The sequence below is a fragment of the Rhipicephalus microplus genome, chromosome 3 (assembly GCF_043290135.1).
Source record: "Rhipicephalus microplus isolate Deutch F79 chromosome 3, USDA_Rmic, whole genome shotgun sequence".
Taxonomy (NCBI): domain Eukaryota; kingdom Metazoa; phylum Arthropoda; class Arachnida; order Ixodida; family Ixodidae; genus Rhipicephalus; species Rhipicephalus microplus.
Window position 1 is genome coordinate 38,126,676 of NC_134702.1, and position 137,962 is coordinate 38,264,637.

General features: G+C 46.5%; 2 protein-coding genes across 7 annotated transcripts in view; both read left to right on the top strand.

The window, feature by feature from the left end:
* The window catches only part of E23 (ABC transporter G family member E23), a 482,421-nt gene extending 475,840 nt beyond the window's left edge, over positions 1-6,581 (top strand). For all 6 annotated transcript variants that reach the window (XM_075889251.1, XM_037427941.2, XM_075889252.1 and 3 more), the window contains exons 14-15: positions 227-435; positions 2,345-6,581. In XM_075889251.1, coding sequence (XP_075745366.1) covers positions 227-435; positions 2,345-2,534 — 399 coding nt within the window. In that variant the 3' untranslated portion in view covers positions 2,535-6,581. The remainder of the gene's footprint in view (positions 1-226; positions 436-2,344) is intronic.
* A 25,893-nt stretch (positions 6,582-32,474) lies between these two features.
* Positions 32,475-121,280, top strand: LOC119176570 (neprilysin-1-like). The gene is made up of 21 exons (XM_037427931.2): positions 32,475-32,730; positions 65,167-65,285; positions 87,855-87,926; positions 92,469-92,630; positions 93,686-93,769; positions 94,998-95,224; positions 95,935-96,114; positions 96,977-97,117; positions 103,834-103,976; positions 104,714-104,945; positions 106,821-106,919; positions 109,162-109,239; positions 109,600-109,703; positions 110,491-110,552; positions 111,163-111,214; positions 112,499-112,566; positions 115,048-115,178; positions 116,381-116,446; positions 118,911-119,006; positions 120,553-120,626; positions 120,821-121,280. Exons 1-21 carry the CDS (start codon positions 32,663-32,665, stop codon positions 120,921-120,923), a joined length of 2,361 nt encoding a protein of 786 aa, XP_037283828.2. The 5' UTR covers positions 32,475-32,662; the 3' UTR covers positions 120,924-121,280.
* Positions 121,281-137,962: the final 16,682 nt, after the last annotated feature.

Here is a 137,962-nt window from a genome sequence, read left to right on the forward strand (position 1 = left end):
TCTCCGAGGATCCCAACAAGGATTTAGGCTTTATTCGTTTTACAAATGGGTCCGCGCTGATCGAAGCAGAAATGTGGGAACTGCGGACATATGGTGACGTAGTACACAATCCGCAGACTCGAATCGCGATTTGGTTCGTCTTGTGAATACAGCTTTGCACGAACCTATGCGGTGCCCAAGGATTTACTAATTCACTTTTTTTCCTCTCCTCTGGTGCTGTTTCCAGAGTGTTGGGCTCTTCATCGGTGCCACCTGCACCGACCTCCAAGTGTCTGTGACAGTGTCGGCACTGTACTCCCTCTCCACAATGCTCTTTGGAGGCTACTACGCCTCCTCGCTGCCACACTGGCTACGGTGGCTGCAGTACTTCTCTATGGTGCACTATGCCTTCCAGAACATGCACATAGTTGAGTTCAGCAATGGACCAGATGTCAGGTTGGTTGCTATTTAGGTTCTTGTTTGTTTATTGCCTACTTGAGGTACATATTGCTGTCATTTATCAATTTTGGTGTCTGTGATAATTGAGTAATTGAATAGTGTTTTGCCAGTATGCTGCATTACATTAATTTTATGTGGCTTTCTGGGGCATTAAAGAGAACCCCTGGTGGTCAAAATTTCCGGAGCCCTCCACTACGCCGTATCCCATTATCATATGGTGATTTTTGGACATTCAACCCCCACGTATCAATCAATGAATGGAGTGTCTGTGGAGACACCCATTTTGCTTAGATAGATACATGCGAAACTAACAAGTGATGTCAAGCATAGTATAGGGGCAGTTATGGCACTTAAAAACCACTAAATTTAATTTGCTACTTTTAGGAGAGGGGTTGGTAATGCACAGCATGAATGATGTTGAATATCTGGACTTGAGGTTCATACCATAGTTCCAGGGCTTCCCACAGCGAAGAGTTGTGCTGTGTGAATGCGTGGCAGCGTTATTATGCATCCTTGACACGAACCAAGGACAATTTGAATTGATTTCATGTTTTAATGAATTCAAAAAAAAACTGTGAGCACCTAATTCTAAAAAGAATGTCAAAATTTGAATTCGGTTTCATAGCTTAGTTTTGTGAGCAGGGTAAAGAACATAGCCACACATGTACGGAGTGAGACAACAAGTCCACATTCTGATATTATCATTTTCGAGAAAGTTCATTCCAGCATGTGCTCATATTGGTCTTTCAAAATATTTTGTGCATTCAAACCCACTAATAACAATCCCAAATGTAATGATTTATTGGTTATAATGATCATATTTTGGCACACCTAATTTCTTACACTACCCATAGAAACTGCATCCACATGTAGTGAACGTTTTTTAAAACCTCATACTTTTACAACAAACTCTTCCGAAATGATTGCAGTAAAAATATAGCTTGTGAAAGGTGCAGGCTCGAAAGTGCTACACTGCAGTTGCTCGCGACAGATATAGTAGACCGTGGCAAGCACCGCACGCAGATTTCAGACACTGTGGCCAATGTCCCCCACTTTCCGATTGTTTCTTTATTGGCAGAATAGCAGAGAGAGAGAAAAAAAGGAGATGGGAGACTGCATGATGACTTAAAGTCTGCTTTTGCATAGCAAACATTTCCGGCACCGTTTTCTGCTTCTATGAACGTGGACAACCGACAAAATATTGCCTTCGAATGCTAAAAACCATAAGTGCTAGAAACAAAGAAGTGATAACTTTTTGTCGCATAAAACATCACTGCAACCCTCAACCCGCCAACTTCACATCATGCTGCAAAAGGCCTTCCGCCTTTCGGTAATGGCAGAGATTGGTCATTCAATGATAACGATCTCCACGCGGTTGCAGTGGTAAAGCATCACAAAAGACAAGGTGAGGCGCCGGGTGGTGATGAACGTGCCATTTTCACCCGTTGCGGACAACCTCATCACAGTCATGTGCAGCAATGTGCACGGCAGTACATGTTTGAACCACATTGAGTGATGGCGGTACAGATGTGTCATGGTGTCGTTCGGAAGTCCGCCGTTGCTGTCATGCGAGGCCACTTAGGTGTTGCTTACAAATTGCGTGCCTTCTTCATGTCGAACTAACATCATTCTCTACGTGCTTTATGTGAGCACGTAAAGAATGTGACAGAACCATGTAAATCTGCTCATTGTTGGTGGATTCAATAAATATGTGGCAATGGACTCATGAGGCGATAATCTGCAATAATGAGGTTATTGAATGATTACTTAGAAAAGTGGTTTAGAATCTAGAGCTGTAAACTTATTTTCTGGGGACATCTTCATCATTCATGTAGGCTTTATGTGCCATGCATCGAGGTTGTGGTTAGCCTTGGCTTGAACACAGTGTCACATTTTCCCGCTGCAGGTGCCTGTCAAGAAATTCCCACTTCACGGCATGCAACACCGGGGGGAGCGTCATTCCCGTAGAGGACATCATAGGTGACCACGGGACGCCGCTGCCCATTTGGGCCAACACCTTGGTACTCATCAGCTTCCTCATCTTCTTCCGCGCACTGGGATACCTTGTGCTGCGTTACATTCACAAACCCAAATAGGACAGTCTTGGCTTGGTTAAAACCCAAGGAGGACAAGCTTTACGCCGTCGTCTCGACGGCAAGTGCAGTGCCGTCTTTTTTTGCACACAAGGACCACAAGCCTTTCTATTCATTGCAAAAGCACAGAGAATCGGAAGAGACGAGGAAAGCGAAAAAAAGAAAAAGAAAATTGTCCCCACGTCCTCGCATTTCATCGAGCGCCTGCAAGTCGCGCCGACTCTCGAGGACACTTCGACGCGCTCTCCTAAACGACCAACCATGCAGCTATTGAGAAGTCTTACTGGGAGCGAAGCTGCTACGCTGCCATCTTTTACTCACGAAGGCCTTCATGCCACGATGCCTCTGCTGCACGGTCCCAAGGCAGTCTGACATTCTTCCGAGTGTGTTCTTGTAAAAAGACTGCTTGAGGCGAGAGGCTGCAGAGAAGGCAATGGTGCACAACGTCCGGCGTGCCAAAAAAAAAAAAAGACATTTCCAGGAATACATTTTTCCTGCAGGGGCAAACGTTTCTAAGCTTGCACGTTGAAGACAACTGCAAACGTGGTGCGCGGAGGAACTCTACGACACGACAGACCCTTCTGTGGACACTTGAATGCTGTGCCAGTCTGTTGGTGTGGATGCTGTGACTATACTGTTTAGAGTGATTGGTGTGATTGTTTGATGAGTGTGAAAAATTTAGCGGGTGACAAAGAAAAGATGCGCGCACACGCCGTGCAGTCCTTCGTGGCAGCGTTGCCAGCGAGCATCCCCAAGTGGTGCGATGGAAACCGCTTTCATCACGCATGCATACATACGCAGCCACCTTACACCCAAATGGGTAAATGAGACGCCTCCCGGTGTTAGAACTTCCCGGGTACAGAAGTCTCACTTATATTTTCTGTAGCCTGTCTCTCTTTTCCTTTCCTTTGTGCTCCTATAACTCGCCTGCTGAAAGGAGGGAGAGATAGATAAATAGCCCTCGCCTCTTCACTCTTTATCTTGACCTCCCCTCTTGAGGCAGAACAAGAAGGATCGCATCTCTTGTCTCGCTGCTGATTTCTGATTCTTCTCTTCATTTATACCCTTTCTCCTTTGGCAAAAACGAAAACACTCGCGTTTTGTTTTGCACGCTGTGGTATGGATCTCACGACGGCAAACGCCATGGCGCTAGCAGTGACATACCAAAGAAAAAATTGTGTAGCAGATGCGCAAAATGACTCCTCGCCCCCTCATCTCTCCCCCCTGCCGTAAACGGTGAGAATGTAAAGAGAGAGAGAGAAAGCCAGCAAGTACTGCCAAAATCTGCTGCTTGCTGCTTTGGGAACGCTTAAATGCAGGTAGCTAGCAGCGACAACAAAAATCACTTTGTACTATATAATATTGCCTCGCACTTTTGTGGGACTACTACTGGCGAGTGAGGTGGCCATGTGAGAAGAAAGGAGAGTGTTCGGATTTTCTCCTCGTGTCTGCCGCAAGGTGACACACAAATACTCTCTATATTTTTGTAAGGCTGCTTTCTTTCCAGCGCCACTGGAAGGAGACCGATGTGCTAATTTAAATGCAGTGTCTGTCGGCCTCTTTTGTGGACGTTGGAGTGTGCGTGAATGTTTTCTTCTTCTTTACAAAACTGAAGACTGCCGACGCCCCCTGTTGAGCGTTAATCCTTTTCAACAACTTGTAAAGGGATGCGGGCTTTTCGACGGTGCCACCTAGCTTGAGAGCCGTCAGCTGCCAAGCTCTGCTCCTCGCTGTCTTTCTGCTGTTTGCCGAAAAGAGCCTTTTCTCGTGGCTGAGTACTCATTGTGTGCAGGTTACTTGGAATGCTTTCAAATTCTTCCAACGCTGGTTTAGAGTCCAGATGTCGTGCATGCTGCGAGCCCAGAGTTGCAACATTTCGAGCGCCATGGTTACTTCATTGTCCGCCCATGACTGCAAAAGTTGAAAAACAAGCTATTGCTTCACCTTTTTATACAAGGTATCTATACTGTACTGCCAGGCGTAGACACAAGAGACATGCTTGATGCAGCACTTCTTTGCGGACTCTGCAAAAAGTTGACATAAATAGCGATTGGTTTCTCCTAATGCAGTTGCACGTGTGCAATTTCATTCAACTTCTACCTTCACAGTAATGGGATGCATTTTCTTTCATTAGTTATTAGCATTGCTGCAGCAATGATTAAACTCTTCAGGGACATGTTTTAGTGTTCCATAAAAACTGTTCACAGTGTTCTGCAGTGCCAGAGCGGGTGCACTGCAAATAACGCCGATCGGAATCGATCTCTGCACACTTGGAAACCGCTTTTGGAAGCCAGACTTGTACCTTCAGCTTCGCTCAGTATTCCAAAAGACCTGCACGCTGTGAGCAGCCAGGAAAATGTTTGTTTACATTTTTGCCGTGGCCCTATTTGCACGAAGCACATAGCCGATTTTGACGACATAAAGCTGGGCAGCACAGTTGAACGTGCTATATACCGTAAACATTATACTGACACACTCGGTACGATTGGGGTATACCGTAAACCTAGTACATTTATCGTATATCTGGAACATATACAGTGCCAGGTTTACTGCCCCTTATACCTACTATGCTTCAAGATACCGTAGATATATTTACGGTATAATATAAGCTTGGTATCTTTACATATACCCTATACCTAGTGTGTTTACAGTACCAGGCTTACTGTCCCATAAACCTGTATGTTTTCATATACGATGTACGGTACGCATGCAGTATACTGTAATCGTACCAGGTGTGTCGAGAGTGAAAAGACATGCAGGTATTTCGATATTTCATTCCAGAGTGTGCGTGTTTGTACATGACCGAGCTGTTGACGTTTTTCTCCCTGCATTTTTTTCCCCCGCCGTCCCAAGTCTAGCTTTGCAGCTTCGTGCAGTTGGCCATTGTTGCATATGGTTGTTATCTCAGAGTGAGGTTTCACACTGACCGCTGGTGTTCAAGCACTTGCAAGCGGCCGAGAGGAAAGATGACGGGAAGCGAACAGAACTAGTTTCGTCTTTTCCTCTCCTTTGCTTACGAGTATATAAAAGAAAAATGTTATTGTAAGAGCTAGTTAATATATTCATACAAACAAACTCGTTCGTCGATTCCAGTCCTCAGACAAGTTTCTCGAAGCAACTTGCACTCTTGACGCTGGCAGCCAGGAAAAAGAATAACGAAAGAAATCTGCACTCTCGCAGAAGGAGAGACAAGCCTGTGGGTCTCCTCTCGTATTTGTTGTTGTTTAGACCGTGGGAATTCGCTTTTCCTGCACGCGACACTTGTTGCGTCCAAAAGGGCTCTTCCCAAGTCTCTAAAACTGTTTTCTTCAAACTGTGATTCTCTTCCGTTTTGACTCTTCCTGCAAAGTGAACAAATTTTTCTTGCCTCCCCACTTGTTGTCCCTCACTCACTCCAAATTTAAAACTGACAACTGGTCTCTAAAATTTCAGAAAATTTAGGCACAGGCACGAACCCTGTGTTACATTGAGAAAAAAAAACACCACCTCCCTTGTTTTTTTCTTGTTCTCTTGTCGCGGGCATTACGTGGAACGAACTATTGACAAAAGATGCGTCCACCACAGGCGATGCGGGTAATGCGGACGCTTTTTATCGATGTTGCCTGCCGCATTTTACGACTTGACCCGTCACGAATTGCATGGCCGAATCTGGAGGTTTTCGACACTCGCTTCAAAGGGTGTTTGTTCAGATTCTCTCCTCTTCCTCCTCGTTGCATCTCGCCTTCCCCCTTCCCCACTCGTTCTGGAGTCCAACTGGATGGCTTTCGAGTCGTGAAGTGCATATCCGCAACTTAATAAATTATTTTGGAGTTCACCTCCTGCCCTCCTTTTCTCCTTACGAGTTTGTATTTAGGTTATCTTTGAAGTGATTCTCTCGATACTTTTTGCCATGTACCCTTGCCCCCACCCACCACCTACACCTTTCTCATTCGCGTTTTTTTTTAACCCTTCATAAGTCAGTATTTCCTCTCTTGACCAAGTGTTTGTAAATATTTTCACCGATTATTAATGTCCTTACGAATTAAATGTTTCATCTATTTTATTACGCAAGTCTTGCTTTCGGTGTCAGTTGATCTGCATTACTCATTTTCAATGTCCGAGTGAAGAAAGAGATGATCTTGGCAGCGCTGTGCCCTAGCATGGTCTCTCACTGTCAGTAGTTTGACCAGCCTCTATCAAAGGAGGCACTGGGTGTGAATCCAGTTTCGGCCAGGAACCTCCTTCTTCTATATCTTATTTCATTAGTTTGTCTTGTTTACAAATAGCAAACAGGCCTTCAAGAACAAGAAAGCATAGGACAAGTGGGTAGGTGCATTTACATAATCTTAAACAACCAGAGAAGGCAACAGTGAAGTAAAATGAATATTCGTGCAATGCACTTACACCTTTTTATTAATGCTGATCATAAATTCAATATGAATAGCAAATGCAAAGGTATTGTTCAGCAGAATATTACTGAACATCTCGTAGTGGGTATTGGATTACATGGCATCGTATATCTGTGAACTCGCTCATGAGTCACTTGTGTAGAGTTTGACCCCGTATTCTAGAACGTCCCTTCACTCAACGCTCCACCTTCACTTGAGAAAGCCGATGGGAGCGCCATCTCTAAGAACGGCAAGTCATTGCATATCAGCGATTATCTGCTGCAATTCTTGAGTGGTGCAGCGTCATTTTCAGCTGAGCGGTGGCGCACTGCTCAACTCTGTCAAGTGAATGGTGAAAGTCGAGTGGAGGAGCCTTTATAAATTGGGGGGGGGGAGTCTGAGCTAGTGTAGTTCAACAGAATTTTCGCGAGTCCAAGTGAATCTGGCTCGGGAAAATTTGGGGGATATCGAGAGAGAGCGAGTCTTAAGCACAAAATATAATTTTTGCGCGAGTCTGAGTGTGGCTGACATATGCGAGGCGTGCATACAAATGTCACAACACCTAGACGAAAGATTCGCAACCACAGGGTGTAACTGTTGCCTACGTTTTGACCAGTGGTCTTGTCTTTTTCAAGGTGTCAACTGCCTATAATAATGTGCGTATGTGCATTTCATGCACTCTTTTTCAAACCGAACACAAGAGGAAAGGGCAAGTGTGGTAATGAGGCAAGCATTTGACATCTTGCCAAGCTTCCATCTTCCCCAAGACACGACATTAGCCACCTCAACTGGTACGTACGTCAGTGAATTGCAAAGATTTTCTAATGAGTAGTGATATCCTTTGCCAGGCGCTTGGAAACAAACCAACAGTTCACATCTTGATGGCTGACGTTAAATTTACTCTAGCTGTCCTTTCTACTACCAAGGCAAGTAAAAAATAGAACGTCCGTGTCGTGGGAGGCAGATCAGTACTTGCGTCGGGTACCTAATGTTAATTGAGGTGTACTAGCCCAGACCAAAACAAGGGCAACAGGCTGACAGGGACAAACCGCAAACTACCCGTTGAATGTTTATTCTTCACCAACCTTATATGCACAATTAAAATGGGAAGTGACAAAGAACAAGAAAAGTTTGCAATTAAAAAATCTAGGTCCTGAATCACGAACTGTCCCAATAGTTCACTTTGATTACCTACTGGTAAAATATGAAAGGGCAAGCTTGGGAGACCTTGTCGTCGGTAGAATCTAGCACGTGCAGGATTGCTTGTGACCCTTTTTGTGGAAAATTGCCTCACTTAAAAACGGAAGTCATTTTTTTTTTTAGCTTGCTGCGGAGGATCTTGAGCTTGCTGTTCATAGGATCGATTCTCAATTACAGCAGCAACATTAGTATTAATATATGAAATGCAAGAAAACGTGCATACTTAAGTGCACAACATAGAACACAGAGTGGTCTAAATTGCCTTTCAGCCGTGACACGTCACATTGCCAGGCACCTGACCCTTCCCTCTTCTTTTAGCATACTGTTCTAAACCTCTTTGTAGTTATGCAAATATGTATCTAACACCAGTGTCACACGGTCATTTTTAATCGCGATCAGTGCTTATTCGGATTAACTATGATCCGGGTGTTAATCCCCATCAGGCCCGCATGGTATTAAGACTATCCCGATCTGCTCATCGTGATCTGGCTGAGAGGTTGCAATTTAGTAAAGTTACTGTTGAAGATAATATTTGAAGAGGGTTGAGGATAATACTTGAAACGGTGGTTAGCAAAGTAAAGTAACCAACTTTTAAATTTGTGGAGTTAGGCAGTTAAGTCAAAAGGAAGAATTGAAGTCCCTCGTGCAAAAAAACCGATTGATTGGTGCTTTGAGGTTTTAGAAAAGCGGCCTCTAGTAATAACTGTGAATTGAGAAGTTTCTCCCCATGTCTGCGACAAAACTGAAACGCGAAATAAAAAAAAGAGAAAATCGAGCATAGATAAGAAAAATACATTAAATGAGCTAGAATTTTATTTAAAAAGATTTTGTAAACTGTTTAAATTGGAACAATATCTTAACTATCACATATACTAAAATCGTATTCACCACATGTAGTTCGAAGCAGACGACCGTTGTCTTCCGCGCTTAGTTTCACGCAACTCTCGCACCGTCGGAACTGTTGGAGCACCTCGAGTGTTGCCAGCTTTCTGACTGCGTCGCAGCTTAGGCGCACTTTGTGGCCAAATGAAGAGGCCTTTACAGTAAATGACCGCTGGCACGAGCGACTGGGAGACTTGAGGCGCCGTAAGTGAAACTGTGGTGTGTACAGCAATCGAGATCGCCACTTCCCTGCAACTCGACGGCTACGAGCAGGTGCCATCAGAAAAAGAAAAAGATCGAGAATCTCGCACAGCAATACAGGTAAGTTAAAGGAAAAAAAAAACTCTATCGAATGATGGATTTATGAAATTATTTTTGTAGTGGAACGTTAAGTTTTTGGCATTCGAGTGGTTCTCGCACGAATAACATTGCTGATAAACTCGAACCGGATTAGCTTGGGTCGTGTAGCAGCGGCTATAAAGTTTATCGCGATGAAGAAAACAGATCCGGATCACCCTGAATGCAATTAGAAGTGCCCGTGTGACACCGGTATTATGGTGCTCAACCAATAGCCTAATGATGAATTGCATAGGTGTGTTTTGATGTGTCTGGTTAGTGTGCTTTTTACTTAAGATCTCCGAGTTGGTTTTGCCGGTTAATTATGCATACTGCAGAAGTTCTTCACCATTCAGACTAAAACTGTAGCTCTATGTGGCTGCACAATAATTATAATTGTATTGTAACACTAATGGAACTGCAAATCGAAAAATTCTAATAGAAATATTACTAGTTGCACAGCTCGTGCTTTTAAAAGCACCAAAATTTCCAAAACGATTAACGTTTTTTTATAAGCGGCAACTCGAACTTTGCACCATGCGAGAAAGGAAGACTTCAACCATTTCATCATTTCCATTTGGCCGATCAGTAGGGAGCCCGCGTTTCAAGTGTATGTTGACTGGTTTTGAGGAAAAAAAACGTCATGCTTTGATTTTGCAACATCAGTCACTCTTTACTCCCGCTTTCTATCTGCAAATAAAAAAAAATCACAGCATATCCATGGAGTGAAGGATGGTGAGTGGACCGAAGTGTCTGTCTGTCTGTCTGTGTCTGTCTGTCTGTCTGTGTCTGTCTGTCTGTCTGTCTGTCTGTCTGTCTGTCTGTCTGTCTGTCTGTCTGTCTGTCTGTCTGTCTGTCTGTGGATATGTTGTGCTGACTACGTCGGAGGGACGCGGAACTGCCCTAGACCATAAGGTGCTTCGCGCCTAGAAAAAAATGTGGTGACGTGTCTTACGGAGAATCGTTATAGCACGTGACCCAGTTAATGGAAATAGGCAGAAAACTTAGTATGAAGTAAAGATGTAATTTTATAGTATAGATATGACAATAGATAGGCGACAATGTAACTTGTGTATTAGCTAGTGCTGTTAGTATTCTATGCGTTGCTATCTAAATACTGTCGTCAGCGCTATGTGTGCCCTTCGTTCGTCTTCGTTGTACGTGCTGTGAAACATTATATTCGGCATGCTCTCTCAACCTATACGCCATTATATTGAAAAGGCATCAGTGCTATAGAATGCTTCATCTTTATTGCAGATTTATTGGATTAATAGTGTGACCTAACATGCATAACTAGGTGTTTTCTGCCGTAATATTCTCGCTTAAAGTTTCACTTGTTTTATGCAGACCCAAACGGTGACGGTGAAACCGATTCAAAAACCCTGCTGTACTCTTTGCGTTTGTTGAGTTGGCTTCTCCGCAGCATGACTCATTGTGCAGAAAAAGTTGCTTCGAAGGGCGTGCTACGAAAGACGGGCGAATAAACTTTTTTTTGTGATATATATTTGCTTTTATGGTATAACATTCGGTGTGTATATGTGTATTACGTGTGCACCGTTAGGCCGACTTTGTGTGTGAAACGAAGCGCTGTCTTGTGCAATCTACTATGAAGCCTCCAATGGTCATAATGGTCGTAGTATCACGGCAGCGAACACCGGCTTGCGGAAGGTGACAGGAGCGTTCCGACTGCACCCGAGAGCTCGGTTAACGTCATTAGAACAGGTAAATGCATAACTTACTAATATCTCGTGTTTAACAATGACACGAAATACGGCATGAAAAATGGCGCTTGGATACGTTTGTTTTCGTTATCTTGGTATATTAAATATTCTACATTAGTTGAATACATCGTATATATGAATATAAAACAGGGCCCACAGATGTTGCATAGTCTATGTACCTGGTGCGCAAATGATGTCTCAATAATAATAATAATAATAATAATAATAATAATAATAATCACTAGCACGGATCACTAGCACTTTGCTCCTACTTAAGTACGTCCGCCTCGTGTGAAATCGAACCCGCAACCTTTCGGTCAGCAGCCGAACTCTGTAGATGCTCTTCCAGCGAGACGGTCTGACGTTGCAATGTGGTTGATGATGTTTGCGATGCTAATCATTTAGGTGGCAAAAGCTTCTATACTTTAGTTGCTCAGAAAACGTAAAGGAGCGGATGTAGCCCTCCATTAAACAGTATGGCGGTCGCTTCGAGTAACGCAAGTCATTCCGAATGTTTGACATGAAGCCCTTGTTGGACGGGGGAAAAAATGAAGCTCCATTACATAATTATTTGTTTTAAATCCGCTTACTACACGACAGCGGCGTAATTTCACAAGGAAGATCAATGACGCCAGCCATACTTCATTAATCAGTTATTTTGAAGAAAGAAATGACGCGTCCGTGATACTAGTGTGTTTATTTAGCACTAATAACTATACCTATGTTGACATCTAAAAATATCGACTAACATAATAGCAAGAAGTCAGCTATTTCAGGTGATTTCTTGCCGCTCCTAGTCAGCGAAGAAGGGGAGGCGCAAAGTACATTGACCTAATAAGGCGGGAAGGTGGCACTACAATATCCTTCCCCTCCCCTAGAGGGGAACACCGCGCACTCTTGTGATAGTACGATATAGTACATTACGACCAACTATAGCATATTTTAGCGTATTACGGTTTAGTAATGTCATAGTATCGTATAGAAGAGTATCCGGTACCACTGTACAGTATAATGCAGTGCAATATATGGTACGACAGTATTGTACAGTGTGGCATAGTTCGGTACAATATAGTTCAGTAAACTTATAGCGCTGTATGTTAGTGTACAGTACGCTACAACACTACCTAGTTTAGTGCAGTATTCCGAATCCGGGGAAAAAAATCGGGGGGACCCCTAAGCTTTGCCTTTAAGAGTTGAACGTGATAGCGATATTCTGTTTCTAGTGCGTACTTCAAACACTTACCCCCGTATTCACAAACGCTCCTTCGACTTTCACCCTTCACTTGACAGAGTCTCGCGCTACGCCGCTGCTCGGCTGAAAATTACGCTGAGCTACTCAAGAATAGCAGCAAAAAATTACTGATATGCAGTGACTCGCCCTGCCTAGAGATGGCGCTCCAATCGGTTTCTCAAGTGATGGTGGAGCGTTGAGTGAAGGGGCATTCGAGAATACAGGAGTTAGTGTGTGAACTCTTTTCGAACTTGCTGTGCACCCACTACGTGGTCTTAAGGGAGTAAGTGCAGTTAAGTGTGTGCCTTTTGTAGCGGGTGACCAACTTTAAACCATGACGTCATTATAATAGTCCCATGTTCTGACACCTAGTGACAAAGCACACTTGTACCTCGCATTGTCGCGGCAATATTTCACGTTGTATTGTGAAGCATGTATACAGGACGCGTGTTTGTAAAGCATGAAAGTTACTTTCACTGCATTTTCCTAGCAGAGTAAGTTCTGTTCACTACATTCACAAGCAGAATCAAAATACGCATTATATAATAAATACCATGAAGGAAGAAAAATAAGGCGTCGCTGTGTGGTTGAACACTCACGCGCCACGTGGATTATCTGGATTCGATCCCCACTCAGACCCAGAATCTTTATTACTTCTCTTATTTGCATCTTTCTCGATTTTGCGGTCACGCAAAGATAATGATTTTGTTTCGCTCACAACCAACGACGCCAACGCCGCAATTGCTGCGAAACGAGCTTTTTAACGCTATCGCGTTAAAATGCCCTCGCTTTCCTGACGCACCAGCGCGCACGCCACCCGAAACTGAGCTACACGCAGGTGTAGTGCAATACGACGTATACATGGCCGCGGGCACACGCCTACGTAGTGCCTCGACTCGTCGTCGCTTCGCAGCGCGCGAAGGTCGGGGGGCGAGGCAGGTGTTTCTCTTGGGGTTCGCAACGAGAAAAACGGATCGGCAGGATTTTCGCAAGTTGCCCGCCGCTCCCCTCTCCACCCCCGGTGGGCGGGGTGGGAGGAGAGGGGTGTGGGCAGCTTGCGTTCGTACGCTAATCCTTAACAGCAGTGTGCAAGGGCCGACCTGCTGCTGCTCCCAGGGATTTCTTCGTAATTTCTTCTGCCCTGTGCTTGCTTTTCTATTTTTTTTTCGCGAATGATGTATAGATACCTCGATGCTTTCACCTCCGTCCGTGCCTTCCTTTCGATTTTGTCGAAGGGCTTCGCCCACGGATACCGCAGGCGGTCATTGTGAAAGTGTGCTCCGTTGCTCGGGAACTTGCAGAAACGGATATAAGGGATTGTCCGCGAGCGTACGCCAAAAGCGCGGAAGAGCGTTATTAAAAAAAAAAAAGACATGGAAGAGGAAGTAAAAGGAAGAAGCAACAAAGGATGAACGACGAGGGTTTGGGAATGGCGAAGAAAAGGAAGCAGGGGCCAAATTAGGTCTGATCTCTCGGATGGGAGCCCGAACGTAATAGTTTGTTCCTCCGAACTTCTCCTTACACACGAGACATCGGGCACGGCGCGATGCGCCTTTGGGGGAACTTCGATCGCCTTTCATTTCTTTCCTTGATAAATTTTCTCCTCAAAAGGTTAAACGTCGTGTTTTCGTGAACTCGCTGGCGGCTTGCCTTGCCCCCATGCCGCGTCCTTTATAAAAGGGCAACCTGGCTCGTTTTCAAAACCATCCCGCTTTTTTTTCTTTCTTTTTGATTCCTTGTTCTCCGTATAATCCTTTAAGCCCCGACCGCTGCTTGAATAATGTAGAACGCGCCGACGGTCGTTCAAAGGGCGGTTGAATGTTCAGGCGCATTTTAATTAGAAAGTGGAGACTTCTACAGGGTGCCCAAGCTATCTTTAACCCAAAGTTTAAAAAAATATGCCGACACGCAACTACGATTCGACTAAATGCATGTTGCTTACCGTTGTCTGGATTGAATCAGATTATTTTTTGTGTTCTGATCAATCGTTTAATTATACCCTTTCAACTTACTTCTGAAGGAACGAAGATGGGTCGCAAATTTCAATGAGAAAGTTGCAGATCGGTTTGCAAAACGTCCGAGTACACAGTTTTCAACTTTATATCTAATAATTATTAGTGTGTTTCTGCTAACTACAAATGCCCACGAAGTACAAAAGTATAAGACGTGACAAACCCACTGGCGCGCTTACGCGTGCCGTGATTCTGGTGCTCCCCTAACGATCGGCGTACGAACGATACGCTTTCTTCGCACCGGTTCGTGACAGTGGTAAGCAGTCAGAGCGGTTATCGCTTTTGTGGCCGATAGCGAAACGTGTTCATCACAAAACCATCACCATCGTTGCGGCCCTGTCGAGGCAGCACAATTGGGCAAACGCAATGGTCGTTCATACGCGGAATGCTAGTGAGCACTAGAATCATAGTGCGCACTAGTGCGCTAGTGGGCTTGTCACGTGGTATTTTTTGCCTTTCGCGGGTATTTGTAGTAGTAGGAAAACACTAAAAATTAACAGATATAAAGTTCGAAACTGTCTAATCGGACGCTTTGCAAACCGATGAACTACTTTCTTACTGGAATGCCCGGCCCATTATCGTTGCTTAAAAAGATAGTTATTAAAAGTGACCTAATTAGGCAAAGAATCAGAACACAAAAATAGTCTGACTCACTCCAGGACAAGTCGACAGCGTGAATTTGATCGCGTTGTCATTGCGTGTGTCGGCATATTTTTAAACTCTGCATTGCTAATGATAACTGGGACACCTTGTAAACACCATATCTGCGTAATTTCAAGCCCCTTAGTTACCTGCCATTTTGTGATATTACTTTCTGATAGTACAGAACCGCTTTAATCGGCTGCTTGTAGAATTGCCTAGGTCAGTTAGTGATGTTATGGGCTACAGCCAGCTAGCTGAAAAAGAAAAAGAACACCGTTTTCAAAGGTAAGCGATCTGTTGGAACAGCGTACCAAAGCCCACGGATTTCTCTAGATTGTTTTGTAGACATTTTTTCGCCCTTTGTTGGCATGACAGCTTGTTTTAACAGGTGCGCCCTGGTCACTTTGTGTCCGTATTGTCTCTGTACGTTGTTTGCTGCACGGCCGTCATGTAACTTTCCGCATAATAGTGGCTCAGCTGTCTTCACCCGCGATGATCTGCCGCTTGGAGGAAAGCTCGCACGCACACAATCGCGCAGGCTCGCATCTGCCACGAACCAACCAAAGCAACGCTAAATGACTCGTATATGTCGTGCACAGTGCACACACCCTCGAAGTGCATAACCTGGGGGGGGGGGGATGAAAATGACGTTCAAGAGAAGAGATTGGTTGGTTGGTAGTATACATCATTCGCGCACTAGTGCAGATATCCGCTTGGACGGTGAAAGATCAAGACGGGCCATAGCGCGGGTCACTCCGATGGAACAAACGACACAGTAAGAACAATTGTCGTGGCTTTATGCCGCGAAACCACGATATGATATGAGAGATAGCGTATAGTGGGAGGGCTCCGGCAGTTTCGACTATCTGCGGTTCTTGATTGATTGATATGTGGGGTTTAACGTCCCAAAGCCACCGTATGATTATGAGAGACGCCGTAGTGGAGGGCTCCGGAAATTTCGACCACCTTTGGTTCTTTAACGTGCACCCAAATCTGAGCACACGGGCCTCCGCCTCCATCGGAAATGCAGCCGCCGCAGCCGGGATTCGATCCCGCGATCTGCGAGTCAGCAGGCGACTATCTTAGCCACTAGACCACCGCGGCATGGTTACCGACGGTTCTTGAACGCAATCTTAAGTCTAAGCACGCGGGCCTCATGCATTTTCGCTTCCATCGGAAATTGCGTGGCCGGGATTCAATCCCGCGACCTTCGAGTCCGCAGTCTAGAGCCATAACCACACAAGGCCATGGTGGTGGGTGCGCAATAAGCAAGGCGGGTGTTTAGAAATGATTTACGCGCGCGATGAAAGCAGCGCACAAGCTAGGGACATTCTAGCCACCTTACGCAAGCTAAGCAAGCATATTCAGGAAGAAACAGTTTAGTTTTTTGTCCATGTATAAAGGAGAATTGTTGGGTTAGGACTGAATGATGACTATGCTGCTCTTATAATAGCGGGTAGATTTCACTAGTCAGCCCTCACTTAGCCAACAAAAGCTGACATGTAGCCGTAATCAAGCCTACATGTGTTAAAGCTGGCTGACGCTTTCTCAGAAATACACTATATCTAAAGTTTAGCAATTACTTTCTCTGCATTACCTAGCACTATCGATCTGCCGATATTGAGCATAACTAAGCCAACATCCGACATCGACAGCCAGTTTTTGTAGTATGCAAGTTAATCCAGTGGGCGAGGACATCGCTACTCACCGTTCGCAAATCGCGATGAGAAGGGGGAGGGGAGTGTACGCTAAGATATGCTCTCGAATGTGTAAGAGACACATATGCTAAAAGTTTGAAGAGTGAGCGCCTTTGAATCAGCTAGCCCAACCTCGTGTGCCCTTGCCCCGCCGTGGTGGTCTAGTGGCTAAGGTACTCGGCTGCTGACCCGTAGGGCGCGGGTTCGTATCCCTGCTGCGGCGGCTGCATTTCCGATGGAGGCGGAAATGTTTTAGGCCCGTGTGCTCAGATTTGGGTGCACGTTAAAGAACCCCAGGTGGTCTAAATTTCCGGAGTCCTCCACTACGGCGTCTCTCATAATCATATAGTGGTTTTGGGACGTTAAACCCCACATATCAATCATCAATCAACCTCGTGTGCCCGTAAAGGGGGGATGCAAAGAAACACGAACAGCGTGGCAAGCTGTTCTTGTTTTAACACGAAAGTGTTTTATGCCGGGGTCCACCACGGTTCCGCTGACGTACTTCCATAAGGGATATGACGTTGTAAAATATATCCGAACAGACTGCATAGAAAAAAAATTAAAAAGTTTTGCAGGTAACCACTATGCCACTGAGGCAAGCCTTCTCAAACTTGTTAACGGTGTGCCATTTATGTGCACCATGTACCGCTGGCGGACCTTGAAGCTCAGCAACTTCAGCGCGTTTTCGTTATCAGTAGCTAGATGGCACGACAGACGCGCGCGCTCTAAATGTCGTCGTGCCGCGGCACCCCGCGCACCGCTAAGCGCGCGCCTCCACATGGCGTGATCAAAGAGCGTTTAGATGTTCTTTAGCGTGGTGTCTCACTCGCGCTCGCTCTTATCTCGGCATTCGAGTGCTTTGCGCCTCTTGTGCTTCCAGCGCAAGTTTGCTTTGAAGTCACAGTAGTTAAAGAGAGCACGAACGTCACTTCGCTCGCTGCCGCGGCCGCCTTTACGAAAGGAGCGCGCTGCTCACATACGATGAAGTAAGAATTGACAGTAGTTCGAGCTCGTCCTGTTTATACATGTGCGTTCATTTCGTGCATCTTTCTTCCTGTTTGAGCAGCGCGCTTTGAGTGTCAAGCTGTGACAGTTGTTTATCCGCGCTCGACCCGTGTATGCTCATTTCGTGCGTGCTTTCTGCTTGAGGTGCGCGCTGCAAGTGTCGAGCTGCTTGCCGCTCATCGCGTGACGTTCCAATTTGTTGCTGTAGCACTGATTCCTTCGCCCTTGTGGCGAAACAATGTACAATGAATGCTCAAGTACCTCTGCGAGGACATGTTATACACTTTTGTGTATTACGGATTGCTAAAAAGAGGGATGAGCCACGTGTTTTTTTTTTTTTTCATCACTCTCTGTCCTTCGAAACGATAAGAAAATGGTAGAATTATTTTTATTGCAATACGGATGGTTCTAGTTGCTTCTTATTACCATCCAGGTGACAACCTTTTGCAGAGAATGCATATAGATGCTGTACCGGACGCGTTTTTTTTTTTCATTCTTGCTATACGTATAATTCGGCATGCAAACGTCGATCGACAATTACAACACGAGGAAGTGGGAAAACGTCGCAATTTTATGACGGACACGGGTGTCCTGAGAGACATTGTGAATGAACAACAGAGCAATACAGAGAGAGGACAAGACTTCTAGTTCCTTTATAAACAGTATGCAGGTATCATGGTATTCGAGCTTCGGCTTTGTATTGTTGCCGGAATGCGCTCGGTAGCGAATTAGAAACCCCAATCGTGGTAGAAAAACGATGCTTTACAGAAATATAACCACCGCGACTAGTGTGTCAAGACGGACAAAGCCGAAGCGTCTCATACATATTCAACTCGTCTAATACTCCTATTTTCATAGTTTGCCATATACTTTTTTTTTAGTGCTCCTCAAGCGCGTTCGCCAAGTTATTGTTCGTATAGCATCTCCGCTCTTCACAGAGGGTGCTCAACTTTTTATTGTGAATTAATAAAAGAACATCTCGTTTTTTTTACAGGTTTCATTTGTTACTCTAGATACATAATCAGATTTTCACAAAACGCGCGACTAACCCTGCTTCCAGAAGCGATAACCACAAGTGCCCGTTGTTACTCTCTTGCAGAGCGGCACAGTAAGTGCGGCCTTTATATCGTCCACTCTTTCTGAGCTCCATGGCTGGTACACCTTTTCCTACCGTGTTTTCCGGGCTACATTCCGCGGGTGGTGCGTCGCACAACGCGTAGGCTTGTAAGTGTGTAATTTGGACTCTCGCACAGGGCATAAGGTCTTCTGGTGTAGATGTACACAACTTTATTCTTCTTTCTTTGTATCAGACGCAATCATAAAGAAAGAAAGAAAGAAAGAAAGAAAGAAAGAAAGAAAGAAAGAAAGAAAGAAAGAAAGAAAGAAAGAAAGAAAGAAAGAAAGAAAGAAAGAAAGAAAGAAAGAGAAAGAAAATGTAGGGGCAGAAAACGAAGGGGAGGACACTAGACACCTATACACAAGGACTTGTTGGGCTAAGTGGTGCTTGCTAATATGAGGTGATGTATGAAAGCCCCCTACACCGCGTCAGTACGTGGGCCATCGCAAGGGCTCGGTATTCCAATTCCAGGGCTACGCTGGTGCTTGCCATCATCTCTCCCCGTTGGACCAGCCAAAGCTGATTCTGATTGGCCGAGCTGGACAGCTGTGCCTCTTATCGTGACTCTGTGGTGTTTTTCATTGTTCACTGTCCACTCCTGCGTATTGTGAAACAGAGTTGGTGTGGTCCCACACCACGATTGATTGATTGATTGATTGATTGATTGATTGATTGATTGATTGATTGATTGATTGATTGATTGATTGATTGATTGATTGATTGATTGGGGTTTAACGTTCCAAAACCACCATATCACTACGAAAGACGCCGTATTGGAGGGCTCCGGAAATTTCGATGGTTCTTTTTAGGGTAGTAGGCTAGCATTTGCTATTCTATTTTCCGTCGTTCCTTTAAGAAGCGTGGTATTCGCTGAGCACCAGCGTAGCTCAATGGTAGAACACTGGGCTTGCACCCAGCGGACCCGGGCTCAAGCCCCACTGTGTTATAGGTGGTAGGTTTTTTTTTTTTTTGGTCTAAAATCGCGCGATGTGGTTACGGACACCGGCGGCGGCGGACAAGTGCAGCGCTGCGCGAAACCCTATAGTTGTGATCTCATAACAGCTTTTGCTGTAAAAGTTCCAACATTTCTTCGCGACCATGCTGAGAACATGTAGTCACAAAGAGTATATGAACATATAGTCACAAAGAGTACATACATGTAGTCACAAGGAGTATATGAAAACTAAGTGTACACCTAAGTAGGAGAAAATAATGATACATTTATTTGTCAGCCAAAGTACCTGCGAGTGAGAGCTTCCTACGAAAAGACCGTATTAAATAGTTACGTTGCGTTAGGTTTATTACCCTAATTAAGTTATTTGAGGTGTCAGAACCAGAGTCCCAAGAAAAAAGGGTGCATTGAGAGGATTCGTTGGATGAAGCCAGTTTTAAGGCAGACTGCAGTTCGCCGAGATCGTGTAGTGGTTGAAGTGGTCGGCTGCTGACCCGTAGGTCTGGGATTCGACACCGGCCATCACAGTCGCATTTCAATGGAGGTGAAATTTTTGCAAGAGGCCTGTGTACCGTGCGATATGTCGGCGCAAGTTAATGAACACCAGTTGGTCGAAACTTTCAGAGCCCTACAATATGGCGCGCCTCATATTCATATCGTGGCTTTGGCACGTTAAACCTCACTTATTATTATTACGTACTATGTTTACACATGTGTGCACTCTGCTCGCTTTTTATTTTATTTTGGGGCATGTACGAAATAATGAGCACACACGTGTTCTTTGCTTCTATTGCTTTCTGTCGTGCTGTATTGTTGCCAGGCAGGCACAACCCATTCAGGCGATTACTTATCGTGTCCTCCAATGCAATTTTTGTATATCATTTTTCGCCTTGTATAAACCAAGTCAAACTTACACCGGTGGACTACAGTCCGTAAGATACAGAAGTACTTCTTTCCCTTTTTTTATCTCTAAGGCGACGCGGTAGGCTGAAAATGAAAAAAAAAATGTCTAAAGCGCGGAAGTGGCATAGTAAGCCGACGAAGCCTGGCCGGCTGAACTAACACGGTTCTCTCGTGGAGAACACGCGGGAACTAGGATCAGCTACCAGGTGGCGCTTGTGTACACAGTGCAACTGCTGCTCCACTGAGATAAGGGCATTTATAAGCACAGACTCAATGAGCGAACAGCGCGACCAACTATGTAAGCAAACAAACAAACAAAAAAAGTCAAGACATTGTAAGCCAGTATATTTACTCTTGCAGAACGCGCCATGTCCTGTACTTCCGTGCGGGCTTCGCTCTACAAACGATGCTCTTATCTGTCCCGCCTGTTGATTTTTTTTTTTTTTGAGAAGAAGAAGGCAAAGGGGACCAAGAAGAGCGGTATACAAAGAGCCTTGATAAGCGAAAGCTGTGGAGATGAGAATGTTGTAATACAGTGAATACAGTAAGTACTGGTTTGCCTCCTTGGCTAATGGTGCTCATGAGTAGGTAAGCATTGAACATAACTCGAGTGTTTATTGTCGTGGACATACTTGAGAGCTCTTTATGCCAGCAGCTTTTATTTCGTAACTTTATGTAACGCCTTGAATCACTTGATTATCCTTTCCAGTCGCAAAGATCGTTTATCTGCCGATTGTTTATCGTCCGCCTAAGACCGTCTCTGATCACCCTCACCCAATGGTGTTTAAGTCAACGCATCACGGCAAGATCAGTGCCATGCAGAGGGTGGTGAGCCCTTCTCCCTCCTAGGAAAAACGCAAAGCCTTCCTCTCGTTAACGTGATTGGCTCGCTTGAGTTCCGTAGGTGTCGCTGCGCTGCACCGTATTAACAGGATGGAACGTACAACGCTGTACGTGTTCTGCACGATAACTTGTTTCTCCTCTCAAGGATACCTCAAGACTTGCAGATGCCTCACGTAAGCGTTAGCGCCCGCTGGGGCCTGACCAGTATCCCCGTTCGCGAAATTGGACAGCCGTGCATTATCTCCCCACGCGGCGCTTTTCATTCCGTGATGTTCTGGAGCTTTTCATTCCGTGATGCTCTGGCAACCGAGCACCCAGCAAGCTCTTCCAGAACCTCTCTGCGGACCAGCCTCCTCCGTGTAAAGGCCCTTACTTCCGCCAGAGTCTCTTCGTAAAGGCAAGTGGAACCTGCCGCAATGTACTCGGTCCTATTTACGATCCGCCTGCCGGCTGCAGAGCATAACGTGCACGTACCGGCAAAACAACTGGCCCCGTACGTTCTGGCTCGCTTAAATCTATGCAGCAAGTGGAAGGCTACACAACAAGTGTTGGCTTGCAACACTTCTTGTATAGCCTTGCACTTGCTGCACACATTTTTTTTATTTACATTTGTAAATGAAAAAATCTGTGCAGCAAGTGGAAAGCTATACAAGATGGGTTGGCTTACACACGTAATTTTGGCCACTTGGCCGGGTTTCTTTAACGTGCCCCAATATCTAACGATATTAAAATATAATAAAAGAATAAATCGTCAGCTCGGCCCTCGGCCATCACCGCCCCAACTATAGAGAGAGCTTGCATAAGTACAACACCCAATCATTTTGGCTTGTTTCCGTGACGTCAAAGACCGTTCGCGCTTGTCTTCTAGATTGTTTTCCAGATCATACGCGTTACTGTGTCGCTTACATAAGCCCGCTCCCTTCGAAATGCGGCCGCTGTATCGGGGAATCGCACCCGTGACCTCGTGCTTGACGGCGCAGCGAAACAGACGCTCTGCGACCACGGCAGATGCACGAAGTTTAAAGTTTGTACTTTCATTCGTGAGACCTCAGCAGAGGTAAATAGCGTGCTCGTCTTGTGACTTGATCACGAGTTTCTGGCTTCAATTCGTGACTTTTGTATAGCGAAAGTGTTAATCATTAAGTGTAATTAAGAACCTCACGCAATTTCCGATTGTTATTTATATAGTATATTCTTCGTAAAGGTTATGTTTTTTTCTTTACCTTTCTTTGCTTAGACGCTCCTCTCTGTAGCGTATTTCTATCCCGATAGTGTCCGCCTCGATCGTGCAGTGGTTGCGGCTGGCTGCTGACCCGGAAGTCGCGGATTCGATCCCCACAGTGGCGGTCACATTTCGATGTAGGCGAGATGCTAAAGTCCCGTTTACTGTGCGTTGTCAGTGCACGCATAAGCATGCGCAGAGTTTTCATTGGGGAAGAGGGGGGGGGGGTGAGTCATCACAGCGCCCCCTTCTGTATTAACTCAATGTATGAAACAGACTTTCCACCCCTCCCATTCTTAGTTCACTAATAGAAGCAGCCACCCCCCACCCTCACTCTGTCCCCCCCCCCCCCCCATCCGTGCGCACGCCTAGAATGAAACGATAAAGAACACCACATGGTCGAAATCTCCGTAACCCTCCACCACAGTGTGCCGTTAGTATCATGTGGTGGGACAACCCCAGATATTATTATAGTACTCTGAAGGCACTGAAGATAATAAATAAATAAATAAATAAATAAATAAATAAATACAGATGCGCCTTTCTTTTTACTTTGCTCAAGTTTCCTCGCTGCTTCGACAATGCTGCATGCAATTCAATGCCTGGAGAAGAGGTACGAGGGATAGGAAGCCTGCGAGGAGTAACGTCGTAGCAAGGAATGGTGCTTGTTTCTTCATGCGTGACAAAACACTATAGCTTTGGGAAGCACGTAGTAGGTACGACTTCAGTCCGTGACTCGGCCAGCTATGTTCTCTATCAAAGTTTTCATTCCGTTGTATCCCGTAAAACTAGAAGGGAAGCGTCGCACGGCCATCTCTTCGTAACGAGTGCAATCGTATTGTGGGCAAATATTTTTTGCGTAGATTTCCTTAGCTGCCGTTGTATTCATCACGATGCTTGTAGTCATCGTACTGCTTTTGTGGAAGAAGACACCAAAAACAAACAAACAAAAAACGTCACGTGATTCTTTATGCGCTATTCCGCGTACTGTCCGATTCTTTTGTATTGTCAATTTTCGTAATGGAGGAATTTTAAGCCAACCAGAGAGGCCGCAACAGCTTTCTGGGGCCAATGTGCGTTGAACGATAGCTGAATTTGACAATATGGGGGAATTTGAAGACGTCCCTAGAACAGAACATACACACGACGAAAGCCGCCTTTTTTTTTATCAGCCAACTGTACTACCTGTGTGTTTAGAAAAAGTGTGTAACGATTGCAGTACTTCGTATACTCAACTATGGGAGAGCAGTCAACCGTCCCGACTGCCTAAAGCTTTGGTTCGCACTGCCTCTGAGATCGGAGGAGATGGAAGCTTTCTCCATCTCATGTAGTTTTGTACGGCCTCCATGAACGGCCCAGTTTTGAGAAAAAGGCGGTGTAATGTGGTTACGTCGTCATTCGAGGTCACGTGAATTGACGTCATAGTGGCGTCTGGATGACGTCATCACGGGACCTTTCTTTATTTTGCATCACTCGTGTTGACGCCGCCAACGGTCAGTTTTCTTGTATCATGAGTCATCTAATAAGTCTTTCGCATTCAATGTAAGAAACCTTTGTCGTCTCTGAGTGCTCCAAGTATACATTGTTCACATCCAGTATTTCATTAAAAATTTGCGTTCTTCAACAATTGTTGTCATGCTTTTGCTCTAACAAAATAAAGGTATGCGCACTCGGTAACAATAAAAGAAATGACGGTTATCTGGAAACGAAATTTTTGTGCACAGCATGCATTTGTTTTTCTTCATCCGAACTTAAATGACCTATAAAATTGTGAGTGTTAAAAAAAGGAAGTAGGGGAGGGCTGCTAAGCATAACAACTAGTAATCTGACCCTTCGCATTAGCGAAAACTCCGAACGTAAGTATACATTACACTCGATACAATTTCGAAATGATTACGAGGACGTAAGCTGCTGTCGGTTAGCAAAAACGTTACGCATTGCTTGTAATAACGTTACTTGAAAGTTGAAACACATTACAACCAACGTAATTCAGGAGAGGCTTTGGATCATTGTACACGTATTTCTCTTTGATACCGTCCAGCTGGCCGAAAGTGCCGCACGGATACAAGGGTTACTGGCTGCCGTCCAGGCGGGGGCTGATACTCTGTAAACATTCAAACACTTATTGAAGCTATTTCCACCACCGTGGCGCCTCGTTGGAGCGCACGGGAATGGTGAAATGTGATGTGTGGCTCGGCGTTGCGCGTAAAGTGTTACTGCCTATAGATAAAATGTGTCGTACTTCAGAAGGTACCGCGTTTTACTGCTGGCGCTTGGGCAGAGCAATTGCAAGGCGGCAACTTTTCTACCGCCGGATCCTTGCCAGGGCTGGCGACAGTTGTATACTTTTGCTCTGGGGATGAAATTAAAAAGAAAAGGACGCCCGTGTATTTGTATTGGGGTGCGTGTTAGGGAATCCCAAGTTGTCAAAGTTATTCTGAAGTTTCACGCTACGCAGAGACTCATAATCACATTGTGGTTCTCGCGCGCTGTACCCCAAAGTTTTACTTGCTTTTCTACTACTACCACTACTACTACTACTACTACTACTACTACTACTATTACTACTACTACTACTACTACTGTAATTGCTACTACTGCTACTACCACTAGGCACTACTACTACTACTACTACTACTACTACTACTACTGCTGCTGCTGTAACTGCTACTACTACTACCACTAATCGCTACTACTACTACTACTACTACTACTACTACTACTACTACTACTACTACTACTACTACTACTTACTGCTACTGCTCCTATTACTATTACATGTACTACAATTACTAATCGAAAATTGGACGAGTTATTCCAAGGCTGCATGGCTCAGTCCCTGCCATTGGCAACAGGTTGTTTCATTTTGCCCTTAATTCCGTCCACATTTGTATCTATATTTTACGATTCAGTTAATTGGTTACAAGCAATGACCCCTGTAGATAGGCTTCACTACCTGTCGGTTTTCATTTAGACTGTGTCTAACAAAAAAAAATGGCCCCTTACATCTCTCTTCTTCTTACGGCTACTATTCGCAAGAATGGTATAATAATGTCTACAGCAGTTATAATAACATGAACTAACGTGTGTAAGATAACTAAATCATGCCGGACGCGGGACGGTCCAGTGGATGCGATCAAAACGGCGTAAGCATGTGAGCAGCGAATCAAACCATGAAGAGTTACGACAGGAGATAGGCTTCGAAGATCAATACCACACGCATGCACGACGATGCACTGGCAGGTTGCCGCCCACGCGTTGGTGGGAGCAACGACGGGGTGTATATCGAAAAGAGAACCGCAGCTGTCGACGGGCCGCGATGTTCCCACGAGAAGCGGCGCACGCAACATGCGTTCAAGAATGACGTGTTTCGCTACCGCATCACCACCGTTTCTGTCCGTGTTGCGAAAAACTATTGCAGTGCAGGGACGGCTAAGTTGCAGGCAACGGAGCGATAAATTCGGTTTTAGGCAGTTTAAGAAGAGGATACACAGAGCGGTGGGTGTGCATTCGCTTCCGCTGGTTGCTCCTGCGCCTGCGTCATCTAGTATCCCGAGGAGGAAATTGTGGCAAGAGATTTGCAACTGCGTGCCGAGCGTGTCATCTATCTATCTATCTATCTATCTATCTATCTATCTATCTATCTATCTATCTATCTATCTATCTATCTATCTATCTATCTATCTATCTATCTATCTATCTATCTATCTATCTGTCTGTCTGTCTGTCTGTCTGTCTGTCTGTCTGTCTGTCTGTCTGTCTGTCTGTCTGTCTGTCTGTCTGTGTGTCTGTCTGTCTGCCTGTCTGTCTGTCTGTCTGTCTGTCCGTCCGTCCGTCTGTCTGTCTGTCTGTCCGTCCGTCTGTCTGTCTGTCTGTCTGTCCATCCATCCGTCTGTCTGTCTGTCTGTCTGTCTGTCTGTCTGTCTGTCTGTCTGTCTGTCTGTCTGTCTGTCTGTCTGTCTGTCTGTCTGTCTGTCTGTCTGTCTGTCTGTCTGTCAAATGATGCAGTGCCTCCTCTTAAGCGCTCTCTTCCTCCATGCCGGCAATTGTACCGTCACCCACGTTCTCAGCAGCGCGACACTTCACTTGCTACAGGCAGCAATGACGGGGTCATTACACAGACGAAGGCAGAGATCGTTTGTCTAAAATGAAACTCTTTTATTTCACCGAACTCGTGGAGGGCGAAGCGGAAGTTGGATTACAGCGATACACACTGGCACTGAGAGGGCCGAACAGAGCGTCGTCGATCAACTGACAGGCGGTGACGCACGTACATGCTTGTATACATGTGCCGTCGAATACTCCAGCGTTATCGCTAGCGGCCTTGTAAGTTCCAGAAGAATCTATAATATGCCCTGCCGCGGTGGTCTAGTGGCTAAGGTACTGGGCTGCTGACCCGCAGGTTGCGGGATCGAATCCCGGCTGCGGCAGCTGCATTTTCGATGGAGGCGAAAATGCAGGCCCGTGTGCTCAGATTTGGGTGCACGTTAATGGTGCATTCAGACGACGGACCGAATCCGGATGTGGCGGTACGGACGGCGCGTCACGTGACCTCACATCAGCGATTTCCCTCGTCCGCGAGGTTCGGGGACGGATGAACCCAACCTGTTTCTCACATCGGGATTCTGGCGGGAGAAAGCCGATACTTCAGCAAATTAGCTCGGGGTTTCTGGCAACCTGTACACTTTTCGTCTACTCGCGGCATGTCATCCATGGCTCGTGGACAGCTGCATGACTGGTCGGCATCATCTACGCTTGAGCATGGTTTACTTAGTTTCCGGGGGCTTTGTTCCCAGGTGATTAAATACGCAGAAATCACTTTTGGTGGTTCGGGAAATATCGCCGCCGTCGTTTGACACGCGAGATTCTTAGCCGTCAGGATGGTGAAATATTCTAACTTCTGCAACCGGCGACGTGCCGCTTCTAAAAAAAAGGATGGGAGACGCGTTCAGAAGTTCTACAAGCGGGGAACAGTGTAGTTGAAAGAACATTCTGCTAGCAACTCCCTTTTCTCCTGACAGAATAACACTCCTCGTTCATTTGTCACAACGCGACAGACATCGCAGTTAAGCGTCGCTTCTTGCGGGCATCCATGTTGAATACTCTCAAACCGGTCTGCTTTCAGCGGGCGCAGGTGAGCGGCGAACGAACTGGTGGGTGTTCTGTGACCTGCTGTCAAGGATAATCCGGCTGTTTTCTCCTAGGACACCGTCCGTCGTGTGGATGCATCTGCCGGCGGATCATCCGCGGATTAGCCGTCCGCGTCCACGACAAATCCGGATTTGGTCCGTCGTCTGAATGCACCATAAAGAACCACAGGTGGTCGAAATTTCTGGAGCCCTCCACTACGGTGTCTTTCATATTCATATATGATGGTTATCGATAAACCCCACATATCAATCAATTATGATGGATTCGCTTAAAAAGTGATTGCTTTCTGGTTATAGGTCCATTCCATTTTTGAAAACTGTGGTAGCGCCGTCGACACACTAGGGAACTTGTAGTGACGTCACGGTGAGCAGGCCCCGTCCCACCCAAAGGTCACCATCACCCTCTACGATCACGTGACAACTGGCACAGCACCTGCAAAGCAGCCTCGTCTGAGGGTAGTGGCGAGCTGTGGGCAGGGCGGAGCCCGCTCGCCGTGACGTTGCTACAAGCTCCTTAGTATGTCGACGGCGGCACTACCGCTGTTTGAAAAATGGAATAGGTCTATAGACGGAACTTCATGTATGATCTGAATATTGGTATAGACGTACGTAACAACTCCTCGCTGCTAATATATCCGTTAACTGGTAAAGCTAGCCATCGATTTTGTTTGGCACCGTCGAAGACGGAGTGCTTGAAATCGACTGCATGCGAATGCAGTGCTCGTGCTTGCGAGCTGCGAGAGGAGGCGGTCGCAAAAGTATAGTGAACTAGAAGCAGAAGAAAAAAAATGCACTATAGCAAAAGGAGGAAAAATGTTATTAGCTTCGGATTCGGCTTCGCCTACCTCGCTGACTCGTATAAGCCCGAGGACGAAGAAAAGGGTTTAAAAAGAAATGAAACCGCGCGGCTTCTGTTTCGCGCGTTTTGCGCCGGCTTATAAGCCGCAGCGTCCATCCGAACAAACAAATCTTTTTCTATCTCACGCTATATGCATCACGCATGTTGCTTGCATGTTTGCAATCTTGCATTCGATCGCGTGTACCACCAACAGCAAAAGTTTTTCATTTTGGTTATAAGACCACGAAGGAGGAAAACGAAAACTTGATTTCGCAAGGGGGCATGGACTTGCATGCTTGAACTAGAAGGTATATATATCCTGGGCTTGGATCCGTGCTTACGGCCGTTCGGCTACCCGCTTTGTCCTTTTAGGTGCACACGAAAGAAGAAAATCTCCTTTTGAAGCGGCGAAGTGCTGTGTCTATGCCCCGTTAAGGGATTTTGGGCCTCCTAATGTCTGTTCGAGTCACCTCTTTCTCTCTTTCTGTGTAACAGACAGGGAGAACGTGTGAACTCTCTGCTCCATCCCACATTTTCTAAGTCAATACGGGACAGGGTCAACTACAGAGCGATTAAAGCGCAAGTGTGGTAAGCGATGGCTTCGGTAATCGTAACGACAATGACAGTAATGACTACAAACACGTTGCCATTCGTATTAACAAACCAGAAAACCCGAAAAAAAATTCACAGAGTATCCACGGAGTGAGAGATGCTGAGTGGGGCGAAGCTTCGCAGGCTCCCAGCTTAACCGTCCATCCGTCCGTCCGTCCGTCCGTCCGTCCGCCCGTCCGTCCGTCCGTCCGTCCGTCTGTCTGTCTGTCTGTCTGTCTGTCTGTCTGTCTGTCTGTCTGTCTGTCTGTCTGTCTGTCTGTCTGTCTGTCATCCTATCAAACTAAACCACATCTGACGCAACACACGTCCCCGCCATTTTCTGATCACTTCACATACTGCAACAGCGTAGCGCCATCTAGTGAACATTGCGAGAACTAAGGGGTGGCTACGAAGGAGGGACTGAGCCACAGCGTCAGGAGTTCTGCCTCTAAAAGATCCACGCATCTCTAAGAAGTGAATTCTGGTATCACCCGTGCTCCGGCGAATGAGAACTCTCGCGAGGCTTCTTGCTCACAAATATCCCACGTATTAATCACACATTTACAATAGTTAACAACCTAGGCGTATAGACGCGCCTTTACATGTGACACGAGAGGGCCAGCGAAGGGCAGAGAGAGAGATAGTGAAAGTGACAGTGATAGAGCTCTTATATAGCACTCAGGTGATGCGCTATTTATACCCCCGGTCCGTGCATGCACTTCTCGTAGATGGCGCTGAGCCGTGCTGCGGAAGTTGTGCGTCTTTTCATTTACTGAACCTCTTCCTCTCTCTCTCTCTCTTTCTTTCTTCTCGTCGAGCGTCTCTCGCAGGACGCAGACGGTGTGTAGCGAGCTTCACCGTCGCGGTGCGTGCGAGTGGAGCGAGCGCCGCAGATCCATCTAGTGGGCGCTCGAGTACTAGCGGCTGGCTGCGACGCGACAACGGACAACCCTCGACCTTTAGGATCTTCGGCCCTAAAATGTTGCCATAAACTGAAAAAAAAAAATTATTCGCTCCTCTGTGTAACTGCTTTTTTTCCTCAGCCCCTCATTCTTTCTTCAAGCTGTTGCTGAGTTTTTTTTAATTTTTTCTCTCTGTTTACATGTTACCTGTGTATTTAGTTTTGATTACCGCTGATACATGGTTGTTAATTGATAATTTTAACATAGTATTATTTTCCTACTGTTGTTGCCGATCAAATGTTTATGCGGAAGATAGTCTCGATCCAGTTTGTGTAACGGGGCATCCTTCTGTATATCTTTATCATGTACAATTTATTGCGAAAGAAGAAAACAGCTGAATAGTTAATTAATTTCTTGATTTATTCAGTGGTCATAATAGTGATGAGGAGGAGTAGAAACGGAGTGATGAGATGTTACTGTCCGTGGCTTCTTTTTTCGAGATAGTATGTCCTCAATTTGAACTTTTTTATACAGCCGCTGTGTTCTTTGTTTTATTTGTTGCTACTTCCACGGCGTTTTAATCGACCATAACTCACGTTTAAAAGGCCAGCTACGTGTTATGAAGGTCACGGTAGAGACATGCTCTTTACGATATCCACATTGCCGAACACATCACATCGCCCAAATCGTAACATGCGGATCATAGGAGCGAATGATTTCTTTTTCGCCAACACGCCACGGCGGTTTAGTACTTAAGGTGGTCAGCAGCTGACATGCAGGTCGCGGGATTGAATGCCGTCCTGGTCAGCTCGAAGGAGGCGAAAATGCTCGATGTCGGTGTGCTTAAATATAGGTGCAGTTCGAACCTCAGGTGTTCGACATTTCTTGCGCCACGACAGCGTCTCTCATAGTGATATCGTGGTTTTGAGACGTTGAACCCCGACATTTATTACTAATTTCTTTCCCGTCTTCATAAACCGGCTGAAATTGTAGAGCTCAACCAGACTGAAATATCTATTGTGTTTAAGGCTTATTCGCAATGAGACTCGCCAAAATTTTCCTGAGCCGGACTCACTAACATTCAGGAAAATTTTCAACTGGGCTCACTCGGACTGAAGCTGACCAAAATATTACTCACCCGGACTCACCTTGTCAGACTAACAGCTTGATTTCAGCCAGCCAGAGTGAGTCGAGTCATGAGTGCGTTAGCCTAGAATTAGCTTTTCAGACCATAGTGTCCTCGCTCTTTAACTTTAATATCTGGTATAATAGGCGCTCTTCTAGGTGACTTTTGATGTAGTACCTCCAAGTACGAGCCATGAGTGGCTTCAAACCACTAAGTATATTTTCCTTCAGAAAAGATGACAACAGGAGATATAGTCTCATCTTTCTTCCCCACTCCCCTTTCTCTTAGTGCAGGGTAGCAAACCGGATGCCCCAATTTCTGGTGAACCTCCCTGCATTTCGCTCATTATATTCTCCCCCTCTCTCCATCAAGAACTTCCCCGGAAGAGTAGGCGGCGGCAAGGTCAAAGTACCCTATGCGTATTTCACCCTCGGATTAATATTGAAACTCGCTGCCTTTTCTTGCATCTTTATCTCTCTCCCACTCAGGCTTAAGAACTATTTTTCGAGCTTTGGAACCACTCGGACTCAGACCTAACAAAATTTACTCACCCGGACTCACTGAAAGACTCACGGTTCGATTTGAGTTTGAGTTATTCCGAGCGGGTCGACTCGTGAGTCAATTTGCCGACCTATACACTCGCATTCACTACACTTCCTACAAACGAACGCTACCTCCTTTGCGCCACTTACTTCTTCATAGAACACGTGACAGTGTTAGCATGACACATTGAGGTTATCAGGATTTCGGGCGTTGCGGCTACACGCCACTATCTCCGCTAGATGATTTGAACACGCACGAAATGACGTGAAATCTGTCAATCGTGCACCATAGTTATGCGAGGCAAGACGGAACTGGCATGTGACAGCATGGAAAAAAAAAAGGTGCGAGGTAACTTAGTACAATGCTGACGTGTATCACTAGTGAATTCTCTAGGACCGGCCGACATTGGTCCTCATGCGAGGGATATATCTCTCTCACGTAATGACCTTATCTCCTTTAAAAAAACTGAAAATGCCGGTACATGATAACGCGCTTATTATTTGCATACTCAGAGGTTGTATAAAGGCCCTTCAAACGTTGCGTGTCATCCTTTTTTTTTTTTTTTTTTTTTTGCCCGCAACGCCTGAGGAGCCGCGGGCGCGCGCCCTTCGAGAAGCGCGGCAGATGGCGCTCGCGGCGTCGGCGAGCATCGTAACGACGGGCGCGCGGGCGCTGGTTCCAACCGCGGCGCGTTCCGATCCTGGCGCTCCGCAGCGGAGCGGCGCCCGTCCGCCAGTGCAGCATCGGCGACGACCAGCGGCGGCGGCATGCGAAGCAGCAGCGGACCGCGGCCCGGGCCCTGCAGCGGTGTCCCGTAGCGCGCGCCGAACATACCGCCGCTTACCACCATGGCATCGCCCACCGACGGCAAGCGACCGCCGCACGAGGAGATCACATTCACGCCACCCGACCACAGGTTTCTGGCTCTCTCTCTTCTCCCTTTAAAAACGCCTGCTGCTCGTGCTCGCTGCCTGCTCGTTGCAGCCGCATCTTGGCTCCCTCTTTTTCGCTCGCTAGCGCTTACCATACCAACTCTGTATTCTATATCACAATGCACCGTCATCGCGCTCGCACACCGTGTCGTACATGAAGTACTGCGATGGATCGGCCAGTTTCAACAGGCGAGCAGCAAGTGTCTTGTCATTGCATTTCTTTGCAGGGCGCCGTACGCGACCGGCGGGCGTGTGATAGCAGTCGCTGCGCGTCCAGTAGCACCTGATCGTTTGGTGCGTGGTGTAACCTCTATTCGGGCTCCGAAATGTGCACGCTCTATCTCTCCTCTCAAAAAAGAAAGTATTTGACAGCATTTCCGCCACACAAATGCAATCGTCATCTATCTCTCGTCGCGTTTCCTTTCTTGAAAACCCGCCTCTCGCCACTTTCCTATCAAGAAATTCGGCTATGTCACGCTTATAGCATGCGCGCCGTTCGTGACCTCTAAGTGGCGGCACAGCGCTGATAACGCGAGGAAATTACGCGAGGTAGGTGACTATTTTTACTGCGCGGCAGAACTACTCCCCCAAATACTCGATTTTTGTTAGAGTGAAGTTGCTGTTATCGTGGAATAACGCACGTGATTTTGGAGTCTGTTACTCATCTGAAAATAGAGAAGTGAAACTGAAAGTTGGGCTTACGGTTGGTCTCGACTCATCCTTTGACAAGTTGACCATCCGAGAGAACGACACGAACGATAAAGATGCACATACGGGCAGCGCTGACTGCGCACTGCTGCGTGCTTATCACTCTTTGAAACGTTATAAAGCTTTGGAATTGTCTATGCTGTCTTTGGATTCTTTGAGTTCGTTGTGTTTGTACGTTCCTGCGCAGTAGGCGCGCCCTAAATTCTTGAGACTGGTGAACTTTGTCCCCAGCAAAGCGAGACGAATGAGAATCTCGATAGCAAAGCTGTCAAAATGACGTGGAAATGTTTGTATATTTTTACGTGATGGAATCACTTGTAAAGCGGCCACTTACATTTTCTTGTTAATCAACATAAAAATCTTGAGACTTCACGCAGAATTTCCCTTTGCTTGTCGAACTCGGTGCCACGACAAACGCAGTTGCGACATTAAATCTAAATCAAATAGGAATCAAATCGACGCGAAGCAGCTTTGCGTGGCTTGTCTACAAGCGTGCTGTTTCGAATGAATTAGGGATGAAACGCTGAACAAACAGGAAGAGAGGCTGACCTGCGTTCACCGCATTCTGAGTGGCGAAACTCAAGACCATAGAACGCTTTGTGTACCCCATTGTAACGGCCTCTACTGGCCCTGCCACGGGTGAAATCATTTATCAGAATGTAGCAAGGTATATATATTGTTGATTATATAGGGGTATAATACACACAAAGTGACTCATCAACGAAGGCTGTGCAGACCATTCTCTGGATTAAGTGCCCTATGAAGGTCTCCATCACATACTTCTTTGTGAATCACTAGTTCTAGAAATTAGTTAAGTAGACATTCTATATAGAGGCAAACAGAAGGGAATTCCGATGCTTGATTCATCGGGATCTTCAAACTCGCGATTTCATTATAGTAGAAGAACAGCCGCTGAGTTACATTGCTTGTGGAGAAGCGAGTTTTGCGCTACAGAACAATGTATGTCGTACACAAGCTTTTGAATATTATTTAAAAAAAGAAACTACACGTACCACTGAAATATCGATGAATATCATTACAAGTGGTGAAATTGGGAAACTCAATCCGCTCTATTCTCAAGTTATTTCAGCTGACAAAAGTGTTCATATCAATACATTGATGTGAATTCGAAAGGCGATTTTTCCTGTTTAAATTCATTATAAAGCTATAGTTTGGGAAAACAAGCTTTTTTTTTTTTTTGCACACCGGGTTCACAAACAAATACAAGTTATTTACCGTCCATTGCACGTTTAAAGAGGTACTTGCCCCGGCTGTCTAGTGGTGCCTGACTGGCAAGGTTGTGAACACAAGTACTTTACTTTACTTAATTAGCTGAGTGTTACTTTTTGATCATATGAAACTGCTTGAGGGACCGGCTCAACATGAAGATGTACAGTCACTCGACGACAGCACGGCAAGGTCGCGAACACGTAGGGCAGATGGCTGCATGTCAGAACAGACCAGAGGCTTCACGAAGGCCTAGAACTGTTCTCCCGCGTCCTTCGCTTCCCGACGAAGCAAAGAAAGAAAAGAACAAAAAAATACACCTTAACCGAGATATTTCGTCTATATATGGACTTAGGTACTCGCCGACACAGCACCTGTACAACGAATGCGAGTTGGTATAAGAAAGGCTTCCAATAACTTGAAAGTGTGCGCCGTCCAGTGCATGTACCGTGTCTAGCACGCTATATACAACTCCGGCGCGTGGTGACAAGGCTATATTTATTAGAGGAGATCCGTTATGAGCGCTTTTTGTCCGACATGCGGTGTAGACAAGAAAGCAATTACGGAATATTTACGAAGTGAACGATGATGAGTGGGCGAAGCAGTGGGGTCGTTCTGTTTTACCGTAAATCCTACGTGGCTTCGACCACTCACGTATGTAGATGCATGAGCGCCCAAGCGGTGGGCAGTTATGTACAATGTTTATTGGTCATAAATGGTATCTCGCGTTGAGTTGTGAATTTTGCTGGCAAAGATGGGGTCTGCTCCCCTGGTGGAGGTTGGTTGTTTCCAGTCACACAAAACGCATCGTAGAGCACGTGGAGACGTCATATACTGCGCAAACCAGTCGTTTTCCGTGATCATTATCGTCATCAAAGTCATCGTCCTGGCGTATACTGGGCGGGTATCTTGCTCGTGCTGTGCCGTGATATCAGGAGTATAATGTGTGGTCTGGAACGTGCTTGTTCTTCATCGCCACCGAGAGACGACGGTGGACACGACTTGACCTTGAGGAGCTTTGGCCCTAAAAGCCACCATCGTGCACGCGCGCCCTCTCCCGCGGCGCCGATTTGCCTGGCGTGGGATGCAACAAATCGGATGGGCGAGAAAACAGCGACACAGAGCGAGAGAAAAAATAGACGGATATAAAGAGACAGAAAGAAACAGACACAAAAAGCACATAAAGCAAAAGTCTAGAGAAAGAAAAACAATGGCAGAAGAGAGCTAAAGAAACTATGGGTAGAAGCAGACAATATAAGAGAGAGAGAGAGAGAGAAAGTAAAGAAAGAAACTGAGGAAATATAAAGAAAGAAATAGATAGAAGAGAAATAGATAAATAAAGATTGAGAGAAAAATGGCAGATCCCACGTGCGGTGGGAATTGATGATATGTGAAGCACGAATGAGGATGGTTGACAGGCCACTTCAAAATCAACGCAACGTTACGAGACGGAGGAAGCATTATGCCGTCATTGATTTCTTTGCCATGATTATCAACATTTGGACGTTTCATTTGCCTTCGTCATTTATTAACGTCACCTGACACAAACTTTCGTACACATGAAGCTAGTGAAACGACCGCGAGTGTGCTATGAGCGGAGCATGTAGTCATGTTTTACATGACATCCATACCATGATTATCATGTTTGGACGTTTCATTTACATTCGCCGTCCATTCACGTCACGTAATACCAAACTTGGTATATGTAGAACTAGTGAAACGGCCGCGATGACGCTATGAGCGTGGCTTGTAGTCATGTTGTTACATGACATGTCTTTTATGAGCATCATGTTTGGACGTGTCATTTACCAAGTCGTCCGTTCGCGTCACGTAATGCCGAATTCGGTACATGTGGAGTTAGCGAAACGGCGGCGGGCGCGTCATCAAGGGCCCAATGTACTTCGACGCAACGTAGACGCACGCGCAGGCTGGGCGCAGCGACGCCACGCTAGCGAAACGCGACCAGCGTCCGTCGGCGCAGCCCGGTGGCAACGAGCGTGATATGCGACATGCTGCTTTTGCGCCAGAGACGTTACTTAGACCGCACCGCGTCCGCCTCTCTTCGTGACGGAGGGACGCCGCGTGCGCCCGAACGCGCATGCGTCAAAGCAACGCAGCGCGCGCCTGCGAGTATACACTGGCAGATCCACAATGGAGGTCATTGGGCAGATTCACTGATCTCTACTAGGGGGATATCGGCGCCTGGCGTGGCGTTGCCGGCATGACGCAATGAAATGAACGCCGACTCGCACGCTTACCGGCTCACGTTGAAGTGTATAGGCGTCTTGAATGTTGCATGTAGCCATGTTCTTACATGACCCGCATCTCATGGTTATCATGTTTGCACCAGTCACATACCTTCGTGATCCATTTATGTTTGTAATACCAAATTTGGCACATGTTAAGTTAGCGAATCGGCCACGAACGCATCATCAGTGTGGGACGTAGTCATGTCGTTACGTGACACGCATGTTATGATCATGATGTTTGGACGTGTCATTTACCCATATCGTCCGTTCGCGTCACGTAATACCGGATATGGTACATGTGAAGTTAGTGAAACAGCCGCGAGCACATCATGAGCGTAGCATGTAGTCTTGTTTTTACATCACGCGCATCTCGTGATTACCATGTTAATACCAGTTACATATACCTTCGTCATCCATTCACGTCCCGTAATACCGAATTGGGTACATGTGAAGCTATCGAAATGGCCGCGAGCCCATCATGAGCGTGGCATGTAGTCATGTTGTTGCATGACACGCATCTCATGATTATCATGTTTGCACTAGTAACATACCTTCGTCATCCATTCACGTCCCGTCATACCAAATTTGGTAGATGCAAAGCTAGCGAAGCGGCCGCGAGCACATCATGAGTGTGGCATGTAGTCATGTTGTTACATGACACGCATGTCATGATTTTCATGTTAGGGTCTGTCGGTTGTGTTCGCCATGCAGTCATGTGATACCACGCCAGTTTTGCAACATATCATGTGAATGAAACCACCGCAAGAGCACCAAGATCATAAAATGTAAATCACGGCATTCATGACATACATGTCATATTTTTCGTGTTATGACTAGTCGGTTATGTTCGTCATACAGCCATGTTATGTCACACCAAGTTTGGTATTGATACCATTATCCAAACGGCCAGGATAGCTAAGTGTAAGCGGCTAAATATACCGGGTGTTCAAAATTAAGCTTTATGATTTTTTTAAAATTAGGCGCTCGAAGGCACGTGAGAACCACTTGTGCAAATAAGTTAAGCGGCCAGGGGGACAGAAAGTTAGATGATAATTATCGCTGTCAGCAGCCCAATTAACTAAAATTTAATAATTAACTTTTTACTGGCTGCGGTAAGTTGGCATGTTTATATTGAAAAAATGTAGGCAGTGGTGTTTGTACACAGTTTCAGTTGGAAGATTTTTTCTAGCACGCCTGTGTTCCGAGATATCCGGCTCCAAAGTTTAATTGTCTTTCGCACGATTACGCATGCAAGAGGGTGAGGGTCCGCGCAAAGCTCCTCCCTAAAGTGACGCATCTGTTGCGTGTGGTGTTTAGTGTGTGAAGAGGGTGGAAGCGTAGGCATAGGTGATAGCAATTACCCTTGCCCTCTTCAGCCGGCGAAATCAAAATGTGACAGCGCGGTGCGCCATGAGCCTTACGCATGATCCTGATGAACGCGATAACAGGAGACCATTTTTCGCGACGTTTTTTCGTGACTTTAGATCACACTGAGACATCTTCTTGTGAACGCGTTAGCAGGACCGTCCTGCACTAGGGTGCCTCCGGTTAGAGCACAGCGTCTCTGCATTGAAGGTCTACCAAGGAAATCCACGTGGAGTCCTTTCGAGCTAATATGGCTGCTTCTGGCGTGAGGTATTCTACCAAAGTAAAAGTAGACGTGGTGCTTGCAATGGCTGAAATGAATGGCAACGCTTCGTTAGCAATGGAGCTTTACGCGTCTCGCCACCCACACCGTCCCCTTCCAACAAGGCCCACTTTCACAAACCTGTTTCGACGCTTCTGCACAACAGGCTCTGTCCACCTTCCGAGACGGACCAGGAAGGCAATCGTCGATGAAGACTTTGAAATCGACGTTGTCGCGTGCGTAACCTCGATGCCAGAGCTCAGCATCCGACAGATTGCCGATCAGTGCGGTCGCAGCATCGGAACAGTCACAAATGTTTTAAGAAAGCACAAGTTCCATCCATATCACGTTTACCTTCATCAGGACCTAAATGAGGCGGACTTTGAAAGGCGAGTTGACTTCTGCAATTGGGGCCTCATCAAAACTGATCAAGAAAATGACTTTTTGCACAGAATAATTTGGACTGATGAAGCTCGGTTTTGCCGAAATGGAAGTGTTAATCTTCACAACGCCCATTATTGGGCACAAGAAAACCCACACTGGCTGAGGCAGCACAAGCATCAAGTTCGCTGGAGTGTGAATGTGTGGTGCGGCATACTCGGGGACAGGATCATCGGACCTCACTTTTTTGAGGACAACTTGAACGGAAAGATGTACACAGAAGAAATATTAGGTGTTGTCATTGATGATCTTGTCTGCAGTCTTTCCCTGAATGACCTGCGCCAAGTATGGTTTCAGCACGATGGAGCACCACCACATTTTTCTACCAGGGCGAAGAACTGGTTGGACAGACGTTTTCCACAACAGTGGATTGGGCGCGCAGGAGCGATGTTTTGGCCACCAAGATCACCTGACCTTTCTCCGCTCGACTTTTTCCTTTGGGGCTACGTTAAAGATCGAGTTTACGTAACAGAGCCCAGCGATGTTAATGACATGAAGGACAGGATAACATCTGCCTGTGCGAGTATTCCTGCAGAAGTACTGCGCCGAGTCATCGAGTCGACGCGACAGCGGTTCATGCTTTGCGTTGCTGCCGAAGGCAGGCATTTTGAACACTTTTTGGGGCATTGACGTCTTGAGAGGTGAAGAGTTTCGATGAGATTTGTGCATGACCGAAATATGCTTATGTAGCAGCAGGAAATATGCGTTAGCAAGGATAAAACTGTTTCAGTTATTATTGGTGGAGTTGTTGCTCTTGTTTCAATAAAAGTTACAGTACTCGGACATCAGCAGTCACGCTATTCGCGTAGCCCAGGCAACGACCACGCATGCTTCTCTAGTGATTATTACGCACGCGCACTGGCATCCAGATTCTCCGCTCGCACCATTATCTCGGCATGGTATCTGCCACTATCGTTAGAGGCTCTGCAGTTGCGTGTTACGACACTGGTTGCAAGCGTTCTTCGATTTTTGATTTCGACGGCCGAAGAGGGCAAGGGTAATTGCTATCACCTATGCCTACGCTTCCACCCTCTTCACACACTAAACACCACACGCAACAGATGCGTCACTTTAGGGAGGAGCTTTGCGCGGACCCTCACCCTCTTGCATGCGTAATCGTGCGAAAGACAATTAAACTTTGGAGCCGGATATCTCGGAACACAGGCGTGCTAGAAAAAATCTTCCAACTGAAACTGTGTACAAACACCACTGCCTACATTTTTTCAATATAAACATGCCAACTTACCGCAGCCAGTAAAAAGTTAATTATTAAATTTTAGTTAATTGGGCTGCTGACAGCGATAATTATCATCTAACTTTCTGTCCCCCTGGCCGCTTAACTTATTTGCACAAGTGGTTCTCACGTGCCTTCGAGCGCCTAATTTTAAAAAAATCATAAAGCTTAATTTTGAACACCCGGTATAGATAGAGAGGTAGATAGATACGCTCAAAGTCGCCGAAGTTCGCCAAGAAATGCTTCGCATTTAAAAACTATTTTAATTAAGCATCTGGTGCTATGATTGCCAAGTGATGCCAAATCGAACCCGATAGATACTCAGCCTATACTCGTTATTTACAACGTTATCACACGAACACTTCGCTCATCCGTGTGTGAATGCACGTGTGCATATAGTTAAGCCAGGGCTAGAGACACTGTATATGCTACCTTTAGGGGGCATACACAGCAGGCAGCATATACAGTGACTCTAGCCAGGACTAGAGGTAGGTAGCGAGCATATACAGTAACTTAAGCCAGGACCAGCTCTGCGTGTACACATTGTGCCACCCAGTGCAAGCCTCGCGAAGTGCTTACCATGTTATGCTAGCCGAAAGTCTAGCTCGGCGGCTTCAAAGCGCGGAGCTTCCTGAAATTCTCAAATAAAACATTATGTTCTTTTTTACGCGCGAGAGCCTACAGCGTCTCTAGTAAAAGTCACGTGCAGTGGTCGAATCACTCTTGAAATATGTTCACAAAAATAAAGTCCTTGCAATATTAGACGAGGTATGTTGCCGAAATCAACCAATCTGCCTGTCCAGTTTCTGGAGAGTGTGCAGAGGTGGATTTGGAATCATGCGCTGTTTTCCTGTTTCCAACAATAATGATGCTTTTTTTTCGACTTTGACAGCGGGACGGCCTAGTGCTCTCCCATAGTAGAGTATCAAGTACTCTAAATTGTTACCAGTTTTTTGCTAAACACAGCGGGACGGCTCACTGCCCTCCCCTAGTTGAGTAAGCAGTACTCGAAATCGTAAAACATTCTATCTAAACACAGTTTCCTTTTTGTAGAGGCTCACGGGACGGCTTTAAGCTTTCCCATAGTAGAGTACCTCGTACTCTAAGTCGTTAAAATTGTTGTCTAAACACACTGTTTCCTTCGACCTAGCAGTCTTCAACGTTATCCCACCGTAGGGATGGCTCCTTTCTATCTAGTTTTGTCTGTGTGGTAGAGGCCCACAGGACAGCTTTATGCTCTCCAATAGGCACCCGAAAGTGGACCAGAGGGCGCGACCAAGCTTTTTGGGCCGCCTAAGCATTGTTGGCGCCGACCGCCAGGGATACTAAGAATATGAAACGCTCACTTAACACAGTGACACGCTGAAGCGTCAGTGCCCTTAATGGCACGTTTTCGGAGAACGGTTCCTGAGCGCTTACGTAATCAGCCGTGACCGCCATGCGCACAACTAAAAAAGAAAATGATATGCACGTGCGATTCCGATTTTGCTGCGTCTACTCGCTAGGCTACGCATTGGAAGGCTCGGTTTTGCTGCGCCTACTCGCTAGGCTGTGTGTTCTGGCACTACCATCAGATTTCGTAACCTGCATTGCCGGTAGCCTATAGTAGAGTACCTCGTACTCCAAATCATTAAAAGCGTTGTCTAAACACACAGTTTTCTTCGGCCTAGCAGTCTTCAACGTTATCTCATCGTAGGGACGGCTTTCTGCTCTCCCATAGTGGAGCACTATGTGCAATAAATCGTTAAATACTTTTTCTAAACACAGCGTTCTTCGTAGTAGAAACATTTTTTTTCTAAACAGCGAACCATCCGAGGCAGCTTACCGCTCTCCCATAGAGTACTTCGTACTTTAAACTGTCGAAGATTGGTTCAAAACACTTCTATCTCTGTATGAATCTGAGTAGGTTTCGTTCTCGTGCTCTTTATGTGGTTCTTTCCCGTAGTAGCGTACAAAGTACCCATAATAGTTAACCACTTTTTTTTTCTAAACGCATAGCATTTCTGCACACCTCCTTGCGCCTAGTGCGTCGGTGTGCAAAAGGAACAGCTAATCGCTCTTCCATGATATAGTAAGTATACATAGTGCAAGCCATCATTCACATTCTGTTCTAAACACACGGTTTTAGCACGCCACTAATGACTTAAGTACTTCTGATAACACACATGTCGCATGTTCGTCACTGCGTGGGGGTGTGTCTTGTTTCCATTGTGAGAACCTTTCCACGGGAAAGAAAACCCGCGAATGCCCACAGAACGTTCTGAATGGCAGTTTGTACTTACTGACCCGTGCCGCTGGTGTTGTTAAAAAGGAAACACTTCTCGCCCACAACTGGTGCGAGCTCACGAAGTAATAAACAAAATAAACTCTATTGTCTTTCCGGGGCCCGTGTTCGAGGCCGGGTCATCTCTGTCTGAAAGCGAATGCAGTGAATATCAGGCCAGACGCCCATGTTTGCCCAGTGTGAACAGAAGTGTGCATGGATGCGTCCTACCGGCTATACCAAGAGAGAGGAAGGGAAGTGGGGGGGAGGAAGGGCAATTGAGCTTCGCTTTCTAGAGCTAGGGCGTTGTCGAGCCTCGTGCGCGTCGGCTTCAGAACTACTAAAGTGCTTCGGTTCGCGGTGCATTGTGCTGCAAGGGAACGAATGACTGTGCACGTAGCATTGGCCGTTTCAAAGTATCACTGAATGCACCACAGGTGTTAAGGGCCCTCTACGCCATTACTTATTTCTTTTGCGAATCGGCGATGGGCCCGCAACGTGACCGTATAGGACAACACGCGAGTCCGGTGCGCAAACGTCCACTTCGTTGATGGTTCTGTCGCTGATGATGACTAAATGTGTCTGAATGTTTTGTAATGGGTAGACCTTTAAAACACGGACTCGTTGCTCAGTTTGCATCTTTGGACGCCTTACCTTATTTTACGCTGCTGCCACGCACCGCATGATGCTGCGTTAAGGATAGTCCTTCCCCTACATGACATTCACTTACGTAGTGCTTTTAAATATTTCTTTGCGCACTGCAAGCACTTTTGGCGTCTATCTATCTATCTATCTATCTATCTATCTATCTATCTATCTATCTATCTATCTATCTATCTATCTATCTATCTATCTATCTATCTATCTATCTATCTATGTGCCTACGTCTGCGTGCTCTGGTGATCACTCCCCTAGCTTGGGGTAAACCAAAATTAGCATGGGAAGGGATGATGATTTGACGAATACGACTCGCTAGTCATGACATAATATTGTCACAATCTCGTCGTGTACGTCGTCAAACACTTCCCGTCGAGCAGTGGCACATACGTGCGGGCGGGTATGGGCCCCTTATATGTGGGTGTGTGCCACTGGTGACTGACACTTCATATCTACCCAGGAATGGCGAGAACACACATGGGCAATATTGACGCGTGAGCGTTTGAAAAAATATGTTGTAATGGTACTGATTGTTGGCCCAGTTGGTACTTGCTTATTGACATGCTTTTCCCGCAAATAACACACACAAACACACAAAGTAAAGGAACACTCAACGACAAGCACAAGCGGCTTGTGCTTGTCGTTGAGTGTTCCTTTACTTTGTGTGTTTGTGTTATTTGTGACCAAAGCATGTCTTTAAGCGTTTGAAGAAAAAAAAAAGCTGACATTGGCTGCATTAATCCGACGAATGTAAAGAAATAATGTCATGGTTCTAGTACGAGTCGAACCCCAGCATTCCGCATGGCAACAAAGTATTCTACCACAGAGCTACGCTATGTGTCGCAACTGCTTTTGAAATAGACCGTTATGTTTGTGAAACGTCAATTGGGGATGCAGTCATGGCTATCTAATTTTGTAAACATCACACATGTACTCCTACGACACAGCTGTCGTGTCGGGTTGAGATAAAATGTGGTTAAATAGACTGTCTACCGTCCTTCATTGCTTTTCTGTTTTGTGTCGATATATATAAAAAAGCGTACCATCTGAAGTGTCTAACCTTGCAATGGTTTCTCTCGAAAGCGTGTGGAAATTAGAGAGCTTTAGTACTGCGTACGCTGCGTATGTGGCGGCGTTGCGTACGTAAGGACGCCACGTTCTGCGTAGTGCGCATGCGCAGATCGCAACGCGCACGTATTGCGTTACGTACGTAGCCGCTACGTACGCACGCATGAGATGCGTGCGTGCGTACGTATGAGCTGATCGTGCTGCTCTCGAACAAGTTCGCGACAGCGCGAGACTCTTCGTTTTGCAAAATGGCGGCATCGAAGGCAAGCACCGACCGGCTCTGTGGCTTAAAATATGGCCATAATCTGGCTATAACACTTGGATTGGCTCACATTGGCTGTCAACAACATGAGCTTCTATTTTGATCTACCAGATGACGCAACACGCTTCACGCTCGTTACGTACGCGGGTACTACGGCGTACTAAAAGCCGATTAGTGGCAAACGACGCCACGTAACGCAAGGCGCTTGCGTGATGCGTACGTAGCACCATTCCGCAGTACTAAAACTCTCTATTTTAAATGCGGAGTGTTTCTTAGTGGTACGATGTCGTGCGTCGGCGGCGATGTCCACGCCCCCACTGCGCATGCTCGCGTCTCACGCATCGTGCCGCATGCTCACCTCTCGTCCCTAGTATCTCGTGCTAAACTCGGCCGTGCAGATTCCGTCTCGTATCGCGCTCGCGCGCATTCCAACCGAACTTGTCAATAGCCTACTGCAAGCCACTGAGCAAAGCGCGCGCAATTCAATTAAGCGAGTGAAGCCATTCGGACAGTCGGCTGCTGGCGGAGTATGCAGCTTCCGCGCCCAAGAGACGCCTCGTTGGAGGCGAGTGGGCTTGCCGATCGCCGTCGCACGTATTCGGCCACGTTATAGGCTTTACACAACGAGTCGTCACAGTCATCATCATTTTGTTTTGTTTATTTCTTCATTCACTCCCTCCTCCGGTCACGTGACCTATACTTGACGCCTACTAGGACATAGAGTGACGTCACAGGCTTCTTATATGACGATCTCGGAGGCATTAGAAGACCACGTTGCATGAGCGTAGCCAAGCTAGAGGGGGTGCCCCTCTCCCATGAAATTTTACAATTTCGCTACAATTACAATTACAATTTTACACGCGCACATGAAAATGCACGCACGAACATACATATAGTTGAACTCCCTACTTCTGGGAAAACATTTCCGGCTACGCCACTATGGGTCAGAAAGCCTTCATGGTTATCGGGTTGGGGACACGGGAGGAGGGGGGGGGGGGGTGGTGGAGAATCAATAAAAAAAAATTTTAACCCAGAAGAAGAGAGAGAGACTACTTTCGCCGTATGACTTTTCGTATCGGTCCGAGCAGATTCATTGTATCGCTTCTCTAGTGTCTATTTAATAACTCCTTCGAAGCTCGAAGCGACAGTACTGCGCGCGCTGTCACTGGCGCGTGCTGCCTATCCCTCATTCAATGAGAGGCCGCAAACGAGGTCATGGAAACGCCAACGACCCACACTGCGCTCGCCGTCCAGCCGAGCGCGGTGGGGCACGTCCCGGCCGCGCATCGCCGAGAGATGCTAGAATGCCCGTCCCGTTTGTCGCAAGGCAGCAGCAGCCAGTATGCACGGAGTCACCCGGCTAAATTTGCTTCGCTGGGCTCGAGACGACCCCATGGATCTCGCTTCACGTATGGCGCGTGCACGTGACGAGTCAGATTCCCCCGGTGAATGGACGAGCCCTTTTAAGACTAATGCTCTATATGTCTCATCAGACTAAACCGTTAAACTACAGAAGGAATCAATATGTTACAGAGTAAAATGGAGCAATAAGAAGACCGAGGGGGGGGGGGGAGAAGTGGGCAGCTACGCGCTATACTGGTACGACACTAAGGAAACCACACAGCTGGTGGCGTACCCCTCCTTCTTTCTCTCGAACTCACCTGCACTTCTATTTTCTATTCATTTACTATACTGCACTATACTATACTATACTATACTATACTATACTTCACCATCTGCCCCTCCTTACCCTCACCTGTCTTTCCCATCGTCTTGCGACACTCGGCCGTATGTGGGTATGCCATAATTTACCCTCTCCCCTCATTCTTTCCTTTTTCATCACAACAACCACGCATCTCACTCCACTCTAATTCTTCCCCTACCCTTTTTCCCACTTCTCCCCTAAGTCTCGTGGTTGTGGTGTTCTCGCCTGAGAGACAGTTACTGCGTCACTTAACCCCACTCGTCACCCTCCTTCAAGAATCTGTTCTCGTTTCACTCCCCACCCCCTTGATATGATGTACTACACAGGGATATGCTACGCATGGCTGCTCAGTTTTGTGTCTACGCTATGCAGACATACCTCGAGCTTAAGCTGATCCGCTGTTGAAACTCAAGTGTGTGCATTCGCCTGTATAAGACGACTCGAAAGCGCAAGACATTTTTCTTTCCTTCTTGTACTCGGTAGATTGTAACGCCTATGCTTGGCGCACGCTGCATCTTATTTCTTACGAGTATGATTTGTTAGGCTTGTCGGTATTGCATCTCAGAGGCTTTACAGCGCGCGCAGATCAAGACAAAAAAAGAAAAGATTCGCTGCAGAACAAAATTATACGTGGTATGTATAGTTTTGCTTGTAATTAAGGAAACGTTTTATTTAAATTGCGGAGTCTTATGTGCCAAACCTACTATATGATTATGAATTGGGCCTTTGCAAGTGGCCTTCTCTGTGACGGTGCTTCAGTAGAAACGACCAACAGAGCTTTAGCAAGAAACAGACGAGACTGCCCCAAACTTTGAAGCAGACGTATAATTAGGGCTCAGCGACTCACAACCGCGTACAACATTAACGTATGTAGCATGCATAATCATCATAATCACCATAATTATCATCATCATCATCAGCCTTACAACTGACAAAGTTTAGTACAGGGCAGAGGTCTCCAATGATCCTATCTATCTATCTATCTATCTATCTATCTATCTATCTATCTATCTATCTATCTATCTATCTATCTATCTATCTATCCATCTATGTATGTATGTATGTATGTATGTATGTATGTATGTATGTATGTATGTATGTATGTATGTATGTATGTATGTATGTATGTATGTATGTATGTATGTATGTATGTATGTATGTATGTATGTATGTATGTATGTGTATATGCTGTCCTGGCTACGCCGTAGGGATGGACTGCCCTAGACAATAACGAGCTTCGCCCCTAAAATTGCACAAAGTTCTTTGCAAGCGTGCAGCGGGTGCCATGCTTTTCCGACGAATTACGAAGGTTGACATAGTGAATGCCTGCCTTCTGCACAATCATTCATGGCGTAGCGGGTACCCTAATAGTGTGCTTGTAGCAGCTACCCAAATAGTGTTAAAAAGTGCCCTGAAAGGCCGCTTTTTCAGCTTTTGCTGTGACAGTGATGCGCGTTCCGTGAAGGCCTGGCGTTTTTTTTTTCTTTTTTCAAGTCTGCATTTCACATTGCCGGAGTGTGTGTAGTGTTAACAGGGGCGGCGCCAGGGGGGGGGGGGGCAAGGGTGGGCTGGAGCTCCCCCAAAATTCTCGCCTGCCCCCCCCCCCCCCTATGCCCACCCAAGTGCCCGGAAGCATATATTGAAAACCTAGTAGGAGCAGAGCTAGCTTGCCCCCCCCCCCCCCCGGAGGAACTCACTTTTCGTGGTTGCCCCCCCAGTAAAAACATCCTGGCGCCGCCCCTGAGTGTTAAATAATGAAATAGACTCAACGAGAATTATCGGTAATGGCGCACGGGAACGGAAGGTACGATAGTAAAAAACAGCGCAGTTACACTAAAGGAGAACGACTAGAGGACAGAGCGCTGGATACCCATCTTCTGCACTCCTTTCAAAGGAAGCGACGGCGCTTTCTGCTTGGGAAGTCCGCGTAGGATATTCCGCCACGTGAACGCGCTCATCTGAGATGCTGAGCGAATTTTCTGGTGAAAGCTGTGCTGCACACGCTCCGGTGGACATCGCAAGCCAGAAACAAGGCGTCTTTCAGTATAGGTATTCTCGCGCCTTCGCATTGTTTCTTGCTTGTTGTATTTTCGCGGTTACCTGTGTATACGTCTAGACCTAATTAAAGCGACTACACGCGATTACGTTCTCAGCCTAAAATATAACACAATTAATTTGTTTTCGACTGCGAATTCATTCTGCATTCTATCATTTAGAACTTAGGCAGCGCAAAAGACAAAGGAAAGGCAGGGAGGTTAACAAGATGAAGATTCCGGTTTGCCCCACGGGAAGGTGCCCAAAAGCCGCATGGTGACATGTATACTACTTAATTATCAACACTCACAGGGCTGCGCCACCGTGGTGGTCTAGTGGCTAAGGTACTCGTCTGCTGACCCACAGGTCGCGGAATCGAGTCCCGGCTGCGGCGGCTGCATTTCCGATGGAGGGGGAAATGTTGTAGGCCCGTGTGCTCAGACTTGGGTGCACGTTAAAGAACCCCAGGTGGTTGAAATTTCCGGAGCCCTCCACTACGGCGTCTCTCATAATCATATGGTGGGTTTGGGACGTTAACAACCCCCATATCAATCAACACTCACAGGGCTACTTCAGCCGCTTATCAGGTTTCTCGGTTTACGAGTAAGCAATAGGTAAATTAAAGCACTATGGAGCAGGCTTTCGGCTTATCAGCGCGATGTGTACTAGCGAAGATAATGAAACAAGTAAAGCGTTGCGACATACGTACTGTTCTAATTGCTTCATAAATATGCATAATAGGATGCAAATGAACGTCACAATAAAGTCGATCGCTACGAAGTCTCGTGGAAATTCGAGCTTCCATAGAGAAAAATGACGGTAGCGACAGCTTGCGCCCTGCTGCGCGGAATTAACAACAGAGTGCTCGGCGGGTCACATTTGCACTACCTTTGGGCGGGCGGGCGCGGTATACAGGTAACGCGCGCGCAGCTGGCACTGATTTCCCTTCCCACTTTCTCTCTTTCCATTCCTCCTCTCTCTACTTTCCAAGCCAGGGCGCAGCAATATTGGTTTAATTTGAAAGCCAAGATTGATGAGCGCTGGAACTCCCAGACTTTCACAGTGCACCCACGCACCCGAATTTCATCGCGTCGGCAGGAAACTGAGAACAATAAATAAATAAAAGGGGGTTTAAGTGCGCGTAATTGCGAAAAAACAAACAAACAGCTCGTTTAGCGGAAGTAAATGAGCTAACGGAAACCTTAAATTTTCCGCGCGCTTCAGCTAAAGGAAAGTTCTCGCCGACGTCTTCAACAAAATTGGTTTTTTGAGGGTAAACTTCTGATATACAAAAATGCCTTCGGGCGAGGATATAATTACATTCCTCGAACAAGATTGCATCTAAAAGGATTGTCATGGGAGCTCGCCGGTAGAGGTACACTTGACGTTATATAAATGTTAAGCGGGACGTAAAAAAAAAAAAGCTTTTCTCATATAGCTTTTATCTCTACGGGAAAGTACGCCGATCACCCTTTGTTCACTTCTCTCCCTACCACGTTGCTACGCCTCTTTAAACAGCTTTACAAGAATATGCGCAGGCTTAAACAGAAGGAGTTGAATGGAATAAAGCTGACGCTTGTGTTTTTTGTGTTCTCTCGCGTGCCCATACGCCCCCCCCCCCCTTTTTTTGGCCGGTATTTCTCTCTCTCACTCTCTTTATATCATTCTTCCTGCCTCTATACCCCTCCCCCCCCCTAGTTCTGGGTAGCAAACCGGTTGGTTGGTTGGATCCAAGAGCAATAGCTCAACCCACCCCGGAGGATCGCCCACGACACGCGCGGCAGTGGGATTTTGGGGGAAAAAATGAAGAGGGATGCTTATAGGATGTTTTTTAGATGAACGAAAAGCTTAGTTGGGCTAACACAGACCATTATGAATTGTTTAAAAATAAAATAATAAAAAGTTAGAAATATACGGTAATGAATATACGAAATAGATTAACGACGAAAGCAAGTAGTGAGTATGTACTTGCAACGCCTCCTAGAAAAAGTGTGCCTAGAACGTGCGCCGCCCTACCCTCCGATTTTACCCCCACCCCACCCCCCATCCCTTTGGTACGGAGGTGAACGCCTGTGGCGGTCGCCCTATGCGAACACAGCAATGCTCTCACAGTTGCCTCCGAGCAGCTGTGATGTCACGTGACAGAAGGGTATGGTAATGTCACGTGACAGAGCGGTACGGAGGCGAGCGGTCCCACGCTGCGGAAGGTCGCACCACGCGGTAGGAGGCATGGCCTCCAAGATTTTGTGCTGGCAGCAAGCTCTCCATTGAAGAGAGAGCCGCGTTCCAGGCATAGTTTTTCTAGGAGGTGTTGGTACTTGTGAGATTAGCATGGTAGCCGTTTTTATTCTTTTATATAGTTATATACCGCTCCATATATGTCGCTGTTGCACTGATCTAGTGCCGAAGCCCCTAGGACTGGATGCTATATCTGGTTAACCTGCCGGCCTTTCCTCTTCATCTTTCTTTCTCTGCATATTGCTGAGAGTAAGAAAATAAGGAGGAAAAGAACAGCAACCTGTTAGCAAAGGCAACGCGAATTTCGCGGGTGATGGATGACCAATAACTTGTCGAATGTGACGTGCGTCGGCGGAGCGCGTCGTCGTCGCGTTTAACGAGAACATGCGCCATGTTGTGTGGCGTGAAGAGTGGATCGTTTCTGACGACTCAGAACAAGCGCGAACGGCGCTGTTTTAAAAGCCACGTTCAATGAAGCAATGACAGCGTAAAGACAAAACGACGGTCCCATATTAAGACACCGCAGAGGAGTTCTTAACATATACCCTATTAAGTCGATGTATATGGATGACCGCCACCTGTAGCCCAGTTGATACAGAGCATCGGACGCGTAATTCGAAGGCCACAGGTTCGGTTCCTGCCGACGAAGAGTTGTTGTTGTTGTTGTTGTTGTTGTTGTTGTTGTTGTTGTTGTTGTTGTTGTTGTTGTTACCTGTGCAAATGGCTCGTACCCAAAGAAGGGGATTGGCCGATTATAAGGTGAATTTGCCCTAAACTTTCAGCAATGCGTCATTCCTACAAATTTTTTGTAACTTAGTTTTGATTTGAAATACCGATATCAAGTTTGCAGAAAAAAAAAAGTTGTCTTGTCTTGTCTTGTCTTGTCGCCTAGGAGATCTTGGCTCATACCCACATGGGGAATTGGCCACACTGTACCTTATAATAGATATTTTTTACAACGCTTGCTAAAAAAAAAGAGAAATTATATAAGAACAATAATAACGTTCCTTTGAAAAACCGTGAAAAAAGTGCAGAAGAATTCGATAAACCAGAAGGGTTATCCTTTCATCAATTTTCTTTCTTCACATCTTCATAACAATTACTACTAATGGCCAATAAAGTTGTCTGTCTGTCTGTCCGTCCGTCCGCCCGTCCGTCCGCCCGCCCGCCTGTCTGTCTGTCTGTCTGTCTGTCTGTCTGTCTGTCTGTCTGTCTGTCTGTCTGTCTGTCTGTCTGTCTGTCTGTCTGTCTGTCTGTCTGTCTGTCTGTCTACTAATGACATCCCTTATGGCATAATTTCCTGTTGCTTATCGTTAATATTGTGTCTAGAAATTAAAGCAAGTCTTTGAATAGACACCTTCAGGGTACAAAAAGGTCTGGTAGTCCTTCAACCTTATCGCTTAAGACGATTCCTTGCCGCGAGGGTCTAGTGGTAGGGCGCTCGACGGCTAACCCGAAGGCCGCGGGTTCGAATTCCTGCCGCGGCAGCCGCGTTTTCTACGGAGGCGAAAAATGTTTGAGAGCCGTGTGCTTAGACTTGGGCGCACGTCGAAGAAACCCCGGGTGGTCGAAATTTACGGGGCCCTCCTCACGGCGTGTCTTATATTCATGTGGCGGTTTTCGGACGTTAAACCGCAGATATTATTATCGCTTAGGCAGGTTGGAAGGTGAAAGCCATCCTTGTCGTCTCAATCGATTGTAGTGCCCCCTATCTATCTATCTATCTATCTATCTATCTATCTATCTATCTATCTATCTATCTATCTATCTATCTATCTATCTATCTATCTATCTATCTATCTATCTATCTATCTATCTATCTATCTATCTATCTATCTATCTATCTGTCTGTCTGTTTGTCTATTATCTATCTATCTATCTGTCTGTCTGTCTGTCTGTCTGTCTGTCTGTCTGTTTGTCTGTCTGTCTGTCTGTCTGTCTGTCTGTCTGTCTGTCTGTCTGTCTGTCTGTCTGTCTGTCTATCTATCTATCTATCTATCTATCTATCTATCTATCTATCTATCTATCTATCTATCTATCTATCTATCTATCTATCTATCTATCTATCTATCTATCTATCTATCTATCTATCTACCTACTTGCAGCCATGGCCACTCCTCAGTTATTGGAATAACCAACGCTCGTCGCAATCCTTTAGTGCTCCTTTTAACGAGACTGCACGGCCACGCAGTTTCGTGCCTGTGTTACTCGTGCCGTCTTATAACCCAAACACGGGCGAGACATCACTCATGCATGCGCTCGTTCATGCTGCTGTTTGCGTTTTCTGTGGAATGCGTCACGTCAATTAGAAAGCGTTTATAAGTTTGGTCGCTGCATGTCTCAACTACTCAGTAGTGTGAAAGTTCGCCATCAAAAAGGCGCCGGGCAGGCGGGTCGGTGTTTGAACAATAGATTGTTATATCATAAGGCTTCACTCAGGGGGACACCTTGTTCTTATCTTTTTTTACAGTGCAGGGAGTGCGGCTGCGCACCCTTGTTATCAGAAGCTATAAAATGCCCTCAAGATTAAAAGAGAAGGTTGGGCGAGAAATTGGGGAAGCGTGTTTATTGACAGATCGGGCGAGAGATGCCCTCTATCACATTGCATGCCACTGAGATAGATTACTAGAGCGCCTGCAAGTAATTGAATTTATTTTTGCTAATCAGACTTGTGACTGTGACTTCGGTCACGTATACATGTGTGTGCTTGTCTTAATAAAATCAGTTGATAGTTTGGACTTGTCCGTTTCTCGTCGTTATATATATTGCGCTAAGTCTACACTAATATTAAACCAACTCGACCAACAAGTCCAGGTTAGCGTTTGATGGCGCTAGCACCTAGCAACCCCGAAATAGCTGCCAGACAACTGGAAGTTGAGCGTTGGCTCAATTTTTATGAAGTTTGGGATTCAAGTTAAGAATTTTATAGGATGTCTATGGGCCAAGTAACTGCCAAGTAACTGCCAAGAAATTACAATTTAATTGAGTTAGTTGGTTGAAACAACAGACTTTTCTTCTGACAAGCTGCAACCTCTGCGACGCACGGATGAGCATATCGTAACCCCGCGCATCTTTCTACGTGGCCTGTGTGATTCGCTGAGGCAGCGTGCTGCCGGAGTCGATTGAGCCAGGTAACTGAAAGGACAGACTGTTTTCTTGCAAGTTTACCATCAAGATGGCGCAGACACACTACCGAGCAGTCTTTTTCACTCTGAAGTCTACCAAGGTGAACCAAAGTTCACAAAACTCGCCTTAAAGACACTCATATGGAACATGAAGTCCTCTAATGTGTGCGTGTGTGTATGTGCGTGTGTGTGTGTGGGTGTGGGTGTGTGTGGGTGTGCGTGCGTGCGTGCGTGCGAGCACGTCTGCTCAAGATAACGCAGGAGGCTAGCTCCAATACAGCCTTGTCTCAGACGTTCCAAAAGGCCGAAACGGTTTCTGAATCTTGAGGTTACTTCGTGTTGAAAGGTTTGTATTACTAACTGCCAGTGCCCACGCAAAAGTTCTTCTTCAGATTATGTTGTTGTTGTTGTTGTTGTTGTTGTTGTTGTTGTTGTTGTTGTTGTTGTTGTTGTTGTTGTTGTTGTTGTTGTTGTTGTTGTCGTCGTCGTCATCGCCGTTGTTGTCGGCGGTGGCGGCAGGGGGCTGGCATTATTTTTTTCGCCTAACGCCTGGTGTTGAATGCAAAGCGACAGCTCGCAGAGAGAACGCTGGTAAATGTGACTTCGTGTCAAGAACGAAAAAAAAAAAAAACGCAACTCCCGGTATGCAAGAAAAGCGTGCAAAGCAGCAATAACTTAACTAAACGTTTACGTAAAAGCTTACGTCGAGCGGGAATGGCGCTGACGGTCAGCAAACACGTATCGCGCGCATGTAATAAGTTCTTGCACCCAGCTATTACCGGGAATAACAAATTTCAGCGTTTTTTTTTTTCGTACATATGTCGGGAATACATCAACCACGAAAGGCAAAATGCAGCACAGACTGACGAGTAAGCACACACGGTCGCACAATCTGCGTCATTGTATTACGCCCACGAAACGACGCCCACTAATATAATCCTGAATTAAAAAAAAAAAAGTGGCATAGCCGCAAATGAAGAGGTACCCGTGCCATCGGGCTCGTATTTTCCGGCTGTTGAAAATCACTTTGCCGTGTGTCGCTCCAGGGCAATGTCTTTTTTTTTAATTTAATTTTCTCAATTCTTCGTTCGCACTCTCGTTTATCTCGTTTTCCCACATGCAACCACTCTCTCCGTTTGGCGGCACAGTTTCATCGTGCTAGCAATTTCATATTTAACCTTTTTTTTTCTGTTTGGAAACTCGTTCAAATGCAGCGTCAGAACTGAGAACAGAAAAAGCAAAGTCTCTCTGTTTATTTCTCTTGATTTTATTCTCCTTACCACCACGCATATAGAAGAGAGCTAGAATCCCACTATGACGCGCGAAATTCGCTCAGTTCAGCGCTTCCTTTACAGCTTTGCCTCCTCCGGGCAAAAGTTCACCGATGCACAGCGCCAGTTTCAGTGTTCTGAAAATGAAAAAGTGAAGGAAAAAGAAAAATAGAGAGTGGGTGAGACAACACAAACATGCGAGAAAGAAAGAAAAAAGGAAAAAGAAAGAAAATGAGAGAGAAAGACAGTAAGAAAAGAAGGAAGAAAAAGGCAAGCCACGCAGAGTGAAAATTAAAGATGAAAGCGTTGTTCCCGGCCGAAAACACCGCCTATAGGTTCAACCTCGTTAAATCGTGGTACACGCATATCAATGAGATATGCACACAGCCGCCAGTATCGAAGGTGGATGCGTTTTCGGGCTTGCAGTTTCCGCTCCAATAGCCAAAAACTATTGCAGCGTGAATGAGGGAGAGGGAAAACACATCGTTCATGAGTAAAAGGCATATGAACCAGGCCATGCAGTGGAAGCTTCGAATTATCCCTTCTCCTTTTTGATCTCTTTCTCTCCCTCTCACTTATGTTCCAAGCTCGATTCTGCGGGAGGATGAAATGTTCGGGAGTTTGCCCCACGGCAACCACAAACGTTAATGGCTCGAGCGCACGCCAGCAAACTCGTATATACGACCCAAAAGAAAAGTTTATTACTATTCTTTTTTTAGATAACTATCGCAACTTCGAGGCTATAAGCTCGCAGGCTGTATACAGCGTGCGTGTCCTTTGGGTGTATTTGCGTTGACGTGTACTCGTAGGCGGCTGCCGTTTCGAGATCTGCGCGCTGATGCGAGTTGCCGGCGTGCGCCGCCGTGTCGCATCACCGGGCTTGCGTCGGAACGAAGAGCTTGCGTTTGTGACGTGGCTGTAAGCTTCGCGCTCGTATCTAAATATTCCAGACTGCTTGTTTGTGTTTTAAAGTAGTCATGTGGAGAGTGATTTTGAGGCTTAAAAAGCGGTTCCTAGGTCAAAATGAAAAAAAAAGAAATACTTTACGATCTAATATTGAAGAAAAGAGGTGAGGAAAACATTCAGCGATTCTAAAGAAACACTAAAGAGAAACGATAACTTGGTTTAGATTGACAAACTGCGTTTTGAGAACTCTAATGTCATAGGTTGCACTGTCATAAGTTCATTATTAACGAAGAAAATCAAGATTGAAATTTACTTTTTTTTATATTTCAAGCCAAACTCTTCCCGCGTGACGTCAAAAATTTCAAAAAATGTCATTTTTTCGTACTATCGGGGCATTTGCTCGGTTAAATCTTTTTAAATTTCTCATGTTAGGTTGATGGCACTCCACAAACAGTGCCAATGTATTTTATTTTTATCAATGAAAACCTCTGTAAAACCCGGCAGACTCCTTCAACATCGTTGACATCAAGATCGCTTGTTACTGCATGTTATCGTATCAGTCGACTTGCGAGTATGGGTCCTTTACTGAAGTACAGGTCACTGATGAAGAGTGTTATATGTGTGATATTCGAAATATTGATTTGATTTGACTGATATGTAGAATTTACGTCCCGAAACCAACATATGATTATGAGAGACGTCGTATAGTGAAGGGCTCCGGAAATTTCGACGAACTGGGGATCTTTAACGTGCACCCAAATCTGAGCACACGGGCCTACAGCATTTTCGCCTCCATCGAAAATGCAGCCGCCGCAGCCGGGATTCGATTCCGCGACCTTAGGGCGGGGAGTATTGTACGCAACCGGTGCTTTTCATACCGGTTTGGGAACTGTAAGGGGAGATGAACAAGTCGAGATACGAGGGCGATGGCTGGCATTGTTGGCTTGCCCGTTTAGGGTAGCTATGACGTCACAAAAGGTCACCTCCTGTAGTTCACGGCGGGGCCGCTAGTCGCGGAATTCAGTGAAAAATGCATTAAATTTAATATTTTCTTGGAGTGTTTTTGCCTGGAATTAAGGTTGTCTCTATCGATTTCAGGTCCCAATCTTTCAATTTGGGGCAAAATCTTAGCAGCGAAAATTTTGTTCAGAATCTCTTTAACTTCCCCGTCTTTCATGTATACGTTTTCCCGCCATCTTTCTCGCTTGATGCCTTTGTTCACATATATATTTTCCTCCATGTTAGCTCTGTAAGCTTTCGTTTTCTCCATTTCGAAGATCAAACAAACATAATTTTCTTAAACCTACTTACGATTGATAAAATGTTTCGCGTTAACAAGCATTAAGTTGATAGTCACTGCTCGTATGACGTGACCTTCTTCCTGTTACAAGCATTCTTGGCTTGAAAATTTAGCGTACAGCGTCCTTTAGTGAATTACTCTTGTGCTCACCTCTAACGGCTTAAAGTGCGGAAGTCTTTAGCCTCAAAAACGAGCACAATCTCATTCCGCCACTGCATAATGTATACGAAGCTATTGAATTGCGAAGTTAGAGCTCTGTACCAACCATATCATTATGCAAGGCGCTTATGAGAAATGCTAATGCGTAATGCTAAATGTAACGAACTGAAATGAGGCCAGCTGTTATAGTTTTATCGCGAAAGAAAAGTGTTAGCACGAACGAGATGAAGTGAGTAATTAAAACACGTGGTCTTTTTAGTTTTTGGCAATCAAGTCCAAGCATGCGTCCTAATTGTGCTAATGAGTAATTAGGAAAAACCGGAGACGTTAATTTAAAGCACTTCCTCATTTCCTCACTGAAGACCACCCGCTTTTATAGACATAGCAAGAAGCAACATGCACGTCACTAAAAAAATAACTATAAAAAAGCACGCAGAAAGGAAAAATGATGCAATGTTTAGTATTTCTTTGCTCGCCATCCTATTTAGAGACTGAGAAATATTCAGTCCGTATGAGATGAAAAAAAAAAAAGCGGGCGGGAATTACGGTGCATAATAGAGGCGTATATATTGTATACGTGGTAGAGTGCTGTTATTTTGCATGCATGAAAGACTTCGTTCTCTTTTAAGTAATCAAAACTCGCAAGAATACGCCCATTGAAATCTTTTGTGAGGTATTTTTTTTTCGATCGCACCATTTCGCTACACGTATAAGGCTGAGTGTACGCGAAATTCGTTTGCACAAATCCTTGAACAGCATTCTGGAAAAGTGCGTGGTTATTTAGCAGTATATTGTGGAAACATTTTTCACATTATTAGATATTACACATTTTTTTGGTGCAGTTATAATAACTACCGCCAACAGCGTCATGAAGAAAATACTATCATTTGTTGGGGTTTTACTTCCTAAAACGCGGTATGATTTTAAGAGACGCCGCAGTGGAGGGCTTTGAAAACCTCGACCACTTCGGTTTCTTTAACGTCCTCCGGGGGGCGAGAACCCTTGCAGCAGGAAGGAGAAAAGGGTAAATAAATTTTTAACGAGGAAAAGGTACATATGAACCAATCTATGCGGCGGAAACTTCGAGTTAATCTCTCTCTCTCCTTGTAGTCGAGCTAAAATCAGCGAGAAGTAGAAACCGACAGGGGAAGCACGTCATTTCCGACTTCAGATTGAAGATATAGGTAGGGTGATCATTGAAGTTCTGTAAACCGTTGCTACGTGGCACCTATATAGTCGCACTTATTGAAATGACATTGAACTATAGCTTCTCCCATGGTCGTCACTCTGAACAGCGCTAATACGGCGCTTCGGAGCGCTGATAACTTCGTGGTCTGTTTGTTTCGTGTAATTACACCATTCAGCCATCTACGCTTTGCCGTGTGTTCATCGCACTTTTTCGGTTGTTTGGATGGAATCGGTAGTGGTATGCCTCTCAAGCAGCGATGTCCCCGCTGAAGGGCCCTCCCGTTTTGCCGGTGGCCTCCGTCAATATTTGCTATAGAGAGAGCGGCGCCCGATATATGGGAGCCGGGAACGTACTACATTTGCCGTTTTTGGCCTGTCCTGCCGCGGTCGTTGCTCTGCAAATGCGTTGGGTTCGAGCACCGCTTATAGCAGTGCACACACACACAAAAAAGAATAAACGACTTCTGACGTGGTTAGCTTGGTGTTGCGCGAACGTATGCCGAAGCCTTCAGTGAGACCTTTTATTACCAAGTGACGTAACAGGAAAAAAAAATGACGAAGCTTGAGAACAACTGCAACAGCCTTGAAACATGGTGATTCTTAAAACTAATCTGGTTGATTTTAGGTTCTTTCTTGACCTTAATTAGCTGATGACGGTTATTTATAGGTTGCTTTTAGGCTGTGTCTAGGCTTTAGCTATATATAATAATAATACTATGTAGTTTTTCTTCGTTGACTCTCAGCACAGAGGTTCGAGAGAGGTTCAAACTACAATCACAGGCATGACGTGGATGTCTAAACTCCAGATAGAAACTTGCGCTGAAAACAAGCGCTCGCACCTTTCTAGATCTACGAACACTTCAACGTTGGCGTATGCCTTCCTTCGCTTGGGGATCTTCTTGAAGCTGCCATATTATTTCTTGTGTCCTCTTGTTGGGCTAACTGTTGCCTCTGATAGGCCACGGAGATTGTTTGCTCGTTTGTTTGTTTGTTTGCTTGCTTGCTTGTTTGCTTTTTCCTATATGCCTTGTACTTCAAAACCGGTGGCACCACGCAAATTCGTCCTTCTTTTTCTTCTCCTTCTCTGATGGCTTATACCCATAGCAGGGAGTAGAAGATGACTTTTTTTTTTCAGTATTTTCTTCGGTATACTACAAATATAATCTAGAACTAGCTAATATAGCGAATACAATAAACACACTCGTTCGTTGAGATAACTTTCTTCTTCATCTTTAGTGAACCACTGGTGCGTAGTGAAATTTACCCAATTTGCCCACACACAAAAAGGCGCCCAATTACACCTGCCTTTAAGCAGCTTTGCTGTTAAAAACATATTATAGCAAAGCTGGCTATGGCATGGTGGTGGCCGAACGTACACCTGGCGCAGAAATAATGCCCCCCCCCCCCCCCCCCCACTGTTCACCACTGAATCACTAGAATGAACACTCCCAGAGGTTTCACGCCAATAGCTTCCTAAAATTAACTGTTGAGGTGCTCTGACGCTGTGGCCATTCAGCCACCACGGAAATTATGGTGCACAAATTTGCCTAGTCTTCGTGCTTCTGGACTTCGAATTCACTTGCGACTTTGTTTATCACTGCGTTCTGGTTTTGTTTCGAATAAAAGAACGGACCGTTGTCGATTTCATGAACCCGATGTGAATTGGGGAGCCTCGAGTGTTAAGTGCGGGGGAATTGCAACAGCCGAACATGCGCTGATTTTCGCGTCATGACAAAGCAGCTTCGAGCCACGCGAAGCCAGACGGAGCCGAAGAGTGTGCAAATTTGTGTACTACCCATAATTCCCATGCTACCATAGACACTAGAGCCAGAGTTCTCTCTGGTATATATATACTCCACCACTTGAAATACAACGGTTCAGCTGACGCTTTATTCAAGCAACAGCAAACGGGCGCCGATGAAAAAGAGGAACGGGCCGAAGACCGATATATATATATATGTATATGTATATATATATATATATATATATATATATATATATATATATATATATATATATATATATATATATATATATATATATATATATATATATATATATATATATATATATATATATATATATATATATATATATAGAGAGAGAGAGAGAGAGAGAGAGAGAGGGAAACTCTAAGGTTGCACACATACGTACAGAATGAAGTGGACGGGGAGGCGCCTTCATTCTTAGCTCAGTTGGTAACAGCCTAACAGCCTAACTCGAAGGTGGCTGTTTGAAATCCCACCGACTGCAATGGCGTTTTTTTTTTCGTCCGCTTTGATTCACTCCCACTTACATCATGATTGCTACACTACAGTTAAAGACGGCACTCATTGTCCCCAATGATTTCTGTCGCCTAGTTATCTGTTGGGTTCATTCTCTGTATAATGTTATCCAGAAGGATAAATAGCAATGACGCAGATAGTCTGTTACTCGGCACTCAGGTTATTTCTCCCGTTATGTAGGAAAGTGCTAGAGTAAAAGAAAAATAAGTACGAGCAGCAAGATCGCACGGTCTGTCTCTTCAGCTGGCGAGTCGAGAGTGGCGTTCGTTTCCGGCCTTGATTGGTGTTAACAAGCCGCCAACACGCCGGGCTTTTGTGCGAGAGTCAGGGACCGTTGTGAGCGACGGCAACTAAACAGAAGAGGGGCTGTTGCGGAGATTGGAATTCGCGTTGGGGAGGAAAGAGAGAGCGGATTTTGAAGCTTGGGTGTTGGAAAACCATGAAGCAAGAAAATTTTTTGAAGAAACGCGCCGTAATATTGAAAAAAAAAGGAGTGACTATGTGCCTCAGACGTGGTTTTCGAGTCCGAATACGCTGCAGTGCAGGAAAAGGTTTACAGTAGCGAAGTCGAACAGACATGCTCGACCGGATAAAAATAGTAATTTTGGGGGTTTAACGTCCCGAAATCATGATATGATAAAGAGAAACGCCTTAGGGGAGGGTTCCGGAAATTTCGACTGTGTGGGGCTCATTAGTGTGTATGTACCTCAAGCATTGCGCCTCCATCGAAAATGCATGCGAAAAACAACATCGTCACCCAGTACCGGTTGAATTTATTCGAGACATCTAGTGTACAGCTGGAACGAAATATCTTCGAGGTCACAATTGTGAATTGGATCTCTACGACGAGTTGTTCTGTGCACCTTCTTGAGCACACACAGGAAACACAAGATACTACCTTCGGAACCTCTCATAATTGCGCCCTCGTATGCTACCTTCAGGTAGTGTGTGAGGACTTATTTGTCAACTACGAGCGGCCAAAACGGTTACGCGTTACGTGACGTCTGCTAGCAAAACAACAAAAAAAGTGTCCTCCACTTACCGTCATGGCTACGAGGGGCACTGGCTAACACTCCCATGTTTGCATTCAATATAAAAATACTCAATAAACTGATGGGAGGATGACAGCGCCGTAGCTCAATGGGGAAAGGGTTAGCACCCTATATACTGATGGAAAGTTGTCTTTTCGTTCACAATGATTTCTCTACAATTATGTAATTATTAGCACAATGCAGTTAAAAGACCAAAAGTGATATATCCTATCCCTTTCTTTGTTTCATTCTCTTTAGTCTTCATTAAAGTTTGTCTAACACAAAAAACGAGGCCTTGACTTCTTTTGTTCTTCATACACAGCAACTACGTCTCGCAATAATCGCCCCCCGCCCCTCATCTTTCTACCTGACGTCGTAGTATAGAAATTACCCCTTTACTAAAATATATGAAACATACGCCTCTTAACAGTAGTATAATATACTTGCTATAGGGTTTTACGTGACAAAAGCCTTCGTTTTCGGTAATATTATTAGGATGAATGTTGCGCTGTAGTTGGTGCGAACCGAAGACTTGACTAAATTCCAAGAGAAGGCAAACGCTCAAGGGGGAGACAGTATGCACGGTGGGCGGATGAGGTCAAAAAGTTTGCTGGCATAACGTGGCGGCACAGTGCACTGGACCGGATTGATTGGTGAAGCATGGGAGAGGCCTTTGGTTCTCCCACGTTCTTGTTGTTGTTGTTGTTATTGTTGTTGTTGTTGATGATGATGATGATGTTGTTGGTGATGATGATGACGACGACGACGACGACGACGACGACGACGACGACTTGGGACATTTAGAAGCAGCGTAAGAGAGGCATCGGGCGAGACGTAGAAACGGGCAAGTATTGGAAACGGTGTTGACTCTAGTGATATACAGAATTATCAACAAGTAGAACAGATTAGAGAACAGAGCCAGGTGTGCATCAGAAAGTAGCAACGTTCGAAAGAAAGCAAGCGATGTGTCCTGGCTGTCTTGAGGGCTTGTCCAAAGTTTTTTTTTTAATTTTTAATATGGTGTTTCTCAGGATAATTAAACGAGAATATTTTGGCCTGTTTGTCTGTCTGTTGGTCTGTCTGTCACATGAAGGCTCCCTAATTCGGCTACCCAGGCCGCCCGGCGAAAGTTTTCGCGCGTGCTCAAGCCCAGCCATCTTGATCTGCTTGCTGCGTTCACACTTGAAACTTTGTCAATCAAAAACAATTTTTAACGCATATTTGAGGTAGACATCAGCACGTAAGTGGTTTTATTTACTTTTAAAATGCATAGATAACGTAATTTTAAGTACCACAGCGCTTATTACGCTGCGCTGACAATGTGATGATATTAAGAGAAAAAAAGTGCGTCTTTCCGACGCTTCGCTAAAAGGACACAGGGCTGCTACCTACCAGTGGCTCTGCGTTTTATAAAAATAAACTTTTCAAAGACGACAGTCTTTCTAAGGGACCTTCGACGCAAAAAATTTAATATGTCTGCCTGTATGCCTGTTTGTCTCTCTGTCTGTACATTTGTCTGTCCACCCTAAACGGAACCCTAAACAGCACTAAAATGACCAAACAATACTCCAAACGGCCGACCCCATCTGCTCAAGGTTCGGCGTTCATACCTGTGCGGTTGTCAATTAAAAATCAATTATTGCGCATATTTGAGGCACCATAACAACATGTCAATATAATGTATGTGTATTTTTACTAGCAAAGGCATACAAAAGTAATTTTAAGGATCGTAGCCTTTATAACGCTGCGCTGGCCATGCAACGCTTGCACGAAACGGCACGTGTTTCGAATGCTTTGCTAAGACGACACGGTGGTGGCACCTATCCGCCGCCTTGCGTTTTGCCCCTTATCACCCCTGAGACGTGCGCGCACGCACGTCTCATGAGCGCTATCTGGCAGATAACTGCCAGATAGCGCTCATATCTGACATCTGACGTGCTTCGAAGTGCTCGTTTGCCTCCGCTGCACGCTCTAACGCAGCGCTTGCAGAATACCATTCAACGATTTTCTTACGCAGGACATTGAATAAACGTTTTGTTTACTCTCTCCGGACGCAAGACTATCGTCTTTCGACAATATTTGTGGTGTAACACGCAGATACGGGGCCAATTTTTTTTTTCGTGAAATTACTGCCAGATGGCGTCCATATCTGACGCGACGCCTCCAAAGAGAAGAATATCGCCTTCCGACGACCTTTGCCAGCGAGACGCGGAGATACGTGGCCTGTTTTTTTTAAAATATTTTTTATAAATAATTACACGTGTCTCAAGCCATTCATTCTCAGCCCATGCACGTCCCCTCCGAGGCCATGTTTTGCGCCGTTAAGGCATGAAGCCGATGAAGAAACGCCAGAGCACATCATTTGCTACTGCCCTGCACAGGCTGCTGAACAGCACGTGATGTTGAGCCGTTATCACCTGCTTGGTATCCCTGCGACTCCTGCGAAGGGCTTCCTTTTCCCCGCAAGGTGGAAGATACCTGCCGTGCGAGCGTTCCTCGAGTTTGCGGTTCCTGCAGACCGCGCCGCCCTGTAGCCGGAGGCTTTGCCTTCGTGCTCCCCTCTGCGCTGACGAGACTCTTGTCATGCCTCTCACTCATTGCTTTCTTCTCTTCCTGTCATACTTACGTTCCCCTTCCCATTCACAAAGGCGCTGAGGCGTTCCCCCACTACGGGAGCCAGAAAATTGCGTCCTTTTTTTTTCCTTTTCCCCAAGCCCATCTCTCTCTCTCTCTCTCTCTCTCTCTCTCTCTCTCTCTCTCTCTCTCTAGAGCGTAGGATAGAGCAGAGGGCGTTACGAATAGTTTTTCTTTCCAAGGCTGGTTGCGTGGCGAGTATTCAGGGTGTTTCAGCTAACTTGCAGCTATAATTTTAAAAAAATGTGCTACGTGAGTCTAATCTACTTAGTACTGTTATTAGCCGTATTCAACTCGTCAAAACAATTTGCGCAATCGCCAAGCTTTGGAAAATAATGAACATTACCTAATTAGCTTTTTAGTAAGTGACTTTTGCTCAGTATTCAATACTTAAGTTTGAGCGCTTGTTATAAAACAACGGGATATTTCATCCATGCTAAGAACTGTCATTCCGTGAAGTTGGGTAATTGGCATAGAATGCCTAATTAAATCTTCAAAGCAGTAACTCGCACAAAAAATATTGAATTGAAAAGCAGTAATGCTCCTCACGCAACGCCGCATTATTTCGTCTATGCTCAGACAACTTCCCTGTTTATTTTCTTTTTTTTTATTGGAAGGGAGGGGGGTCTTTATGCTTGGCGCAATTTTGCTGAAACACCGTGTATATATGTTATGTCACTTTGCTTCTTTGTCTCTTGGATAACAGTAGCCTGCTGACGCGTCCTACGTGATTTTTACATTGAAATCGGAGCGTGGGCTTTGTCTTTCGACGTCTCAAGCTGAGGCTTCTCTTTCGCTTTGTGCGCAGTCACTGCTACTGGTGGCTGCACCGGACGAGCCTGGAGCGGGCGCTCACCGTCACCTGCGTCCTGCTGCTCGTCATCACCGCGGTGCTCCTCGTCATCCACCTCATAGCCGCATCGTCAGGTGAGTACCGGTCGTTTCCGCTACGTGGTACCTTAATGAAGAAGTGTTAGTGAAAAAACAACAACTTTGGTTTGTGTCCTAAACTAACTAAAGACAGAAAATCTTTGAGATTCGCGGCTGGAGTGAAGGTATCCGAGATTAGTGGGGCGAGGTGTCCCTACAGCACGAGGAAATATTGCTCTCTAGCGCCTAGCGCATAAGTCTTGTGAAGACACTGTTGGGACTCCGGGTCCTGCCGGTCTCGTTTTCGGTAGCTGGCCCCGTCGCAGGATCCATCGTCCAACAATTCAGCAAGAAGAAGCGCCCGAACGAATGACAGAGGTTTATTTACATGTGGAGAAGTGGTCAACTGACCCAAAGAGAGAAGAGTGAGTGTGATACAAAACGTCTTCGGCATTTTATAGCGCCACGTTGTTGACACTGGGCGCCTTGTCCGCATCGTCAGCCAATACGGTGTCCCCGGCACCTCGGCCACGAGAGAGGGGGAAACACCTCTCACAACACATGGAGTGGCACAACTTAACACGATCTCCATATATGGTCACGGCGCCCTAAAATGTTACCAAACATGGTCACGAACGCACAGCAGATGCCGGAGTTCTCCCGGCGAGAGGAGGAGCCTGAATGGGGAGGGGGGGGTGGACGACCCCGTCGGTCAAGAACCGGTTCTCCCCCAAATTCTTCTTGCTTGGTTCCCTAGGGCCGGTCGTAACAACGCCCATGCCTGATGCGTAGCACATATCCATGCATGAAACCATGTGTGCCTCTTAACTCATTCTACTTCATTTAGTTCCATGCACAGTAATGGCGCGTAAAGTATCACTTTAGGGAGAGAAAGGGGCATATATCGAGTTTCAGAACAGCACAATAAAAGTAGTTTGTAACTGTTTTTTTAATGAATAGAACAAAACAAAGTCGCATGCGTCAGTACGATGACGAATTGTTTTTGCAGCTAAGGGCGCACCTATTTTCGATGAACTTTTTCTCGATCTGAGAAAACTATGTACTCTATGTGAAAGTGCAGTCATTTGTCATTGTGCTTTTCTCTGTCACACTTCGTCCAATTTTCCATTATCTCTCTGAAGTGTATAACGTTTTCCATGTCCACCACTCTTCATTTTACCATCATGAAGTTTTTATCCTTTTGCCGCGTGTAATGCCATCATCTGTATTGAGATCTCACTCTTGGCCACGGCTCTATAAGCTTACGCCAAAAGACGAGGGCCTGTAAGCCTTAACTAACTAACTAACTAACTAACTAACTAACTAACTAACTAACTAACTAACTAACTAACTAACTAACTAACTAATTCACTCACTAATTCACTCACTAACTTTCAAAAAACTAACTAACCAACTAACTAACTAACTAACACTTGCTGAACAATTGCCCCCTTAATTCATGTGCATGTGCGCTCTAGGTCACGACATAATTACATACAATACCTTACATAACGCATTTCTTGTCACATTGTAATATACAAAAAACGTGCATTGAATTTCCAACTCTTCTAGTGAGTCGTCACGCAGCTTATGTAATAACGAATTATGAAGCTTGTTGCGATTTCCAAGCCATGCACTCGCTCACATGCACATAATACGCACATAAGCTTCAAAATTTATTTTTTAAAAAAAGGAAGAATTTATTTCCGTTGACTCGATGTTACAACGCAACAGCCTTCTTGGTTTTAAACGTCATGATGAAAGTGGAGCAAGGCATGTTTTCTATCGCGCCGTACTCGTACATGGACTCAGTGTGGGGCGTCTCAAATTGCTAGCAGTTTCCATGGCAGCCTTGTCAGAATCGTGCATTATATTTACGTTATTGCGTCATCGTAATGTCACTATTAAGTTTTACGCCTTAGTTCCAGTCGTTTTGCTACTTGAATTATTCCTTGAAATAGTCACGTGTTTACACTTTGATGAACGTTTCAAGTACTAATTGACTGGATACTTTTGAAAAACGGTTTTCTCATTGCCATCTTGAGTCATTCACTCGTGTAGAGTTGTGCGCTAGAATATCGCAGTGATTCGGTGACACAGATTATGAATAAGGAGAGAAATAAATCCGATAACATTTTTGGAAATGTAAGCCTTCTAAGATGGTATGGAAAAACAAACATAAAAACAGCAAGAAACAAAAGATTGCACAAAGTGCTCCGGAAACTGGCGGCTTCTTCCGAACGTCACACATATAATCAGCTTCATCGGTAACTTGGATTTCAGTAAAGGACGCATACTTGCAGGTCGTCTGATACTACAATAAAGGATAACACGCACTAACAAGCGATGTTTTTTTTATTTTTTTCGTGAGACACGTCATGATATCTTTCACGCTTGAAAAGAAATACAAAAACGACAAAAAACAACAACTGTGATGCAATAACCAGAGAACGTCCACCACATAGTGATAGAGCATTCTACTCGTCGACACGCAATGACATAATTATTCAAAAAACGCAGATGGTGTAATGAGGAAAACTTCCAAGCCGATTCGAAGACATTTTGCAGTGCTTTAAGGCACTTGGACGTTTTCTATCTTAGCGTACAGTTGCCACTTGCAAAAATTCGATTAACATTTCCACGTGCAACGAACCATACCAAAGTTAATGACATCTTTCACAATCTCTTCATGGGTTAACTCACGCCTACGTTATATCTTGCGTATTCAACGGCACACGATGCCCTGCGCTGCTTCTACAACATACGAACCTCTTAATTTTTGTCCCGTTGCCACGTCCGCTTACATTTATGGCAGGATCGCGCGGTATTTTCCGCTCCATGGATACCATGCCATCTATGGGAAATTGAAACGCCATATTTTTTCGTCGTGTTATCATTTTAAATTTAGCGTTTGATGGGGCATCCAATTGATTGATTGATATGTGGGGTTTAACGTCCCAAAACCACTATATGATTATGGGAGACACCGTAGTGGAGGGCTCCGGAAATTTCGACCACCTGGGGTTCTTTAAAGTGCACCCAAATCTGAGCACACAGGCCTACAACCTTTCCGCCTCCACTGGAAATCCAGCCGCCGCTGCCGAGATTCGAACCCGCGACCTGCGGGTCAGCAGCCGAGTACTTTAGCCACTAGACCACCGCGGCGGGGCAGGGCGTCCAATACTTTAGCCTTAACAGTGTAGCAGCGGCTAGTTAAGGTTTAACAAATATTTAACAATCATGAACCATTATGCAGCCAAATCAGCAATATTATCTCGTGCCAACGAGTGCTGTAAGTATGCAAGCAAAATGCAATCGCTGAAGTCACAGAATTACGCAATACGCTTTGTTAGACTCCGTAGCCTTCTGTATCGGCCTACATTTTTCATCAAAATTGGTGCATCACATCCTGTTACAGAACGCTGTTAAAACGAAGCTACGGGGGAGCTCTGGAAGAGCCATAGTTGGCTACCTTAGCAAGGCTAAACCTGCCTGCTACATACGACACGCCGGCTCTTATCTCTCCTTTTTTTTTAGGGGCGAAGCTCCTTAGGGCGTGGGCTGTGCGTCCCCTGTAGCCTGTATGTAGCCACCTCTAGTTTAGTTCTTGCAGTGTTCACTAGATGGCGGTACCGTCCCCTGTATGTAGCCACCTCTAGTTTAGTTCTTGCAGTGTTCACTAGATGGCGGTACCGTCTCCTGTATCTAGCCACCTTTCGTTTAGTTCTTGTAGTGTTTACTAGATGGTGGTACTTGTAGCTGATGATGAAAAGATGCAAGATGTTATAAACTAAAAAGCGGTACTTGTAGTTGATGAAAGACGCGAGATCTTATAAAATAGGAATGATGTCACATATGGCGCGTGTCATTGGTTGAAGGCAATCGTTCGATTTAGTGCGGCGACGTACGCTAGGGGGAGCGATGTAATAAAATCGAATGGGCAAAATGTACAGAGGATTCATGGTTTACCAGGTTTACCTCCGGAGCTTCGCCCACTCATCATCATTCACTTCGTGGATATGGCGGAATTTTTTCTCCTTTTTGTCAACAAAAGGGGCATCGGCGATCGATATTTGGCAAGTTAATGCAGAGAAAAACGTCGACACGAATAAGGCGCGAGTGTGGACGGCGCAGACGCTAGCTTGTCTCCCACCTGTAAAGGGTGCATCGCCGCTCGCAAGCTTGCCTTGAGGCAAAGCAAGCTAAAAAAAAAGCGTTCGAGTCGTGGACAAAAAGTACTGGAAGATTGAGCGGGCTTCGTGCAACGGGTGATAACTAAGCACGCATACGCGCGCACGTAACTTCGTTAGATTTTAGCCTTATGACACAACCGCCCTGTTCCTGATTAAATGAACTTTTCCTGATTAAATGAACTTTTCTTGCAAATCCATCGGGCTCGCGTTTCAGCGAGTGAAGCCGGGTCGCAGGAGGCTGCGCGTGTTCACCTAACGAGATTGAAGCTTCGGCGTAAAAAAGATTGCCGTGTGCCCTGTTGGAAGGACCTTTTACAGTAGCGTGCGGAGGAGCCTATCCAGGCCCTTTTGTGTATAATGAATATGTTTGAGCGGTTATGGAAAGCTTCTACCTCTCTCATATTGACGTTGGTCAATCTTGCTACTGCTTCTCATAATATTGTGTTTAAGCTACTAATTTGAACGCGAAACAATGTTGTAGCCTCGATAACTACAAGATAATGAAAAGTCTTTGTTTTAATTTGTTTTAAATCAGGTGAAGTTAATTGTCTATTTGAGGTGGCTTTATGTTTAAGCTCCGGAGGCGCACATCAGCCGTGCGTGGTAGGAAAGTTTCAACAAAGCGTAGCGCCTGTTTAAACATGGGTTTTCATCGTAAAAAACATAAATAACTAAATAAATGAATAAGCCTGACGCGATACGTCATTGATAATCGTTACACATAGATAGATAGATAGATAGATAGATAGATAGATAGATAGATAGATAGATAGATAGATAGATAGATAGATAGATAGATAGATAGATAGATAGATAGATAGATAGATAGATAGATAGATAGATAGATAGATAGATAGATAGATAGATAGATAGATAGATAGATAGATAGATAGATAGATAGATAGATAGATAGATAGATAGATAGATAGATAGATAGATAGATAGATAGATAGATAGATAGATAGATAGATAGATAGATAGACAGACAGACAGACAGACAGACAGACAGACGGACGGACGGACGGACGGACAGACGGACAAACGGACAGACGGACGGACGGACGGACGGACGGACGGACGGACGGACGGACGTACGGACAGACGGACAGATAGACGGACAGACGGACAGACGGACAGATAGACAGATAGACGGACAGACGGACAGATAGACAGATAGACAGATAGACGGACAGACGGACAGATAGACAGATAGATACTGAAGCCGCAGGGCGTGGTCGTCTTTAGGGAGAGATTCAACAGATGGCCCATGCTTTTGTTCGTGCTTTTCTGTTTTTGTGACAGTTTGCGTTGAAGCCACAGAAAGACTGAAGGTCACTTCGCTTTCTGCGGCGACCGCGTTTGCTAAAGGTGTGACTTGCTCGCCTTCCTTCGCATAACACGTCAATTTGTCGCTATCGCATTAATTGTTTAACCCTTGTGGGGAAACAGTGGCTGTTTTTTTTAAGTTTACATTTTTTAGGAAAGTATAAAAACAAGATTTAGACACCTTGCGAACACTATCTCGGCCGCTGAGCCGTGTCTGACTCTCATGATGCCCGTTGACGCCGTCGTTGTCGTAGCTTCCGTATCGTCGTTGTCTAATCGAAACACGGATGTTAAGCCTACCTCCTCATGTTCAGCCAAATATAAATAAAGAGAACGCAGGTGTTTATATACCGCATACAGAGCGTTCATGGAGCGTATGGCTTGAAAATAGACCGTACTCTGTCCGTTCATCTGTCCGTTTGTCCGTCCCTCCGCCCGCCTATCCGTCCGTGTATCTGTCCATCCGTCCGTTCCTCCGTCACTTTGTAAAATTCCAAAGTATGTTCGGCGAACGCATGGGCCCATTTAGGCGGGTTGGTCAAAATTGAACGCAGTTCGTGCGTGTCCCTTCTTTGATGATTGAACGTGCTGGATACAGCGAGGCTACGCAAACCAAGTGCGAGTGCTGTGGCGTCCAATGCAAGGCGTGCCTGAAGCAACCGATGCCTAGGTCGGCGTTCGTTGGCGCACTCCTGCGGCCACGCGGTGCTACCGTAATTATTTAATAAACATTTCATAATCGCCCAAGGAGCTTCACTCCATTATTGACATTCACTTCGTGGATAGGCTGTCATTTTTTTAATTAACAACACGAACGCGAGTAATTGACTATCTGGCAGGCGACAGGCAGTCATTGACCACTCTATATGTTGTGGTGTTTAAATAAAATGTTTAACAATTTTGAGTACTTCGTACTCAACTATGGGAGAGCAGTAAGCCGTCCCTAAATTACTGTTTAGAAAAAAATTATTTACAGCATGTACAGAACACAAAGGCTTCATACAATTCCAGTAACAGGGCATATACACTTCGGCACATCTATATTTCACGACTAACATCACTACGTTACAGTGAAGACATTTGCTCTAATATACATGACAATGTTGGCATATATGTACACAAGAACTCAATGCGATATCATGATACAATGGTATAACGATACAATAGATGCAATGAAACACGATATGTAACAAATGAAATCATATAAAACAACTCAACGGGCGCTGTTTAGCACCAAGTCGGTCGAAAAATTAGTGGTATTCTTTCGTGTTCCACCTTGACGAAAGGGCACGACCAATGCCGCAGAAACTCTTGCTCCCCAAGGAAGAAAAGCTCCTCGGAGAGGAACGCGAGGATCTCTTGTCTCATTCTCCCCAGTATCGGCCACAAAGCACGCCGGCGGCAATTGGCAGCTACGGCCTCACATCGGTTTCTCCAAAGGCTGAACAGCCCCGCAACTATTAAGAGAGCGGAGAAGCGGCTACGCGGAAATCGGCCGTTGGACACGAAAGTTCGAACACCCTGTCCCCGAAAACCAGCATTAACCGCATGCCAAAAAAGGCGGGAAACCACACATTCAAACGTCGCATGTCGATTGGTCTCTACCATGACGCAGTTGGGGCAAGTGGAAGTGCGAACTACCTGCCATCGCTGCAACCGATCTCGCGTGGGGAGCAAGCCCCAGCCCAACATCCAGACAGTCTCTGAGATGCCCTGGCAACGCTGCGGCAGTTATTGGTTTCTAAGCGCGGTTCATTACAGATTGACGATGCTGGGGCACCAAGGGCCGTAGAAGGGCGGGCATTGTGTCCACCACTTTAGAATCGGCCACCTCTATCTCTGGGCACGTAGCTTCCAAACGTCGGTGAAATACCAGATGGGCTCGATATAAAGATGGTAATTCAGTTGATTGGGGACCTTGGTTTATTTGGCTATCCGGCAAGAAGACACGTAGTGATGGCCCCAGATGGTATTGAGCCAGTGTCTGAGCGGGCATGCCATCATTGCTTATTATTCGCAATAGAGTGTAGAGGCACAATGTAGAAGCCGGGACGGAAACGTCGGGGAATGCAAAACCGCCTTGATCTCGCGGTTGAGCTAACGCTGGACGCGATAATAATTCTGTGCCACCAGACCAAAAAAAATGAACTGATGCAGCTTTGCACTTTCCTGCAGACGTGGAGCGGTGGTTTACCAGAATGGCAAAGGTACCAAAATTTTCCTATGTACACCGTTTGAGTTAGGTATCGGCGTTCCAAGAGGGGGAATTCGAAGTAGCTGGCTGCTTTGATATCACTTAGAAGAGTTTGTACAACGGATGACCAGATGCTATCCTGTATACCAGATGCAGTGAAAGTAACTACGAGTATTGAAATCTCACGAGACCACTGTAGAGGCGACGTGATGTTGATACGACCGCTGGGGTTTCCAATGAAAAAAACTGGCTTTTAACCTTGCACCGGAGATAATACCGAAATCATGGAATGTATCAAGAGCATGTTGCAGCGACTGTTCATTATGTACATATAGAGTAATATCATCTGCATATGCAGTGACCTTTACTTGAGTGTTACCGGGTAGAGGTAAGCCACGAATCTGCGGGTGATGTTCAACGGCCCTCAAGAAGGGTTCTAATGCAAGGATAAATAACACTGGGGAGAGGGGACATCCTTGACGGACCCCACGCGTGACTCTAAATGCGTGACTCTCACGGGAATCTAAGTAAAGGGTACATTCTGAATTAGTGTACATCGTGTGGATGAGGTCAATGAACTTATCCGGGAATCCGTATGCATTGTTAAGGCGTTTATTAGCCGGCTTCGCTACAGCATGTAAAACATTTAGTATGTAGCCATGTTCTATGAAATCAAAAGCTTTCTCTTGATCTAATGAAACCAACAGTCCTTGCGCACATCGGCTAGTGGTGTATTGAATAATGTCACGCGTTAACCACGTATGGGTGTGTATTTCTCGGCCCGGAACAGAACAGACCTGGTGGGGAGCAATTAATGTTGGAAGAAATGGACTGATTCGGCGTACCAAAATGTTGGCCAAGAGCTTGTAATCTACATTGAGCAGGGTAATAGGGCGCTAATCTTCTGGCTGCGTGGACAGTGGGTCCTTTTTGGGAACTAGTGTTATACGGCCTTTGTGAAAAGAGGTTGGAAGTGTAATGTCTTGGAAACACCTGCGAATGACGCGTGACATAGTTGGACCACTGATAGGCCAGAACTGTACATAAAACTCTGCAGGGAATCCGTCAGGCCCTGGGGTCGATCTGTTTTTCATTGCGTCTAATGCGCCTTTAATTTCGTCATCGGATAGCGGTGACAGCGGGACGTCATTTGACATGTTGGAATCATGAGGTAAATCTTAAAGCAGAGGATGCGAAGAAACGGATTCTGGGTAACAGACATTAGCAACAGATTGAGCTATTGACTGAAAGTGTTGAGTGAATTCCTGAAAGTCGCGCGTACCCGCAGCAGCTGGGGCGATAGAGTTCAGCGAGTGGGCAGGCGAGCCTGATGGACAAACCAGAGCTCTGCGTGGATACCTTAGCACCTCAGGGTGCGCACACGGTGCACGTCTACAGTGCCAAGCTGCAGCCGAGAGTGAAGAAGCGCGCATAATACGTTGGTACCGTTCAACGAGCTCCTCTTGCCATGCCCGCATTACAGTGGAAGGACGGGGATCTCGATTGGCAATGCGTATCTTCTGGATTAACAATGACGCATCTTTCGACATACGGATGCAAAGTCCTCTGCCCGACGCACTGCAATGATGGCGCCACTGTTCTTTGAGGCAATCCCAATCAGCTACATCCGCCCCAATGCGCGATGCGCGTAACGCTCGGGACAATTTCTCCGTAGCCGGAGAGTCCTGGAGGACGCGGCAATCGAGACGCCATGGTCTGTGACTCGTTGGCGTCCCCGCTGGCAGGCGGAGAGAGAACATAACCGGCCGATGGTCGCTAATGTACACTGGTGTCGGTGACAATGACATTACTTCGGTGTCGTGAACGTAGGTAATGAGACTGGGAAATGCATACACGCGATCAATTCGGCTGCTCGACGCCAAGTATAGGCTTAATTACTGCCATGCACACTTTGATGAATGTCACTCAATGCCAATTGCTGCACTAGACGTTCGAGTTATCTGGCATTCCAGTTTCACCGGCCGCAACCCGGACCTCGAACGTCTGCGTGTGAGTCTAAGACACAATTGAAATCCCCTAAAAGTACCACATGTCGGGAATTTAAAAGGAACGCATCAAGAGATTGGAAGAACGCGTTTGAGTTCAAGCGTACCGCTGGGGCATACACGGCAACAAATCTTATTCTTAACGAAAAAAAGGTGCAGTTGAACGCCAACACGCGTTCGAAGGCATCGAAGGAAACATGATGGTCACGTAAAAGACCTCGGTTAAAAATAATGACTCCGACGCCAGTCGAACTCGTTCTGGCCTACGAAAAGAAACAATCAATATTGAACGCGCGCTTGAAAGCGAGTACATCAGAATTGAAAAAATTTGTTTTTTGCACGAACAGCAAATCACAGTGCACTGAACGCGCAAAAGCCAATACCTCAGCGTGTTTTTTGTGGATTGCGGAAACCTTGAACGTTAAAAGTAATAACTTTTAGAGTAAGAGCCATGGGGAAAATGAAAACTTAGTATAGGATCACGCAAATGCAGGGGTACCTTTATCAGGTGCGGGAGCCGGTGCCCCGCAAGTGGCTGAGTCATTTTTTCCGGCCAGGTGATCCACCGGAGGCTCGGGGCTTCCGGGATCGCGTCGAAGTCCTCAGGGGGCTTCTGTTTCTGGTGGGGGCTTCTAAGTCACGAGTAGTTATCCGGTGGCGTTTGGAGTCCGGGTTCTTGAGCGAGGATGGTACAAAGGCGTCTCCACTGTCCTGGCTTATGTCACTGGGGCTGGTGTCTTCGTCAATTTGTAGGGGCGCCTCACTCGCGGTGCTGTTGGAGTCCTCATAGATGCAGGCATCGTCGTCTTGAGATGTATGGATGGATGGGAAAACTTTATTTCGTCAGAAAGCAACTGAGGATGATTCCGTGTTAGATGGCCATCAACCCAAGGTTGGCGGCGACCTGTGTGACCTTTCCACGACCCTTAACTGGACGACTGGGTCTGAGCTGGTCAACACGGCCTCCCAGTGCTCAAGAGAGGGATCACGCATAATATCCACCGGCGGCGGCACTATGCTACATTCCCAAAGTACGTGATCATATGTTGCCACAGCCTGACACCATTTGCATTGCGGCTTAATCTCCTCCGGGTACATTTTGTTCAACACGTAAGGGTTGGGAAAGGATCGCGTCTGCAGTTTTCTCCAGACGAATTCCTGCGTCTTAGTCAACCGCTTGTGCGGGGGCGGATAAAACCTCCACTTTAGTTTATAATGATTCGTTATGTCATGAAAGGACACCAGCCCATCTCTCGCGGATCTCCCCGGAACTGGCGGCTCACCTACCCGGCTGACGAAACCTCGAGCATTCAGGTGAGCCGCCTCGTTCCCAGGGTTCCCAGAGTGTGCTGGTACCCAGACAGTTTCTATTTCTCTCATTTCTCGTCCCGTGGCCCCTTGCAGAAATCGTGCGGCGGTCGCCGATATTCTGCCCCTCGCCAGATTTCGGATGGCTGTCTTTGAATCACTGAAAATCAAATCTCACTGCGAATTATTTATAGCTAGCGCTATTGCCGCTTCCTCTGCAGTTTCCGAGGAGCGGGTTTTGACCGATCCAGAGGCGACCAAGCGCCCCCGCCTGTCCACCACCACAATCACAAAAGCGTCTTTGTCCTTATATTCCGCAACATCCGTATAGACTGCCGCTTTGTACTCGCCGTACTCAACGTGTAAAGCTCTGGCTCTTGCCTGCCTGCGCTGCGTATGGTGAATCGGATGCATATTTTTGGGCAAAGGTTTTATGTACAGGGCCTTATGTAACTCTCGCCGCACCTGAATTTTAGTGTCCCCAGTGGGAGCCTCTGCTCCAATGCCAATGCTTTCCAGTATAATCCTGCCCGCTTTGGTTGTCGAAAGCCTAGCGTGCTGCATCAGCAGATACGCCTCCCATAATTCATCCAGGGTGTTGTGCACCCCTAGTTTTAACAGCCTTTCTGTAGGCGCGTTGTTAGGCAACCCAAGCGCTGCCTTGTAAGCTTGCCGGATCATAGCCTCGACCTTACCTTCTTCTGCGGCATCCAACTTCATATAAGGTGTCGCGTAAGTAATCCTGCTGAGCACAAATGCCTGTACCAGCTTACAGAGTTCTTTTTCTTTGACCCCGCTCTTACGGTTAGCGATTCTTCTGATTAGCCTGACAGTAGCATTGACCGTGGTCTTAAGTTTTTCAAGGGCCACCCTATTCTTCCTGTTAGTTTGCAGATACAGGCCAAGAATTCTAATCGTTTGAGCTTCAGCTACCGGCCTGCCCCCACCTTTACCTCTAACGGCGGTGGCGGAACATAGTGTCTTGCATGTAGCCCTCTGGGTTTGTCCCGAACCACAAAGAGCTCGGACTTTGGCTGAGAACATGAAAGTCCCGCCTCCCCTGCCAACTCTTCGACAATATTAACTGCCTGTTGCAGTGTTTTTTCCAGATGCGCGTCACTACCCCTGGTTACCCATAGAGTAATATCATCTGCATAAAATGTGTGTTTGAGTCCCGTTATCTCCTCCAGCCTCGGCGGCATTTTAATTAAGGCGATGTTAAACAGGAACGGTGACAAAACTGAACCCTGCTGCGTCCCTTTGCCTCCCAACGCAAATGAGTCCGATTTGATATCTCCTATTGAAATTTCTACGGTTCGGCCCTCCAAGAATGATCTGATGTAGCGAAATGTCCTGACCCCTGGGCCGATTCCCGATAGGTTATTCAATATTGCCTCATGCGAAACATTGTCGAAAGTTTTATTCAGGTCAAGCCCCAATACAGCTTTGGTGCCCGTGCCATGCCCGGGATCGACTACATCATGTTTTAACTGTATCATGGCATCCTGTGTGGACAAATTGGCCCTGAAACCTATCATAGTTGGGGGAAAGATGGCCTTGTCCTCTGCATAATTCTGAAGCCTGTTGAGAACCACGTGCTTTATCAATTTGCCGACGCATAATATCAGCGATATGGGGCGCAGGTTTTCCAAGCAGAGTTTCTTGTCTGGCTTCGGAATAAATATAATCCTAGCATGCTTCCATTGCGCTGGGATCTTCCCGGCCACCCAATACTCATTTATCAAGTCAGTGATCGCCCCGACCGATTTGAAATCTAGGTTTCTCAGCATTTTATTAGTAACTCCATTCGGACCTGCGGCAGACGTAGTACGCAGCTGCCCCATGGCAAACTCCACCTCCGCAATTGTGAACTCTTCATCTAGGTCTGAGTTTTCCACCCTCGAGTAGTGTGCTAAGCAACCGTCTACTCCATCAGTTATGTACCGATTCCGGAGTTCCTGTATATACTCTCCAATTGTGCCTTTATATTGATGCATTAACCGAGTCATTTGTCCCCGTTGCGCCGTTTTTTTTTTTTTGCTGCCGGATCCAAAAGATGCCTTAACAGTGCCATGTCTTTTTTCATCCACACTGTCCATTCATGCGATCACAAATCTGGCCCCACTGCTTGGCTTGCAACTCAATTGTATAATCTTCTATTTTACGTTATAACTTGGCAGTCCTACTGCGAAGGACGCCATTATGCTTTTGCTTCTTCCACATTCTCAAGAGACTCGCGTGCGCTTCCCACATGTGTAATAGTCTCGAGTCAGCGGTAAACTCCTCCTGCTTGACTGGCACTTCTACCGTGGTAATATTTACATCCTCCTTGAGCGCCTGTACCCATGCATTCAGGTCATTAATTTTCCCATTTACAGTGTCTGCTCTGCTTTTCCTAAATCTGTCCCAATCTGTAATTCTATGCCCCCTCACTTTGTCTTTATGCTTCGCAGCACTAAACGTCGTGGAAAGGATATAGTGATCACTTCCTAGGGCTTGCCCCGTGTTAATCCACTTTGCATTACTGATGCCTCTAAAGAACGTAAGGTCTGGGGTAGTATCCATGCTTATGCTGTTGCCTATCCTCGTATGATCTTGTAGATTGTTTAACAGCGTTCATCGCAGATCCCGGGCAACTTGCCAAAGCCGATTGCCCTTTGGGCTGGCTCGAATATAACCCGACTCCGGGTGAGGCGCATTGAAATCTACTACCACTATAAGCGGAGCGCGAGCTGCTAACCGTTGAGTTTGAATCAGGAGTTGTGGCAAGCCCAATCCTTTATCTTTTGGAGAACTATACACATTAAGTAAAAACAGACTCTTCTCATACTTTCATTTAGGCAAAATCTCAAGCAAGGCATAGTCTTCCCTGCTGCTATCTACGGAATGCTGAATGGCAGTGATGTTGCGATGGACTAGCACGGCTGTGAAGACGCGTGATACGCCCCTTGAATCAATTCCTGGCGCTGTAAATGCCTTAAATCCAGGCAATTTTACGGAACCACTAGCCTCCTGTAAGGCTATTATGTCTGGTTTACTGTCCAGATTTTGTACGTGCAACTGCAGGTTACCCCGCTTTTGACGAAAGCCCCTGCAGTTCCACTGCCAAACCTCAATTTGCTGGCGAGGCGCCATGATGAGGCACCAGGTTGACTAATGGCACTTGGCCACCCACGGGAGGCAGTCTTGCCTCTAATAGAGTATGAAGCTGCTGAAACATGCCCATGACCTGGGTTTGGGAATCCCTCAATTCAGTGGAGAGCATGCCGAGACGCTCCTCTATTGTGTCTAATCTGGCTTCGATCTTTTCGACTCGAGCCTCCAACCTATCCTGTCTTTTCCCTTGTTTGCCTACTTTATCCGCAAGTGTTGTTACATCCGACTTAAGACTAATGACCTTAAAAACAGGCTGTGGCATGTCTACTGGTGACGTTTCGGCTACTCGTTTTGTGTTAGCTACCTCATCCCCCGGCAGTGGTCTCTTCACTGTCCCCCGATTCTCCACTTCCATAGCTGCACTCTCCTGTACGCGAGCAGACGCCTCTTGCGTCGCTTTCTGTAGGCCTTGCACTGCTGGTGCCTGTGTCCCCTGCCGTTGGTCGTTTCTAAGTGCGCGTTCCATCTCTGCAATTCTGTTTTCCACTCTTTTAATAAAGTCTCCCTGTCGCTGAACCAGCGCTGCTTACTCCCTCTCTCGAGCGGTTTCGTTCTGGGAGGCCGTGCTTGACAAGCTCACTTTTTTGTTGGTGTCGCGTGCGCAGCTGTTGGTACTGGATGCTCGTCCACCATCTTGACCGCCCCCGCACCCTGGCAATGGCGGGAAGGAACTCGACCGGTCCCTGCTTTTGCTTCTGCCTTCTTTACCCCTCGGTGACCGCTCCGTGGCCCTCGAGGACCGCTTATCGTTGCCAGCTTCGCTCTCTCTTTCGATGCTCTGCTGCCGGCCTGTCGGTGGCTTGCGAGACAGGCGAAACTTGCAGTTCCGGCTCCCTGTGTGATGCACACCATGGCACACGATGCAGTCCGGCGTGCACGTAGGTGGCTCTCCTTCTGGCGGGGCAGGATGGTCCTTCCCGCAACGGTGACATAGGTTGCTCTTCGGGCGATAGCAAACGTCCGCTCGATGTCCAACTCGTCTGCAGTTGTAGCAGGTCTCGACTAAATTTCTGTACGGGATCACAGCGTACAGACAGTTCCGGTAAGTAATCTGCCGGGGTATGCGTTTTCCCCCGAACGTAATCTGAATCGCCTTTGACTTTCCCAGAGGTCTCGCATCCAGAATGTCTATGCCTTCATTCTTTTTCAGGAATCCCGCCCGAACTTCTTCCACTGGGCATCCATCATAAGCATTGTAAATCACTCCCCGCACGGAGTTCTCCAACGGCGCCACGAACGCCGAAACCGGCAGGTCATGATCACCCAGCTTGAGCGTCTTCACAGTCGCATATGCCCCACTGCGATTTATGCACGGTGTGCTCACCGTCAACGTGTTGTTTGTGCCATTAACCCGCACAATGTCTTCTTCCGCGGCAATCGCACTCGTTAGACACGCTGCTGCTCTCAGTGCACATCCTAGTTCTCTCGCTGTCACAACACTCAAGTCCCAGTTCTGGGGCCTGTACACAATCTTGAAATCCGTGGCTGGCAACTTGAGAAACGGTCCGCGTTTCTTCCATACCGGCGCTTTCCCCCGCTTGACTTGCTGCGCTCCGTGCGTCTTGCGCCCGTCGCTGCCGGCCTGCGTCTCGCAAGGCTTACTCTTGGCGTTGTCGCCACGCTGAATCTTCTCAAATCGGTCCTGTGCCTTCAGCACTGGAGCCCACTCTCCCGCTTCAAAATATTCGGGTGTTATAGTCTCCCCTTCGACGTAGTATTCCATCTTCAGCCCAACAAGGCCCACGGTCACCGGGCGCAAGTCAGACGCCGGGCGACGCGGCCCAGGCCAGGCTTGGCCTAGGTTTAGGCCTAGCCTTGCCACCGTGGGGTTGATAGGAAAATCTTGGAAACTCCAAAAACGGGGACAAACTTGCCTAATCGAGTGGTGTCCGTAGGTACAGGGCAACCTCCTGCAGACGAGCTCACTGACAGCAAGTCCAGAAAAAAGCGCGTCCGCCGATAGTCGGTCACCGGGCCGGAGCTCATCCGAAACACGTCCACACAGCGTCTCACTCCAGCCGCCTCCCCTTGAGATGTAGACTCCTCGATGACACCTGAACTTGTTGTCGACAGAGCAGCAACGCGAGGAGCATCAGATGCAATATTTCCATCCGAGACGCCGTCCTCACGAGGCGCTTCGTCTGACGAGGGCTTGGCCTGCGATTCCTCAGAAATGGCCACGGGACGCGGGGAACTTAAGTTTTCAGTACCTGGAGGTATTACCAGGTCCGGAATCGTTGGGGACGCAGTGGGCGTCTGGTGCAGCGTCGCGATTGGCGCACCTTGGTCGTGGTCGGTTACCGCGGCTCGCGTTGACGAATCGTCGCACTTGTTCTTAGATGGCGTTCCTGGTTGAAGTGGAGGGAAAACCTTGGATGTCGCCTCGGAATACGATGGCCTGATGGTGCAGGCCACGGTGGCATGCGGGTCCCCACAACGGCGACACGGCAGCGAGCAGCCTTTCCCGTCGTGGTCGTAAACGCCGCCCCTTCCACAAAACGGAGCTGTGCAGTTCATGCGGAAGTGCCCACTGTCTCCACATCGACGGCACACTCGCTGGATGCCTTTATAGTCACAGGTTACTCGATGGCCCGCGACCTTCAGGTAGTTGGGCACCGGTGACGAAGCCTTCATTTACATGCGGACGTATCGCGTCCCAGTGGTCACGGTTGGGCGCGATCCCATGAGTCCTCTGGTGATGTGCAGCACCTTCCCGTAGGGAGAGAGTGCTTGTGCGAGGACTTCGCTGGGTACGCGGCACGGCAGGAACAGGATGGTCATTTGGGTCACTTGGGGTCCCAGGGGTACGATTGCGACGCACTCTCCTCGGATGATAAGGTGCGACGCGTCTACGATTTGGGCCAGTGCGGCCTCACTGTTGACGGTAACTTGGTAGTTCCGGCCTCCAAAGTGCTGAACGCAGTACACTTCTTCGATTCCTACTATTGAAGACGTCGCGTCAACGACGTCTTCGGGACTAGTCCCCTCGGGGACGACTACGTCGAAGGCTAGTGCCTTCTTCGGGAGCTGGCTTGCCATTACGGGCGTCCGCCAGCCCAGGGACGCCCTGAGACGCTAACGAAGACAACGCTACCAGGCAGCGCGAAAGCAAGGGAAAGCAAGGGCTCTTGTTACGAGATTGCGAACACCGGACTGGTCACGCTATATTTAGAAAAAGTTTATTTCCACAAACGTCTATAACACTCGACAGAACATTTCCTTCTTAGACATACTCTAACGATGATGACAAAACAGACGTCATTTGCATGAACATGGATTTGAGATGACGTTGAAAGAACATGTACATTCGATGGTTCACACAAACACAACCACAAAAAATACTTCAAGGTAAACAAGAGATACAAATAAAACATAAATATATACATCTTGCATATTTACATGTTGGCATGCCATTTCAGCCTACCAATACCAGGCCGGCCGAAAGACAAGTTTCACTCGTCCGTCATAGACCGACACAAAAGGGCAAGACCAGTGCCGAAGAAATTCCTCGTCACCGACGAAGGAGAGCTCCTCCCACAAAACAGACAGCAGCTCAGAGTACAATCGTTCTAGGATCGGGTAGAGCCAACACCACCTAGACTTTTTTTTCGAAAAAAAGTCTAGGTGGTGTTGGTAGAGCGCGCGGCGGCGGCGGCCCGCTGCAACCGCCTCGCAGCGGTTGCGCCAGAGGCAGAAAATGCCAGCAACAATGAGAAGACAAGCGAAGCGGCCTCGCGAACAACGCCCAGAAGAAACGAAGCGATTTACTCTGAGGCAGTGAAATCCGGTATGTACGGCTCTCCAAAAAGACGAGCAATGACACAATGCCTCAGAAAATGCTGACTTGTTTCCCGAAGGGAGCAGTTCGGACATGTTGCTGACTGGACTATTCTCCACCTTTTGAGGCCGTCGAGAGTTGGAAGCACACCCTATCCCAGGCGCCACATGAAGTCCCGGAGGTGTCCAGGCAGAAAAGAAGCCGTTAAGGTGCTCCAAGACACCCGTCTAGAGCGAGCATGGCGGGCTGGCGGGACCAACGGAAGCAACAAAGCAGCAGTTGTCTCAACTATGTGGTTATTCAAAACATCTATGCCAGGACAGCTCGACTTGACATGGCGAAAAAATGCAACAGTTGTTGCATAAAACGCAGGAAGTGTTATTGACTGCGGCCCCCTGTTAAGTCGCACATTAGGCATCAAATGCCGAAGGTGAGTACCCAGAAAGTAATATGCAAGCGTTCGTGCGGGAGATTCCTCCCCTTGCACTAGGCGCAAAAGGAAGCGCAGTGCCAGCAGCCGACAGCGTATGGACACTGAAGGGAAAGCAAAGCCTCCCTGAGAACGCTGCTGTCCCAGTGCCGCGCGAGAGACCAACTCAGTGCCGCCTGACCAAAAAAAAAAAAAAGGAACACAAAGCAGACTGCAGTGATCGCACGATACTTAAAGATGGTTGCACGACGTGAGAAAGGTACCAAATGCGACCGCAAAATACAGTCTGCGTAAGGGAGGGGGGGGAGTTAGAAAAAGGGGGTAACGATTTAGAGCACAGGGTACTCTACTATGGGAGAGCTTAAAGCTGTCCCGAGGTGAAAATGGAACACGTTGAACGGCTGCTGCGGACGTGCAGCTTGATCTCCATAAACCGTTTTTTTACCGAATGCTGGCCGCGAGAACACCCGTGAACCACAGCCGATCGGTCTTACCTTCAAAATGAACCTCGATTTCGGGGTGGGTTTCACAGGTGTCATAAATCAAGATAATTCTTTCTCTTTAGGACACTTTCTTTTGAGAAAAGCTTCTTAATTCTGTTATTGTGTTCTATTTTAGTTTTCTTATTTCTTTTCAGTGGTGATATGAAGGTTCTGATCCTATCGAGCTTGTCATGCAAATGTTTCGCGGCTTTATTCCGTGGACAATCGCGTGTAAGTATAGGTGATAGTTTTTGCAGCGAAAGCTGTACATTACAACGGGAGACGAAAAAAAAAAAGTTGGCAGCATATCCACGCAGTGAATGATGGAGGGTGGGGTGAAGCATTCGTCCGTCCATTCGTTCTTGCTTCCTTCCGTCTGTGCGACCGTCCATGCGTCCATCCACCCGTCCGTGCGTGCGTCCGTTCCTACGTTCGTCCATGCATCCGCCCCTGCGTCCGTTGTTGCGTCCATTCATGCATCTGTCTGTGTGTCCGTTCGTCCATCTATTCAACACTCCAAGTACCACCATCTCGCATCTTTTCATCATATATTCCCCATATAGAAACACCGCCATCCAGCGGACATTCCAAGGACTAAACGAGAGGTGGCACACGCACACTTTCTAATAGCTTGCGCTTCGGGTCTACTTCCCACCTTTAACCACCTCGAGTTCATGGTATATACTAGTTCACTGTATTCATGGCACTGCGGCCCAACACTCGCTAAACCTTTCTAAAACCAAGGAGGTTACGCCCAGCGAGTATAACGTAGCAACCTTTTCCTGGCAGATAGAGCTCAATGTACATGCCAATGGCTGCATGGGAAATGAGAGACAGGAGAATTCGGCTTTTACTTTCTTACGGCTTGCACTTCGTACCTACTTCCCACATTTAACTACCTCGAGTTCACTCATGATATATACTAGTTCATTGTATTCATGGCACTGCGGACTCGCTCGCTGGATTCCGTGCCGACCGGTTGTGCGCCCGCGTGCTCCGCGCGCTCGCGGCCTTCGGCGTCATTGTAGCTCTGGCCGACTGGGCTGGCCCTACGTCACCTCCTGTCACCGACGACCTTCGACGACAGTGTAGCTCTGACCTACTGGACCTGCTCTACGCCATCTACAGACGCCGACATCTCTCGCAAGTGTACCCCGTCCTCGGACTCCAGTGACCGTGCTTCCATCTTTCCTGTCTCTCCTATCCCCTCAGTTTGTTGTTGCTTCTTCTTCCTCTTTTCTACACCTTTACTTTTACCCTTTTTATCCCTTCTCACCCCCATCCCTTGTGAGCCCTGCGGCGGTGTCGCTCACTGAAGCAGACAATAACGGGGCTCACTTTTCTCTTCCTTTCTCTATCTTAAGAAAATCATGGCACTGCGGCTCAACGCTCGCTAAACCTTTCTAGAACTAAGGTGGTTACACCCATCGGGTATAACGTAGCAACCCTTTCCCTTCAGATAGTGCTCAATGTACATGCAATGGCTGCTAATGGGGATCGCAGCGTGCACGTTAACTAAAAGCCGAATGCTCCTGTCTCTCATACTCCATTATCAGCTATTGGCATGTACATTCAACACTATTTTTTGTTGTTTAACAACGAACAGAAGGAATCTCTCACCGGCACCACCTTGGAGGTCAAAATGTTTGCAGGTCAAAGCGTAAGAATGGTTACATACTACGCGAGACGAACGGGTGCCGCTATAAGGAGCTTCGCCCCTTAAAATGCTTGGCAGTGGTGTCACGAGCGGTCCTCATTGGCTGTGTTATCAGTTGTATCGTTCGCAGCGTCGCACCCAAGTTCTCCGCGCCATTCGCTGCGTTGTGACGTCGTCCGTTTCGTCGCAGCCGTGGGGCCAAGCGCGCGTATCAGTGTCTACTGAAACCTTTCACATGGGTATGCCACGGACAACTCTGGAACAGCGCTGACAGTGGAAACATGAGAGAGCTCGCAAATACCGAGTAGGTGCAGTCCGAGCCGAAACCATAACGGGAGGCCGACATTTGGCAGCAACTGCGCACACCAATGATCCATCAGCCTTCCAAGACGCCCTACATCGCTAACGGGAATGCAAGCGCCGGTCGCGGGCGGCATTTGCAAACCACGCCACCTAGTTAGGTCGCCATGTCAAACGCTTGCAACGACGCTGCTTCGCGGCGCCAATGGGCAGTTATAGTTTACCGTTAGCGTGGTAGCAAAGGTTAAGAATTGCATTATCGTGAACAGCGTCTTACAGTTTAGTGCGGACAACGTCTTATAGTTTAGCGGGGTAGCGTTTGCGTGGTTTACATGCCGCAGCAGTGATAGTGGCGCCATCTATCGGAGGGCTGAGAAGTAAGAACAGTGAAAATGAACAGAAAACGAGAATATATGCCTGTGTCAACGGGCGAAGCGTTGTTACAAGCTTACTTTAGTAATAATAAAAGTAATTAACCACGCACCAAACGCGAAAACATTCATGTTTACATCGATCTTGCAGTTAGGCCAAGACACGTTAGAAATTGGAAATTATCTCAAAAACTATGCCAAGTTATCGGTGATACGCGGTCGTCGAAGCTAACCGAAAGCAAGCGAAGCCACTTTAAACAGTTGTTTGTGGCGAACAAAGTAAATCTTTCAACAACTATACGCCAATATCGCAGCGAAGCGGGAGTCGGAGAGCGCCGCCATGTTTTACGTACACTACGTACACCTATGTTAACACGGTAACGTTAAATCTGTAAAATAGCGCGCATACGGTAAGCTGTACGGGTAACGTACGTATCTGCGCGTGCGCACTTCGATCCCGCTATCACGGTACACCCGGTATCCCGCTATTCCCGGTATACTATAAATAGAAGCGTGGTGATTGCGGGAGCGTTTTCGCCGTGAAAAACGGCCGCTTTCGGCGGGAGTTTCTCCAGCGGCACACTGGTTTCGGCGGCGGCGTCTGTCACCGCCCGTGGTTCGAGAACAACCACTGTGATTAACGCATTGCAAAACACACTTAACCGCTCATTACACTCCTCCATGACCGTGATCATGCGAGGCACAGTGGGTGGTATGTGAGATAAACACTGCGGTAAACCCATGCCACACGTGTGCGTAACCTCATTAAGAAGCACGGACATGTAAACAATAATTGCGAAATTCTTCAATCGTGAAAAGTCATGTCGGGCTGAACCCATGCACTGCTAAACATCGCGGCCGCACGTTTCAGCTTTCGCTCGTTAACCAATTGTTCGGAGTGTTTGGGGCGATGGTTTTATTAAAAGCTACGATGCAGATCCCCAGAAAACTTTCTGATTCACTTTTTAATGATAACCCCAGAAATCTTGCTTAATAGCTTTTGATGGGCTTGTTTGTGGGGCATGATTCTGGAAGAAGCAGCGTACACAGAGACATAATAACGCACTCTTAAAAAAAGAACTGAGATTTTTAAATCACCACTTGCTCACTCACTCACTCACTCACTCACTCACTCACTCACTAACCAACCAACTAACTAACTAACTAAGTAACTAACTAACTAAATAAATAAATGCAACAATCTGCGATAGCGGCAGTCAAATCATATCACGGGCAGCGTTCTTCAGAAAACAGCCGAATAGGAGGATCCAGAGGAAGGCGCTGGAGAGGACGGCCCACTGCAGCGTTTCAAGGCTTCACTACAAATCAATCAATCAATCAATCAATCAATGTTTGTCATGATAGTTGTCTGCACGTAGCTCTTTCGAAGTAATTTTAACTTTCGTTTTCACTTCATTTTTTCAGAAGAACCACAATGGGAGCTACCGCCACCTTTAACCAGGAATACGTGTTACAGCCCGGAATGCATTCGAGCGGGTAAGTGCTTGGAACATTTCGTACACAGGTTAAAAAAAAAAGGTGAGAGGGGTGAAGTTTAACTGAATACGCGGGTGTAACGACCGTTTTTTTTTTAATTTAGAAATTATGAACATCTGTTGTTATCATCTTGAACTTCCCTCTTTTTAAACGCCTCTTCTCCCGTACCTCAGTCTTGAGTCAATTTTTCTCCCGCTTTTCTCACCCAAGAAGCCGGGTATGGGCTCAGATAAAGAGATATATCGCATGATGAGGAAATATATGAGCGCACAAGTTAGAAGGAAGGAAGCTCTTGACAGAAAAAACGCTCAAATTACAACTGCAGTGTCAAGTGCTTTCTTCATAATTCTAGCTTGTGCGCTCGTATATTTCCATATTATGCTGCACCAACTGGCCCAACATTTCACTTTTTTTTGAGATATATCGCTTTTCGTTATGTTATCAATTTCGAATTTACCGAGTTCCGATGCGAAAACTTCACTGAGGCAAGCCACTTCCGACTTTATCGATTACATTGTAGTAATCCGCAAAACAAACTTGTCGAAAAACATCGCACAATAAAAAGTATGCACTAAATATAGTTCAAGTACTATAGGGACAATATAGCTATGGCGTTCAATGTTTAAAGGTGGAGCTTGAGCTGCGCCCAATTTTTTTTTCGTTTTTGTTTGTTTCGTTAGTTCTGAGTAGAAGACCACGTAAAAATTGGTTGACCTCGCATCCTTTTTCTTATGTGATATTGCACACTCTAAAAAAAAACGAGTAATATTTCGGGAAAAATTTCTGCCAGGAAAGTATAAACGTCATCCACCTCGCGTTACCACCGCGGTCCGGGCACTGCACGGTTACGAATGTCATGCGCCGGCACAGCAGTCTTCGTAAATGATGGTCAGAGCAGAGTTTTCAAGAAATTGATTGATGGATACGTGGGGTTTCACGTCCCGAAACCTCCATACGATTATGAGAGACACCGTAGTGGAAGGCTCCGGAAATTTCGACCACCTGGGGTTCTTTAACGTGCACCCAAATCTGAGCAGACGGGCCAACAGTAGCTTCGCCTCCATCAAAAATGAAGCCACCACCGCTGGGATTCGAACCCGCGACCTGCGGGTCAGCAGCCGAGTACCTTGGCCACAAAACCACCGCGGCGGGGCAGTTTTCAAAAAAAAAAAGAAATGAGAGTAGGCTAGATGATCATTGTAGTTCTGTGGCAGAAATATTCCCCAAATGTTCGGTGCCCCAAATGCTTAATGTGCAGTCCGGCCGCGCATGCGTACAATGTTTGCTTGTTCCGTAGAACGTAATCCTGCTGCGCTTGCGCTCAATGTTCACTTTCCTCGTCCTTTGATATTTCAAGTCTTCGTAGTCGCACGCTCAGCTGGTTGGTCTTCCTACTTTAATTTTCCTCTTCAAGTTCTCTGTCTTTTTATTCTCTCTCTCTCTCTCTCTTTCTCTATTTTTTAACGCAAGCGCAAATGTTCCTTTTGTTATATCACTCTCGTGGAGCGTGTTTCACAGGTAGCGCCATCTAGAGGCAAAGCGGAGAATGCGAAAAGACGAAGCGCTGCGGCAGAGCGCCTTGAGAATAAAGGAATATAACGCGGTATAGGCGGAGAAAACATTCACGCAATAACTATGATGGTAACTACCATGGTGTCTGGTTTCACACACACGCACACACACCACACCTAGACACACACAGAGACCCACGTACGCATATGCACACGAACACATCTCACTCGGTGATTCCGAACAATGGGTTTCCCTATGCGTGGGTCACATTGGGGAGATGAACCTCTTTTACGGGTGACCATAAAATCCTCATTTTTTTTCAAATGGGTGTTGTAGAGTGTGTCAAAGTCTGGAGAAGAACTCGTTCTTGGCCTAGTCAGTAAGCTTCACAATAAATAGAAAACACATTCACTGTCTTTTTCTCTCTCTTTTTTTTGACACCGAAAAACATTCGGTATCACGCAAAGAGGCATTCTACGGACAATTCGGGAAAGTATAGAGGGGTGGAGCCGTTACTCATTCTTTTTTTTTCTTGATGGGCACCCACTAAATTGAGTTCCTTCGCATATCACATATCGCATATCTACACATCGCACATCGCATATCTCGCATCGCACATCGCATATCTCGCATCGCACATCGCATCGCACATCGCATATCACATATCTACATATCGCACATCGCATATCTTATGCATTGTGTTTTGGCTATGTTCTTGGTTGGTCAAAGGGAGAGAAGAAGCAAGCCACAGTGGGGTGTTGGCATGGGGGGTGGGAGAGGTCGCCTTTCTAAATAAAAAAAAAAACATAGACCTCTCTAATACAATGACCCTCCACAGCCACCCACCGGAGTGCGACCTCGGTTGGTTGTCCTTTCGTTTTCTTTCTTTCTTTCTTTCTTTCTCTCTCTCTCTCTCTCTCTCTCTCTCTCTCTCTCTCTCTCTAATCTCAACCACCCTTTCTACGCCATCTCCGCAAACTGGGACACCGTTCTTTCCTCCTATCGATAAGAGCCGCCTAGAACAAGCAAGCCCTCCGGCAAGTGGTCACCGGAAATAGAACAACGCATCGCGGTTCGGAACATTTATGGCGTGACTGGAATACCTCTTCGAATCTGTACGAGCGCAGCGGTAATAAACGGAGACGAATAAATACACCGATGTTCGAGCTCTAGAAAACACAGTGAGGATAAACTAAGCATTCGAAAATAATAAAAGAAATACTGAAACAGTACAAAAGAAACCTTACTGAGAGAAAGAACCGTCGCTATAGCGGTACGCATGTGCCGGAGCTCTCGAACGTGAGCTAACGGACGGAGAGAGTGATGGCTTACTGACACAGACACACTGATGATGCGTCGTTCGGCCCACCTCTGGTATCATTTGAGTTGGCTCACGTCTGTGCTTTTTTGCAGGATTGTTTTCAAAGGCAGCTCGGAGAAACACTATAAGTGTTTTTTTTTATTTATGAACAGCAATAAAAAGCCGTCCTTATCTCACGCGTGGAACACCTGCCACTGCCCTTTACAAAATCCAATATTCCTGTCAGAATAGCCAAAGCAACCACTTAGTGTCGCTTTCACCGATCTTTTCGCCTTCCGAATCGACATGAAAGACAGCGTTGATTATGACGGCTGCGTCAGCGAATAAACTATGGAACACGTTCTTTGTCACTGTTTTCGAGCGCACAGGCTATCGGAACCTTGATGCGGCCTATTGAATAGGATTCCCGCTCCGCATCTTTTCTTTCAAATGAGAAGCATTTCTTTGCGCACTGCAAGTACTTTTGGCATCCATTTGCGTATCTAGTCGCTTATGTCTGGGTGCTTTCATGATCACCCCCTTAGCTTGGGGTGCACCAAAATTAGTACGGGAGGGTAAGAGGGTTCGACAAGACAAATGCGACTCGCTTGTCGTGACATAAATAATGTCACATTATCGTCGCTCACGTCGTCAAACACTTTGCAAAGAATGGTGTAACATACCCAGGGGCGGGTATGTGCACGCCACTGGTACGCGGGTATGTGCCACAGGTAGACATTCTATCTTTACCCAGGAACGGCGAGAACGCACTTGGGTTAAGGAAAAGCTGCCACAGGCAGCGTTGACCGGACGAGTGCAAAGACTAAATGCCAGTGCACCAGCAGGAATTGAACCTTAGCATACTGCGTGACATTGAAGTATTCTAGGATATAGCCAGGCCAGACCTCAGATATTAACTTTTGTAATAGACCATAATGTTCGTGTAACGTCAGATGTGGTGACAGTACTAGCTATCTAATTTCATAGACATTACATATTGCCATGTTCCTTTTTCAAGTTTTCCTGTCGCCCTATTATACGTGTAAATGCTGCCTTGCGCAACCATGTCCATTTGACTAAAAAACCATCGAGATATTCGTAAAAACCTTCCTATGCGGTTATGCACAGAGCGGGAACATTACCGATTCTTCTGAAACGTACGTGGCCGCTAGAAATCACGCTGCAATGTATAAATGTTTGTTTAGAAAATTTACCGACTCGCCCACTAGCACTTGAGTGAAAAAAAAAACATTATTGAATAACCTGCCAATTTAAAGCCTGGGTCCGGACAGCGCCAGAGGCAGTCAAGAGATTGTCTCCGGACTTGATAAATCACCCAAGTTTGGCGTTGAAGGTCTGAGTTATATAGTCAGTGCGACTGTCCAACACGCCCTTAATTGACCTAATGTGTGTGTAGAGGGGGAGGGGCGGACAGGACTTGTCTTCTCACCTATTTCGCAATCCCAGACTAACTTACTCTAGGCTGGCTCCTCTATCATAACATTACTTACACGTGGTCTTAGGGCATCATTCCGGTTAAGAAGTACCAAGTTTTTGTAGGTTCTGGCTTAAAGACGTTTGCAGTCAACCACCTGACACCTGTCGAGGCTTAAGCTAGGAGATTGGATATATGCATGTCGACCTTTCACACGATTGGGTATCGTCACTGGATGATTAGAGTATTAACCTCGTTTTGTGTTGTTTTTTTTTTCTCTCTCGAATCTTTGCAGCGGCGGCCATCTTGGAGCGTGCCCAAATGCACCGCGACCCGTGCGAGGACTTCGACGCCTTCGCGTGCGGCAACTTCGTCCACCAGCACTCGGCGCCGGACGACCACTATTACACCAACGTGCTCATCAGCATGCAGGACACCATCTTCGTCCGGCTCAAGAGTGCGTCTCTCCTGGTGCCATTCGCGTCCTTGTTTACGGACAGCCGCTATGACGGCGACGACCGAAACGAATACACGCGTCAGACAAACTCAAGAACGACGCAGAGAGAGTGTCACTCGCTCGGCCATAAATTGCGAGGTCAGCCAACACATACACAACCGCGTCGCAGGGTCGTTCAACTTCGCCGGGCACACGGTGGCTTCCTTTTAGCATTCTGTTTATTATTATTATTTATTTGATGAGGTACTTGAGATGCAGAGACTGAAAATATATATTGCGTCATTTAGCCGTTCTTACCCCCCTCCCCCCATATCGGCGTTTTTCTGAAGGGTCGGTGTTGAAAGGAAACAAGTGAAAAACGTCGTTGTGCAAAAAGTAAGAATAATAATAAATAAGTATAGTGTTTACTCCATGCTGCATCTTTGACAAGAAACACATTAAATTCAAATTACCTCGTAGAAGTTGCCCGTAGTACTTGAGCGAGAAATTTAGACGATACACTCGTATTAGTGGATAACTCTCCAACTGAACGGGCTCAGTGAGTTACAACACTGCGTTTCTTTCTTTTAACAGGTATACGCGTAAATATGATAACAAATGATGGTGATGAGGATCAGGTTCATGATGATGAGGATGATGATGATGATGATGATGATGATGATGATGATGATGATGATGACGATAATAGTGCATCACCCTTTTTGAAAAATAAAAGGACCCGAACACAACTTCATTATCTGTCCCTTACGACACTCATTACGATGCGTATAAGCATTCATTTCAGGGTTCTTATTACTTTATTTGTTCATTTGCTATGTACTCTTTAGCTATACAGCACGTATTATTGCCATGAGCATTCGTTTTGTGATAAATTACTGGTAGTGCCACATTTAATTTACTCGTCACAACTCACCATCGCACTTTGAATCACCGGTATTGAGGCTGTCAGTGGTTATATTCGTTTAGAATTCGCTATGCTCACCTTCATAAGACTTGTTAAAAAGTCTACTGTATTGCATACCTATATGTAACCATTTCTGCTTCTTCCCTTTCAGAGCTTCTCGAAGAGCCGACCACTCTTAACAGGACTTCGGCAGTGAGCAAAGTGAAAGCGCTGTACAACTCGTGCATGAACACAAGTAAGTGAACATGTCGATACGAAATGCGTCGCCTATGTCATTTCTTAGTATCGCTGCGCCCACTCCCTGTGGTAGACGCTGGTTTCCACCACAATGTATTTCACCAAGAATTAAGCAATTCAGTCATTAAAACTAATTGATGATTAATTAGCGAATGAATGGAAATTTTACTAGGTACCATCAGGTTAAGAAATCTTTGGTCCGCTCTAAGTCTTCCGACAAATGAGGTCTACGAATCTGCTCCTGAACTGTTCCGCGCAGTTCCACCGAACGTAACGGGTCAGTCTGGTGCGTAAGGAAATTTAAGCCTTGAGACACTGAGTGTAGAAAGAGAGGGAGAAGGAAGGGGGGGGGGGGGTCATACGCAAATATAGGTTCTGATGCTATTTTGTATACAGTCTTTACAGGCTTAGATTGCGCGTACGTTTTGCGCGTAATGAAAACACTTCATTATTAGTATTGATTTGTCATTATGGCGATACCAAATGTGCGTTGGCGTTCGACCACTGTCGGCGAGCTCTTCAGCGTACGACAGCGCACGCGCGACCCGCGAATTGTGTACTGGATGTCACGTGGTGTATTGGACTCTAATAAAGTTTTAGTCTTTCTTTCTTTGACGGGGCTTATCGCGAATTTGTGCTTCGGTGAGCACCCAATGCGAACAGGCTGTTAACTCGATACGCTTTACACGGTTTCTCAGGAGTGGCGCACCAGTACTGAGAGTACTGCTTTTAGTGCAGAAATGACACTTGTATTGGAAACGGCAGTCATTCTTATATCGGATTTGCGCACTTGTACTTTGAGATATCAGTCAACGTATTTGTGTTAACCTTCTTTTAGATGGTCGTGATAGTCGATAATTATACGGTCACGAGAGTGGCAGAGTGGTGAAGGCTTCTGATCTCATTCAACTACCATATTTACTCGCGTATTACCAGAACTCGTTAGCATTTGTTAGCACCTGGTAACGTGGACTAAACACGACTGGTGATGTTGGCTAGCGACGGCTGACCACTGTTATATGTTTGGTAAGTTCACAAACGGTGGCTAGCGGTAACAGAACTCAGGTCAATGTTTGGCTGACGTCATTTGCCAGCCGTTAAAAACTGCAGAAGTGTCTTGCTTCACTATCAATGGAGTTATTGAGCTGCCTTCAATTTTTTTGTATGTGTGTACATTCTTGCTCGTGTTGACCACCTTATTTCAGCCATATAAATGCTTTGCGCAGGCAGCGTGGAGGAAGGATCGGTGGCCGAGCTGAAGGAGCTCCTCCGAGAAGACTACCTCGGCTCGTGGCCCACGCTGGAGAAGGGATCCCGCCAGAAGCCTCCGATGACGAGCGCGTCCCTCGCGCTGGAGCAACGGCTGGCGCTGCTGCGGGTCCACGGCGTCGAGCCCTTCTTCCAGCTGCACGTGGGCCAGGACGAGCGAAACACCTCCATGCACGTCATACAGGTTCGCTTATATTGAATTCTGCTTTATAATACGTACCAGTCAGGCTTGCATGTCCTAACAGGTTTCAACTTATAACTTCAATGTATAAGACCCACTGTGGTGGTCTGGTGGTCATGGAGTCTGACTGCTGACCCCGACGGTCGCGGAATCGATTGCCAGCCTTATTTAGATGGAGGCGAAATTTCAGAGGTGCGTGAATTTAGATTTAAGCGCATGCTTTCAGTAACCCCCAAATGGTGTAAATTTACGGAGCGCTTCCCTACGGCGTCTCTCATAATCATATCGTGGTTTTAGCATGCAAGCAAAACCCGCGCAGTCATTGCCATTACAATCATTGCATAGCATCAGGGCTACCACCAGAACGTCATTTCGTTGAATAACTTTTCGTTCGCTCAAGTACTTATAAGTTTCGACTAAAGTTTCATGCATGCCGTACAGGTTCAATCATGCAAACATAAGAACATCAAACAAATAATTACTCATGGTACAAAAGTACGCAGGCGCATTGACAGAGAAGGCCAACTGGGCCAACTGTTGTATTTTGTACCTCGTCTTCCTCCACTCTGCGCTAGCAGCCCGCGCGCCAGAACTTGGGTGCCATTTTTCGTCATCACAGCATAAATATCTTACGTGACAATACAAGCCGGGATCGCTCTTGCGCGACGATAACAACGCAGTTCTGCGAAGCCGCCCTGCTTTCTCCTTCGCAGATATTCAGCGGCTCTCCCGTACTGCGTAGCGAGTACTACCTCAACGAGACGGACGACAAGTGTCGCGAGGCTCTTCGACTCTACCAGGAAATCCTGGCGCAGTCGGCCAGGCTACTCGGTGCCAAGGACCCGGAGATGGACGTCCAAGAAGTCCTTGACTTCGAAATACAGTTTGCAAACGTGCGTGTTCAACAAAATCATTTCCAGCCTGCGATATTCTAGCCTGCGACATATTACACACTACTCCCGATACACCGGTTTCTCTGTATTGATTTCAATTCATAATGGTTCACACTCGCTGGTTATAGTCGTTCGCAACCATTCCCAATCCACGGATAAGCTCCCTCTACCCAGTACTTTAGGACAGGGGTCTCAAACACGTGTTCCGAGCATCTTTCGGCAGCTGGCCAGCACGTAAAGTACCCAGGCCACTACCTCATGTATTTCTATAGAAGCGTGGCCTGGGAACTTTTGACCAGGACTCTACATGACTGTCCTCGTGCAGTATCTTTTTTATGACTTCGTGATTGAAATTTTGGGACTTTGCGAAATCGTGCGCCTGTTACTTTCTCACCCAGTGCGCTTAATAACGCATTGTACGGGCATGTTACGCAGACGTGAATGGTCTAAAGCATTTTTTTTTTCTTAAAGCGCCCCACAGGATCTTTTTCAACAAAGCCTTAGAAAAAAGCTCTAAATATCAGAGTTGGCGCACATATTTGAGTCATTGCGGGGATTGGTGTCGTTACGGTATACTAATCCTTCAAATCATCTTCAGAAAAAAAAACATTTAAGACATTTAGGAAATATGGGAAAGGTCTCTTTCAAGTGGCAACGTTATCTTGCCTCTGATTCAAACTAATCCATCACCCCCCACGCCCTGTTTAAGCGTCATTCCGGCTATTGCGGAAGTTTGAGACTCCAACTTTAAGAAGTGGGTTATAAGTCGATTGCTGTGCTTCTTCCGTTTGACTGATTTTGACTACTTGTGGTGACTTCGCATCGCTGCACTCTGATTGGCCGTCACTTCTATCGCAAGCAGGTGTCCCACTCCAGTGACTTCGACGGACCGGGTTCCGCAGCAGCAGGGTCCAACAGCAGCGCCGCCAACGACTCGTCGTCGAACTACGACTCGGCCATGCTCAGCGTCACACTGGCGGAGCTGCACGACATGGCGCCAGAGGTTGGAGACCATTCTTCTCTCGGAATGAATGAATGAATGAATGAATGAACATAGCTGATGACGACATCATGTTGGCCTCGGATCGGAGACAGCCAGTAGGTTTTGGATCGGCCAATAAACATGGTATATAAGTGTACGCCACTTGGCACTCATTTACATCCGTAATTGGACAATGCCATGGTGATTTACGGTAACACCGAACGATCCGACTCCTTTGCCCATTCCTCATGAATCACTTTGTGCATATGCCGTGATTTCTTTATGAACCTGCACGTTGATCCAATATGTATAAAATCATCCTATTTTTTTTTCTATCTTGCTTTGATGAACTTGCTACTTAACATACGTGTTTGTGACGCGGCTTTTGACCGCCCAAAGCTTTGCCCCCGTCACTGAAAAAGTGCTCCCGAGTGACTGGCTTTCTTGCACCTTCGTGTAACGGAGTCTTCACCCTGCGCACTTTTCTGGGGCCACGAACCACAATTGTGTATTTTGTTTTAGCGGCATAGAAAGCACGTAGCGTTTTTAATGCTTGGTCAGACCAAGCGAAAAGAGTAAGAAAAAAAGAAAGCAAGAACGAGGAGGAAGTACATAATAGCAGCACTATCTCCAACCTAAATGACTCCCCTGATGTTTGGCACGTACAACGCTGACGCATTCCTTCTATTGAGAAGCTTGTTCACGTTACTAGTGAAAGTGAGAGAAAAGAATCCCCCGCGGCAGCCGGAGGTGTTAATTGATGCCCGCAAGCGAGATGAAGCGACATGTTTCTTTGTTATATGCCACACACACGAACACACAAACACATCCACGCACGCAGGAATGAAAGGAAGATAACGCAACATGGTTCTCAAACGAGCTTCCGGAAGTGAAAAGTGAGCAAAAAAGCACGAACAAACGAAAGTTGGAAGTTCACTCTGTTTACTCGGGGCTCCTCCACGGAGGATAATAGCACACAACCTGGCTCAATAGCACGAAACGTGTACTACTATAGCTCCCGGAGCGGCAGTTGCTCCCCCTCTGTACTCTTTCGTCTTCCTTTTTTTTTCCGCCCTCGATCGGCAGTGTTAACGGGAGCCGGCGCACTGAGAGCGCTTGGTACTAGCATCGCCGAACCGCGGAACATCCCTTGGGAGAGATATATTCGAGCGCTCGGTGGAACGGCGAGAGATCGATTACGAGCGCCTCGGGACCGTTGAGATCGCGAAGCCATTTCGGCTCGGCTCGGTGGCGCTAACGACCTGTCGCTTTCCTGGCCGCGTATCCCGAGTGGTTGTAGCGGCACCACGCGACGATGCTGGCCAGCGGTGCCCCAATTAGTCGGCCACTCGTGGCCCCTGGCAAGTTCGTAGGACCTTATTTCGGGTCAGTGTGCGTGCGTGCGTGTGTGTGTATATGGTGTTCGTATATATGCGTGTGCGAGCGCGAGAGAGTGCGTGCGTGCGTGTGTGTGTGTGTGTTCTTTCGTGCCTCAAATGCGTGTATACGGTTCGGGTGCCTAAACTCATACAGGTGTGTATGTTCGTGTTCGTGGACTTTAGGTACGTTGGCTTTCGATGTATTGGTTGAAAGTCAACGCAATGGTAAGAACTGTCTCGTAAGTATCTTCCTTGTGAGTGAGTATGAGGTTCTAACCGCGATCAATGAACTTTTCTTCCTTTCTTTTTTGTTCTCCCTTCCTTTCTTTCCAGCTTTCTTTCTTTCCTTATATATTTATTCAATTCTTTGTTGTTGTTTTTTTTCTTCCAAGTTGTTTTTTTTTTTCTTCGGACAAGAGGTGCGCGAGTGTACTCTGAACATATTATGCGGGATATATGTTCTTTTCTAAGAACCTGCTAAATTTGAAAGCGCTAAATATTAAACCGGAAGGGCATATATACTGCGAAGCTGTGCCAGGATGATCAGTATGTGTATATAGTTGCCTAAGATGCATGTCCCGCGATGAATATCCTTGACCAAAATACGCTTCATTAAAGTGTCGCTCGAGTTATTGATTACATCTATTCCGAAATTTTATTTAGGTCCTTGCCGCCCATGTGCTCCCTTTTTTCCTATTTAAAGAACCAGTGAGGCCACGCGCTGCCGTGTTGCAAGAAAAGAATATAATTGCATTGTAGTCGCACCGAGTGACTCGCTCAGTGCAACAACGTGGCAATTGCAACAACATTGCAGTACATAAATTACCAAGACCCGAAAACTTGCAAAAGGTGCATATGAGTGACGAAACAAGAAGACAGGACCAGTGGTGCGCAAAACATTCAACCGTTTATTCTCGCTAAAGCCCGTCAAAAATCGTTTCGTCCCTCATTTGTTCCTTCCTATTTAACGCAATTACATTACGATTCCGTACCAACCAGCCCAAATTGGAGCTTTGCGTAAGGAAACCTTGGAGGTCTTTTTCTATAGAGTGTATAGGAGGTGCACAGGAAGTGTCCGAGGAACAACAACGTCGGACGGGCGAAGTATATGGCTTCAGGTTGCCATGTACAGCTTGACCGTAAATGTCTCAGTGAAGCACCACCCCAGCTCAGGCGATCAATGTATCCTGCGCTGCGCGACAAAAAAATAAATAATAAATCACACGCGACCTCGGTCGTCGTTTTTCTTCGCAGCTGTGGAACATAGTTTTTAGATAGGTGCCCGAACAAGCGTGCGAGACGAAGCAGCCGTGGCGATATATAATTAGGAGTGTGCTGGCTGGCGGTGCAAAGCGGTGGTCCGAGTCTCGTGCCAGAGGGTGCATAGAGGGGGCCTCAAAAGTGCGCGGCGCCGCGCACGCAGAACGGGCGAGTCCCTCAACTCGTCTTCTTCACGTCACTTCAGCAGGCGTCCTGACACGCTATAAATAAGCACCCGGGAAAAGCGCGAAAGAGGAGAGCGCCGGCTGTTCGCGCCCTCTGAGTTATGTCCTTGTCAGCACTTTTTTTTTCTTTTCTTTTGGTATATTAGTGTCTTTATGACTGAGGACAATTTCAAGTGAAACGATTTAATTTAGACCGACAAACCATTCTATAAAAACAAACCCCAGTGCCGTTAATTTGTCCGCCATAGGCTTATCACTACATGAGAAAAGTCAGTGTCGAAAATGGCGTTTTTAAGTTTTCCGCCGAAATATCCGACGGTGCACTTTTCAAAGGCGAACGTCAAGGGTTTCAAATGGCTAGTTTCCTATTTTGGTCATATTTCGTTACCTTCCTTGAAATTTCGTGTGTACTCTTTCTGGCTCTCTAAAGAGACAATGTACTTCATTTTTACCTATTGTTAACTACGTATACTAACAGTCGAAATCTGCGACGTCACTGAGATTCGTACGCGGGACTTCGTGACGGTGTTACCATCCGCATTTTTATTTAGCTCGTTTCATCGCTTACCAAGAATCTTACCGCAGCGAGCGCGGCGTTTCTGGTACCTTGAAAGAGTAATTAAACAAGAAAAATTGTTCAGCGAAGTTTTTTAGAGGCGAAGCTTCTTACTCCGTGGGTCGTATGTCCCGTGTCGTCGTCGTAGTAGTAGCCTGTTGCATTGCACTGCATTTGAATAAAAACGGTGCCAAAGCATATCCATGCTGTGAATGATGATTAGGGGGGCGACGCATCCGTCCGTCCGTCCACTTCCCCCCACTCGTCAACATTCACGCCGTGGATATGTCGTGATTTTGTTTTCTAACTCAAATTTCAGCCGCGTTGTGAGCGTAAACCTCGGCGCCGACTAGCGCAAAGGCATGAGGCCCTCAAGTGTGCGCTCGTCAGACGCGTAATTTTATGCTCCGTTTTGCAATAACTTACGCTCTCGCGATCGTGGGCTTATCGGTGATTAAGCCCTTTTTGATATTACAATCATATATTTTTTATTGAGGTCACTTGTCATTTCACGTTGTCACATTTCATTGGTGCCTAAAATTCGATTGATGATTTATTCATACGTGGGGTTTAATGTCCCAAAACCTCCATATGATTACTGTAGTGAAGGGCTCCGGGAATTTTGACCACCTGGGGTTCTTTGACGTGCACCCAAATCTGACGTGCACACGGGTCTACAGCTATTTCGCCTCAATCAAAAATGCAGCCGCCGTAGCCGGGATTCGATCCGGCTATTGATTGATTGAATATGTGAGGTTTAACGTCCCAAAACCACCATATATATGGTGGTTTTGGGACGCTAAACCCCACGTCTCTCATATTCATATATGGGCGTCTCTCATAATCATATATGATTATGATCATAATCATATATGATTATGAGAGACGCCGTAGTGGAGGGCTCCAGAAATTTTGACCACCTGAAGTTTTTTAACGTGCCCCCAAATCTGAGCACACGGGCCTAGAGCATTTCCGCCTCCATCAGAAATGCAGGCGCCGCAGCCGGATCCGATCCCGCGACCTGCGGGTCAGCAGCCGAGTACCTTAGCCACTAGACCACCACGGCGGGGCATTCGATACTACGACCTGCAGCCGAGTACCTTATCCACTATAGGCCACCACGAAGGAAGGGGGGGTGATGCCTAAACTACGAACGCATGACCACTGTTGCGTGCAGCAACTCGGAGCCTTGGTCCCCTCGTACCCATTGCTGCGTGCTAGCGCGTGTCTTTAGACAGATTTAGTTGCGCGTCCGCAGCAGCCGTTCGGATGCAGCCTCCGACTGCAGAAGGCTGGCAGGCGCCGTCCATACGGCTGATGCAGACGCGCAACTGAATCTCTCTTTTATGACGTGGCGCCACGCTCTAGAACCCACGTGCCCTAGAACCCACGACCCCATATATTAACACATCTAACGTTTCTCGAAAATATGATGATTCAGCAGTACCTGTTTTCCTTCAAGAGCTAAACAACAAGGAAAAAAAATTTGCCCCTTATAAATTCGCCCAAGGCTACTTAGAAGCAAAAACTATAATCTTCTTTTTTCTTCTCAGTCTCTCTGTTGATCTTCCCTCAGACCCTTCCGAAAGCTTTCTGCGCCCAACGTTGCTTCGCAGTGCCTCCAAGATAGTATAGGCCATGCTGGCTTTCTTCAGCTTCCCTGGTTTAGTATTGCTTCCGTGATCGCTAGACCTTAGACGATGTGATGTTATGGCTTCATCGTGTGACGCCATACTATTTGATGTCACGACTACGTCGCAAAATTTGGGCATAGTCAGCGCCAGCGCGCAAACGCGGAAATTGACCACCGACGGCCAATTTCCGCGCCTGTCGAAGCGTCTTCCAGAGGGTCGAAAAAAAACTAGACTATTATCGCTATAGTTTTGCCATTCTCTATAAAAAGCAGCAGCTGGTCGGCATCGATTGTCGTTTAGCCGCCGTCTGTCTCTTTCAAGCTCGCCAGAACGGAAGCCATTTATTTCGCTGCCGTCCGGGTGCAAATCGCTGCTTTACCGTCGATCATACGCGGAGAGATGATCGCACTTCATCACATGACAGCCCTCGTTCATCCTCGCTCTGATGGGCTTCAATTTCCTCCACACCCGGGCGAGCCGTGTAAGCCTTGGCAAGGTAGCACTTTCGTTGTGCCCTTCGGAGGAATTCGACAAATTGACGCGTTTGTGACGTCACGTATTCAGCGCTAATGGCGGAGTTAATGGTGCGGGATTCATGTCGTTGCTGATTCGTCGTCACCGGGAACAAATAGCGCGGGAGGACGACTTCCTGCGATTTTAAAGACACCTTGTAAGAATGTGAGAATAAGCAGCGTCTTGAGCACCATTCTATTTCTCCCGTCTGATTCCGCTGCCTCAGCCAGTTAATGTTTGTCGAAGGTGACGCAAAAGGAGACATGAGATTGACGCTCTTTTAATGAGAAACTTTCCAATAAAAACTGTGGTTTTTAAACACGGCTTCTGTGTTTACACGAACAGCGCCATTTTGAATGCTAAAAGTGATAGAGAAAGAAGTCACAGTTTCGCTTAAGAGCGAAACAATAAATGGGATGTAGCGACAAATTGTATTGTTTTCTGAAGTAAGACTAGCAGCTTTAGGATTTGATATCGCGTAACTCTATAAAACGCTGGTGTAAAGAAATGCAGCCACTGCAGTCTTCGTGCTGCCTGTCTTACGCGAAGAGCACAGCACGTACAAGGCATAGGAGCCTTATACTGATCTTTGTCGATATAGCATGCACGACAGTTCTTTTCATCATCAAAATTCGTAGTTGTAGCTCCAGCAACGCATCCCCCTCCCTCCCCTCCTCCCCCCTCCGCGCCGATTTGCATACTCCTTCGCCTGACGGAGCCGGCCGGCGTGTATCATCTTTGATTCAGCGTACCCGTCTGCAGCTTTCGCAAAGTTTGGCTTGCATACAGAACATATGTGGCGCGCGGCGCGATATTGCGGATTTTGACTTTACACGAAACGTGTCGCCGACGGCAGATATGGACGTCGAGGGCCCATATATCGCTGCTGCTATAAAAACCTACGACTGAAAAAAGTCCTATCAAGACACGCCGTAATCAAGAGTACTAAACATAAACTATAACATCCCTAACGTTAAAGAAAAAATTTGGCTATGAAGCCATTAGGGACACTAAGCGTAAAGCGAGAGGAGTGGGTGTGATGTATAATATCTGCCCTTGGCTCATCTTAACATACATAATGTCCAGAAGTGTAGGCTAGTTGTTGCCTAATGTTAGGTGCTATTGCTCGTGTATGGCATGAGCAGCTATACTGCTTCGCGCGCTCGAGTTTTCTTTCGGGAAACTTTGCCGCATTCTTTATTATGCGCAGTTGAATTGGACCTCACTCCTAAGAAGGGTGATGGACTACGCCGGGCTACAGCAGACCGACGAGTCCACCATCAATCTGGCCATCGAGAACGACAGCAACTACATGCGCCGGCTCTTCGACCTGCTCAACAAGACCAGTCCCAGGTGAGATACGCCGCAGTCACGGATAATCGAAACGTTTGTAAACAGACTTCGTTAAATGTATTTGCTATATTATCCCATAGTTTTGTTTTCTTACCTTCTCGTGTACAACTGCCCAACTCATGTTTCCGCATTCGTTCACGAGTTTACCTCATTGCCAAGCGGAGCTGCTGGTTCCGCTTACAATGGGTGGACTTGGGCTTCTTACATTTAGTCCTTTGTAGAATTTGCTAGTCGATTGACGCGTTTTTTGTTTTCGTTTATTCGCGTTTCATTGCAAATATAGTTATAGTGCTCCCCACGTTTACTGAGAGTACGTATGTGGATAGTTGCACAGTCGAACCATGCAATGAAGCACACGTGTTAAGGAAGTCATAAAGTAACGTTATTCATGATCTGGCAAACGTGCATTGAATAGTGTGGATACTTCCTGGAGAATATGTCAATTGTAGGCGTGTACACTCGTCGGAGATGTATATGAAAATAAAAATCCGTCAACATGGGCTGTGTCCTCTAGCGGACGTTTCGACTACTCGTCTTCTGCAAGGCTGGAGGGTTCCAACCTTGTCCACAACTCCACTTGTCGAAACGTCCGCTCGAGCACATAACCCCTTTTTAACGGATTTTCCCATCGCTAGTTTCCATCCTCCCTTCCCTGTCAGTTTTTTTTTCATTCATGCAAGCGCAGTATTACGCTGCATACGCGTTGTAAAACTGATATTCCCAAACGGCCGTGACAGGACACTGGCCAATTACCTGTCTTGGCGGTTCGTGATGGCGTACATGCCGTACCTGGACGTGCACTTCCGCCGTCTGTACCAGGACTTCCGGCGGCGAGTGCCGCGTCCCCACGAGGAGCGCACCTACCTGTCGCGCTGGAAGGAGTGCGTGCGCCTGCTGAGCGACAGCTTCAGCATGCCCCTGGCGGCGCTCTTCGTACGACAGGACTTCGCCGCCGCCACCGATAATCAGGTGCGAACACTCGCTTAGGGCCGTTCCACGCGCTTCCCGCACAGCCGCAACGCACGGGCTGGCACACCTGCAACACCCAAGCAGAGGGTGAAAGAGCGTCGCTAATTGGCTTATTTGCCCCCCGCTTGCGTGCGGCAGGGGTCCCGGCACGCGAGTTGCGACTGTGCGGAAAAAGCGTGGACTGTTCCACGCGCTTTTCGCGCAGCCGCAACTCACGTGTCGGGACCAGTCGCAACTCACATGCCGGAACAACGCGCTTTCCGCACAGCCGCAACTCACGTGCCGGGACCCCTGCCGCGCGCAAGTGGGGGATAAATAAGCCAATTGGCACCCTCCGCTTGGGTGCGGCAGGTGTGCCAGCCCGTGCGTTGCGGCTGTGCGGCTAGCGCATGGAACGGGCCTTATACCCCTGTCACACGGGCACGCGCGAAGACCGTTTAACTCCCTCGTCCTTACGACAACGAAGATGCAGTCCGTGTCACACGGCCGCCCTTACCCAAACGAAGGTAAACGGAGCGTTTCGCGAAGGACGTTCAACGATCTCCCTTCGCAGCGAAACGAGGTACTCTCGTCCCCAGCAGTCTAGAGGTCAGAGAAAAATTTCGAGCACTAAGTGGCCGCAGTGAAAGAATAATACATTTTGGCAATCTTAAACGTTCTTTCGTTGTAGTACTCATTCACAACGCGTGTTTGTTTACTTATATTTACGCCCGCCAGAGTTCACTTACTCTCAACACCGATGCTCTACACTCCGTGCCTCGCACGTGGTGCCTCGCGAGTCGGGCTGGCCGGCGCCATTGAAAAATATTTCGTCCATGCGTGTGGTTGTGGTCGTCGCTGTGTCACTCATGGCTGAAGAACACAAAATGTGCGCTCACGAGGCAAGGAAGCACAAGAACTTTCGTACACAGGCATAAACACAGGCAACAAAACAACTAAAAGCACAATGTGGCCAGCGTCACTAGCAGCATCGCTACATTTAGCGAATCAGTTTTTATTTGAAAATATTTTTATGGTTTGTTAGCCTCTTACCTCCCTATTAGTGTTTTTTGTAAAAACCCCAGAACGAGGATTCACAAAAAAATCAATAGAGATGAAATTAGAATACTTTTCCGAAAATCAAACAGCGTCAGCTGAGCCCCCTCGCGCCAACTGTTACAACCTTTTCATTGCCGTGTGACACTGCCACAACTCCTTCTCCGTCGAACCACCTAGGGGAGATTTACGTTGACGGTGTTCAACGGAGTTTAGTGGTGGCCGTGTGACAGGGGTATTAAACGTGGGACAGGTGCTAAATCATAAGGTTAAGCTTTAATCTCATAGAGCAGACGATTCCGTGTAGTATATATAGCGAAACGAGGAAAACTTGCATAGAAGGCTTTGGCGAGCAGGAGTATGACATTTTGTTCACATTATGCTGCTTTCTTTTAATGCGTGCAATGGCATTAGGATGCAAACACTGGCAATTTAGCTGTGTATGAGTTTATGTGGAGGATACCGCATTTGCTTGCATAATACCAGGAATGTTGGCTAATGCTGACACGTGCCGGCTATCGCTGTAATTGGAGCTACCACGCGTGGTTCTCTCATTTACTGTTAAATCACCATGGTCTTTTTATTATTATTCGCCGTTCTCCACTGTTGGACTCCAGTGACAACGTGAGCGAATCACTGTACAGTCCATCACTTAAGTGCGGATTTCACTTTTGATGCATATGTACGCCGACATAAAGTAATCTCTTTAGAAGGCTCATGCGTGGATAGCCTTGTAAGAGACTTATACTCTGTTAGGAGACTCCCGTATTATGATTTTTTTTTCTTTTTACGTATTCCCTTAGAGAGGGTCTTTTTAAGAACTCTTTGCCTGCTGCACAGGTAGGGTTGCTGATTGACGAAATCAAGAAGACCTACGTGGAAACCTTTCCGAGGCAGAGTTTTCTCGACGAAAAGACTAAGGAACTCTGTCGTGAGAAGGTGGGTGTGTTTTTGCCATTACCACTTTTACGTTTAACACGGTAGTTTGGCACAGGACACAAACCAGTTTGCACAGAACTGGAATAGGCTCTGTCTAGACAGCTGCCACTAACCCACCAGTCTTTGTGGTAGATAGCCCCCACTTGGTCTCCTAGGAAAAGTGCATGAGCAGCACCGGCGCCCAATGCTCAAATTATTTATTGAAGGGTCACGTGTACATAATAAGGGCGTGAAAGCAAACTTGGGAGTAGGTAGGTTAAAATTGGCCGATTTTGGTCTCATTGAGGAGGGGGAGAAAAAGAATAATGGAAGGACAGGGAGGTTAGCCGGTTCTCAGACAGGTCGGCTGCCCCTTGCTGGGGAAGGGGGGGGGGGTGATCGAGGGAGTAAAAGATGACAGAAGAAAGACGTTACAAAAAAAGAGAAAGACGAATAAGTAGTTGTTAAGACGTGGCATTTCACGGAAGAAGATATCGTATACCTTATAATATGGATGCCAATGGTAACCGTAGAAATCAAAGACGCCTTATTGCTGTTACGTTACAGTCAGGCCCGTAGCCCGAAATTTGTTCGGGGAAGCAGAGGGGAGGGGGGCACCTGTAGGAGGCCTTGAAAAACCCGTATTTTCATTACGGAACAGGAGGTGCCGTGTAGCGCCGTCAGGCAAAAGTAATGTTGGTCAAAATAATAATTATAATAATGACACCTCCACGTGGCTTTTGCTTTGTTTGTAGTTTACTTTTTAAAGGCACTTCACCAGACCACACGACAAATCTTAGACATTGAAAGCAGTCACGTCTTCAACAAAGAGCTTTGTATCTCTATAATTTTTTAATCGGTTCGTCGTGAGCCGCAAAAGCATGATGCGAGGAGGTGAGCTTGAAAGTTTTGCCACTCGTCCCGTGTAGACATCGCAAACCAAATTCCTTCCCTGACTCTTCGATATCGAAGCAACTTGGAGCCGGAAGACCCCATGACGACGCAGATGCAGCAACACGTCATGCGCACGCAAGGTACATTCGCATGACATGGTCGAGCCAGGTTCGTGCACGCAAGTGGCGTTGTGTCGTTTCGGCGTTCTCTGGTTCGAACTGCCTGTTTGTGTGGGATGGAACCCTCTATGCGCACACGTTTGGAGAGGCTGACGTAGATCATGTATACCCTTTCCTTACCACGACACACAGCATTGCAACGCTGAAACTACTCCAAGGAACGATGCGCCAAAAACATGCCAAGTGGAGACACGGCTGGTGCCAGCACGACTCGGGAACGGCGAGAACATGAGCGGGAACGAAATTGAGGCAGCTCAACGTCACATTTTGCAAGATTCGAATTTAAAAACTAATAAAAAGACACTAAGCTTTCAGTTGTATGTTTCGATATATCAATCAACTTTGATTCTTCTATTCAACCAAGAGGTTGTACGAATTTCGCATGTCCCTTCGAAAATTTCTCGCGGTGTCACGTACTACTTTCACGTATGCAGGATCATATACGTCACCTCCACAATGCTGGAGCGCGCCCACGAGATGAAGGGCAAGCGGCGTTCAGTCTGACCTTTCACCTCTTTCTGGGGCGGGTATAGCGTTCCAATTCTTGGCAAACGAGATCATGAGCTCTCCCAGCCTGCATGCATTTTTCTTGCCTGCTCGATATGCTCAAACCTGTTGAAGGCGCGCGCCCTCTAAGGTGTTCACAGACAGCGGAGATATTGACACAGTGAAATTAGATCCGGTTAATACGAGGCTAAAAGACCGACCCACCTGGCCTTTTAGCGGTCAGGCTATATGCTTCAGTGCCGCTCTTCCAAGCCATGCCGAAAAGGGGACCCATGAGAGTGTTTATTCGATGGTAGACACATAGCTCACCATGCTGGACAATAAAAAAAGAGCTCGTGTCGTGCAAACCATGCTGGAAAAGGACAATAGCATGGCTATGCTGAACCATAAGCGCCTTTGTGACATTGCAAACTATAGCCCGTATGTTTCCTTTCGAGTCGTTAGTGCGTCATGCACGTCTTTTTTCGGTAATTTGAAGTTATGTAAAAGTTTATTGTGCCTAGATTTACAATATTGGGCGCCTAGAGCTGTGTTTCGCCTGCCTATTTTCGGCTCCTAAAACTTGATTTTCAGTGCCTCCTTTGTCTACAGTTATGTTGTAGAGTACATCAGTCGGCATGATGCTTGATGATGCTGGTTTTCATTTATTTGCTTGAGAAAACTGAAAATGTTCTTGTGCGCAGGTTTCCGCTATGGGGCAGAAAGTCGGTTTCCCGAAGTTCATCTTGGATCCAGTTGAACTGGATAAAGAATATCACGACGTGAGCATCGTTTCGTTTGGCCTTCTCTTTCAAATAAATATAAGGGGGGGGGGGGGGGGGACTATGCTTACAATGCAGGATACTCTACTAGGTTAGTTGACGACTAATGGCCTCATTTAGGCCCTTCCCAAGATTATGTTTATAGCCTAATTTATGAATCCCTACGAAGCCGCCGTCTTGGTCTATCAGCTTTGCCGTTTTGTATCCGCAAAAACAAAATAAGGAGTGCTAAATAAGTAGCAGAAATATATCATGTGATCAGCCAAGATGGCTGCACTGATGAATCAAAAACACAATAGTGAATCAAAAACACAACTGCATGGAAATGTGTGATTGTTGTTGTCATTTCTTTTCTTTTAGCTTGAAATAGATGACGACCACTTTCTCGTGAACATTCTCAAGGTGCGACGCTTTGAGTTTGCCAGGGATTTCTCAAAGATTACGAAGCCTGTCGATAAGGAAAAGTAAGTTGCGGGGTACTCCCTTAATTCACTCTGTCATCAATGTTTTGCGCGATTAAATACGACTGCGAGTGTTAAAATTATGGAGTATTGGATTCTTATGTTGCCAAATAGGCAGTGTCTAATAAAAGTATAGGGCAAGTATTTCAATGAAATGTCCCAGAGGAAGCGCTGTTTCCCGTTTGCACGCGATTGTCTTATGACGAAAGAAATTACCCCTGTTATAGTAAATCGCTATGTCTAGGCATCTATTTTTATGCATGTAATTACCTTTTCTAGCACATTTAATTCACCATCACTGTTGATATCTGCTAAGATTTTTTTAAAGTGACCATCTTATAATTAAATACGATTTTGTATATTTACAAAAACTGTATCACATGTCTAACAATTTTACATATTTCACCACGTGTTTAACAATTACTTATCCGGAAGAACTCAACTTAAGTGCTATCATTAGAGTGTGCGTGAAGCTGGCACGGCTTCAATGGTCCTCGACTTTATGCTACAAAAGAAAAGTTTGTGAGTGAAGTTGACTAGTAATTTTTTATTAAACGTTTCATGGTCATTTCTATTACTCATGCCACAACCCCGATGGGTAAACCTGAACATGGGGAAGAATCTTTCAGAGGCATCACTTTAGAGAAAGATCAGCTGAACGAAAAATATTTGATGGTTTCGTTATTGAGTAGTTATAGCTGTATACTAATGATTCTTTGCGTTGGTGGGAATGCTTACTACAATTATATATATGTTCGCTGCTTTTTCTTTTTCTTTTCTATCGTGACAGGGAGTGGGCGACAAATCCCCTGATCGTAAATGCGTTCTATGACATCCGAGGCAACTACGCTAGTGAGTATAGGACGTTTGCTGTCCTTTATTTTTTTCTAATTTGCATTGACTGGCCTGCGTGGAATAGGGGAGGTATCCTAGAACCATGGCTTTTTAGAGATACTTTCGCTTCACACCCGGGATTTGCGAGGCTACCGTACCGGACCCGTTCTGCCGCATACGGGACACAGCTGCCAGGAATCGCGTTGGCTGTGCTAACACAGCGGGCCAGAAACGTCATTGCGCATATGCGACGATGCAACCGGTGCTAATCTCGCGAAATCTCGTGAGAATATCGTATAAACGATCACTCGATATACCACCCCGGCACTGCCCTCGCTTCATATTGCCGCATATAGTAACGTAATAATAGCTCAAGTAGTGCTAACAGCAATTTAAGATGCGCAAAGTACCTGGTTAAGTTTGTGTGCTGGATGCTGTTTGATTGAAAAGTTCGCCTTGTAGAAACAAGGTAACTTATAAGCCGTAAGACACACATCTGCATGCCACTTGCTTGGAGGACCGACAATAGCTTGAAGCCCTTAACTGTGACGTTTCGTTATCTGCCAATGATGTACAATGTTACGAGATTGTCCCGTTCAGACCATTTTGTGTGCTGACACCTTTGCAGTTTACCCAGCTGGGATCTTGCGTTCCCCCATGCTCATTCTCGACAGGCCACAGTAAGTAACGTTCATTCTCGTTCTCTCGCGAAGTGCTCTTTTCTGGGAGTACAATCTGTGAGAGTTTTCCCCACGAAAGCGCGCCTCACAAATGACCGACCTATTTTGAGATTAATCGGTTTAACAAGGGATCTTCTTAAAAGGTATTAACGGATACGCAAGTGTCCGAAGAAGTGTCTGGAGCTACATATCAGTGGCCGTAGCTGAGTCGAACGAGTGTCACTCGCATCATGCGTAGGTTCTGGGTTCAGATCCCACCGATGCCTGAGCTGTAACTGTCGTATATTTATTCTTCATCATTGAATAACAGTACGCAATATGAAGTACCTTACAATACATATATAAAGTAGCAGTGGATAATATAATATAAATAAAGAAAACAGTTGAGGTACAGTAGTTTATGTAAAGCACTATACAGTAACATATATAAAATAACAGTGCATATTATATATTAAAGAAACAAAACAATTACTCGTAGTGCTCTTTTCTATCTCCACCATTCGTTGTCTTCCATTTTAAAAGTGTTAAAATTGCAAGTGGATGTTGGCAAGACATGGCGACAGCTATTTATATTTGTTTCAATAAAAAACAAACGCGTTTAAAATGAGGGTATTGTCTCTTCATTTACCTATCTTAAAATGCTGATTAGCAGAAAACTATAATAACATATACCATCTAGCCATAATTTGGAACTACAGGAACAAATACAGAAAATTATTAGAGAGTTTTAGTACTGCGGAATGGTGCTACGTACGCACCAAGCAAGCGCCTTGCGTTACGTGGCGTCGTTTGCCACAAATCGGCTTTTAGTACGCCGTAGTACCCGCGTACGTAACGAGCGTGAAGCGTGTTGCGTCATCTGGTAGATCAAAATAGAAGCACGTGTTGTTGACAGCCAATGTGAGCCAATCCAAGTGTTATAGCCAGATTATGGCCATATTTTAAGCCACAGAGCCGGTCGGTGCTTGCCTTCGATGCCGCCATTTTGCAAAACGAAGTCTCGCGCTGTCGCGAACTTGTTCGAGAGCGTCGCGATCAGCTCATACGTACGCACGCACGCATTTCATGCGTGCGTACGTAGCGGCTGCGTACGTAACGCGGTACGTGCGCGTTGCGGTCTGCGCATGCGCACTACGCAGAACGTGGCGTCCTTACGTACGCAACGCCGCCGCGTACGCAGTACTAAAACTCTCTATTGTCCCAGTATTTCGTCAAAACGAGCATTATTGACCACGAGAGTGCCGTGTGAAAACATTCTTATTACGTTCTCCTGTGACTCCGCAGCTACCTGAACTTTGGCACCATAGGCGTCGTCATTGGACACGAGATAACCCACGGCTTTGCTGGTTTCGGTGAGCACTTGCTTTCCGCATAACTTATGTTGAACTTGCCTGTCACCTCGTAGCTGCTGCTCACTAGAGGCGCTATAGTGCCATCAAGTCTTCCCGTGTTCCCCAAAACATTCTCCGCTGTAGAACTGCTCTTAAATGGTTATTTCGGGTGAATTTCTAAACCTGGCACATTAGTAGCGAAAACATTCGGTCAACAGCAACGGCTCGAACCCGAAAGGGCCATTTTGCAGCGACAACGTGTAGCACATCAGCAGAAGCATGCAAGTATATTCTACCGGCTGTCGCCTGTCGCGCGTGCACAGAACGAGGAAACGAGTCAGTGTGTACGCCCCCCCCCCCCAATATATATATATATATAGCTGGTCTGACGCTGTATACGGTCGCCTGGCTGGGTAGCAATACCATAATCCTCTTCCAAGCCACGCAGCCTGTCATTGTAGCCACCGCCGCATACTTCCGCGGACGCTGCCATGTTTAATAAGAAGTGCATTGTAGCGTGTAGCCCTCTTACGGCAGGCTGGCTGATAACTAGTGCGAAGGCTGCGCAAGCAAAGTTCACAGGCTCCTAATGCATTCACTTAAAACAACTCGAAGGTGGAGGTCATCTTTTTCTTCGCAGTAGATGTATAGATCCTGCCCCGCCACAGTCGAAAACTTTTTCGCAGCTTACTTGGTCTTGCACTGCATTCAGTATCAGGGGCACTTGTAGATTTTTTTTTCCGAGGGGGAGGGGAAGGGCACTTATTTGAGCTGGAGCGGGGGTCGGGCAGGCAGATGTGGTTGAGTGTCATTTTCTGCCCTGTATGTCACTGCAAAAAAAAAAAAAAGTCAGGGGCTGGGGGTTACGGGACTGCTCCACGGTCGGAGGCAACTCGCCTTGTTTTCCCACTGCCTCCGTAATCGTTGAGCCTTTGACCAGACGATGATGCCGTGTGATTACGTCACCCTGTGTCGTTAAAATGGCGTAATAGTGAGATTATGGTGATGTCAAATGGTGACGTCATCACGCGATAATTTTGCATCGCACGTGTTGACGCCGCCGACGTGGGAAGCCTGAAATTTTTCGCTTTGATTACGTATCTATGGCTTTTGCCTTGTTATACGCAGTGCATCGCCCCAAATCTGTATTCAAATACTGTACGGGATCGTGTAGCCTTCTGGACCGATGAGCTGAGAGGCCAGCTTCCGATATACCCCCCCCCCCTTTTTTTTTACTTTTTTTAAAAGGCTGATCAAGTCCGCTTTACCGTTTGTCATTACGGTAAAAGTCGCATGACAGGCCATCGATGGTCTCTTAAATTCGCACACGGAGGAATCAGCCATATACCAAATCGATAGCTATGTACGTATATATTTGCTAAAAATGCTACGACGGCCTAAGTTCGACACGGTATTGTAGCGTCACGTCGAGACCTTTCTGCTGGAAGTTACAGCCATATTGATGGCTGGAGGCTGTATAAACGGCGGCTGAAGATATTCCAGTGGCGTGACGTGCCATTATGCGGGATGCGGCGAAGTTGTTTTGCGGCACCTATACATCCTGATAAGTCAGTGTCGGCGCTTTATCACGGGCGGGCCAGATATGGAAGCGCCACCAACGAAGTGGTTACCACTGATGCCACAACGTTCTGACAGTTGTAAAATTACATCACGTCCTTCATTAGTGGTTGGACGGCATATTTCATTGATATGAGACAGCAATAACTGATTACAATTTCCAAGCCGTAAAATTACTACAGAGAAATTTATAAGTAATCTTTTTTTGAAATAAATATAATTTCTTAGTGCGCAGGGAATGTTTTTAGAAGGAGGATAGAGCAAAGCGATAGGACAGAGCGCAGCCGTAGATAAGATAGTGCGCTCTGTCCTATATCTCGGCTCTATCTTCCTTCTGAAAACATTCCCTGCTCACTAAGGAAGTATATTTCTTTCAAAAATGCAATACCAACCAGCCCAAGTAGCCACTCTTTTATAAGTAATCATAATCGAGATAATGTTAATCACAGCGCTGATACACGTGCTCGTTAGCTGAACTGCGGATATGTATGTATAATTTACAAGTGTAGCAAGTTGGGCGGCTTGGTAAAGTTGCTGAAAAGTGCTGAAAAATAAGGACAGAGGAAGAAGGACACCTTTAAGTTGATATTTATTCATAATCACATAGGCATCATGTACTCTTCCTAATGCTGCTATTTAACATACTACTTATCTATAAAAGACTGTATGCATGAATGAATGATTCACAGTACTAGATTTCTTCAAGAGCCTCACGAAGAGTGACTACATGTTTATGCGGTAAACCTTCGTGAACTACCCAATTTAACGATCAAATTTTTTACCAGCGTATTTTAATTATCCAGCAGTGACTGAATCGCGCTGTCTATAGGGTAATATTTAGTAAACCTGTCTGTATCATTATATCCCTTTTGTTTTTCACCACTAAGGATGTTGAGACTGAACGCCTAACGCAATTCAACGCAGGTAAGAAATTTGACAAGCATGGGAATTACACGAACTGGTGGCCTGACGATGCGCTGGAGCACCTTCGGCAACGTGCAACTTGCTTCGTCGAGCAGTTCTCGCAGTTCCCACTTTGGAACTCTGGCCTTTACGTGAGTACCGTTCCGTATGCACGATACTGCGGCTGCTGCCTCCACCCGGGTACTTATCAGAATAATCTTTAGAGTTCGTTGCATCTTCTAAAGGTCGTCTTAGCCCAACATTCATCAGTTCAACGGGTATGTTTCACCAGGGCATCAGTGATATCAGTAACACCTAGTGTGCAGTATGTACATATATTCTCATGAAGTGAATATATATATATATATATATATATATATATATATATATATATATATATATATATATATATATATATATATATATATATATATATATATATATATATATATATAAGGAAAACAAGTGTATACCTTAGGGCTCGTTTTTCCATGTTTTGACACAATAATAATGGAATCTAACAGACAATAATGACAAGGAATGTATAGGGGAAGTTATTAGAACTAATGTAAAGTAAATAAGAAGAAGGAAAAGTGGGTGAAAAAATAACTTGCCGTGAGCAGGAATCGAACCTACGATTTCCGAATAACGCGTTCGATGCTCTACTACTGAGCTATCACGGCGGCCATTACACCAGCCACTTTATTGGGTTTATTGTGAATTTAAACGTGGGAGTGTCAGTCAGCGCCACCTGTAGCCATGGCGGCGAGTGTCGTACACTTTTTTATGAGCCTGTATGGCGTCACGTAGCACTTGAACTTATTACGAGCTGGCAGCTGAGCAGTGGTCCCTCGTATACAACCTAGAGGCACCAAGTCTGCCAGTACGAGACCCTCGTTAATGAATAAGGGAAAGAAGTGTATACCTAAGGGCTCGTTTTTCCGTGTTTTGACACAATATTAATGAGATCTCCCACACTCGCACGTTTAAATTCACATATAAACCTAATAAAGTGGCTGGGGGAATGGCCGCCGTGATAGCTCAGTGGTAGAGCATCGAATGCGTTATTCGGAGGTTGTAGGTTCGATTACTGCTCACGGCAAGTTATTTTTTCACCCATTTTTCTTTCTTCCTATTTACTTTACATTGGTTCTAACAACTTCCCCTATACATTCCTTGGTATTATTGTCTGTTACATCTCATATATATATATATATATATTGTGAGAAGTTAGGTGAAAGAGGAAGGGAAGTTTCGACGCACACTCCATGTAGTCGCGATTCAATCTCAGTCTTGTAGAGTTGTAGTTTGCCAATACTGTCTCTCTCAAATCCACGCTGAAATATTTGCGCAGGTGAATGGTAACATGACGCTCGAAGAGAACATCTGTGACTCTACAGCCGTGAAGCAAGCCTATTACGTGAGTCATCATATAGTTAGCAGGAGCGTAGGCAGAAAATCTTTTTTTTTTTTTGAGGGGGGGGGGGGGTGAGTACCTCCTTGATTTCATGGAGACGGGAGGGGGGGCGGGGAGGGGAAGACGGGCCCGGTGTTCCACGCTGACTACGCCACTGGTTACTAGCCCTGTCGTTGAGCGCACCTGTGACGCGCTTTCCAGCCTTCACCATGTACCTTCATTTACACTTGAGTTACTGTGCATGCTACCTTACCTAAAGGTAGCATTTATAGTAACTACAATCGACTCGATCCCGAGCGTTCATGCATCTATAGTCGCCGGTGGATCTAGCGTATAATTTGTAGTCCTCGACGCATTTTAAGCCAGAGATCGAGTGGGAGGGGGTTCTCTCTATCTGCCCCCCCCCCCCCCCCTAAGTTTTTCAGTTTTGCTGCGTATATATACAGGGAAATATACAAATACCCGATAGAACGTAATAAAAGTGTGCCTGTAACTCTTCCCCTACCCCAACCTCGAAAAAAAATTTCCCTTCGCAACTGGCTAGAATTTCTGCGCTCGGGCTAAAATAAGCGCCGAATGGTCCGGAAACCAGAATTGATATATGGAAGTGCGATATTATATTAACATCATACAGTAAACGACATTTTGCCGAGTGCTACGTTTTTTTTTTCCTGAATCGCACATTCACTATCATTAGCGAGCAAAGAATTGTCCTGTTTCGATGCCTCTACACGTTTGCGTATATACCTGAGCAGGTGATTTATTCTGTAGGTTCACGGCCCACTTCTTATCTAATACTCTTTATTGTTATCGTTCGCCCCTATCCTATCTGTAAAGCTTATGCTCTGTAACACGCTGCCTCGCGGGCACATATGACAGCCTTCGTCCAATACGTTTTGTTTCTTGATGAATGTATAACTTGGGTGCAAAGACGTGAGTTATCTCACGCATTTTATTCTCGAAGCACCCGATGCGGTCGTCGTGGGCTGAAACGCAACGGTGGAACAAAAACTCGATATTTCAATAATGATACCTGTCTGGAGTTTTACGTCCCAAAAACCACGAAATGGTTATGAGAGACGCCGTAGTGGAGGGCTCTGGAAATTCGGTCCATCTGGTGTTCTTTGTAGTGCACGGACATCAATCACACAGTACATGGGCCTCTACCACTTCAACTTCATCGAAATGTAACCGCTGGGGCTGGAATCGTACCCACGACCTTTGGGTCAGCAGCCCGGCACCGTATAGATACAGTTCCACCAAGGCGGACAACTTGGCACTTCAGAATCGGTGTCCCAGACTGCAATCGTTCTGGACACCGGCATCGATACGTTTCTCGAATGCTGACGTTAAATACCCTTCAGAAATGTCCCACGATATCAGATATGAGAAAGGCATCTTCTTTCAAATGACAACACTGGCCTATATTCTGTTCAAATACCCTCCCCCCTCCATCTTCTTCACAGCTCCGGCTCTTGCTCTAAGATTACTTTGAGACACCTGCGCTACACACTGCGAATATGACGCACAAACAAGATCAGAAGTCAACACAATTTCTCAGTTAACTAAGTTGCGTCTTGTTCTACCTTATACGTCATACACAACGCCTGCTTTTTTGTTTATTTTTTATGTTCTCCTCTTTCTATCTCTCTCTTTTTATCCCTCAATCCCCTTCCCTCCGGTGTATACAGGATAGCAAACGGGACGCTCGACTGGTTGACCTTCTTACCTTTCCTTCTTCTACCTCCTCCTGCTTTGTTTGCGTTCTTCTTAGCTTTTTGATCGACGTAAAGGAAAAAAAAAGGAGAGAAAACGGAAAAACTGTCGTACACTGAATATTACGGCTTCGCCATAATCAGTGAGCACTTTGTTGCATACTGCTCAATATTGCGAAAGTAGTTGCTTTTTTTTTATATACACATGGTTGTAGATAGTAATGCCCGATCCCACCATCTCTAGCGCCCTTCAGATTTTTAAATGCATCTTATCTTGAACTATAGCGAAAGTGGTTTAATTGACAAGCGTGTCAAACGCGTATGTAATGTGATTTCGTCATGAACATGACGTCACACTCAAAGAAGGGATTGAGTGAAAAGGGCGTCTTTGTGACCCACAACAATATTCACCCTGTACTCTAAAAAAACAAACTTTAAAAAGGGCACCTTTTTGTCCCACAACAATAATTATTATCTCTCTTACGTTCCTTTCCTTGCACTATATCGGCCGCGTGCTCGGCACTTTCGGGTTACGAACGACATATGTGTGTTATAAGCGTGACATTGCGTTCTCGATAGGAAAGTGGCCAGCGCCGAGTTTTCAAGAAGGTAGGTGCAAGCTAAGCTAGCCGGGCGAATATTATTGTGGTGGGACAAAAATGCACCCTTTTTACTCGATCTTTACTTGGGGTGCATCTGTAACCATCTGTAATCGTGCCTGCTGTTTCGCTATCTTTTCGTATATTTTGCAGGCGTACAAGAACTGGGCGGCGAAACATGGGCAAGAGCCGCGACTGCCGGGCCTGGGTCTGACCAACGAACAAGTCTTCTTTGTTCAATACGCCCAGGTTTGCAAAGAAAACTTGAATTCTCTAAGCAGAGTGGAAAGTTGAGCATGTTGGTAAACGTTCAGTATATCCGAGCAGCGCGGTGAGACGATAAACGTAGTCTGCGCTTGCTTGTCGGCCCAAGATTCTTTCTTCATGTCCCCGCGCAGTTCGAAGATACTGCATTTTGTGTAACGATGCTGGCAGGTCTTTTTGCTTTTGTTTTTCGGCTGTTTTTAGTCTATGTACCGAATAATCGTTGTTTTGGAGACATATTTTATGAAGGAGTACTGATACGAATTTGATAAGTTTGAGCTCTTCTTGCTCTAAATAAAAACACCGGTGTCGAGATACCCTAAAAAGAAAATCGTTGTGTCTCGGAACACATAATGCATTTTCGACGCTGCTTCCTATACATAAGAAAAAAAAAAAAAACAGGTCCAGTTTCGATATCAGTGAGGTGGCTTCACAATGACGTGTCAACGCAGTGTGACGAATATGTAAGTCACGTGGGCTCTGTCGTCTACTGTATGTTACACGTGGTAAACAGCTACAAGTGAATGCCCTCCAGCGACTCCAACAGCGCTGTTGACGGTTACAGCCGCACGCATGCAGGACGCCGAGTTGGCAAAACCATGGAGCTGACTCGTCATGATAACGTCCGTTGCAGCGGGGCATGTCTTGCACATGCTGCGTGGCGGAGGCGCGTAGCCAGAAACTTTTTTCGGGGTGGGGGGTGGGGGTGGATTATTTTTATTTTGGGGAGGGCACCCCCTTGAAATGGTAATTTTTCGCTCTCTATTAGCATGGCGAAAGAAATTTCTGGTGGCATGGGCCTGGTGTGCCACCCCCTGGCTGGTGTGGCACACCAGGCCACACCAGGGTATTGCCACACCAGGGGTGTCACACCAGTATTGCCACGCCAGTATTGCCACACCAGTATTGCCACACCAGTATTGCCACACCAAGGGTGTGTGCCACCCCCATGGTGTGGCAATACCTTAAATCAAACTAAATCATTTTGTTTGTCTCGTGGCTCTCCGGTGCGCGAAGAACCGCTTGCACTGCAAGAAACCGAAAATGTACCTTTTTTGCGCTATCTTAACATTTCGTCAGTGTATACTCTTTTAAAGCCCGTCGTTGTCACAGACAGGACGTGATTGCCAGAAATAAGACAAAAAGTATTTAAAGAGACTTAAAAGGCAATTACTTGACCGCAGTATGCAACCATAGAAACAAACTAAGAAATCACTAACAGTATGCTACAACGTACTTAGAAGGCCGCTGCAGCATTTCTCTTTTTTTCTTTTTTTTGTGACCATATCATCATTTCAGCTATAGAAGGTGGCAAACATCTTTTCTCGTTATAGTCTAGGTAACCTCCTCGGTTACCTTCATCATTTACCTCTCAACTATTGGAAGAGGGAATTCGAAGGTGGAATTGGTTCCTGTAAATACGCGCGGTGAAACGACGAGAGCGAGATTCATCCGTCGATACTTTCTCTCTCTCTCTCTCTTTCTTTTTTTCTGTTTGCTCTGTTTCGCATGTTACCGCCGGCAAATGCAGATCTGGTGCGAAGTTGTGAGTGACGAAGGCTACAAGAAGTACGAGACCGAAACGCACAGTCCTGGCAAGTACAGGTACGTACGTTTGAGAGTTACACAGGCTATACGGCAAATTTATTAAAAAGGCAAAAAAAAAAGTCTCAGGTGCGAATACAATACAGTCAACTATGTTCCTAGTGGTACCACATCAACAGCGTAAAGTAAAAAGTCAACATCCGGAGGAGTCACACTCTAATTGAGGTCACCGCACGCGCATTTGTTTGTTGCAGGTCCAACGGTGCCTTGCAGAACTTCGACGAATTCGCGAAGGCCTTCCATTGCCCTCTCGGGAGCTACATGAACCCGGAGAAGAAATGCTCGCTCTGGGACTGAGCTTTCTCCCATCTCAGCATGCATCCAGGAGAAAGAAGAAACTGTGACGTCTTCCTCCCCATACCGCATTGGAACCTCGAAGCGCACCACGTACGTTCAATCAGCGTGTGTGTTTGGAGACGCTTTCTTCTTCTCTCTATATCCTCCGAGTGAGGACGTCGAACGATGACGTCACGCGTGGTGGCTGTGACGTCACCACGCCGACAGTACACCGCTACCGTGTAACACGGTTAGCGGTACAACGTCGACAAGTGCCCTGCGATGCACATCTCCCCCCTACTCGTAGTGAGATCAACGTGGACCAAAGCTTGTTACTTTTTTCGTGCCGCCGACGTAGGCAAAAAAAAAAAAAACGGTCTACATACATAGCTTCATCGGACCTAACAACCTGTATGATGTTACATTGTGTCTGTACTGAAGAGTTGGCCAGTGTTTTTTTAATTGCTACAGGTGTGAAGGCTTTATAAACTTAAACAAATCAAAGCCAGTCACGGTGTCGGCATTCCAGCAACCGCAAAGCGGGCCCTTGAGCCAGCACACGCACTCTGCTCGGAGGCAGCTTTGCAGTTGCAGTGCCAGTTATCGCGTGAACATATAGAGGGCGGTGGCGAGCTTTGAGCTGGGCGGAGCCTGAGCGCTGTTGCGATCCCGGTGAGCTGTGGTAGCGTGGTGTAGCTTCGGGTTGAGGAAACGAGCGCTTACAAGATGGGGATACGAAAAACAAACAAGGTTTATGGCACTATTTACAAATATTTACAGCATAAGGTTAAGAGTTCACAAACCACGAACGTGGTGGTTGAACCTTTTCTTGGTTCAGAGCGACGTCCTGCACTCTCCGGCGCCGTTATAAGCCCTCTCGGGCTCCTCCTTCTTCAGTGGAACACCAATCACACACACACACAACAGGTGAGGGGTACGAGCAGGCACGGCGCACGTGAACAGCCAATTTCGAGTCAAGATCACTGCACTTAAAGGTGGCGCCAGAGGGGCTCTTGCTCGTCGTGTGTGTCACTGGTCGAGGGGTCCCAAGCTTCGGACAGCAGACATCAAATGGTCCGCCAATCTGTCTGCTCAATTAGCAGGACACTTTGTGGCGGCGGTCGCCGTTTCTACAAAGGAAGACGCTGTCTTTGTTGTCCTCTCTGGAACGGCTTACCGCTTCGTGGCGACGTGACGTCTCATCCGCTGGCTAGCAGGGACAATGCCTGGCGGGCATAGGCATTCGGCGAGCCGGCTACTTGTTTGAAGATTAAAAGAGCGCCGCTCCCCCGTCATCTCTCGACGCTGGTTCCAAGAAAACCGGGGTTCCAGGCGTGGGAACGCTGCCCGGCTACGCTTCTCAGCGACAGCATGGCGCCTGCTGACGCCGGTCATAACAGCTTCCCCCTCGCCAGATGAGTCACGGAGGGCAGCGGTCAACACTGCTGCTCGCAGGGACGACGAAAGGGTCCGTAGTCGAATCCCAAGAACTCGCCTTCGCTTGTGGCATGGTCTGAGTAAAGGCCGAATCTTCGACACCGTTTCTGCAACTGGACCACATGCACAAGCAAGCACTCGGCCCCCTTCGAACAAACCAAGCCAAAAGAGGGATGACAAACCAATTTTAATTACTAGCTTTAACAAAAGCTCACTCTCAGAACTCTCAGGACTCACTTGAGCCGAAAAACCAGACGTGCTACCTTACAAATTTACATAAGATGCACGAAAAAACTAAAATATCAATTTCGATACATCAAGAGCACCCCAGAATGGCTTAGAAAGAGCGGCTGAGCGCGTCAGCGTTTCCATTCAAATTGCCCCTTTTTTTACCTAATGTCAAAATGATATTTTTTTTTTTTAAGAATCAAGCTCCGCCTCACAAGGCGACTGTTCTTCGAGGTCATGGTTTGCAGCCAAGGGGACAATGGTCTGTATCTACTTTAAATTTAGCAACTCTGAGATAACATTGCAACTGATGAATGGCCTACACAAGGCAAGCGCATTCATTTCCTGAAGCGCAGTACGTTATCTCACGAGAGCCCAAATTCTGGTGCACGCAAAGCGCAGCTTTGCTTGATACCATTGTCGTCCTGATATAAAACAGCAAGCTCTTTTTCATCGCTGACTACTTTCATCGGTTCTGTCCCGCTGAGAGCATCAGTCAGGAACTCGGATTCAGTGAGCGCTAATTTTGTCCGAACGTCCGTCTTTGTTTACGGCCGCCCATAATTGTCTACCACTGAGACATTAAACTCACCAGCCTCCCGCAACCTTAACCTAAGCTGTGACCAAATGGTCTACCTCAACGGTTAGGGAAAGCTTGAGGATCTGCTCATGATCACTAGATCAATCATTCTTCAAAGAAGACAACAACAAAAGTAACAAACACTGCCTTCTAGCAGGTTAGTTCGGTTAGTTACCTGCCTTTGCTAACACCTTTGATTAAAAAACAAAACACTGAGTTCTTTTGAGCGCTTTCAATTATTCTCATTCTTACGGCGCTGCAAAATTCATGGCACTACTAACCAAAAGCTTAATCGTTTACAGTTTGTCTAAATTCATTCAAACGTTACGTTGTAACACACCGTGTACAACACAAAAGTAAACCTAGGTGCAATAGTCCTTAAAGCACCTCCCAACAATGGCTTAGGTTTTATGCTAAAACAGTGCACTAGAATGTTCTCAATACTACTAGTGCGTAACGACAACTCTACCGTGTCGCGCCAAACTTAATCAATTTATGAAATTATTCGGCCTATGGTAACTTCTTCTCCAAATGCTAATTCACGACAAATCCACATGACAGTGAAGGCATACGAAATTACTCTCAGCCTTTGAAAATACTAGAAAAATAACAATTTTCCAGTTTTTACCTTCGGTACATATTAGCCCTAATGATTAAAGCAAATCGATGTTAACTTTCAGCCTTCGGTTCGGCGGTTTCTCTTCTGAAAAATTTACACCGCATTACGTTACTTACAAAATTAAAAGTACTGAAATTACACCTACAAAGTAAAACTAAGTAACCATACGAAATAAGCATGTGTTACTCAATCTGACCACCCCCTTTTCTCTTGGTTCCTTTAATCGTACACGATGGGGTCGCGGTCCCGGCTGTTTTCCAGCAGGCCTGAGGCTACTAAATGCACAAACTCTAAGCAGTGCACTGCCGTCACGCCTCATTTTCCACTTTGGCCTCTTCCCCTCAGGAATTTGAAAGTGACACCAGTAGCTCGGAGGGAGCCTGTGCCATTTTCTCTTTGTATTCACCCCTGCGCGGTATTTAGCCACTCTGTCCTTTCGACTTTGACCCTTCGGGCAAGGCCGCTTTCCCGAAGTCGTCGAACTGAACCGCGCCTTTCCTTGGGGTGACGCACCTTCTTTTCCCCCTCCAAATCTGGCTCGCCGCTTCGGTCGAGCGCTTACAAGATGGGGATACGAAAAACAAACAAGGTTTATGGCACTATTTACAAATATTTACAGCATAAGGTTAAGAGTTCACAAACCACGAACGTGGTGGTTGAACCTTTTCTTGGTTCAGAGCGACGTCCTGCACTCTCCGGCGCCGTTATAAGCCCTCTCGGGCTCCTCCTTCTTCAGTGGAACACCAATCACACACACACACAACAGGTGAGGGGTACGAGCAGGCACGGCGCACGTGAACAGCCAATTTCGAGTCAAGATCACTGCACTTAAAGGTGGCGCCAGAGGGGCTCTTGCTCGTCGTGTGTGTCACTGGTCGAGGGGTCCCAAGCTTCGGACAGCAGACATCAAATGGTCCGCCAATCTGTCTGCTCAATTAGCAGGACACTTTGTGGCGGCGGTCGCCGTTTCTACAAAGGAAGACGCTGTCTTTGTTGTCCTCTCTGGAACGGCTTACCGCTTCGTGGCGACGTGACGTCTCATCCGCTGGCTAGCAGGGACAATGCCTGGCGGGCATAGGCATTCGGCGAGCCGGCTACTTGTTTGAAGATTAAAAGAGCGCCGCTCCCCCGTCATCTCTCGACGCTGGTTCCAAGAAAACCGGGGTTCCAGGCGTGGGAACGCTGCCCGGCTACGCTTCTCAGCGACAGCATGGCGCCTGCTGACGCCGGTCATAACAGCGCCACGACGTCGCTACAAGCACCTCAGTATGTCGACGGCGCCTACCCCTGCTTACAAGCGTTGCAATAGGTCTACTGGCTCACCTAACCTAACCTAACCTAACCCAGAACCATCAACCCAATATAGCTCAGTGGAAATGAGCAGCCTTCAAACTGTTGCGCTCAAAGAACTCCGCGTCTCCCCGCCCCGAGCTCGTCTCATTTTTCATAGCACCAGGTAATGCCACGTAACTAGAAGCCACGATTGTCGTGTTGAATTTTAGCGTTTAAGTAAAGCGAGCTGTAAACATAGTTGTTGGCCTCTTTCCGAGCATGCATCGTTCCAGCACAGACGGAAAGAAAGCGAAGCCAAGCCAACGTTCGCCAACACGGTTACGACCCAAGTCCTTTTACCATTCACCGGCGCACCATATGGGTACGGTGCACATCTCATTGCTCCATCGTTGTTCCCACGCACCATTGTTCTTGAACGCCACGTTAATAATGCTGTTCGCAAAGGCCTAGCCCCTCGAGAATTGCGCCATTTGCCGGAAAGATGCACTTGCAGGCTGTTGAAAGTGCATCTTTTGATGTACTGGCAGGATCGCAGAGTGGCGCGGGTGAGAGATAATGAAGAGGTGTTGACATAATCTCAGAAATTTATCGAGTTATTGCATTCCGAAGACAACGTATTCGTAGGCCCCTTCCTCCCAGTTTCTGTAGCAGCTTAAGGTCACATGACCGCATAAACGTCAAGCCGTAGAGAGGACGCGGGTTCAATTGCCGGTCACGGTGGGCGCTGCTGTGTACGCTCAGCCTGGTCTCTCGTAGTACTCGTTGTTGGGTTAGTTTGTACATGAATGGTTTAGTGGGCGCCAAAAACAAGATCACTCAGGAACACATAAATGTGACAGGCGCCCATTATTCTCTCTGTTTCTTATGTTCGTGCATGTGTGGTCCTGTTTTTGGGGCAAAATTACCATTCGGACTGGTATCCAGGTTAGCTATTTATATCACTGAAGTCAATATCATGACTGTACGGTTACAATACAGTAATTGATTAGTTTTATTCATTTTAAAAGCTGATTCATCAGCTCCAGAAAGCAGCTCTATAGCTGAACATGCCTCGTTCTATTTCGAATCATTGCTTCGAACTATGGGCATTGCCGCAGGTTCAATTTCACGATAAAACAGTCAAAATTTGGCACGTTTGGAATGAAGTATTGACAAGACCACGCTTGACGAAATGGTAAAGTATACGGCATGAGACAGCGGCCTGCTTCACGCTATCCACAGCTTCGCGTCTTTCCATTTCTTCTTTTCGCTAGAAAAGACTCACGCCAGTACAATATCATCACCCGTGCACTATCACAACACAGTTTGCGCCCGATGAAAGGTTGTTCCGAGTTGTTGTCCGTTGTGTTATCGTTGGAAATAAAAAAAAATATTGCGTCGTGTTGAAAGAAAAAAAAAGTCTACCACAAAACACCCGTACGGATGTTGTCTCCAGCTATGTCTATCGAGATGTCACGTTCGTTACCTGATAATATATAGTCTCTTCGATAAAGTGAGATAACCTTTTTTTCTTTCTCGCTTTTTTTATAAGCACCTATACGCTGAAGTGGACAGTCAGATATCTCCAGTGCCCCCCTCCCCGCTCAAACCCCTTCACTTTCACGCCATCCTTACCTTCTTTCGTCATTTCTCATTGCTGCCTGTCAACCTCTTGAACCTTCAGCTTGTCCTGAATTCCGGTATACACAAAGCGGTCAATTCGAGGATAGCGGACTGTCGTATACCAACATCTTGTAATGCATCGCGCAACCACAATTACGGGCACTAACAAATTCGATGTTAGGCCACTGCCGAAAATATACACAAGCAGAATGCACGCACTAGGTTTCTGCGCTACAACTCTATGCTTCTCTGGCTCGTCTAGGCCGTGCCAGATGGCAGCACTTGTCCGGCTTACACTGCAGTTACAGAATCTGGTACAACCCCTGGTACAACGCAAACGCAATGTTTGCAGACAAACTTAAGCTATCTATTTGCCCCTGAAGACCCTTCTACAGACATCAAGTCTTGAAAATTAAAGGATTTCGGTTGGACTTGTCTCACAGTCCGGTTCAGTAATCGAAACCCAACCATGACAGGCAACGCTGTCAGAATGTTTTCTTTCATGCATCTATATTGTACTTCACTTCAGTGTCACGGGGCTTTTCATAAGTGATATTAAGTCCGCGTAGCTTCCTCACGCGCTTATCAGACGACTCTGGAGAGGTCTTGCGACAGCCGATGCGATCACGGGGCCGTCTGTTACTGCGCAGTCCACGTGAAGGAAGGTCATTGTTTGTGACCGGACACGCGGAATAGGTGCGGAAAATGGCGTGTCCCGATTGCGGTGCCCTCTCGTCGCTCAATAAAGTGTTGCCCTACAAAACATGCTTGTCCGTATGGTTTCTCGTCTCGTCGGATGCCCCATCTGAAACCATGCCAAAGTGCGAAGCGACTGGCTAACACTCCCAGCGTTATTTATTTATTTATTTATTTATTTATTTATTTATTTATTTATTTATTTATTTATTTATTTATTTATTTATTTATTTATTTATTCAATACTGCTGACTTCTATGCGAAGTCATAGGCAGGAGTGGGTACATATATATACATTTGATATTACATTGTACAACAGTAGAAAACAACGGGAATGACTTATAGCAAAAACAATGCGTCGAGGGAAAAAATCTACAAGAGTTTTAACTTAAAAACATTGAAAATACGAGTCAATGTAGCATGTTTCACCCCTTTTGGACAGAATAAGCAAGTTGTGCCTTTAAAAAAAAAGAGACGAACTACTGATACAGCAAAACAATGAGTGAAAACGAACAAAATGACTAATTGTCACAAATTAGATGTTCCAAAAAGTCCCATGGTCTATTTGGAACGATAAAGGTTATCTGCCAAAATGTATCGATTCTGCACTCCTCCAATACATTTCTGCTTCCAATAGGGTTTATTATGGCCTACGAGATCAGAGTCATTGAAGCTTTTTGCATCTCGCGAAGTTTTGCAGTGCCTTTGGAATCGGGTCCCCTTCGGTCAAGCGACGGTATAGCGGTATGACATCATTGTGTGACGTCAAACTGTGCGAAGTCATAGTCACTTTAAGAGGACAAGAATATTCACTACCCACCTATGACATCTTGACGGTGTTTTTTTTTTTTTTTTTCGCGTCACTCGATCGCGTTGATGCCGCCTATATACGAGATGCCGATGGCCAATTATTGCTCTCGATGTGGCATCCAAGTCTTTCGCCTCAATAAGATGAACCACGCGGGAGCACGTGACGACATGGCCGTCTGCTCTATCTACAAGCTAGCCGCCGCCTGCTGTCGAGTGGCCACGCGTGCGAGTGTCAGCTTTTTTGAACTCGTGTAGGTGTGCCCGGTTACCGCTTCCACCAACCTGAAGATCGCAGATTGTCACGATATAAGTGCTATAAGTGGTATACAGGAACAGTGTCAGTTTTTATGAAAGGGAACATGGCGACGCGTTGCCTGCGCGCTCATGGATGGATGGATGGATATGGCTGTACCCTTTAGATCGGGCGGTGGCTAGCGCCACCAAGCCGTAATACTTAATGAACCCAAAACTATATTTATTTTTTCCTTAAAAAGTGAGTTTGAGGATTCGTGGTTTGCAGTGAAGAGTTTAATTTTCACTCGTGCCTTGACTTTAGCCACCAATCAGATAACCTCCTTCTAGTTAAGTCTACTTGCTTAAAGTCTATTTTGCCCTGCCGGTCCCTAAACCCCAGTGCTAAACCCCAGGCGGCTGCTGGCGGCGCGTTCAAGCGGGAGCGAAGGCAACTACAGTCACTCTTTGCGTCACCTCGCGGCGAGGAAAACAACCATTTGTTGCTGATATGAAACCAGCGGCAAGGTTGCGACCCCCTCCCTCTTCAAAGCGATCACGCGGGAGCCGGTAATCGCCTTGAAAGGAGAGGGGTTGCTATCTTGCCGTTCTGCAGCAACGAATGGTTGTTTTACTCACCGCGAGATGACGCGACCAGAGAGTGTGGTTGCTCTCGCTCCCGCTTGAATGCGCTGACAACAGCCGCCGGAACGGTAAGTATTACGGCTAGGTGGCGTTAGCCGCCGCCCGATCTAAAGGGTACAGCCACATCCATCCATCCATCCATCCATCCATCGGAACGCGCAGGCCACGCGTCGCCGTGTTCCCTTTCATAAAAATTGACACTGAACAAACTTAAGAACACTGTAGCGTTTACAACGGTGGCTATCGCTGCCGAAACGGCTTCTCGTGCCAGATCATGATAATCTGCGAGAGGGAGCGATAATCTGATATTCTTGCTACCGCAAAAAACAAAAACAAAGCCGCGCATTTGCCTAAGCAATGCCTAAACGGTGACCATGCCTTATAAGGCATGGTCACCGTTTCTGTGCCACATATCGCCATTGTTACGTGCCGCTCAAGACACCTGCCATGGGATGGTGCCCTGGGATGGGCGCATCTTGGCTTTCGAAATCATCGCGTTTTTCGGGCCCATCACGCCATGTCCGCGGCAACGGAACACCAAGTTTCTCAAGACGGAACGTTGGGGGCAAGTACGCGACTTCTTTACTATTTTTTACACTGTGTTCTGTTACACGCACCACTCAACTGGTCTCATTGAACGGTTGATGCCCAACTAACTGCATAGGCGTATCTACGAGGGGGGAGGGGGCACGCTAATCACCTAAGGGGGCGGAACCCAAAGTCTGTCTGCGCCATACATCTTACTGACTCGGACGAAAAACCCGCATGATGCCATGCTTTTGACGATAATGACAGTCAAAGCCTAAATGTTGCATTCGAAGAACACCTGACTCTCCGTATGAACTTCCCGGGATCTCTGGATTTTGTGTCGACCAGTTGTGCTCCCGCGATCTCCGACAACAGTGCAGCGCTGGCCGACTGGCTCGCCCTACGCCATCTCCTGCCGCCGACAAGAGCTCTCGCTGGGTGGTTCCCCGTCCTCGGACTCCTGCGACCGTGTCCATCTTTCCTATCGTCTCCTTCCTTCTGGATGTCGCTGTCCCTGCGCTACGCTCTTTCCTTCCCCCTCTCTATCTCTATACCTTTAATCCTATCCTTTTAATCCCTATTTACCCCCATCCCTCGTGAGCTACTGTTGAAGTGTCGCACTCTGATGCAGACAGTTGCGGGGCCCCCTTTTCTCTTCTTTTCTTTAAGAATCACATAAGCTAGGGACCAAAGAAAGTACGTTGTGAGAGTCTCGTCGTCGCTTCATTTTTATTATTTATTCCAATGTCTTTCAGACTCAACCAACCCAGGGGGGGGGAGGGGGGGTCTGTGACGAAACTTTTCTATGTGGCTTTGCACCGATGCGACCAATGATGCTATAAGAGGCAAAATGCGTGCCAGAACTAAAGAAAAAAAAAACAGAGGTGAGCCGGGGAGTGCTTGTCTCCTTTCGACATAAAGGGCCCTTCACCAGGCCCCATAATGAATTCTAGTTAGACGCTGGTAGTTGTTGTGTGTTCGAAGAAGAGCATTACGCCACCAGAATTTTTTTTTCAATTGGTTCATAGGAGCTGCGAAAACCAGTATTTTGAAGCAGCGCGAAACCATGACGAGAGGATGCGAGATCGAAACCCTTGCCGCTCGCCCCGTGTAGTCTTTGCAAGCCAAATCTATTCCTTATCCTCTCCAGTATCCGAGCAAATGGTAACGTGCGCATGACCTTCCCGAACAAGCCCAATCCAGAGCACACGAGAGGTGTTTTGCTGACAAACGTTATTTTGTGGTCTACTGCCTGTTTCTGCGGTTTGCCTCGGTGCGCACTCATTTGGAAACGCTACGCGGTAGAATATATAAGCATAGGCACCCGCTTATATCCGCTTATAGACCATAGGACACAATGAAGCTTTTTGGGCAGCCTCAGCATTGTTGGTACCGACCTCAAGGGATACCAACAAAATGAAACTCTCACTGAACACCATGAGACGCTGAAGTGTCGATGCCTTGTTGGCATGTTTTCAAAGAAGGCTTCCTGGGCGCTTACATAATCAGCCGTGACCCTTCTGCTTACAACTAAAAAATAAAAAAAATTGGCAGATCCCACATTCAGTGGGAATCGATGATATGCGAAGCACGAATGAGGAAGGTTGATATAGCACTTTAAAATCAGCACAACGTTACGAAGTGTGGTTAAATTATGCCGTACATCACTTCCGTGTCATGATTATCATGTTCGGATATGTCATTTACCTTCATCATCTATTCTTGTCACGTGATGCTAAATTTAGTATATGTGGAGCTACTTCGTCCTTCATTGACATCTCTTAACACCCAATTTGACATATGTGGAGCTAGCGAAACGGCAGTGAGCGCATCATGAAGAGCCCAGTATACTCCAACGTAACGTTGACGCGTCCTCACGCTTGGCACAGCGACGCTACTTTAGCCAAACGTGAGCATTCTATTGTCTGACGCCAGGCGCCGCCCGGCGCGACCAGCGTCCGTCGGCGCGGCCCGACGGCAACCGGCGCGAAATGCGACATGCTGCATTTCGCTCCCATGCGTTACCCAGACAGCACTGCGTCTTCCTCTTTTCTTGACGGAGGGACGCCGGACGCGCTGAAACGCGCATGCGTCAAAGCAACGCAGTGCAGCGCGGACCGGCACCTGGCGTGGCAACGCCGGCGCACACGCACGCCTGGTCACGTCGAAATGTATTGGCGCCTTGACTGTGGCATGTAGTCATGTACTCACACGACACGCATCTCATGATTATCATGTTTGCACCAGTCGCATACCTTCGTCATCCCTTTACGTTACGTATCACCAAATTTGGCATTTGTGAATCTGAGCGAAATGGCCGCGAGCGCATCATTAGTGTGGCATGTAGTCATGTAGACGACACGCATGTCATGACTGTCATGCCTGGATGTGTCATTTACCTATGTCGTCCATTCGCGTCACGCAATACCGAATTTGGTACATGTGAAGCTACCAAAACGACCGCGAGGGCATCATGACCGTATGACGTATATGTTGTTACATGACACTCATCTCATGATTATCATGTTTGCACCAGTCGCATACCTTCGTCATCAATTCACGTACCGTAATACCAATATTTTTATATATGACGCTAGCGAAACGGCCGCCAGCGCATCATGAGCGTGGCATGTAGTCATGTTGTTACATGACACGCATCTCATGATTTTCATGTTAGGGTCTGTGGGCTGTGTTCGCCATGCAATCATGTCATACCATACCAGTTTTGCAACATGTCATGTGAACGAAACCACCGCAAGCGCAGCAGGACGATGAAACAACGAGAGTCAAGGTGAACAACGAGAGTCATACCTTATCCACCGATTTAACACCCTCGATAGGAATAAATTAGAATCCTGGTACACTTGCAGCAATTAAAGCATTAGAAAACAATAACGGCAATAATGAAAATAGTAACTGAGTTCACGGCACTGCAGCTGCGAAGGGCACTGGACAACCCAAAACAATTCCAAGTGTAACCACTCTTCCTAAGTGCAGCTGTCGTCTGTTTTATTTTACTACCCAATCAATTGTACCATGCATGACATGCCCAACAGCAACCCTGTGCACAGCCGGGAGGCCCCCACTACAAGCGTAATTCAGAAGCGGGCAAGGAATTCGCATTGCGCCCGCTTACCAGCCTCTGCCGCAATACGGGGCACCCCTCTTTTTATGACGAAATGTTGTCGGGGCGCCGAGTAGTTAAAGGCTTAGATTTTCCTAAAATGCCCGCTTACCAGCCTCTGCCACAAAAACTCCCAAGCATTTCCCCGAGGGTGAACATGGTTAAGTGCGAATGCACGGGGTGATGCTATGAGGGGCTTGTCTTCCAACGTCGGTGAAACCACCGCGGTACCGTCACCTCCAACGACGGGTGCAGTGCTGGCATTCGGTTGTACTGCATTCGTTGTTGATGGTAGCGTTGCCTCCGGGACATCCATCGCACGACCCGCTCTCGACGGGAGACTGAGAGAGAAGGCGGGCGCGCGAGAGAGAGGGGTGCGCGCGCAGCTGCAGCGAGCGAGGAGAGCGGAGGAGCGAGCGAAGGGGGAGGGGGTATAAGGCGCGTTACTGACACCGATATCAGCGTCGCGTCCGTGGCTTATTCAGTAGAGCGTCGCGCTGCGGCCCGCCAAGTCCTCTTTCTTTTAAAGATGGAGAGAAGACTGCAGACGCCGCCGACGGCGGTGGATGGTTTGGGGTCGCTTATAAAGTGTATTCACACTTAATACGCAGAACCCCTCTTTCTACGACAAAATGTTGACGGGACTCCGAGTAGTTAAAGGCTTAGAACTTCCTAAAAAAGCTCTTTTTTTGCCCCACACCGAACCGCCAGTGCCAGGAGGCGCCGTCTGGTCGGGAGGAATGCGTTAGTGAAAGGAAGCATACGCAGACCGCTGACATCAGAAAGGTGAAGGGGAGAGGGGGGATGAAGGGGGAAGTGGAGGGAAGAGTGGAAGGGGGGCGCCCGAGGGGAGTCCACCGTATATTATTTTTCTCTTCTTTTTCTCTTTTTTTCTTCCTTTTCTTTTTTTTCTTTTTTTCTTTTCTGTCTTTTCCCCTCTTTCCTTGCCCTCTGATTTGAGATTGTATAAAGCTGAGCACCAACAAACTGTACCTTTAATCCTGATGAAGGCCAGACTCTAGGCCGAAACGTCGAAATAAACCACGTTGTGACCGCTCACGGAGGATCTACTGGACTATATGCAACGCTACGGCCACTCAACCACCATGCCTGCCTATATATATATATATATATATATATATATATATATATATATATATATATATATATATATATATATATATATATATATATATATATATATAAGGGACAGAAGTGTATACCTAAGGGCTCCTTTTTCTGTGTTTTCACACAATATTAATGAGATCTAACAGACAGTAATGCCAAGGAATGTATAGGGGAAGTCATTAGAACCAATAGAATGTAAATAAGAAGAAAAAAAGTGGGTGAAAAAATAACCAACCATGAGCAGGAATATATATATATACATATATATATCTATATATATATATATATATATATATATATATATATATATATATATATATATATATATATACTTTATTAAGAAATAAACGAGCACACTTACGAAAATTTGATAGATTTGATAGTTGATAGTTGTGATAGTTGATAGTTGTCTACGTTTCGGCCATGCCATGGCCGAAACGTAGAGTGAACAACTATCAAATTTCTTAATTATATTTGCACCGGACCCACAGAATTTCTTTTTTGAATCATTATATATATGGGAGGACCGCCAGGTGGCCACGGAGTGCAGACACGCATGTCGCGTCGGCTCCGCAGATTTTGAGTGATTTTCAGCGTGAAATCGAAGAATTGACGGACGCCTTCTTACAGTGAAGAAAGTGGAAGTTCTATTGTACCCCAGGGTACCACTCTCAAGTAGGTGGACAGTTAATTTTCGGCACATCGACCACTTTTCTGTAACGCCGACGAACGCACGACGCCGTTGCCTCCTGCTGCTGCGCATAATGCGCTTGGCCTAGCCCACGGACGCTGGCGTCTTGAGCCCCCTCAAGGCGGCGTCTTCTCGGGTTAATGCCGCAGAATGGCTACGATGAGCGTGGATGGCGAGGATATCGCGCAACAAGAGTATGAGAACGAAGCAGGTTGGCGGCTTGTGAACAGAAGAGGACGAGCCAACAAAGAAACCACAACGCATGAAGCCAAGGACCAAGAAACGCACTTCTCAAGCGAGAACGCGGTCAGTAATAGGTGGAGGAAGGTACAGAGAGCAAGACAAATTGTGGCTGCGAGCAGGATGCCCTGTCTGCCGAAGGAAGATTACAAGATAATTGTGCGCCCACGTGATGGCTTCAAGGTCACTGACTACGGGATCAATCGTCTAGAATGCTGCGTCGCCAACGCCGCTAAAATACTCAGGAATGAATCGGAAGAAGACACGGTATGCGCCAACTATAAACAGAACATTCTAGTGGTCAGCACACCATCAGAGGAGCGCGCCGAAAAATACAGAACCGTCGCTCAACTGAAGATTGGCGACAAGGAATTCGACGCCAATGCGTACGAGTCAGCTCCGGAAGATACATCTAAAGGGGTGATCCGATGAGTAACGGAGGACGTGTCTCCAAGAGAGATCGTGGAAATGCTGGTAACCCCGAGAAATCCGACGGTCCTCATGGCCAGGAGGATGGGAAACACCACGAACGTCATCGTCCTCTTCGATGGGCATCGCGTTCCAAGTTATGTGAGCTACGGAAGAGCACTGGTCAAGTTCTCACTATACTGCAAGAAAATAGATGTGTGCTACCTGTGTGGACGCCTTGGTCACAGAGCTGACGTCTGCCCAAGCCCGAATAGCAAAATATGCAGAGGGTGCGGGGCTGAGAACCCACCGCAGGACCACGAGTGCGAAGTGAAGTGGCAGCTGTGGGGCAAAGACCACCCGATGGCAGATCGCCATTGCAAGGCCAAATTCAAGGTACCTTACCTGGTGAAACGACGCCGCTGGGAACGAGCCCGACGAGAGGAAGAAGAAGCAATTTACTACGAGACGAAAGCGAAAGCACTTCACAGGCAAAGATGGGGCGACTCAGGTCAACGATCGGAACATCGGACGCGGGACGCATCCGGACCAGAAGCCTTCACCAAGCTTCAAGCACAAGACCAAAACCGCTCTACGTTTACTACCACCACATCTATGTCGAGATCCAGATCGAGGTCTAGACCCAAGACCGGCAATACCGGGTCTCCCCGACCACAGGAGGGAGGAGGATCCCAAAGCCCAAAAGGACCGAGCGGCGTCCGTGGCACCGCGAGACCCTTCCAGGTAAGCTTGGCTGATGTAGCTTCCGGGGCGCGCGCGGAGGCAGAGGCTGCTCTCCAATGTAGGATTAAGGCGCTAGAGAACGAATTGGCGCAGATCAGGCAGAACAATGTTGCATTTATGAATGAGATTAGAAAACTCAGGGAAGAAAATGACTTTCTGAAAAACAGAGGGGTTACACGCAACGAGGAAACCTCACAAGTTTTAACGGAGGAAAAAGGCGCAGCAATGGACGAAGAAGTAGCAGCCCTCACCCCCGTTAAACGTAAACCAGAGAACGCTCCGATTAAAAGCGTGGTAAAGAAACCCAAAGCAGTGGTGACGCCACAAGAAAGACAGGAAGAATTCGCAAACACCATGGAAGCCAAAATAGAACAAATTGTAAGAAATTTGCAAACTAAGCTCGAACAACAAGAAGCTAGATTTGAGGCAAACGTAGAGGCCAAAATCGAGGAGCTAGGCAAGACGATATTGCAGAAAGTGCAGCAAATGGTGGCTGATTCTGACGCCAAGCTAGCAATATGGGGATCGCAGTCAAGTGGTGGGAGCCCGGTTAAGACGTCTTTCAAACCGTATACGCTAGGACCTCGGTGCCCAACGAGGGATCGGAGAGCCTGTAACGCCGTCGTGGACAGACAAAATAGCTACACGATTTGGCAATGGAATTGTCGCGGATATAATCAAAAACGATATATTTTGCATTAACATCTTAAAGACACCACCCCGGATGTTATAATGGTGCAAGAAACGCACGGGCTGGCCAAATTGTCGGGGTATAAGTCATTCGGCAGTCCTGATGGGGAGACAAAGGTATTAGCAACGTTGGTTAAGCGAAATCACGCGGTGGTGCAACATGACACCGAAATTAAGGCAATAAATCACATTCTCCTCGAACTCGTACCCACGCGGAAAACAGTGGACAGGCTTTTTGTATTGAATATCTACAGCAGTCCTAAATGCAGAAAGCACGAATTCCGCACTCTGTTTCGAAAAACCCTCGCTATAACGGGCAACCTGGCGCTAGTGTTTGGAGGAGATTTCAACGCCCCACACGGTGCATGGGGATACAGGATCGAAACCCAGAAAGACGGGAACTTGCGGTTGGACGCACAGGAAGAGGGCCTGACGCTCGTGACCGATCCATCCATTCCTACAAGAACTGGTACTAGCGCGTTTGCGCGGACACCACGCCAGATTTGACGTTCACCAAAAACATACTGGACACGCAGTGGACCAATACGAAACATGAGCTGGGAAGCGATAATTTTGTACTTCAAATAACGGTGAGGGCAGGGCCGTGGAAGGCAAAAGGCAGACAATTTAAACTTGTCGATTGGGACAAGTTCCGGAACATCAGAGAGGAGCCCGACGAAATGATACAGAGTATTGATGAATGGACCGAAAAGCTAAAACGAGACGTGGAGGCCGCTAAGCAAACGGTGCCACCGGAGGCGCAGCTAGTGTATGTAGACAATAAACTTCTCCACATGTGGGAAGCTAAGGAAGGTTTACAACGGAGGTGGAAAAACCAAAGGCACCACCGGACACTTCGTAGAAGGATAGCTAAATTGAACAGGGATATAGAGCAATACGTCCAGCAGCTGTGCAGACGACAGTGGAAGGAAAAGTGCAATGACATGGAAACCAGATAGGAATGGCGAAAACGTGGACCATCCTTAGACATTTCTAAAACCCGGACGGAAACAAGTTGGCGGAAAGGCACAATATTAATCGTTTATACAAAGATATATCAAGGTACAGAGCAGGATTTCCTGAATGAAATCAAAAAAACATAAATCTCTCAAGCGCTTCCCGTTACACACCCTGATTACACAGGGCTGGCAAATGATGATTTAGACAAAGAGATCGGGAAAACAGAAGTGAGGGCCATCTTGCGAAAACTTAATACTAGATCAGCACCTGGACCAGATGGCATAACTAACAAAACGCTACGCAATTTGGATGACGAGTCTATAACTAAGTTAACTGAATTTATTAACAAATCATGGAAGGCATGACAGATTCCGCAACAATGGAAGACGGCAAAAATCGTGTTAAT

Coding starts and splice junctions, on each gene's coding strand:
- LOC119176570 (XM_037427931.2), top strand. CDS start 32,663: ATGGCATCGCCCACCGACGGCAAGCGACCGCCGCACGAGGAGATCACA. Junction 65,286..87,854: donor CCTCATAGCCGCATCGTCAG/GTGAGTACCGGT, acceptor TCATTTTTTCAG/AAGAACCACAATGGGAGCTA. Junction 112,567..115,047: donor CCACGGCTTTGCTGGTTTCG/GTGAGCACTTGC, acceptor AATTCAACGCAG/GTAAGAAATTTGACAAGCAT.